The sequence below is a fragment of the Triturus cristatus genome, chromosome 7 (genome assembly GCF_964204655.1).
Source record: "Triturus cristatus chromosome 7, aTriCri1.1, whole genome shotgun sequence".
Classification (NCBI taxonomy): Eukaryota; Metazoa; Chordata; class Amphibia; order Caudata; family Salamandridae; genus Triturus; species Triturus cristatus.
The window spans coordinates 1,194,824,506-1,194,946,401 of NC_140590.1; the positions used below are offsets into that span (position 1 = coordinate 1,194,824,506).

General features: G+C 44.7%; 1 protein-coding gene across 2 annotated transcripts; it reads right to left on the reverse strand.

The window, feature by feature from the left end:
- Positions 1-26,022: 26,022 nt before the first annotated feature.
- On the reverse strand, positions 26,023-118,508 carry LOC146811578 (butyrophilin subfamily 1 member A1-like). 2 transcript variants are annotated; one of them, XM_085618555.1, is made up of 10 exons: positions 118,386-118,508; positions 74,277-74,357; positions 73,690-74,049; positions 72,079-72,111; positions 71,370-71,390; positions 70,939-70,959; positions 69,576-69,596; positions 59,484-59,504; positions 52,368-52,394; positions 26,023-30,006 (listed from the first exon to the last, which is right to left on the reverse strand). In XM_085618555.1, the coding sequence occupies exons 2-10, from the start codon at positions 74,347-74,349 to the stop codon at positions 29,516-29,518; spliced, it is 1,068 nt and encodes a 355-aa protein (XP_085474681.1). In that variant the 5' UTR covers positions 74,350-74,357; positions 118,386-118,508; the 3' UTR covers positions 26,023-29,515. The 2 variants fall into 2 exon arrangements, with proteins under 2 accessions (XP_085474681.1, XP_085474682.1); XM_085618556.1 differs by having other exon boundaries at positions 118,213-118,408.
- Positions 118,509-121,896: the final 3,388 nt, after the last annotated feature.

A 121,896-nucleotide genomic window follows, 5' to 3' on the forward strand; every position in this document is an offset into this window, starting at 1 on the left:
AGTCAGTTCGGAGTTGTGGGAAGGGGACAATCTCGGACCGGTGGAACAGTTGGCCTAGGGCTCGGCAACCCGATTCCCTCCACCGCGGGAATGCCCGGAGGCCCACACCGGGACTGAAGTCTGGATGGTCAAGGAAGGAGGTGAGGGGAACATGGTGAGGGCGTGTCGCGTGTTAACTTGGTCCCAGACTTTGAGAACGGAGCGTGTCACACGAAAGGCGTACAGGTTGGGTGGGCGATAACGTTTCGGGAGGAAGGGGATCTTCATGAAGGACGTACCGGCAACGGCCCGGTCTTGGAAGAGTCAGTGTTTCTCTGATTCCGCTCAACTCCACTCGACCAAGTACCGAAGTTGCGTGGCGGCGTAGTAGAGTGTCAGGTCCGGGACCCCCAGGCCGCTCTCATGGGGTGGGAGGAAGCTTACCTGTCGCTTCAGTCTCGGCTTACGTCCCTGCCATATGAAGGAGGACAGTTCTGACTGGATCTGTTGTAGCCATCCGACTGGGGGAGAGAGAGGGAGGGTCTGAAAAAGATATAGGATCTTGGACAGGATGGTCATTTGACCGCTGCTATGCGCCCTAGCCATGATATCGGATATTGTTTCCATTGTGAGAGAGCAGCCCGGATGTGTGTCTGCAGGAGAGAGAAATTGATGCGGCGCATGTCTGTAGGGTGGAGGCCAACCGTATACCCAGGTAAGGGACTGACTCGACGGACCAGTGAAGCGGGTAACGGGCTTGTAGATCGGCCGACGGCAGGGACAGGCTGAGTGCTACTGATCTCGTCAAGTTAATCTTAAAACCCAAAGTCCTCCCAAAGGACTCTATCTCCTCCAGAAAACAGCCTAGGGCTGTTGTGGGGTGTGTTAGGGTAGCTAAAATGTCATCTGCATAAAGGCTGAGGGTGTGAATGTCGCTGCCAAAGCGAATGCCGGAGATCTGGGGGTGGTCACGGACCCTCTGAGCGAAAGGCTCCATATATAGTGCGAATAGCAGGGGTGATAGAGGGCACCCCTGCCGGGTGCCCCTACTGATGGGAAACAATGCAGAGGTGTAGCCGTTCACTCTGACCATTGCCGTGGGGGCGCGATAGCAATTCAAGATATGCGTTATCATCTTTTCTTGGAGGCCCGCGCGCATTACCGTCTGTTCTAGGTATGGCCAGTGGCCGCAGTCGAAAGCCTTCTCCGCATCCACGGCCAAAAGCATGTATTCGCCCGGGATACTGGAGGCCTTTTCGATTAGATGTGCTACACGTTTCGTGTTGTCGCTCGTTTGGCACTGTGGTATAAATCCAGCTTGGTTGGGATCTACCAAGCCCCGCATATAGGGAGACAGGCGAGCGGCCAGGATCACGGTGTATAGCTTCAGATCAACGTTTAATAGTGAAATGATCCGATAGGAACTGCACGGCGTCTTGTTCTTCCCCGGTTTCGGGATGACAATGATCGCCGCCTCGAGCATGGACGCGGGGATGGCGCCAGGTTCGGCAAAGGAGGTAAAAAGCCGGGTGAGCAGGAGAGCCAGTATGGAGCAAAATTGCCTATAGAAGGCCGCGGTGTAACCGTCTGGGCCCGGGGATTTGCCCAATTTCAGGCAGGCGATGGCGACGATGACCTCCTCTACCCGAATGTCTCTCTCTATATGGGAAGCCTGATCAGGTGTTAAGCTAGGAAGACTGGCCCGAGCCAAATAGGAATCCATGTCCGAAACCACCAGTGGTAATTCGGTGTATAGTTGCGTGTAGAAGTCACAGAAAGACCTGGCAATGGCCGTGTCCTCCGTGAGCGTCGCCCCTGAGGGGTCTCTAATCTCTCGGACCCCATCTTTCTGTCGGGTTTCTCTGAGTTTGTGCGCAAGTAGTTGCCCGCATTTACCCCCCCACGTAGAAGGAGTGTCGCAGGCGCATCGCCGCGTACTTTGCCCTATCCCTATCTAGTGCAGTCAGTTGCGTTCTAGCCGATGTTAGCTGTCGCCATGCTCGCGGGGCCCCGTGCGGTGGTGCATCTGTTCTAACTCCTGTACTTTCAGTGTCAGTTCCTCCCTTTTCTGTTGGCGCTCTTTGTTGTCAGCCGCGGTAATCGTTCCAGTACCTGCTGTAACCTCGTGACGTGTCCTGGCGGTGGAGGAGGGAGTCCCGAAAGCGCCAATGTCGGGTCAGGGGAGGCATCTGGGGAAAGGCTAGCGAGAGTAGCACGGGGGAGTGGTCGGAGAGGGTCGCCGGCAGTATGTCTACTGAGAACGCACTACCTAGAACCGGCCTCGTGCCCAAAAAATAGTCCAGCCTGGCGTATGTTTTATGGGCATTGGAATAGAAGGTGAAGTCTCTTATGTCAGGGTGGAAGTGTCGCCAGAGGTCTGTGAGGCCCAGATCGTGCAAGTTTGCGTGGCCGGCTGGGGAGAGGGAGCCCACCTGAGTAGTGCGTTGCGTGGAGTGATCTGTGACATTATCAAAAACTAGGTTGAGGTCCCCCCCAAGAAGTATGTGACAGTCCTGGGTGGCCATCGCTTCCATCAGTGCTTCAGACAAAAAGTGTTCCTGTCCCTCATTGGGTGCGTAGATAGAGCCCACTGTGAATGTGCGTCCCCCAGATGTGAAGTGGTATGTGAGAAGCCTGCCCTGTATTTCAGCCCCTTTAAGTGCTACCTTACCCCGGAAGTTCTGTGATACTAGTATGGCCACTCCGGCTCTCTTAGCCGGGCCAGAGGAGTGGAATTGGCCTTCGCTTGTTTAAATACTCCTGCACCATTAATAGGGGGTGAGATCTGTCTAGAGCTACATCCATTACAGTATTGCAATCACCACCTATAATCCATGGATGCGTCTCCCATCCCGCCAACGCCAGATTCAGTGTGCCCAGGAATTTCTCTTGCTCATAATTTGGTGTATAAATCATACCCAGAACTACATGCTGCCCATCTAGGGTACCTCGTACGAAAATATATCGCCCCTGTTTGTCCACTCTTTGCTCTAAGGATTTAAAAGGCACCCCGTGTCTAACCCAGATTGTGACTCCCCTTGCAAACGCTGAACATGTGGTGGAGAAAATCTGACCCCTCCATTTCTTGCAGAGCTTCACTTCTTCCTTTTCCTCTATGTGGGTTTCCTGCAAATCTACTATCTGTGCTTTGCGTCGCAGCAGCTGTGCGTGGATCCTGTGTCGCTTCTGCACAGAGCCCATGCCTCAAACATTCCATTTACTATAGTATATGTACTAGGTGCATGCATTGCGATGTGAAGCCTGACCGCATGGCGGCCGATATAGCATGCATAGTGTAGAGCCTATCCAATGTAGCACCTGTAGCAGAACTGTTCCCCTCCCTTAAACTTCCCAATACTCGGTCCGGCCGTAGAACTATACCGGACCATATAACTGAACATAACATATAAACAACTGCGTTACATCCGTTAAGTGCTTTTGCAATTTGGGGGGCATTGCCAGCACCGTCCACTCGGTGCAGTCTCATGTCCCTATTCACAGTGGAACTCCAACGGCTCCCTGGGCTATAAAATTGTGCCATTGTGCACCACTACAGCATACATAAGCCAAAGTAGATTCTTCGTCCGCCTTACTGTTTCGCATACAACAACATATAATAACCAGTCAATCAAACAAACCATCCACCGTCTGCGGAGTCACGGTGGGGAACAGGGCCACACTCCCTTCAGAGTCCGATCGGTGCGTGTCCACTTCGGATGAGGTCACGTCGCCAGTTCGTGTGGCATCCTGGAAAGTGGAAGCTGTGGGGAGCGCCTGCCCCCTGCTCCGTTGCATTTGTCGTTGCGTGGGATTGGACTGCGTGGTTTTCCTGCACGTGCGCCAGATGGTTCGAGGACCGGTTGTTCCAGCATTTCTGAGGCTGCTGACTGTAATTTAAGAGGCCGCAGACATGACTTTTCCTGGTTCCGTCACCTCCAGCCAAGTGCGTTTTCTGTTCATAAATAATTTTTAACCTGGCCGGAAATAATAAAGCGTATTTCAAATTCAGACCTCGCAATTTCTTTTTAACTGCCATGGAGGAAGAATGTTGCCGTTGTACCATGAGCGTGTAGTCGGGATATAGCGATATTCTGGCCTTCTCAAAGTTAATCTGGGGCAGCTCTCTTTATTTTTGCAATAGAGTGTCCCGGTCCCTATAATTCAACAGTTTGACTATGAGTGGTCGAGGAGGGGCCCCCGGCCTCAGGCGTCCAGTAGGAATCCTATGCGCTCGTTCGATACAGTACTGATCGGACAGGCCATCAGAGGTGACATGTTCCTTAAACCATTGCTCCATATAGCGAGTTGCGTCGTTCCCCTCGCTTCTCTCTGGCATACCAATGACACGGATGTTGTTCCTCTGTGCCCTCCCTTCTGCATCCTCCACCCGGTCCATAAGGGTAGCAACCTGGTCCTGCAGTAGTTTGATGTGGGCGGTGTTTTGGGTCTGTTGTGGGCACAGTTCTTCCAGTGCTATAGTGTAATCTTTCACCTTGTCAGTAAGCTTGGCATGGTCCACCTTAAGCAGGGAGAGTCCGGCCATGATGGCCCCAACCTGTAGTTTAATGGCCTTTCTAGAGTCCCGCACTTCTTTTAATATTAAGTCTAGTTTACCCGTAGGGTCATCCACGTTGGTAGGTGGTATACAGCTGGGCGTTTGTGAGGCATCAAGGAGTTCAGAATTATCTGGAATCAGGTCAGCTCCGTTCCCTGCGTCCTGCTGCTTCCCTTTGGTGCGCCCCATCTCGGTATCGTAGGAAGTGTCGCCTGTTACAATAGTGACGGTGTCATGCATGGAATGAATATAAGCGTCGAGGGTGTGGACACACTGTATTCCGATCAGTTGTTTTGCGCCTTACACCTGTATGGCCCCCAGGTCCACGTAATCCTGACCCTAGACCCATAGCTCGAGCTCAGTCACTAACCTTCACACTGCTTGGCTCTCTCTCCTGTCATCACTGCACTGCCAGGTGCCAACACCGCCGTCCATGCCCCTGGTCCACATCCGTTTATGACCGCCTTTCAATGGCCTGCCAGGCCCTCACGCTCCGTCCATCCGCAAACAGGGGTACGGGCACACTGGTCGGCCCTTAGACTACTCGCCGCCAAGGGTGATCTTCCCCCGTCGTGGCGCTGTCTGCCCTGGGAATAACAAGCCCCTGGTAGAGTGCCCACTCCCGTCACAACCTCTGTGGGTGCCTGTATGTCTTCCAACCTCTTCAGACTGTCCTCTTCCTCTTTCACTGTCTCCAGTGTGCTAATAGCTGTCCTTTGGGGAGATCTCCATACAACTCGCCCAGGCCGATGCGTTAGTTGTGAGGCCGTGCTATGGCGCAATGTCTACATGGGCTCCGGAGTCAGCCTCTTGTAGTGGAGACAGGGTTTTATGTGCACACATTGCTATGGTAGCATAAGCGCTTTAGAAGTTAAACGCCATCTTGCCACTTTGCTGCTTTTGCACACGACACTACAGGTAGCTGTTATTACAAGTAAAACTGCTTGCTTTTTCTTCACATGAGAACGGTCTGTTGTTCACATCCCTAGACGTGCCCCGCAACCTTAGTCTGAACACTGTGTGCAGAAGCCGTCAAGGTCAAATTACAATGTATGCTGTTGAATTCAGGTTGATCGGCCCACGCTCTAGACACAACAAGCACACAGCTGCAAATATCTGAAACTTGAGTGCCTTTAATATTGCATTTGCATGCATGATTCAGGCACTTGGAGAGAACCTTTCCTGACAGAGAGCAGAGCTGATCCTGTGATGTGATTCACCTAAGCTGATCTTTGAGGTATGAGGTTCCCCATTCAAACCTAGAAACCTTCTATTAGCATATAAAACTAGCTTACTAGCGAAGGGGGGGTGAGTCACAAGGTATTATAGGACCTGTTTTCCACTATCATTTTTAATATGATTTCTCCCTTCATTTTCTATGGATTTATAACAATGCTGATGGTTTTCTAATCATTTGTCTGCTTATGTTAGCCAAAGTACTGCACCTTAGAGCACGTAGTTAAAAATAAACATTTTAAACTTTTCCGTGTCTCTGATTACTCTTGTTGTGGACTGATATGAGAATAATAACGAAAAGGTGTTTCTGATTCCCACCATTCCTGAGAGTACTCTAAGTCGCTTGTTCTGGGTTGTCTAATCATTGGTAGCTTCGAGATGATACGGAGAACGAATGAGACACTGATGCTAGTCGGATAGGGGTTCTGGGTACTGAGGTGAGTTTTTTGGTACACCACAATTCACTGAGGTCCTGGTTTCCTGTGCATAGTTCTGTGCATGAGCAGAATCCCTGCAACATTGCGCACCTAACGTTTTGGTCTTATGATTGAGACGCCTTAGTAGTGCTTATATTTGTCCACAACACCCTCACTCTTGTTTCCGGTTGACGGGAGTGACGGTTTAAACCTGCCTATATAGTTGATTTATAAGTTCATTCAAGCTTGACAATTAAAAAGGTTTTCTTTTTCAATTACTACCCTTTTTGTGCTACGGGTTAATATAGATTGTTTTTTTCTTCTCTGCGTCCTTATGGCTGAAGCCGCTATTGCAGCGCATAGTCGCGCACCTCTCTGGCGTCATTTGACGCAGTTCGGGATGCTAGACGATGAAATGTCTATTTTCTTTGTAGTAAGTGCTGATGCATCGTTCTCCTATGAGCTGTTTTACTCTTGGGTTACTTTTCCGGAGGTGAAGGCCAGCTTCTGGAGGGCGACTGTCCCATGAAGAATGAGGGTCGCTGCGGTGTTAGTGTCCGGATTGGATCCACTAAGCCTTGGCAACCGCAACCCACGCAAGAAACACAAAGCAGCTACTGGTGCAGACCCACGAGGTCTGAGCGAGGTCTCCAGCAAGGAGAGTGAAGAGCAGGCCTGGAGCAACCAGGGGAACTCTTGGAATCAAAGATTGACCTCCGCTAGGGCTCACAAGTCGAGAGACAAGGGACCGCGGGAGGCAGCAATTTGGTGTGCGTAAAGGTGCGCCCACGGGTCGCCGGAGCGGGCTAGGGCGTCGATGTTTGGCACAGATGATGCTGAGAGGTTGGCTCAATAATGGGCCAAAGCACAACTTCCCCACTCGTCGGGGTCGGGTGCTGTGCAAGAGGTGGCCGGTGTCCTGGGGTATTGGGGATCTCGGCACCCACGGGGTCCACGGTGCAGAGCTTTGCTGTGCACACTCACTGGCCTCTGGGATGCTTGGAAACCCACCTCAAGGTAGGAAAGAGTCGTCGATGTCCGAAGGAGCAGCGAGGTTCCAACCGGGTCACTTGCAGTGTTTCAGGTGCCTGCCAAGCAGGGGGTAACTCCTTTACCCCAAGGGAGATTTCTTCAGGTAGCTGTGCGGCAGCAAGTCGAAGGTCAAGACTGTGAAGTTCAAGAATAATCTGAGGCTCTGGGGACCCAGTATTCACCTTTATCCAAAGATTAGGGGAGTGTCCAGATCAGAGCCCACCAATGAGAGGTCAGGCGGGAAAGGGTGGCTACACCCTCTCCCCTTTGTGTGTTTCCCGCCAGGGCAGGGGACAGGATGCCCCTGAACCGGTTCTAGGCGGTGTATGCAGAATGTAGGCACTGGAGAAGCATACGTGCAACTCTGAAAGGTATCCTATGGTGCACCCACCCAGTTCCAATCCACATAGTCTGTCTGGGGAGGTGGGAACATCTCCCTGCAACAGGATCCCTATTGTCCAGCTGCCGTGGCTGGAGTTCTGCCCAGCAACAGGCAGCCAGAGTCGTGTGGGTGGCGGGTAGCATCCATTTTGTACTTCGCGTGCACTTTTAAATTGGTGTCTAAATTCTGCCGCTTTTCCCATATCGCCCCTCTAGCAGGGGGGAATCATGCCCTCAGTCCCATGGCTGGATTGGGGGTAGGATTCCTACATGTTTGACACCAAACACGATATGGTTCTGTGTAGCCATTCTCAAGTTATCACGCTATCGCTATATACTTATAATGCGGTTAAGAGTATATGGTATGGCTACACTACAAACAACCCAGTAATGATTTTACGAAGGTTGCAGAGGGACCCTAATCAGGTAGGGGTCCCCCCTGACACATATCTCAGCACCCTGCCTTGTAGGATTAGCAAGGCCTGCTCTAGGGGTGACCTATGAGGATATATGTGTTGTATTAAGTGGGATACAGGATACCTATATCCCTGTAAGGAGTGCAAGCACCACCTTACCCAGACTACAGTAGTGGTCTGGTGGTGTCAGTTTGTATGGCTGTCCCAGGGGTGGCACAATAAGTGCTGCAGCCCCTGGTAGGCCTCTGAGGGACCCATGCCCTGGGTACCTAGGGTACCATCTACAAGGGGCTGATAGGGTGTCCTCAGTATCCAATTGATATGTACCTAGGGTACTCACATTAGTTTAGAGAGGAAGCAGATAGGCTGGGGTCCTGGTTAGCAGGCCCACAGCCTGTCTAGAGTCAGAAAACATCAGCAAAAAGTTGGGGGCAACTATGCAGTCGATGCCACTCTCCTACAGCGTCCATATCTGAAGGCGACAGCAACTGACACATTTATTGCTGTAGAAACTGCTGACACTAGAGTGGCTCCCCCTGACAGACTATATGATATAGTCCTTTTAATTGAAGGTGACATACAAAGTACCATAAAAGGGATATTTTGGGAAAATCGGACCTCTACATATGAAATTTTGCTAGTAGAGGCGGACTGGCCCCCAGCTTTCGTTTTGGCTGCTCCTAGAGGGGAGGAGATAATCCTCCCATCTTTCGCGCACACTGTGCCGAAGGAGCAAGCTCAGAACTTTGCAGAAGATTGGGCACAGGTGCTTGCACCAGCATTGTACCGTACTCAGTTTGGGTGGGATAAATTATCACCAAGCCACGAGATTCCGTTACGGTCTATGCCACAGCCACAACCCCAATATACCATGCGCCGCGAAGCTAGATCGCACGTCGCCGAAATCCTTGATCAATTGGAATATCAAGGTGTAATTGAGACGTGTGTCACCCATGAATAATCCTCTTTTCACTGTAACCAAACCTGATGGGTCGTACCGCCTAGTTTGGGATTATCGGCATTTGAACTCTCATTGTCAAACTTGCGCGGTACAGAGTACCCACAGTTCTGCCCTCGTTAATTGTCTCGTGAGAAAAAGGTTTAAGACCACACTTGACATCTCCAATAGCTTTTATAGCCATAACTTGTCCTCTATCAGTAGTCAATGGACAGCCTTTACTTCAGGCGGCAAACAGAGACTGTTTAAAAGTTTAGCCATGGGCTACAAAAACAGTCTAGGTGTCTTTTCCGCACGTGTAGTCTCTCTGTTGGAGAGCATTGACCCTGATGCGTATTCGTATGTTGATGATATCTATCTCACAGACGACGAATTATGGCCGCATCTGTGTTGCGTTGACCGCATCATTGTTATGTTTGCGGACTTCGGTTACAAATTTAACTTTGCAAAATCACACATTGCGGAGTTTACAGAGTTGTTTTTGGGCTATGAACTCAACAACGAAGGTCGAGGTTTAGCACCTCACTTCCTGGAGAAGTGCGCATGTTTGCGCGCTCCAACAACTCTGAAAAAAACTACAATCTTTGCTGTTTTTTTTAAATTTCGGGCATACATACATTCCCGATTATGCCCAGCGTATCAAGCAGCTATATGCCTTGGAACAACCAACTTTTTCCAAATCGAGCTGGCTGCCAGAACATTCAGCTATCCTGTAATCTTTGCAGGCTGATCTTCTTGCTTCTAAATACTTATTGACGCGTGATAACCACACAAACCTCGTAATAAGAATTGTGCCAGGCGCAGTGGGTTTCACGTACTTAACGTTCAATGAGGGAGACACAGTCCCTATTGCTTACAAGTCACACTTGTACACTTCGGCTGAAATTCGCTTTTCCACTGTCGAAAAAGTTTTGGCTGCAGTCTAGATGGCGATTCTGAAAGAGAGAGCGCTGTCGCAAGGGAAACGCATATTGGTTGTCACACCGTATCCTGCCCTAGAGGCAGTGACAAAAGCCAGTGTACCAAATTCTAAAGCTTTGCATCCGCGTTGGATACAATGGGCCACTTCCTTGACGTCTCTCTGGATGTCACTTTCATCTTTGATGCCTCATTGCAGACTCAGGAGTATTTGCAGTGTGAATTTGTTAATCCAGCTCCTCTGTCCTTGCGCCCGCTTGAGGATTACCATTGTATCATTTACTCTGACGGTTCGGCGCAACCGGCACCAGAATCTAAAGCATGCTTATTCAGCGGCCTGCGCAATAGTGGCTGGTACTTTCGTAAATGATGAATTCAAGTCTGATGTCGTGCACACGCAGACATTGGGTGATTGTACCGCACAGTTGGCAGAGCTTCGTGCTCTGGTGCTTGCACTGGAGTTTGCTGATCCTTGAGTGACTACTCTTATAGTGAGTGACTTTTTACTGTGTTCAGTCTTTCAACGACAATTTATTCTTTTGGTCTCAGAATGAGTATCGTGATTCCAAAGGTAGCACAGTCAAACATAAAATGCTTTGGGTTCGAGTCGCAGAACTTAAACAACGTCTGCCCCTCGTGAATGTAATTCATACTCTTGGTCACCAGCGTGTGGGTGTCCACACTGTTGGCAACAGTTTAGCTGACAAGGCACCAAAAACAGCAGTGGCAACATATCTAGTAGCAGCAGTTACAAGATCCAAAAGTAAGATTGATGATGACATCTTGGCAGCAATTGCTGCTACAGAGAAGCGTGATAATTACCCTCGTGGTTTTCCTTCTAAATACTCTTATCATTTAAGTCCTGATAAAGTTCCCTAATTAACGGCGTTGGTGACAGATTGATTCCCAACGCGGACTGCAGACTTTCCTTGATAACAGCAGCTCATGAAGGTATGGCTTCTGCGCATGCCGGCATTTCAGCTACTGTTACTATCTTACAACAACGTTACTAGTGGCGCGAATTGTATTAACAGACTCGTGCTTATGTCCTTAATTGTGACATTTACCAGCAGATTAAACCTTCGACTGCTGCGCGTCCACCTCAAACACAGTTGTACATATCTAATAAACCACTTGGGTGTGTTTATTTAGATCACTGCGGTCCTTTCTCCTCTGATACTGCTTATAAGTACATCTTAGTTGCAGTGGAATCGTGCACACGTTTTCTATGGGTCTGGCCACAATGGAGTGCTGATGCTCAAACTGTCATCAGGGATTTTCGTGTCTTTGTGGGAATTTTTGCATGTGGTACCCTCCATTCAGACCAGGGTCCAGCGTTGGCCTCTAAGGCGTACAAGGATGCCATGAGATCTTTGGGGGTCCAAGTCAAATCTTCGTCTCCATATCGGCCTGAGGGCAATAGTGTTGTGGAGCGAATGAACCGTGACTTAAAGCAATCCCTGACAGCTAGGGTTTTAGGTACTGGCAGGAATTGGTTGGCCCATTTGTATAGCGTTCAGCGTGCACTTAATAATCTCCCTAGAAGGTCTCTGGGTGGGCGGACCCCATACGAAATGCTCTTTGGAATAAAGATGTTTGTCCCGGACCTTGATGGTCTAGACATGGCAGCATCGGCCGCACCCTTTGATGTAGATGATCATTCTGATGTATTACAGAATCTACAAGAGAAACGAGACAGTCTTGTAAAGGAACACTTGCCCTCCACAACTGATTCTGCACTTCAGATTCCGGTAGTTGGCTGGCTACCTCGAGTTGGTGACCTGGTCCGTGAGAAGGTGGAGAACAAGAAGGAGTTCGGCCCCTCTTATCGTGCACCGGTTCCAGTGCTTGGCGTGCAGGGTACACGAACAGTCATTTTACCTCCACTTCCTGGTCGCAAGGATAACAGGTACATCTCCATTGACAATGTCAAACTACAACGAGTGGCCGATTCTTCTTAGTATTACTCCAGCGGTCTCTTGTCTAGCGATGCTGAGAAATTCTGTTCTGGCTCTGGCAAATACCAACAGGCCTGACGTTGCCATCGAGATGCATACAGTTACTAATCCTTTATTGACTTCACCGGCTGGTGGTCCAGTTGAAGGTACTGACTATACTTATCCCACAGATGTGTTGTTGCCTGGTTTACAATCAAGTGCAGTTGACCAGTCACGTTTTTCATTTGACACTAACTCTATAACTTCATCGAAAATTTCTATTTTTGTTGTCTGATTTAAAAGACATTTTTTAATTCCCCATTGGACTTACATTTGGCTGGTGCTCATATCTATTTTTTTGTTTATGTCGATTGGATTTGTGTTTGTATTTTTGCGTCTAGTAAATGGAAACTATTTAACCGAAAGATCTGCAATTAGATTAATTGATGGAACTTTGGCACCCCACTCCTCATAACACATCATGAAGAGAGACCAGACTTTTGTTAATATTACTGCCTGGCCTGTGTTAGATGGGATTGTATGGGATGCTGTAAAATTTCAAATTCATGGTCCCTCAGAGGTGATTAATGTCCCCAATGTACTTCGTGTTTCTATGGGGGATGTTGTGAAACAAAACATATGCTCTGATGATTGGGATGTCCAAGCCGTCGAGGCTCTTTTTTCTGATTTGAAATATTATGCTGCTTTTGATGCTGAAGATTTGCATTTAGACACAGCAAATTATGGAGAATTTTTTTGTTACCAACACTATGGCAATCATTTCCTGCATAAAGCGAATACATTTAGGAATGTCATTAATTATATGCAATGGGAACATTGTCCAGCACACATTGAAGGCAGCTCCAAGACTCTAGTGAAAAAATGTACCTATTTTACTGATTTCAGTGTATCTAAACCTGAAGCCTTTTATTTTAAAATGGCTGCTGAGTCAGCTTCTAAAGTTAGATTGACCCACACTAAATTACTGTATTCAATGTCCTTTATGGATGAATTAGCTGTAGGGGGCTATGAGCTGTGGAAAGATACCATTGATCTTAAATCTGTTTGGGGTTCTAAAGCATGGCAGGTACAAGGCACAGAAGCACTGCATCGTGCATGCCTTATACCTAACCACCTGTTGTTTTTGAATTCTACTATTTTTCAGACCACCTGTTTTGGATTGGCTACTTCTAAAAAGATGAATTCCCCTTCTATTCCTAATCTGGGCGCTTATCCAACATGGGATAATCATACAGATCTGTCCCTTGATAAATTGTAGTCATTCATCACTAATACATCCTTCAATATTGCCAACTTGAATCCCAAAGGATGGTTGTTATGGCAGAAAAATTCAGATTCCTGTCAACATCATTTTCTGGGTTACAATAGACCCCTGATTTGAATCCTCCCATTCGGTCACGACCTATTCCGTAGGTAAATTATGTCAAAACTGTCTGCAACACTCCTCCTTGCCATCTGTTAAACTTCATTTATCCAAATTAAATGACAAAGTAGATTTGAATGATTTTGTTAAAGGCCCTGTGGGTGGCAGGTCTAAAAGATGGGTGTATGCTGTTTACAACGAAATTTGGAAATTATCTCAAATTGAAGCTGCTTTTAGATTAAGAGCTATTGATCAAGCAAATTTGGAAAAAGTGCTTGCTGTCATTGATAATAGCATTAACACCCTTTCTTCCAGAATTTACACATTAGATAATATTGTTTCATCTGTTGTGGATATTGTACAGATTGATATGTCTGTTTTATACCAAGGTCAAAATCAATTGCGTTCTATAATGCAGTTTGCATGGACTTTACAAACATTGAAGGCTGGGAAAGTTCCCTGGGACTATATGAACACATCATCTTTATTCTTGCTGTTTAATCTGACTAATAAACAACAGTTCATGTCCATGAAGGATGCAACATACTCATTATTGCATATTGAAAAGTTGGAACCTTTACCATTCTCTGTGGCCGAATCGAACTCAGCTGTGTGGCTTATCCATGGGTTAATCACACTACCATTTCCATTGTTCAAGTTCAGTTCCTGTATGAAACACTATGCCTTAGGCAGATATGAACCATTGGGTACCGCATTCCTTCATGAAATTTGGTGACTCCCATTTACATACAGGTGCCCGAGAGAGGGTATAGAGGTTTATTTAAAAGGAGAAGAATGCACTTCCACACCTGATCACTCAGTAGTCTGTAGGAACATCCAATTGCATGGCGTTTGTAATGTTCACGCCCCGAATTTAGCTTGCATTTTGAAGGGAAATCCTGTGCCAGCGATTACGCCAACTTTTACGTTATTAGCTAACGGTAGCTATTTGCTTTTAAATAATGAAGAATGCTGCGGGATGCTAGTAGGGGTTCCGTACATTGTAACTGTCTCACAACGAGTAGTCTGTTGTAAGAATGTCCTTTTCCCCCCCCGCATGGGAGACTGGATGTATCCATCTGGCCTTCCATACCAACCTTGAAAGCAGAATTCAACAAGATGAGCAGAATAAGGGCTCTATTGTCTCAAAAAGAATTCGCCCTGACTTCCTCCTGTGAAACATTTGTCCTTCACGTAGCAAACACCCTCACCGAGGTGCATGCGCTTTTAAATACTGATCTACCACTTCATTTCGGTGCCCTGATTCACACTATATTCAATGCCTCGTCAACAACTGGCTTGATGTATTTTTTCAAAGTTGTGGGCTCCGGCCTTGTGACGTCGTTCCAAACAATATTTGGTGTGATACCAGCATTTTTCCTTTCTATTTTTTCCAGCGTCTTTGGCGGGCTTCCGTTAATTCTCGCCTTGACTGCTGGTGTGCTGCTGTTAATTTGTTTCCTCCGGAATTGCTGCTTTATCTGTTCCTCATGACAGCCTGCCCCGGCTGCTTCAACTGCGCAACCGGATGCTTGAATACTATGGAACACTACCACTGGCCACTTTGAGCATAGCCTATGGATTGTCCTTCCGGTTCTCATACTTTACTTGCGTGCAACCTGTTTTCCATTGCCTAGATTGTCCATTCGAATGGGCTCTGGATTTGTGTCTGTCGAACACGGCGTCTCCTGCCCCGGATTATGATCGACTAATGAGTCCCTTAGTGGCTCATGAGTTGGACTGTTCTGGTATCGGGATTATGGCCTGTGGAGCGGCGTACAGAATCCTAGGGAATTGGGATATATATGCTGCAGCCCATGACTTCCTGACGCAAAGTTATCTTGAAGAACACGCAAGTTGTCCTCTGATGGTGCTAGAGACTCCGGTTGTCGAAGAACATGTATGTTCATTTACTTTACTTGACTGGATGGCTGACTCATTTACTGACCATTACAATGACTTCCTCTTGGAGGCAGTTGCAACATATTGTGCCAACACGTTGATGGTTTAAATTGGCAGCTGTCCATCTTCCGCACGTCCTAAGCTAAATTTTTTAATTTTTCTTAGTTTACTCCACAATGGGCTGTATTACGACCCTGAGAGATGTTTTAATTTTTACTTTTTCCCCAACAAATGTTTTGAACTTTCACTACCAATTATATGGATTGGCAATATATGGACTTGGTTCTGTCTCACTCGAACTTGAACTCTGCGTTCCTACATTGCTTCCCTATTCTGTTCGTGGTCTGATCAAGGAAGGGTGTAGTGGAGACAGGGCTTTAAGTGCACACATTGCTATGCTAGCATAAGCGCTTCAGAAGTTAAACGCCATCTTGCCACTTTGCTGCTTTTGCACACGACACTACAGGTAGCTGTTATTACAATTAAAACTGCTTGGTTGCTTTTTCTTCACATGAGAACGGTCTGTTGTTCACATCCCTAGACGTGCTCTGCGACCTTAGTCTGAACACTGTGTGCAGGAGCCGTCAAGGTCAAATAACAATGTATGCTGTTGAATTCAGGTTGATCGGCCCACGCTCTAGACACAACAAGCACACAGCTGCAAATATCTGAAACTCGAGTGCCTTTAATATTGCATTTGATGTATGGGGTTCCCCATTCAAGCCTAGAGACCTTATATTAGCATATAAAAGTAGCTTACTAGCGAAGGGGGGGTGGTTCACAAGGTATTATAGGACCTGTTTTCACCTGTTTTCCACTATCATTTTTAATATGATTTCTCCCTTCATTTTCTATGGAATTGTAACAATGCTGATGGTTTTATTTCTAATCATTTATCTGCTTATGTTAGCCAAAGTACTGCACCTTAGAGAACGTAGTTAAAAAATAAACATTTTAAACATTTCCATGTCTCTGATTACTCTTGTTGTGGACGGATATGAGAATAATAATGAAAAGGTGTTTCTGATTCCCACCATTCCTGAGAGTACTCTAAGTCGCTTGTTCTGGGTTGTCTAATCATTGGTAGCTTCGAGATGATACGGAGAATGAATGAGACAGTGATGCTAGTCGGATAGGGGTTCTGGGTACTGAGATGAGTTTTTTGGTACACCACAATTCACTGAGGTCCTGGTTTCCTGTGCATAGTTCTGTGCATGAGCAGAATCCCCGCAATTGCGCGAGAAATGGGAGGTGGACCTTGCCCGCCTTATGGTGAATAAAGAATGGGAGAGGGCGCTACAGGGGCCGAGGAGGGTGCCCAGAAATATGAGATTCCGCCAAATACAGTTTTTCGTCCTGCATAGGGCCTACCTTACGCCGGCTGCCATTAATAGATATTTCCATCGCGTAGATGCATGCTGCCCCCGTTGCACGGAGGTTGATGCTGACCTGGTTCACATGCTGTGGGGTTGCCCGGAGCTGAACACATACTGGCAGACAATACACGGGGTGCTCCGCAGGTGCACGGGGCGGGAGCTTCCCTCTGAGTGGACTACTTACTTGTTGCACCTCTTTCATAGGCCACCCCCGGCTAAGGTTGCCTCTCGTTTTATAGATCTGGGGATCATAGTGGCGAAGCGACTTATCACTAAGCGCTGGAAGGCAGACGCTGCGCCGCATGTGCGGGCATGGCGCGGCTCTTTTCTGGTCTGGGCAAAGGCGGAGGAGGTGGCACTTCGGCGGGAGGAAACACTGGGCCTTAGGGTGACGCCAATTGCATCCCAATGGGGGGAGATGCTGCAGGTCCTGCTACAATCGGAGGGGGTGACCCTGGCAGGGGACAGTGGTGAGCTGCAGGAGCTACGGTAGACGCTAGGGGGCTGTCTGACCTGACGGGGTGTCACGACGCTGGGTATAACTACTTTGACACCGATGACAGTGCATGCCGCGGCTCGGATAATAGTAAACCAGGTACTCCTGGAGGCGGGGGCCGGGGGAAGGAACCCGACGGGAGAGGGGTGTGGAGGGAGGGGCATCTGGAATAAAAACTGAGAGCTGCTGTTAGATGTTGTTTTAGTTGCTACTCTGTGGAGGGGACAGCTACCCAGTTGCAGAATGGGGAGTTTAGCACTGTTTGAATATCTGTTTGGGGGTGCACTGGGAAACGTACGCATTTGGCGACAGAGACGGCGGTATGATGATCTCCACAAGTGCTTAGATCGCAAAACCACGCGTGGTGATAGATTTACTCATAGCCTCACAGGTTGCAACTTTGGACAATGCTACATGCCACTCATTTGGTATAACATGTTCAGACTGTATGCGATGTGTCCTGAGCCTTTACCATGAAATGGATGTAACTATGCTCTATGCCAATATGAGATGTACTGTATGATGCTAATTGCAAACTTAATAAACAGATTCACTAAATAAAAATAAATGAGCAGAATCCCCGCAACACTCTCACCCGCTTCCCCTGCCGAGTGGGGTCTCGGTAGATGTGTGCTTGGTTGTGAACACCTCTGCCCCCTCCGGCCGTTCGCTGAGGATTTTGGCCTCTGTAGGCCGTACAGTGTTTCCGGGCCTCACGGTGGGGCCTCCGGGTCCCCGCTGGCGTCCGCGCACACTCACCTCCCCAGCCCGGTTCGGGCCACGAGAAGCTCCCCCGCCTCTTCAGCAGGTCACTTGCTGGGTGATGACAGCCCGTCGCCGCTCCTCACCGCCCCAGGGCTGAGGACGGCTCTCAAGCGCTCCGCAGCGGGGGTCCGCTTCTCAATGTGTCCGTGGCCTGCCAGCCAGCTCCGCCTCTCCTCTCGCAGTCAGATTACGGGTCGCGTCGCCTCCCGCCCGTTAACTCCGGGATTCTGGAGTTCTGCTCTGATTGTCGGCACCGCTACGGGCCATCGATCCTGCAGCGATGGGGCCCAAACCTTTTTCTCAGGAAGTTGATGCCCAGAGCCTGAGCTCACCTAAAGGACGACCGCCATGTTCGGCAGTTGGCCATGCACCCGTGTGTGCTGTTCATATGGCGGAAGTTGCTTGTGTGCGGAGATAGTTACTCTCCTGATACCGGTTTTATCGAGTGAGCGTGGGATGGTGTACCTAGGCTTTTTCTCTCTAGAATTATCTTAACGAGGTAGAGATGGGCGTGTGTGTGTCACTCACTTGTAACCAGTGCTTTAATTGGAAATATATAAGTGCAGGTACTCTGTTTAAAGGGCCTGTTTGCTCCTGAGAAGTGTTGGTACTCTCACATTATAATGTGCTGCAGCAAGGGGTCGAAGTGCATACAAAAAGTATGGGAACTGTGATGCAGCATACAATGGGGGATGGGGTCAAAGGAATGCCAAAAACTTTTATATTCTGTACGTTGTTTTGGTCTTTCACTTTCAGGGAGCGACATATAACATAACTTGCAGCTTAAAGTAAAATTGAATAAAATAAGTTAAGGCAGTCAGTGGGATTTGCACCATAGTACATTATGAAACTAACAGCTAGGGCGGTCAACCTCAAATCTGGGAAAACAGGTTTGAGTCCCTGCAACGATGCTCAACATCTTGTGATTCTGGGTAAATCACTAAAATCTCCCCATGCCTAACAAAAATGAATGAGTCCATCTGTAATGGAACTGGTTCTCATGTAAAGCGCTCTGATACCCGATACCTTCGGGTCAAGTTTGCACTATATAAAACTCTGAAAAAGAAAAAAAAACTGCAGAGGTCTGTGTGTAATTAGACAACCACAGAATTAAATCTGGGTTGATGCACTGGAGAATAGTGACTTGTGTATTTGTTTTGCTACAAGGTCCCAGCCTGTGATAGAAAAACACTGTGAATATGTAAGTCATTATTTTAAAGTTGTGTTATACACAGTATAAGATAGACTGCTACAAAATGTGGAAAAAGGTTTAAGATAAAATGTTTCCAAGATTTTAGTAATGCCCAGCCTGTACGTAAATCTATTTTTCTATATAACTGTCCCTTAAAAGCAGGCACTTCACAGCTTAGCTGGTAACTCCCTTGACTACGACTCCAAAAGAATACATCTTTGTCATCACAAAACTCCGAGTGATTTAATGGATTAAAACCAGTACTGGCTCCCAAGCACCCCTTACATTTGCAGATTAACCAGTTGCGCACATTTGCATTTCTTTCAGGCAAGCAAACAGTCTGGCAGGAAGGCAAGTTTCTCTCTGTGCCCGTCTTTGATATCACTGCAGAGGAGAATCCCTGAATAACACTTCAGCTGAAAAATTTAAAATATCGGAATGAACTGTCCTGTGACAGTTGCCTTTTCACAAAAAGTAGGGGAACGGCTTCTCATAATTTAACAAGGTATGGGCACGTTGTGAACTTCTGATCCCGCCCACTTTGACCTCTGGCTGCAGCAGTACTGAAAAGTGCAGGTACTCAGCCCTACCAGAGAGTACGTGCCCATTTTAAGCACTGCTCGTGACCAGTGCAATGGAAAGGAGCGATAGAGGTGTACTTCTGTGGGTGTTTCTCCTCCTGCAATCGCAGGTTGTAACTGAGACATTCTACTTTATAGATAACGCTGAAAAGCATGGCAGACACATCTGAGCAGGGTTCAAATACGGTAAGTAACCCACTCTGTAAAGTTGCGCATCGAACAGCTTGCATTATCGAAATCTACCACGCACAAAAGGTTTTAGATTGGTAGAAAGTCTCTGCATGGCAGACACATCTGAGCAGGGTTCAAATACGGTAAGTAACTCACTCTGTAGAGTTGCGCACCGAACTCCTCGTATTATCGAAGTCTACCACGCACAAAAAGGTTTTAGATTGGTAGGAAGTCTCTGCTACTAACAGGCCAAATCTGCAACGCATATTTTTTTCCGAAAATCTTAGATTTCATTGTACCTTGGAGATTTTGAATATTTGAAATGGATTTTTAGAATTTCCTATTGAATTATGCCTTAATTTTCTGTCGGACTTGATGAAGCAGATAAACTGTTGAATCCCTACTTGACCCTTAAAAATCAATTTTTGACACTTTTTAACAGAAAACTACAAATGTGCACAATTAGTGCCGATTTTACGTTGAAGAGTCTTGAGAAATAGATCACTAAGAACTTAGTTACTGCATCGTAAAAGCATGTAGAAAAGAGTAGACATGATGGAAATTGCTCGTTTTTGAATAACATAGATTTGTGCTTACTAAAATTCCATTATATTCTTTTAACCCTTTCGCTGCTAGGCCTTTTTTTGGCTATTTCGGCTAGTTCGCGCTTAGGCCCTTGTAGCTTTTTGTCCACACAAGGTATCCATGCCAAATTTGTATCCTTTTCTTCCAACATCATGGGGATTTTAAGGTTACCCAGGGTTTTTGGATTCCCCTGGTGGGGACCCGGAAATTAGCCAAAATACAGCAACATTTTGGATTATTGGGGAAAAATGGGGAAAAAGTGCTGCAGAAGAAAGCGTCTGTTTTTACCTGCAAATGGTATCAACAAAGGTTTTGTGGTGCTGAAATTACCATCTTCCCAGCTTTCAGGGACAGGTAGACTTTTGGCAGAAAACCAAACATTTCTACACAGTTTTGGTATTTTACTGGGACATAGCTTATTCTTCCTATTTTTGTCCTTTCAACCTCCTTCCAGTTAGCTGTAGAAATGGGGGTGAAAGCAATAATGAATCCTGGAAAGCTATACATTTCTGAAAAGTAGACACAATTCTGAATTCAGCAATGGGTCCTTTGTGTAGATCCTTCAAGGTTATCATTTATAGAAACTAACAGTTGAAAATAAGAATAATTGAAAAATAGCCATTTGTGCCAACGTTTTCACCTGTAACTTCTAAGTATGACAGATGTTTGAAAGCAATATACCGTTACATCCGATGGACCCTTCTGGATATATAGGACTTGTAGGTTCACCAAGAACCCGGGGAACCCAGAGCGTATAACTGAGCTGCGTCTTGCAATAGGTTTTCATTGTGTACCGGGTATATAGCAATTCATTTGGTAAACTATAAAGAGTGAAAAATGGGTATCGAGGACACCTATGTATTTCCGAAATGGGAGCAAAATATGGAGTTTAGAAGTAGTAGCTATTTGCACATCTCAGAACTTATGGGTACCCATACTAGCATGTGAATTATAGAACATTTTTCAAAGTGACTTTTTTTTACACATTGTCTTACATTTGGAAGGCAGAAATGCATAGAAAATCAATAGGCAATAACAGTTGCTCTACAATTATGTGTTCCCCAAAGTCTTCCAATAAAAATGGTACCTCACTTGTGTGGGTAGGCCTAGTGCCCGCAACAGGAAACGGACCAAAATGCAACGTGGACACACCACATTTGTACAGTGACTACAGACCCTTTCTTTGCAAAGAGCCTAGCTGTGGATTTTAACCGTAGCTCAGCCAGCACCTAGGGACACCTAGCAAACCTATAAATTTTTGAAAACTAGACACCCAGGGGAATCCAAGATGGGGTGACTTGTGTGGCTTTCGCCAGGTTCTGTTATCCAGATTCCCTTGCAAACCTCAAACTTTGTTAAAAAATAAAAACATTTTCCTCACATTTCTGTGATGGAAAGTACTGGAATCTATGTGGGTTCACTTAATTCCACCCACCCTGCATTCCCCGAAGTCTTCTGATAAAAATGGTACCTCACTTGTGTCGGTAGGCCTAGTGCCCGCAACAGGAAACGGGCCAAAACGAAACATGGAAACACCACATTTTTACAGTGAAAACTGACCCTTTTTTTTCAAAGTGCCTAGTTGTGGATTTTGAACCCTAACTCTGCCGGCCCCTAGGGACACCTAGTAAACCTATACATTTTTGAAAACTAGACACCCAAGGGAATCCAGGAGGGGGAGACTTATGTGGCTCTCACTAGATTCTGTTAACCAGAATCCCTTGCAAACCTCAAACTTTGTAAAAGAAAAACGTATTTTCCTCACATTTCTGTGATGGAATGTTCTGGAATCTGTGTGGATCCACAAACTTCCACCCACCCCGCATTCCCCAAAGTCTTCCGATAAAAATGATACCTCACTTGTGTGGGTAGGCCTAGTGCCCACGACAGGAAACGGGCCAAAACGCAACATGGACACACCACATTCTTACTGTAAAAACTGACCCTTTTTTTGCAAACTGCCTAGCTGTGGATTTAGAACCCTAGCTCTGCCAGCATCTAGGGAAACCTAGCAAACCTATACATTTTTGAAAACTAGACAACCAGCCAGGGCAATACGGGAGAGAGTGACTTGTGTGGCACTCACCAGGTTCTGTTTCCCAGAATCCCTTGCAAACCTCAAACTTTGTAAAAATAAAATACACATTTTCCTCACATTTCTGTGATGGAAAGTTCTGGAATCTGTGTTGATCCACAAACTTTCATCCACCCCGCATTCCCCAAAGTCTACTGATAAAAATGGTACTTCACTCGTGTGGTCAGGCCTAGTGCTGGTGACAGGAAAGGGCCAAAACGCAACGTGGACACACCCTATTTTTACAGTGAAAACTGACCCTTTATTGCCAAGTATCTAGATGTGGATTTGTAACCCTAGCTCTGGCAGCACCTAGGGAAATCTAGCAGACCTATACATTTTTGAAAAGTAGACACCCGGGGAAATCCAGGATGGGGTGACTTGTGTGGCTCTCACCAGGTGCTGTTACCCAGAATCCCTTGCAAATCTCAAACTTTGTCAAAAAACACAAACATTTTCCTCACATTTCTGTGATGGAAAGTTCTGGAATTTACGTGTAGCCACAAACTTCTACCCACCACTTATTCTCCAAAGTCTCCTGATAAAAATGGTACCTCACTTGTGTGGGTGGGCCAAGTATCCGCGACAGGCAAGGACCACAGACGTATTGTGGAGACATCAACATTACCTATCACAAAAAGACCTGGTTTTGTAAGGGGGATACCTGGATTTTGACCCCGGGCTTGGCGGCCATCTAGGGAAACGTACCAAACCCACACATTTCTGAAAACTAGACACCCAGGAGAGTCCAGGGATGTGTGGCTTGCATGGACCCCCTAATGTTTTCCTAGCCAGAATCCCCTGCAAATGTCAAATTTAGATGACCCCCCCCATTTTTTTCTCAAATTTCTGTGTGAGAAAGTTGTGGATCATAAGGCCGGAACAAATTTTCAACCACCTAGCGTTCCCCCCAGGTCTCCGGATAAAAACGGTACCTCACTCGTGTGGGCAGGCATAGTGCCCATGACAGGCAAGGCCCAAAACGTATTGTGAAGACATCAAAATTACCTATCACAAAACAACCTGGTTTTGCAAGGGGGGCCATCTGGATTTTTGGCCCCATGCTCTGCAGCCCTCTAGGCAAACCTACCAAACCCACACATTTCTGAAAACTAGACACCCGGGGGAGTCCAGAGAGGTATGGCTTGTTACTCTCAGGCAGCCCCCACTCCTAAATTCCATATAAAAAAGAATCCCTGGCATCTAGTGGGCTTTTTGCCCCCCCCCCCCGGGGGGCGGGGGGCAGATCAGGGGCTATTGCTGGTGCTGCAAGTAAATACTAATTCCATTTTCACTGAAGCTTTCAGAGAATGATCTTCATACGTGTACTATTGAGAATCACTAGAAATGATTTAGTGGTCTTATATTTTGAAATGCTTCTATATGTTGGTACCTTTGAAATGTAGTAATGTGCCATAGTTACATGTGCAAATTACAATGGAAATAAAATGCTTTATAAATTACATAGACCTCAAAAAGAATATAGAGATTCAGAAACTTTAGAATGAAACATGTATTCCTATTCATTTATATTGTTTATTTCATTAACTAAAATTCACTTAAGGCTTGCGTTTACTTTCTTGTGCTCAATTCTGTTCACATGAGGAGGCCTCATACATTTGCAGTGTAGGATGAAACTACTGTGTTTCCGAAGGCAAGTTCCCATGCACATACCAGGGCTATTTGCGACTAAATTGATACAATGGGAACATCTGCCGTGAGAAATTGTCTTTTTCAACTTACTCGTGGGTCTTTACTGAAAGCTGATTGTTCGTAATTATACATTTTGAATACTTCAACAGCTTACATAATGATCTCCACCTTTTTGTCATAAAAATGTGTCATGTTTATGCTATATGGCATCCATCCCATATGAACTGAATAATGGACTGAGTGGTCTGATCTGATGCAGTGACCCAAGAGGTGTCACCCCCAGAACTGGAAAATTATATTATCTGTTGGATTGATCAGACATTTATTCATTCACATTCTTTTTGCCACCTTTCCAATGAGATTGCTTTCTATCGGACTGAGAGACAGCTTTTGGACTTGCAGACCCTCCTGGATGGTGCATACTGTGTGTGCACTATTTCCGGACTTCTTTTCCTGATGGGAGAGAATCTTTGAGCTAACATGATCCATGTCCTTTTCCCAACTCTCCTTCTAGAACTTTGGTAATTGATGGCCGAAAGAGATACATTTGATTAGTCTGTGCTCTTGACTTTTAAACCATACAGTGCTATAGATTAAAAAAGTGTAAGAAGTGTTTTAGCCCAAGGTATCCTTTATACAGGGAGTGTTACAAGTGGATGGTGAACAACCACCTGAAATTGAACTCTCCGAAACGGAGGAAGAATGGATCAACTACCAGCACACACCCATCTGGTTCAAGGAACTAGATCTCTTTCCATCTGTTTCAAATTAAGTAAGAAATCTCAGTTATCATGGACTCTTATTTTCCTGGCCTCTCATGAAGATCAAGTTACAAGAAGCATCTTCTGCACAATGGAAACATTCTGATGGCTCTTTCCTGACCCAGGCTTTTCGTAGAAGCATCACCCTCGTTCTGCCTTAAGTAGAGTTTGCAAATGGTCTTTATCTTGGGTCCTCTTCCTACTCTGAAAATTACAAAGGATACAAAATGGAGAAGCAAGAAAGCTCCTACATGTGTGTCAACGGGAATGCATCACACCAATGCTGGAAGTTATTCATTCGCTCCATATAGCCAGTTGCTATTCCTTTATGACTGTCTACATCATCCATATGATTATCCAGCGAAAAGACCAATTGTTTATCCAAGCAATGTTACAGCTATACAGAACACTTCATTGTAGGCTAGCGCCTCACCTGATCACTTCTCCCTAGAGGACAAGATGTGTTAGTAAATTCTCCTTCTTTGGTACACAATTATGGGTCTCACTCCCAGCAAAGACAACAAGCTTTTTAAGATCACCTAAAATTCAGGAAGGTAGTAAACACCAGGGTCTTTCTCAACTAAGAATGCTGAATCACATTGACTAAAGACAAAATGGCCGCTTTAGAGTTTGGCAGAAGGAGTTTACTGACAAGATGGCATAGGACATTACCTCCAGCATGCCAGGGGACTGCCTTTTGCCAGATTTAGAGATGTCTGCCAGCCTCACAAACATGTGTCTACATTGACAGACAGTGTAGGAAACGTTTGACCGATTGCAATATAGTACGCAAAACTCTAAATCGGACCCAAAATAGCAATCTACCACAAGGAAAATACAACAATCAGATGACTTGGGACAAATCTCACCAAAGGCACAGAAAGTTTCTTGAGGAAGGACGACAGGATGATATGCATTCTCTCATTCTACTTCATTCCACCCCAGGTATAAGCACAGCTACATGACTGCAGCAGCATAACAAGTGCATTCACAAAACCCAAAATACTTCCTATATGGGACACACTTCAATTCAACCCTCTTCCAGTCAAGCACTCCCCCCACAGTTTAGTATACAACCCGTCTGCTTATGCGCTTCAACACCTCATCAGCGATATGAAGCGCCATATTAATGGGATAGTAATAGCAGTACAATAAAGCAGCAGAAAAACAAAAACCTATAACTTTAAGAAAACATATTTCTGTTGTTAAAATAAATGTGTATCATTTGGCAAAATAAAGTTTACACACTCCGTATCCTTACAGATGTTCTTTTATTGATATGTTGATTTTTGCAATACATTTATTTACTTTTGCTATTGTCCTCGCTGCATTTGTATAGTTGAGGTGGTTGAAACGGCATTACACATTGAGCTATCCATATTTCTAATAAAACAAATCTTCTACCACTTTTCTCTCTCTTCTATGACAAGCCAATTACAGTTTCAGAGATGTATTGTGTCCTATACAATTGCTAATAGTGGCAGGCATATCCATCCGCACCTTGGTAATGTATTGCTGTACTGAATATTTGTATTCAAACTACTTTTCAGCAATATTAGCATAAGCATTAACAATATTCAGTGGTCACTGTTTACTTTAAAATATGCTACCAAAGAAAATAATGTCCCTATCGTTTTAATATCAAAAGGGGAATTATCTCACCATGGACCAAGTGTCTGATTTTCTATTTAATCTAAAAAGTGTCACAACCTTATTTTGAGTAAGGGCAAAGTAAGCAATAACAAATGATATGTAAAAGTATCACAATACAATTTATTAATAATAAGCATATATTAAAAATATACAATCTAAGCTACTTCTAGCTTTGATGAACACCATAGCATTCCTCCTATTTCAGGTTACAGTCTAAATATAATTTCACAAAATTAAAAACATTTGTATTGTGATACTTTTACATATAATTTGTTATTGCTTACTTTTCCCTTACTCAAAATAAGGTTATGACACTTTTTAGATTAAATAGAAAATCAGACACTTGGTCCACGATGAGATAATTCCCCTTTTGATATTAAAACGATAGGGACATTATTTTCTTTGGTAGTGTTGTCTTTACCCCGTCCCTTTGCCTTGCATTGGGGTAACTCCCTTTTCTTTGAAAATACTTTAAAATATGGTCATCAGAGCACCAAACCATGTTCATACACTTTTTGTAATGTAACCAAAGTAGCCAGCGATTCCCTCTGTAAGGACCAAAATTAAGCAAAGCTCTTTCCATACATTGCTTGCCAAGTGAACATGGGACATTTAAAAAAAAAGGAAATGATTTGGCATATCGTCGATTGCAAATAGGTTAACATGCCTGTATTTAATCAGCTCGAAAGGTGTGAATAAGGAAGAAAAGGCAGTAATGAAATGCCGCAGGTACATTTCACCGTGAACGGCTGGCTCTGTTTACTTGTGAGCAGGCGAGGATATGTAAAAAGTTGGAAAGTATCTTGTTTGTTGAGTGTGTGGCTGGTGCTGTAGTTGCCCCTGTGAGGGCCACCGGAATCCTAGGGGTGGACCTAGAAGTTGTTTTCTAATTCTGTACACAATTTCACACTCAAGGATTACTACCCGGGTACCTATCGCAACTTGGAAATGAAGTAAGGTGATAGTAGGGACTCACTGTGTAATTGTGTGCTCTATTTCCTATTATGCACTGGGCACTTGGCATTTGATAAATTGTCTGGACAGGATTCGTTTCAGCTCTTGCTGACCAGCAGGTCAGTGCACGTGGCTGATTAGAATGACTAAAGGGTCCTTGGGTCTTTCTTTCTCTTCGTGCATGTCTGGGTTTTGGTGGTCCCAGTGGTAGCAGTGCTGAGGGAGCACTTTTGTTTGTTGATGGCACATATGGGAGGTCCTCACCCTAACCAACTCAATCACCACACCTGCACTACACCACTGATGTAGGCCAGTTGGTTAGGTGGTGGTCACGGTGGTTCCCTTAGACTAACTCTACACTGAAAACATCAACAAATGAAGGATTTTGCTGGGTATCTCATTGTAGGACGCGTTTGAAGATGTGCACACCAGCATGCATTCCCTGTACTTAAGCTGAGGGTTTCCCTGAAAGCTCTGCAACACTGGGGAGGAAGCAACAGTCTATACAGGCCTTATCGTATCTCTGAGGAACTGGGAGGCCCACCGAAAAAGGGCGGACTTGCCTGTCCTGGGACACGGATCTTAGGGCCTTGCAAGAACAGTGGAGGCGGCACTGTTGAGTCCTTGGGGGCGCTGCAGTACCCTCAACTTCACAACACATGATCTTTGTGATTGCGGGTTTATACTGTCTAAAATCATGATCTCAGGGCCTCTTCTCTAATAGTAGCCTCGCACCACTGTGAAAGAGCAGGCAGGCCTAAGAATCCCATGGAAATCTGCTTGTTCGCTGGGGTGTGGTTCCCCTTCCAGACTCTTCCCAGCCAAGAAGTACTGCTCTGGCCCCTGGTCCTACAGCTTCAACATAGAATCTTGCCCTTGCTTATTTGTGGCTTTTGACCCTAGTAGACGTGTGTTTTGTACCCTTGACTATGGTTGGGTGAAAGCATTGCATGAAAGAGGCAAAATCAATTCCCACCTTTAAAAAAATGCATGTGTTTTCAGTTTGCATCCTCCTGTTCTTAGGAAGTAACAGTCAGCAGTCAGCACAAGCACGGCGGCGGAGTGATGTCCGCCCTACCCTGTAACCTGTAAACTTGCCCAGTCTCAACCGAAAGGGGAAGCGCATAGAAGCTTCTCAGGTTTGTGGTATGGAATACTGTTACTAAGTTACTGCTCCACAAGAGAGAGGACCTGGCAGGAGCAACATGGCCCCTTTATGGAGATGGATGCTAGATTCTTCTTTTTTAACAATTACTTTTTATTTATTTGAAATACGCAAAGAAAGTAACAAACAGAGCAGAAGTAAGAGATTCCATATAACATGTTTTTGTAAGATTTGATTATTAAACAACCAGCACAGTTAAAGCAAGTCCAGCTAGTCAACTCTCATTCGTAATATACAGGCCCCAGGTTAAAGGATGCTTTGCTTTAAATAGTGCACTATGTTTGCCCACACCTCACTGATTTCATTTCTTGCTACTAAGGTTTCCAGTCTGTAGACACCGGTTTATTATGATTCGAAACCTCCGCTGCCAAGTTAAACAAATAAAAGCTTCCTAAGCAAATTGATTATGTTTAATCTTTTAAGACTGTCATTTGACTATGTTTGCGCACAAGTAAATAAAGAAATATGAAAACTGTGCAGTGTAGGAAGGATCACGTTTGTGAACACTGAGAGAAACATGCCTTCCGACACACAAGTGTGTATACAGAATCAGAGGTGTGTGTGTTTGTGTGTGTGCACTACCAGAAGGAGGTGCTTGATTTTAAAATGTATCCATTTTATTAACACTGTCACTGGTTTGATGCAAGAGCCTGCAATACATATGGACATTGGGATCTAGGCACAATTTCAGGGTTTAAAGGCACAGCCCCTGGATATAGTAAAAGAGAACGGAGCGTGATAAGCGAACGAAATCTAAGAGCATTGACCTGCTGAGGCAAGTGTGATATCACATGCAGCAACCATGGCTGCTGTCCACCCAGGGAAAATCTATGGCACTTTTAAAAATAGAGCAACATTAACCAAATATGCATAGACAAATCTCAAATTTCAACACAAACTAACAGCAGAAAAAGCAAAGGGGTTAGGGAAAATGCAAAAGCATGTGTTCAATCTTTAGAATGCTGCATAACCCCCTCAATCAATTGTAGGGGTCCACAGTTTTATTTCTGCGGCAGAAAAAACACAAAATAAAGGGAATATTTTCTCATCAGTGACAAAGAAAGACCAGATACGGTCCATTGTCTCAGCATTGTAAATGTGTAGCTGTTTTGACAGGATATCGAGAAACAGGCCGATCCGTCTGGGCCGGGGGGTCATGGAGGGATTAGGGTTTTCCACCATGTAGATGGCCCAGAATTTCCTTTGTGGGTCCATCATGCGGTCCCACTTTGGATCCACAGACGCTGGAACGGCTCCCACCGACCACTCGCCTACATCCCCCATATCAACCTCCCAAGCAAAATTGCGCCCCTCAAATCCTTCTGATCCCAGAACGCATGGGTGGTTGGAGAACCTCCTGGGATTGTCGGTCACGTTCTGCGGAGTTTCTGAAAATCTCACACTTTTCTGATCTTCGGAGACAATGAGCTGAGGATGGGCTGTGTCAGGGTCCAGCGTCACGCTTGCTGCAGAGTGGACAGAGGGAAGCACGAGCAAGAGAAGATATATTCATATTAATAAAGCTGTTTACAAATCAATAAAAATCATAGACATGACCCTCTTTTAGGACATACATTACTTAAGGAATATCCAGCAAAAGGCACAGTGTGGTGTTTAAAAAATGTGTTTAGGACACAGTAGAAATAAACATTCCACATCTTGAGCCACCAAACTCACTTCAGATCTGCACACAGAATAAATGGAGATCACCAAAGAGAGTCACAAAACAGGTATAGGTTTGCACAAAAGATCTTTTTAGAGATGTCCCTCCTCCTTAGATAACACAAAGCTGCACTGCTGAAGGAAGCTAACTCCTTTCACCTGTAGTGCCGCCATTACACTATTTTGGGTGAAAGGTAGAGCAGTGGGTGTTTTCAAACCTTCCCCAGAAGCATTCTTCATAGAAATGCACTCCCTCCCCCGCAGCCCAATCCCCTACTTCAATCACACATCCCAGCGAGGTAGGAAAGGCTGAATGCATACTTATATATTTGTGTATTTCTTGAGCATGACATTTGTCCTGAAACATCTTAGCACTTTAAATTATTCAATAATGTGGTGGACGCTAGAGCATGTAACCATAGGGTTTGTCGTATCAGGGGTCATTATGAAAAAAGATGTGTTTTTTCAAGTCAGATTTTAAACTGATGTGTTTAAGGGCCCATCTTATAGAAGTCACTGCAAAGGCTAGTCTTCAATTGTCAGCTTTAGAGTTCAATAACCTGTGAGAATGCCAGGAGCACTACTTAATTTGCGCCGGTGGCTGTAGGTGGTAGAACCTAGTACTCACATTTTGGGAGCAGGGGCTTATTCGACTGGAGCAAAAGATTGAAAGTCAGGAAAGGGAGTAAAAAGTGAGAGCAAGATTCAGGGGAGAGGATGTAACCTTACGGCTAGAGCGGTCGACCTCAAAGCCGGGGAACCGGGTTCGAGTGTCGGATGCTGAACATCCTGTGATTCTGGGCAAACCACTTAATCTCCCCACGCCTAACAAAAATAAATGTGTCCATCTGTAACGAAACTGGTGATCATGTAAAGTGCTCTGATACCCGATATCTTAGGTTCGAGTTTGCGCTATATAAAACTCTAATAAAAAAAAAAAATTGACAGACAGTGGGCCCGATTCACAAAAGTAATCTGAGACAAAATCCTAACTTTACGACTTTCGGTATTCACAAAGGACATTTAGGAGTAGTAATGTTAGGAATCCCAACTTTACTACTCCTAAATGCCTTTTGTGAATACCGAAAGTTGTAAAGTTAGGATTTTGTCTCAGATTACTTTTGTGAATCGGGCCCAGTGTCATGGGGAGAAAGCAGGGATGAAAATAACCTATAAGAGTGAGATAAAGAAAGCAGAAAGGAAGGGTAGTGAAAGGAAAATTCACAAAGTGCAATCAAGAACAGGCTGCCTTGATTCTTGGCAGTCTTGGCATTCAGCAGCATCAGCGATGGGCTCCCTATAAAATCTGTAAACAAGGGACTAAAGGACTGACCTACAGAGTGGCAGAACATGTGAATCACCATAAATTCGTGGTCCACTCACCCAGCCAAACTCACAGTTCCCCTGTCTTATTTAGAGGTCTCCACTGGCCAAGTCTCAACTGGCTGCCCCAGTGGAAACCCTTGACCTGGCGACCCTGGCCCACAGGGCCATCAGGTCATAGTAACAGTTGCTCCACCCTATTTTATAGGCATCCAGTTGAACTAATCCTAGACACCTCCATTCCCTGTCCCGAATAGTGAATAAAACACACCTGACGCAGGAACTCACCAGGAGCTCAAGCTATCAACAAACTGTGACTCATGAACACTTGGGTGACATACTGTCATTTCAAAATAGAGGGGATCCACTTCCTGTGCAACCTGGTTTCTCAAGGTGATTGGTAAACTTGTTTGGACCTGAACATGGACTTCTTAGTTCTGTTGCATCTGGAGTACCAAAGGATCCTATTGGGAAGTGATACCTGGGAGTTCTGCGGCCTCCCTTTCAGCCTTTTCTTCCATTTTATTATATTTTTAGAGTTCTTAAGACTAAAGCCCAATGCTTCCTTAAGATGCAAAAGCTGGCTATAGGGTTTCTGCGCCATGCATTATACATATAATTGTCTGTTTGTACTGTATTTGTTATGGCAGAGGATCAGGACTTTATGTTACCTCACATTCAAGAGAGTTTAAACGTTGTTATGAATCAGTAGACGTTGGTAGCAATCCATGGTTAGAGTTTCTACACAATAGCTATGCCTGTTCCTGAAAACTCCCTTGAGCGAAGACCATTTCAACCAGGAAGGAGGATGATGGCACTCTCATTGCTTCCAAATTGCTCCTCTGTTCTCTTGCTATGGTCAGTAACCTTTTATCTGCCACTCACTAAACCATGCTTCCTTTCCCACTCCACTACCGGGCCCTTAAGCACCTCAAGGCACTTGAGCTTCTGTCGGATATTGGTTACTTCAGTGAGAATGGCATTTCCTGGATGTCAAGATAGAGAGGCGCTGATGGATCAACATCCTTTATGATAGTAACGGAAAGCAGATATTGGGTCCAGCTCCAGACTTTGTGATAGAGTAGGATATGAGAGCACCCTATTGGGCTGCCCGCCACAGCAATTTTTTTTGCATAAACTGAGTAGTTCAAGTGCAACCCATATGCCTGTAGGACCCCATAATCATTATAAAATATACCGTCTGCATAGAAAATGGAGCGCTAAGACACATCATTTTAGCTGGGCAGTCCCTGGACAAAATATCATAATCTTCACATTTGCTCCCGAAGGAGTCAAGAGTGAGAAGAGGGCAGAGAAGATACAAAAGAATAACACCATATATTTATTTGGACGTTTTATAAAGAACCGCTTTCTATTACTTCAGAAGGCTTGCAAAGTGCTGAAAAATATGCAGCAGCAGAGAGGGCAGAGTGAGACATGGGAACAGTAATGTCCAAAATTCTTCAATCAGAAACCATCTCCTAAGGGGGACCAGATCAGACCTGCCCTCAAAAAGCCCTCCACTGGCTCCCATTCATTCCAGGATTAATTTCCAGGTCCTGTGCTCCATCCATAAAATATACAGGGACATAAGCCGTGTCAAGCTGCAGAAACTGGCACCACCTCCTAAATTGAGTTTACTGATCAGTTTGGTTTTGATGGAGTTTCTGAATTACACATAGTGGGGTTCAGAGCTTTTGATCAGCCCGAGGGCTCTGCAGAGTCTAGGACGTTGTACACCCAGTAAATTGCCACCATGATGATCTGATATTGAGAGAAGGTCTCTGGGGTTTATTAAGGTGCCAGTTTCTGCAGCTTGGCAGGGCTTATGTCCCTGTATATTTTATGATTGTTAAAACACAATCAGACTCCCTGGTTGTAACGTATTTTGAGCCTGGTAATGGTTTTTTGAGGAGGCCAGATTAGATAGTATTATACTATTTAAGGCATGCCAAAAGGATTGCTCTCTTCCTCTCTACTCGGTGGTCAGATTGGAGCAGAGAGATGATTTTTCAAATGAGGAAGAGCTGCATATTCATGCCACTAGCCGCTGCACCGACCTGTAGAGGAAAGGAGAGGTCAGCATCAAGCCCCAGGTTCCTTCATTTTAGAGAGGGAGCAGGGCAAGTTCCAAGATCTAAGGGCTAGCCAAAGGGTGGGGAAGCATGGGAACTCTCATTCATCCGGAGCAACAAGCAGACTTGAAATGAGGTGATGTTAGTTGGCTTCTCTGGACCCCTTAGCTGATGGGAGTGGATTTGTGTCATCGTATATTCTGAAGATCGCCTGATACCGGTGAGGGACTTAGGCATGAGGCATATATAGATATTGCACAGAAGGTATGAGAGGGGTGATCTGTGATAATTTTGCTGTGATTGATGAGGAATGAGAAATGATCAGTCCCATTGTAGCACAGGTTTGGAGCGTCCTGCCTAAAGTTTAAGCCTTTCCAGCAGGATTGTGTGGTCAGCAGTATCATAGGCAGCATTGAGATCAAGGAGTATAAGGGTGGTTTCAATGTCCTTGACTTGGGAGAGAAGCTGTTTCTTCATGGTTTCCATGGTATTTTTGTTGCCCATTACAGGGTGGGATCCAGACTGTTGATCATGGAGGAGGTTGTTCCGATGTAATCTTGAAGTTGTCCTGTCACCTCCCTCGTCATAAATTTACTGAGGATAGAGATTTTGGAGATATGCTGGGAAAGGACATACAGAAGAAGCGAACCATTTCCCCAGCACATATTACTGTATATAGCTGCTTTTCACATGGAATTATTATGATAATGGTCGACTTGTGCAAACTGTGGAAACCTTGTATTTAATATTCACATTGTCACTTAGGTTTAGGTTCCCTTTGTCATTTGGGACACTATGCACAAATGTTGTTTTGATGTATAATGTTTACTCCTAACTTTATTGTTTAAAAAATATAAAATATATATACACTGTAATCAATGTGTTAGTGGTTCCTTCGCGCTCTGCCATTATCTAACCCTCTATATCGCGATTGTGCTTATGTATCATAACCTCATAGTATATTATTCCACAGGAACCATTGTTTTTCCTATATAACTATTACCCTGGTTCCTTAGTGAGTAGGGTTCCCCTGTTTTTTCTTGAACGTATTATGTTATGGCAGAGAATGTCGAGCAGTGCTTTTGGGTCAGATGATTCACAGGTGGTAATTTTGGTAGCACCGTATGTTGACTGAAATAGCTCTGTGCTTATCTCCCAGAAGTGTCTAATGTGGAAAGTGAGTGGTTTTGTTTAAAGGAGGTGATTTTGTAGACTAGATGTGACAAGTTGGTGGAGACAAAGAAGTGATCTGATGAAAACTAGGTCAGAGGTTTCAAGGTCATATGTGGCCATATGGTCAGGCCTATAGCAACATGTGTGTGTTGGACCATTCATTGCTTGACTGAATCCGAGTGCCTGCTTGTCATTGAGGGGGTAGATAGCAGGTTTGGCATTTGGCCTGTCTACCCACAAATTTAAGTCTCCCATAATCAAAATTTTGTCTACTTGGGTAGCTGCCAAAGTACCTAGCAAACGTCCTGCTCTCCACCTTGAGGCAGCATCCCCTGAGACTGTATCATTGATAGCACAGTTCTTCTACTAACTATGTAAGGATTTCCTGGGCCAGACTCAGAATAAACCTTCACACATAATCATCCTGTATCTTGTCCCAAACTCTCCAAGAAGGCCTAAACTGGGTCAACCTGTCCAAACGCAACATTTCCCTTTATACTTAAACCAAAATGTTTCAGGGAAACCCACCACTTCATGTGTAATTCTTCTCAAAGCCCTCTTCCTGTCAAAAGTAAATCTACTCATGGATAGAAAAACAGCAAATGAATCACCATCTTCACACTTTGTCTGTGGAGCTGTTTGACAGGTTTAATTCCTCCACTCTGCAGAGTGGCCCACCAGCAGAACCACCCCAACAATTCTGCTCCATAGCCAGCTTTTTGGGAAAATCTAGAGACGTTTCCTATCAGGCCCAATTCTGCATCCAGCTGAAAACGAATGGCAACTGAGCCAGCTCATCTCAGGTTCTAACTGACAGAGAGTCTGACTCAGTCCCTGCTCAAATTCCCAGCACCCTGATATGGGCGCCTCTCTTCAAGCTGTGAAGAGTCATACAGCTGTCTTCCAGTTAAACAATCTGGACCCTTCCTCGCCCAGAGCATGAGCCATAAGAGCCTAACCTCTGAGAGAGGCCACTTCTGCTTGATTGCCCTCTAGGAGGAATGCATCATGTGATATTGTAAACCGACAAGAACGTCACCACTGCTGCATCTGCATCCCACTAGCTCTACTAGCATGGAGATAGTGCATATTTGATGGTTCCATTGCTACCAAGGGCAAAACTCTTGGTCTGTTAATTTGTTCTGTTTGACTACTACAGCTGGTCATTAACTTCTCAATAGCTAGCTTGGGGTAAAACCCTTGTGTTTGTAGGCTTATAGGACACATTCACCTCCTGAGATCTATCAATCTACATACTCTTTTCCCTGGTATTTGAACCATGTTTCAGACCTTTTTCACTCCTGCCCCACTAATCCAGATTTATCATTTGAGATGCTTGCAGGCAAACTCTTTTATCATTTCTGTAGCGCAGACCAACCCCATATGGTTTTAGAGCACTTTGAAACGAGAGAAAAATAGGTACAAATAAAACCCAAAAATGTTTAAGAAAAGAGAATAAAAATAGAATAGAACATGCCCCTTGCACAACCGGTGCGTTACTTTTTATCACATAAAAAGCGATGCACCTGCGGCGCAAGGGGCTTGTAAATAAGCCCCTTGGATTGACAATCAGGGAGGATAATTGAAGGTTAGGGATTGAATGCAGTGTGCAGGGATTGGCATGGGAGTCTCGGGAGCGGAGGGCACACCAGAGAATATGGATTCTATCTTTCATCTGTTTCGTAGGGACAACATAACATTGTGATTAACCAAGGATGAGATGTCCTTCAAACACTAGGTTTTTCAATTTCAGTTTAGTAGCAAGTAATTATCCTTTCTCTGGTGGGCTTGAGTTCCAAATCATGGGGACATTTCCTGATAGGACTTGTTTCATCGATTTGGATTTATTAAATTTTGTAATTACAATGACGAGTGGCAGAGCATCATAGGCGTTTCTTACCACCTGAGATTTTGAGCTTACCTAGAAGATATCTTGGAATGCCATCATGGACTGCCCTGTGTGTGCTGAAAGCAAGTTTGAAGATGCTTCTCCCCTCAGACGAAAGCCAATTAGTGAAATCCGGATTGCAGAAATAAGGTCTATTATCCTGGATCCTGAGCCAAACATCTGCTGCATGAAGCTTTGCTTTGATTGGGGCAAGATGTATTTTGTGAATGCTGGTGGTAGTCCATTTTAGAAAGTACTAATGCCTGGACCACTCCATAGAAGCTTTCCTCCAGAATTAATTGTGTTATTCCTCTCAGAAGTCTGAGTTGTAAATGAGGTCCTTTTGCAATGTTATTGATATGTGACTGTAGATTGAGGTGTTTATCCAGGATAGAGGTAAGAGATTTGTTAAGAATAGGGTTTCCCTTCAGACACACTCTTCTTGGGATGGTGCTATTGGAGGGTGTCATTAGAAAACATTCAGTTTTATTGGGATGAGTTTTAGATGGAGAGCTGTGGTCCATGAATATATTTGGTTAAAGATTTTGAAGATATTCTCCAAATACTTGGAAGACAATATTTTTAAACAGTTACATGTAATTTGCTTAGAAATAGTGGTTGACTGAGGGTATGAGCTAAGATATTGAATAAGGTGGTTGATAAGATTGAGCCTTTGTGGGCATCTTTATGCAGGTCTTTTGGAGAAGAGAAAAAGTCATGCAGCTTATTTAGTTGCCTTCAGTTTTCCAGGAATAATGTGAACCATTTGAGGATCATACCACCTAAGCCCCATCTTTTCTTCTAAGATCTTCAACAGGAGGTTGTGATTCACTGTGCCGAAGGCTGCTGACAGCTCTAAGACAACGAGCAGACAGGAATCACCTTCGACCAGGAATTGCAGGATATCACAGATATTTTGTAGGATGACCATTTCTGTGATGTGGTGTGCTCTGAAACTGGAATGGAGGTTGTCTAAAAGATTACTTTATTTACTGAAGAGCTTGAAGTGCGATTTGACACAACTTTCCAGTATTTTTGCTAGGAAGCGGAGATTAGCTACTGGGCAGAAATTGTTTGGATCCGTTCTTTGTTTCTGCAGGACTGGGGTAACCTGACCCACTTTTAGGGAATCTGGAGTGATTTCTTGTGCCAGTGACACATTTATGATACTCATCTGTATGGGAGCCAGATATCCTTTCATTTCTCTTAGAACTGAAGTCGGAATTGGCTCCTAGTGGAGAAAAGATGATTTGTTTTTAAAATGAAGTCCATCAGGCTGGATAAATTGATTACAGTAAAGGTGTTCCAGTCATTCAATGATTTTCTGGGAAGCTTCTTTTGGTTAAGATTGTTTGATGACAGTCCCAAGGAGAGTTCTATCTTTCTGATCTGATCTGCAAAGAAGGTGGAGAACTGTCCGCACTTAACTTTGGAGGCGAGTGGGACCTGGGTGGCAGTTGGTCTTAAAGTATTCTATATCATGTCAAATATTTTTTGGGAGACTTTTAGCAAGCTGTAGTTCTTTCCTGATAAATTGTATTTTGCTTTGAAGATGTATTGTTTGTAGTTTTTTCCTGGGTAATCTAAGTAAGGATAGGGTTCTTGTTGATGGGTTTTGCTACCCGTGTGGTTCAATGTTTCTGAGGGTTCGCTTTTCTTTATTCAGTTCCTTTATGAACCAAGTCCCTGAATTTTTTATTTTTTGTCTCTTCAGTGTTTTAGAATCTAGGGTCTTAGCATTTCTAGTCAGCAATTCTGTGTATTGATTGATGAGATAATTGATCTCAGAGGAGCTGTGGTAGCTGGGAAATTCTAGTTTCATCTTGTCCATGAGATGGGAATTGTCTTAGTATTGCATGTCTCTAAACCAGACTTTAGGTCTTTTCGTTTGCCCGTTTATTGCTGATTTAATCAATATCATTGAGAATAGGATCAATGAGCAATTGGACAAATCAATTCGGATGATGGGGAAGTCTTAGCTTTTTCTTATTTTGGTATTATGAGATCAAGGGTGGCTCCCTTTGAGTAAGTTGGTTCGTAGTAGAATTGTTTGAGAATATTGTTGTCTAGGTAAGAGGAAAGGAGGGATGGAAAAGTGTCATTCCGATTGCCCCAGTGGAGATTGAAGTCTTCTAGAAATATTTAATTAATGAATTGATCTCGTTTTTGGTGTAGAATTCAAGCTACTGATCAACAAAGATTTAATTATTTCGTTTGGTGTCTTATATGAAGTGCAGTTTTACACAATTATGCTTTTCTGTCTTTTCTTCTGTGTTTCATCTCTGTTTATAAACAATCCCATGTTGTGTGTGTTGCAATGAGTTCAGATTTATGAAGTTAAAATTTAACCCTTTCGCTGCCAGGCCTTTTCCCCCTCCTGTGCCTGGCGCTTCCCCCGTGGGTGGGTGTCATGACGAGATAGTCTCGTCATGGGCACAGCGCGACTGTGCTCCATGACGAGACCATCTCCTCATGGGCACAGAAGAGGTTAGGTTAAAAAAGAAAATATGGGCACATTAGGGCACTATGTTCAGCACATTAGTGCTCTCTTATGTGTTAGTTGCCTCCCCATCACCTAGCTATTTTTACAATGATATGCAAGTATATCTAAGAGGTAGCCACAATCATACAATTGCTACTATTCACCATTGCTGTCATTATTAGTCGGAAGAAGTTAGGAATAGAATAACAAATGGAATAGATTTACAATAGCGTGAAGGACAGATGTTAACCTTGATCATACCAACAGGTCAGCATTGAAAAAGAAACATTTGTTGGCTGTGTTTACATCTAATATCTATCTTGCATGTGTACTAAATAGACTGATTTAATGTATTTAATGCCAAACTATTGAAGTTGTTCAGATAATCCTTGAAGTGTTTTAACATTTGATATCTAAGTTACAAATATATCAATATAGATTGCTTCAATATTTTCAATACAATTATGTGTATGTGAATTTTGTTACAATAAATTAAGATTGATTTGAAAGAAACTGCATTTTGAATAATAATTTTTTGGTGTCTCTTACACATTTTTACAGATCATTGTCTCAAGGGCAACTATCGTCTCAACACAGCAGGAACCATTCATTACAATCAAGATCCCCCTTGTTTGCCTCCTATCCACAAAATCTTTATGGTTAATGTACCTAAACTTGGCACTAGGCAGGGGTACGAGGGGGAAGATTCTTTGATCAACAAAGCTATCCACTGGATCCGCCACGTTGGGGGCAGTCGTTCAGTGATTCAAGATGACATAATTAGGGCGCACAGATTCACATTACTAGTCTAACCATTCAACTGCATCGAGCTGACATTAAAAGGGCCAGATTTGGCTGAAAACCTTTTCGCCCTAGAATACCGAACCTGTTCCCCGACTTTTCTTCTATCCAGTTCAAGCGTTCTATACCCCTCATGCCAACTCCTTCTCTACCTTCGGATGGAAGACTCAGTGGTTGCACTTTAGAACTTAATGACTGACTCCTGATGGAAGCTCACCAGCCCCCTAGATTATGCTCCACTCATTTTTCCCATGAAGATACCTGCCCGAGTGACAAGGCCTCACAGAAGGCGCCCCATTCAAAGGAGGATGGTCCCCATACCAGAAGCAGGTGCAAGTAGCGCCTCTAATAACCCTAGCGGGTCGGAGGGTGCGCTCTGCTGCACGCATTATAATATCCAAATACATAAAGTACTGGCAAAAGGACCAACACCCATAGTTATAGTCTTATGGAATGTCGCAGGTCTAAGACAAAAACTTGAGGATCCGGATTGGCACAGCTACATAGATAAATTTGATCTCTGCTTCTTCCAGGAGACATGGCTATTGACCCCCCAATTTAAGTTGGGATATAAAACATACTGCAAGAATGCTATCCCATCACAGAGAGGAAGACCCTCAGGGGGGCTTGTAATATAGATCAAAATAACCATGGGAATGCGAACCAATGCCTATACTATAGACTCACCTGATCTATTGGCAGTATACCTAGACACCAACACTTATAACAATGAAAAATTGTACCTTTTTAATGTCTACAACAGACCAACCAGGCAAAATCTCAACTCTGAGATTATTGATTTACTAGGCAGTTCCCTGGACCACGTAGACCCCAGTAATACTGTGATTGTATGTGGGGACTTTAACTGTGCCTACGAACCACTAAACAGTCTAGAAAGTCTAACAGAGAAAGAGGACATGGCCAGGGGGTTGCCCCAGCTAGAGGCTGGACCGCAAAAACCATGCACCAACGCCGCAATACATATAATGCAGCTTACCATTGAAGGGCATGTAACAGAAGGGTGACCAATAACGGGAATGACAAACCCTCCCTAAACACATTTAAACATGGTAGCTCACAGTTAAGAATAGATTACATTATGCACAGTGCTTAATTTGAGCCGGTGGTTTCCAGAGCTTGGCACCGGCACAGAGATGTCAGCACCGGTGCTTGTAACAGCCTGCCACAAGGTGGCGCTGTCTCAGATGACCACAACAACTTTGGAAAAGTAAGTTTGACAGCCAGCCATCATGCTTGACAGAGCATTTCCTTCAAACACTTTCCATATTGTCAGGAACTACCAAGATGGCGGTTTCTGCCAAATTAGAGAGATGTCCACAGGCCAATAGGTCATCTCTAAATTTGGTGGGGGTAAAGTCCTCCGTCACTCTGTCTGCCTTTACTCTATCTGCCAAATCCTAAATCAGACCTGCTTTCTAGAGGGGAAAAGTGGGTCAAAAACGATGGATTAGAATGCTGCCCTGAACAATTGTCATTGTTAGACTATTTGCAAACATTTATCCCATCACCTTTGGGTGTTTAGTTGCCAGTGGTATACCTTGAAACCTGAGACTAGCATAGATTCCCCCACCCTACTACAGTTGTACGACAGTACAACACATGTAAATACATTGTGTGCCTTTGCCACAACTTTTTTTTGCACGCATGTTTTTACCACGAATATGCATTTACAACGCATGCCAATACCACGCATTGTTTTTAGATTTAAAAACAATGTATTTGTGGGGGGAGACCCTCCACCCCCCCAACTTACCTTAAATTGGTGGTATTGGCATGCATTGTAAATGCATATTCGCGGTAAAAATATGCGTGCTAAAAAATGTGTGGTAAAGGCACAACGAGGTAAAAACCTCGTTGTAAAGGCTGTTTCCCGCCTACTACAGCCATTTTATGAATTCTGAAAGCTAAGTACATTTGTATCCATTCAAAGAGTACATCTGTGCGTAAACATTTGCTACTTTTTTGGTAAACCAATCACTATATGTAGTTAAGTCCTTAATCCAAAAATTAACAAGTTAAAACTTGTTAGTGAAATCAGGACGACCAGAAAACCCAACACAGAAATAGCTGACCCGTCTGAGGGCCCCCAACCTAACTACAGAGCAAAGAATGCATTTACTTGGGGTATGTCACACCCTAGAACATCCCTCCCGGAAGCCGCACCCCTGCCAGTAACAGAGTCCTCTGCACACATCCTTTGCAAACTATCCTCCTCCTGCCAGCACTTTGCTCCCCGGTCCACTTCCTTTGTCCAGGAGCAGCAATCTTTCATGTTTTACTAGAAACAAGAGGCAGATATATAGATAACCGACAGTAGAATAGCAAAGAAAGGTACAATGGATTGAAGGGTCGAATGAGTATGACAGGCTGCTAAAGTTGGGGTACAATAATTTATCTGAGGCATACTTGATTCCTAAAGACCTGTAGCAGGTCTGTTAAAAGTTTTTGTGGAGCCCAGTTTACACTGGGGTCCCTTCTACTTTTCAAACAACTCTTTCAGAACAGAAACAGTATCCAGGGAAAGGTGCCACCCAGTGCTTAATTTGAGCCGGTGGTTTCTGGAGCTCGGCACCGGCAGATAGAGGTCAGCACCGGTGCTTGTAACAGTCTGCCACAAGGTGGCGCTGTCTCAGATGACCCCAACAACAGTTAATTATTAATGAAATACACCGTAAAAATGACTACTACATGATACCCATGCCATTCTTATAGGTTTGGGGCCTGGAATAGTTCGAATCATCCCACATGTAAGAGTGTGATGGTTAGTAGTTGTGTTGTTACTGTCATTGGCAACATGGCAGGGGCAATGTATGGAGCAAGCTGCAGTGGCCTCCTGACGAGAGCCCTAGCACTTTTTTATTTACAACTTAAGCACTGAATATGCACAGTTGGAGCAGGATTGCAAGCTTTAGAATAGATGTGAGAGAGATTAGTGACCATTGGCAACTTTGTTTAGAAGTAACAGGTTACATAGAAAGGGACGACCCACCCCGCACTTGCCTGCAAATTATACAGCCTCTAATAGGGAATAACCGTAGAGCTATTAAATGGCCTAGGACCACATGAAACGTAGAGCTAATGACAAGTATTTATAACACATTTGTAGAGGTAGTGGGTGCCTATGTAGAGACAAGTGGATCTTCAGTAATAACGCATAATTTCTTAGTCGCAAAGCTAGAGTCCCTTCTCACCAGAGATACTAGGAAGAAACTGAAGCACAACTGTAAGATGGGCACAAAAACAAACCCCTGGTACACATTGGACTGCCGGAAAGCTAAGAAAGGCCTACTCGAGAATCTAAAACAGGGAAGTGCAGAGTCAATAAGGAGGGCTAGGGATATCCACAGGAAAACATTGGCTACAGCAAGGAAGAATTGGGAGGAGAACAGTTGGTTGGACCTGCTCCAGGCCGTAAAAAACAATATGGCAGAGTTCTGGAAAATAATTGCATTGGGGGGTGGGGCAAGAACCAAGTAGCAAGAACAGATCATCACCTGGATTCGGTAGCTTGGACCGAGCACGTCACCAATTTATACTTGAGCTTCCAGCTCATTCCTATAGAATACCGTGAGCCTGCTAGCAATGAGGGAGACAGAGAAGAGATCATTTTTACGCTAAAAGAAACTGAACACGCAATAGACACCCTCAAGCAGGGAAAAGCCCCGGGACTAGATAGACTCCCCGTAATTCTGATTAAGCAGGACAAAAAGGTTTGGGTCCCGTATGTCAACTTAATTAGCAACACTATAGCAGCAGGTGCACAAGTACCGGCAACGTGGAAAGGGGCTGAAATTGTCCCTATCCACAAAAAAGGCAGCAAACAAAAACCTGAGAACTATAAGCCAATTAGCCAGCTAGATGTGCTCCAAAAGATGTATGCCAGACAACTATTGAATAGGCTTAATGAATGGATAGAGTCTAACAATATAATGTCCCCGTACCAGGCAGGATTTAGACCTTGCACAAGTACGGTGGATCAAGTCATCAGACTTTTATGCATCATTTGGAAATATGTCAAGGTAAAGGGGGAGTCACATCTACGTAGCATTTGTAGACCTGAGGTCTGCCTTTGACCTCGTAGCCAGATGTTTATTGTAGGACTCACTAAAAAAAACCAGGAAGTTCCCACAAGCCTGTTAGCTCAGATAAAAAGGCTACACTGTGATAACTACGCTAGAGTTTGCTGGGGCACGAATGTGGAGCTCACGGAACGGATCCCAATAGATAGAGGAGTGAGATAGGGATGCGTACTTGCCCCCACCCTGTTCTTGCTCTACATTAATAACGTGGTTGACCACTTACAAAAAGCTGAAAATGACCACCCGAAGCTGAATGGGAATTTGGTACCAGCGTTACTATTCGCAGATGATGCCATCCTGATTTCGCAGACACCCAGGGGCTAACAGGGGAAATCAAAGCGGGGATACGCTCCAGAACCCCGAAGGAAAGTTTGGACCGACAAAATCCCAGTGAACGGTACGAAAGGGTGTCGGGAGCCGAGGTGATCCGAGGCCTGCGAGAAGGCGGAACACATATAGAAACCGAAAGCTGGGGCTGGAACCGGATTGATCCGTCGGACCAGAGGTGGCTTGATCTAGTGGCCTGCCCGGCGACCGATACCTGCAGCGGCTTTTAAAGTTTTTGGAGCTGCCGCCTGGGAGATTGCGACCAACGGAGACGCCGGAGGCCTCGAAGCGGAGTAAAGTGTGGGCCCGATCGGGGCCTGTGAGAGTTAACACTGCACAGAGAGATCGAGAGCGCGGACAGGCCCCGAGGGTGGAGGGGGCCGTTGGGCGGAGTACTCCGAAGCTGTGTTGCGCGGGAGACCTGGGGCCTCTCCCAACAACAAGAAGGTAACGTGCCTGTAGTTCACGGCGGTAGAGAGGAGGCGGCAAGCGGAGCCAGTACGGGTGTGAGAGGGCTGGCTGGGCAGTCCCGGTCGGCAAATCCTGATCTACTGTGGTGTGGGGGCTCCCTGGTGCTCGCTACAGACAGGGACTCCTAAAAGGTGCAGGGTGAGGGCCCAGCTGAGACCTGAGAAACAAGGCAGCCTCATAGAGGGAGCGGATGCATGAATAGTCCCCAGAGATTGACGGAGGCTTATAAGAGAAGTAACTGAGGATCGCAGTGCCAGTAGGGACAATAAAAGCAGAACTTGGACTGGCACATCGTGGGAGATCTCTCCCAGCATTTGAAGATACTGTGTGGTCCCCTTGTGCATAAGGGGTGAGTGGACTAGGACCCAACGGTTTGCATTATGTAAGGCTGAGCATAAAAGTAAAAGACTGGCTGGGACAAGACGACTAGCAGAGACCTGCCCAGTCCCAGAAGAGACCGGTGGGTGTGGCCCCACCAAGCTGAGATACAGTTCCGAGTGAAGCTGGCACGAGGGGCGTCGAGGCAGTGAAGAGAATAGGTACTGCAGTCGCAAAAGGTGAGATACATGGAACCAGTACCGGTAGTGAGACGGTGTTGGGGCCTGGGTACAGACATACCACTTTACCCATAAAGAGGAGCTTGGTGCTGGTAACTAGGGAATATCCAGGTGATTTCCAAAGGGATATACACCAGTAGAGAGTGGCCCTCCGGAGGTCAGATACGGACCTACAACTCCCGTGAAAAGGGACTGGAGAGAGGAATCAAGATAGTGCTGGATAGACACCAACTGCAGCAGATAAGAGACCGCAAAGGCAATGGTAAAACCAAAGGGTCCGACGACGACACAATCTAACAAGATGGATAAATATGCAGTGCCGAATTCAGTGTCAGGAGAAGTTGGAGCCCAGGGAGAGGAAATGGGGGGATCGGAGCCCTCATTAGCAGCCATCATGCGGCAATAACGGATCTCAAGGGAGTGCTGGAACCAAAAATAGAAACTGTAACAGTGGAAGTTAACCTCCTGAGGGCAGATTTCAGGACAATTTCAGAAAAAGTAAAGGCGGCGGAAGGAAACATCACACAGTTGGAAGCCACCACGCAGGGACTTGAAAAACAAGTGGAGACCCTCAAGCAACAACAGGACGTCCTAGCAGCTAAGCTCGAGGATCAGGAAGGCCGAGCGAGACAAAATAATCTGTGGGCGGTAGGGGTGCCGAAAGGAATGGAGGGACCCAGTGTGGAGCTCTTTTTGGAAGATCTGATAACTCAACAGTTATGCCCCAATGTCGAACCTTTTCAATATTGAACAAGCACACAGAACCCCAGGCTCAAGGCCTCGACCGGGGGCACCTCCCAGAACAATTATTGCCAAAATCCTCAATTTTAGAGATAGAGACATACTCTTAGAAACAGCCAGAGCTTATGGAGACTTACACTATGAAAATGCAACGATCCGATTGTTCCCGGACTTTACTCTTCTAGTACAGAAGCTACGCCGTAGTTTTGAGACAGTTAAAAAAAGAGCTACGTGCTAAAGACATGAAGTAAATGACGTTCTACCCGGCGAGGCTGCGAGTAGTGGCAGAGGGGAAATCTTGGTTCTTCACCACACCGGAAGAAGCCTGGGAATGGCTTGAAGGATGGCGAGAGGATAAGCAAAAGGCAGCAAGGAACAGAGATGAAAGGAATTTCAAGAGCTCTGGGGATAGTGATCGACCGGCGAGAATGGGCAGCAAGGAAGTTGATATACGGTAATAACTGGGAGAAGCATCACCTGAAGTGAAAATAATGTGTTGTTTGATCTGGGACGGGGGACTGGAAGGTGGGGATGCCTGATAGAAAAGAAACAATGGGTCGAGGGCTCGCTATTGGGACACTGCACAAGGTAACTAACTTTAAGTATCGTAGAAGGGCTGGAGGCGTGGATGAGAACACAGCACAGAGAGTACTCCGGCCCACCCTAACGTGAAGTAGTTCTATGGGGCGACAGGCTCTCTGCAATTTGGGGAGGTGGGTAGTTTTAAGCCTGCCAAGCAGGGAAGCAGGGTGGGGGGTGAAGTTGCAGGGGTTGTGTCCCCACCAAATGGGGGTGTTTATTAGTTTAGTTAGTTGCACAGTGCTCAGGAACGCAAAGTGCTCTTTAACTCAAAAATGTAGCCTGGAGGGGGGCCAGAATGAAGATGCCCGAGGGCGACTATACCCAGAAAGCCACAATAGGAGCCATAGGCAGGACCACTACCCAAGATGACGATCACAATTATGACATGGAACGTTAACGGGCTCGGTAGCAAAATTAAACAGACGCTCGTGCTACAATACCTCCAAAGACATGGCCTGGATGTGGTCCTGCTTCAGGAAACCCTCCTACAGGGTAATCATTGTAAGGCGCTAGATAGATATGGCTACAAGTTACAGGCACATGCAGGGTACACAACGGGTTTGAGGGGAGTGGGTATCTTAATAAAGATTTTAACACCATTGATAATGCACAGGTGCTGGTCTGACAGACTGGGGAGATACGTTGCACTATCGGCTGGGTGGGAGGGGAAGACCCTGATCTTTTGCTCAGTATATGTCCCTCCTCGATTACATACTGATAACTTTGCACAGCTCGGAAACACTATCCTGGAGATGTCAATGGGCATGTTGGTCCCGGGGGGTGAAATGAATGCTGTGATGGACCCGCACATTGATAGACTGACAAATGTAACGGGGCAGTGGGAAAGGAACCACTGAAGGGGCTCATAGAGGCAATGGGAATGTCAGATCTCTGGAGGGCGCACAACCCCACAGGTCGTCAGTACACGCACACATCGGCAGCACACAAACTCGTTCTCGACTAGACTATATCTTCACCTTGACCTCACAGGTGGAGCAATTCCGAAACACAGCACACAAAGCATGGGGTATCTCAGACCATTCACCTGTTATGGTCCAACTGCAAGGACCATACAGAAATACCACCCTGCTCGACGGTGAGATCCATGGCATTTTAGAAATAAACACTTCGCCCAGAAGATACAGACACATACCGCACAGTATTTTGAACTCAATGAGGGCACTGTGGAGTCGGCTTCTACACTTTGTGAGGCATGCAAGACAGTGATTAGAGTGTTTATCCAGGCGAAGATAGGAATGTATAAGAAAGAGCAAATTACAGAGGAGGTAAACCTGGAGCGCGAGATAACCCAGCGGTTAGTGATACTTGGAGAGGAGGAAAGTACTGATAGTGGGGTGGCTAGATGCCTGGTCCACAAGCGACAGGAATTGAAAGAGCTTGCTGGCAATAAGGCAAGACTTCATTAACTAGCAGTTCTGAGGCGAATATATGATATTGGGGATAAAGCTAACAAGATGATAGCATAGCTGGAGCGTAGAAATAGGGATAAAAGCTGGGTTCCTGAAATACAAACTCCAGACGGAGAAAGTAAACGTACAGGGAAAAAAATAGCAGAGGAATTCGCTAATTATTATGAGGAGATATATACCTCCACTACGGAGCGTACAAGGGAGGATTGTGACGAACTGCTGAGTGAAATCAAACTCCCAGTGGACCTGCGCCCAGCCACAATTGTGATTCTTAAAAAGGAAAAACCACCCGTTGAGTGTGGGTCATATAGACCAATATTGCTCCTAAATGTGGAGGCAAAGGTGCTGGCCAAAGTGCTGGCCAACAGGTTATGGCCAGTGATCTCCAAACTGGTTCATCCAGACCAGTCCGGGTTCATGTCTCATAGGAGTACGCGACTAAACCTGAGACAACTATATGGGGTACTCCACGAGACTAAATTATTGCCAGAAAGAGCAGCAGTTCTCCTATCGCTGTACGCCCAAATGGCGTTTGATAGTATCGAATGGCAATTTATATTTGCCACCCTGGACAGGTTAGGTTTTGGACCAGAGTACTGCTCCTGGGTAAAACTCCTTTATCAAAACCCGTAGGCTAGAGTGAAAGTTAATGGAGAGGTGTCCCGCTCATTTTCCCTCGGTAAGGGTACGTGGCAGGGATGCCCACTGTCACCAATGATCTTAGCCTTGGCGTTGGAGCCTCTGGCGACATGGGTCCGTAATGGCCTCGTGATGCAGGGGATACCGGGAGAAGGGGAATGGGAAGACAGGATATCACTTTACGCCGATGATATTCTCCTATACTTGACTAACCCATATAGGTCGGTCCACAGGGTCCTCCATATTTTCCAGCTGTTTGGCACCTACTCGGGATACACAATCAACTGGACCAAATTCCTCATGTTTCCACTGGCGGGGGAAATCCCACAGAGATTGGAGGTTGCTACTCCCCTGCAGGTCAAAACTAAATTTACGTACCTGGGCATGCAGATCTCCACAAAGGATTATGATTTTCTGGCAGAGAACTTGTATACCCGGATACAGAGACTGGGTAGGGACGTGGAACACTAGAGGAAACTGCCGGTGTCACGGATGGGGAGAGCAGTCCTTTTCAAAATGATGTTCTTGCCCAGATTACTATATTTGATGCAAATCACCCCCTTCCTGATACCCAAAAAGTCTTCCAGGATATAAATAGCGAAGTACGTAAACTTCTTTGGGATGGAGGGAGTGCTAGAATAGCCCTAGGTAAGCTTCAGAGGGGAATTTATGAAGGGGGGTTGGCCGCCCCAGATATCACTAAATACTATTGAGTCTCGCAACTGATAGTTGTCAACGATTGGAGTTTTGCCGACTGCAGAGATCCGGCATTTAGGGCGGATCACTGGGCGATGAGGGAAAGGGGATACGTAGCTGCACTATTTGGTGGACAAATAGATAAACACCTTCCCCCACATACACTGTCTGTAATACGGATTTGGAAATAAGCGACAAACCACACGGGGTGGAAGGGCAAGTTAACAGGTAGAACGCCACTCTGGGATAGTGACCAGTTGAGAGAACTGGGGGCCTTGAGGCAGTTTTTAAAGAAATGGGAAGTGATCGGGATAGAGAAACCAGAAGACATATGGAGAGGACAGAAACCGCTCGCTTTCCAGGAGCTTCAAAGCGAATATGACTTAGCAGAAATGGAAAGGTACAAATACTTGCAGCTACGACATGTGCTTCACCAATACATGAGGGAGGGGGACACACTCCCAGAATATTATCCTCTGGAAGATAGGCTGCTGCTGGATCCGATGGAAACAAACACAACTTCCCTGACATATAAAAAGTTGCTCTACAACTCTCCCAATCCAATAGAGCACTCCGGGCAGCATGGGAAAATGATTTAGGGTTACTAGAGGACGACGACTGGAATGAAGCGGTACAAAGCCCCCGGGAAGTAGCCATTAGAGCCAGGTTCCGGCTGGTACAGCTGCGCATATTACACAGATCCTTTGCCTCCAGGCTGCTACTTCACAAACTGGAGCATGGGTTGTCCAGTTTTTGCATGAGGAAATGTCGGGAAACAGGCACCTTTTTCCATATTCTATGGGACTGCAAATATGTTAATAATTACTGGAAGGAAGTGGCGGGAGTTATGTCAGAAGTAACGGGGATAAATATTCCAGTTGAACCACGATGACTACTTGTGTGTGTAACGGGGGAATTAAAATGGCAGAAATAATGCCACTATTTGGTTGAGAGTTGCGGGGATGGTGGCAAAACGAAATATTGCCCAAAAGTGGGGTGGACGGTATCCACGATTGAGAGAATGGGAGAGTGACATGGACTGGTGCTCCAATGCAGAGAAAGTGATATATAAAGCCAGAGGCTGCCCACACAAATGGGAGAACATTTGGGGGGACTGTCAGAAATATCAGGGGTATTTAGACCGAACAGGGGGAGGGGGGCCGAGCTGTAGATTAGATTAGAGAGCTTCTATTGTTACTTAGGGTGAGAAGATTTGACTTGTAATTGTGGCTATGTTATTGACTGAGAAGATCTAAGGTGAATGTGGAATTGTGACTTTGTGATCCTGTGATTAGCACTAAGCTTCTTTAATTTTTTTAAAAAGATGTGTCAAGAAATGGCTTAAAGAATTAGGCCTCAGTTCATACTGGACCGAGCCGCATAGCCTAACATCAAGTTGCAAAAATGTATAGAAGAGAACTTATTGGTCATACATCCTGAATACACTACACCGTGACCCAAGATTGGGAAGGCTAACAACCCAATTTCTTACTGTAAAACCGAACACAAGCTTCAAAGAATTCCTTGATAATGTACAACCACATCTAGCTAAAACTCTGTATTTTAAATTAAGGTATGACACTTTGCAGCTCAAGAGTTATACAGCAAATTGGGGAACAAAGAAAGACTGAACCTGCACTTTATGCACTACATGCACTTTAAGGTCTACCGAAAACACAGCACATATCTTATTCTTCTGCCAAGCAAATGCCTGGGCAAGGGGGAAATGGATACGTCCGTTGTGCAACACACTGGGATTCAGGAAGCACCAAGATGCATTGAGGGTGCAGACAGAACTGTACCGCATATAATATTTGGATTATTTGTTTATGGTAGGGATATAAGAAGTAAAATGGGGCTAAAGCTGTGATGCGGCAATGAATAACGCACCTTTTTCATTGGAAAAGAATTCTGAATTGCACAAAACTATCTGTTATTTTAATTGTATCATAAAAAGTTTTAGCTGATTTTAAATATGTATACATCAGGGGGATGTACTGGAATACATAGTGGCCAGTTGATACTGTTTTATCCTGAGATTGATTACCATTTTACATTCTATATATTGCTCGATGAACTTTAGAACATATCATGCTGCGGGTGTTTAACACATGTATACAGTACAGTCGAGTATAGGCAATTGAACATTTTGTGAATATTTTGTATTGCTATGAAACGTTTTATGGGCTTTGGCCGATATAAAGTATTCCCACTACAGATTATTGTTAAAATGTAAGGTGTCAGGCCACGTAAAGTCAAAAAGGTGCCTATTTCTATCAGAAGACTCTTTTGGGTTGTCTCTAATCTGGTCCTAGATTTCTGGGCAAGTGGGCACACTTTAGCATCTTTGGAGCTCATTCAGCAAGAGAAGCAATGGCATTTACAGCTTTCTGCTCTGGCTCAGGGTCTAAAGCATCCATCTTTAATTTCAAGTTGGTAATCCATGCTGCCAAAAGCTTTTAAAACATGCTAGCAAATTACATGAGCCTCCAGTCTGGACATGAAATGCGTCCATTACTTACCGGTAATGGCATTACTCCTAGTCCTACTCCCTCGCCTTCTTTCTTAATCATTGCTGAAGAAGGAAGGTGAGAGACGACGGGAGGTAATATTACTTTTTCTACAAGATTTGACTAATAATTATGACTTTAAGATAGCCAATGAGGCTTCCAAGCCTTTTTCCCTTCCGAGCCATGTTATCTGTATTCATTTTGTGACTTAAAATGCCGTAATGCAGTCGCCGTTTATTGTGTTTTTGGATCAGGAAAGTACTAACCCTAGAACAAATGAGAGCAATAGGGGGGAGTTAAACCAAGAAAGAAGCAGGGGCAATGCAATGAAACACAGCAAGAGTTTGAGATGAACATTTTGTACTTTTACCGTTAGTGTAGCGTCCTTTTCTCCATTCTGAAATAAAAAAGACGAACATGAGAATTCCCAAGAAAAAAGAATTACTGTTGCATAGCTGTACAGTAGGAAGGGTACACAAGGAAACATGCATTTGCAAGTAACATCCCTCAGCAGGCAGATATAGGGCCATGCTGATGGGCCATGTACTGCAACAGCACCGCAGGAATGCTAGTGATCTACATCTAACAATGACCCTGAACTAGGAAGAAAATTGAGCGTAAGTGTCAATGATTTTTTTTTTTTAGTTCCAAAAAGAATATTATTGAGAGAATTAAGGTGTCAACATACAATGCATAAAATTAAGCATAGGTCATCACAATACAAAGAAGCGCTTAAAAGAAATACATGAATTGGAGTAATATACAATATAAATAATATTCAAGAACGTGAGAAAGAAGTACAGTTAATACCAAAATAAAACGAAGGAATGATCAGGGGAATCAAGGCGGTTTAAGGACTTCTTGTTGACATGGCTTTAGCAAAAGAGAACGTTAGGCATTTACATCAATATACAACGTAACAGGTGACCATAAATTCAGACGTTTTGTCGCATGATTTTTTGTTTTACTGAAACAAATTTTCTCAGGGAGTTTTTTTTAGTAAAACAAGGCATGAGGACTGCCGAGTGCTCGAGCAAAACATGTTGCATATCCAGCATCCTTCTGTGCCTTGTGCCTGCAACAGCGGGTGTACAGGAGGTATAGAAAATCCACGCCAGGCAGCCGAGGCTCTTTAAACATGTTGTTTTGTCCTCGACCATGGGAGCGAAGGCCAGGAGCTCCACTGGCCTGGCAGGTGTGTGGAACGCAAACCAAACTTAAAATGAGGCATAATGTCTTCTAGGTAGTCAAGTTTATCCGCAGATAAGACAGCTCAGTGTTTTAAGGCATACTCTGTAGAGATCTGTGTGTATCCATCTGGCCTCTGAATCCAAAGGCCACATGGATCATGCATTTTACTGGTTGTAAATGGCCCGATTCGCAGAATCAGGCCATTTGCGACCAGTAAAAGGCATTTTGGTATGTTTAAATTCCAATTTGCGATTCGGTAACATGTTGGAATTGCGAATACATACTGATTTGGTATTAGGAAAGCTCGTGCTTAGGGCATCCCTTCCTAATGCCAAAATGCAGCGGTATGTAAAAATGTTTTGCGACCCAAATGTAGTCGCAACACATTCACATTTTACCACCTACTTCAAGTTCTGAAATGTGTGTATTTGTTGCAACCTGAGCACAGTCAAAGTCAGGTAAGTATTTTAAAAACTTGCAGCTCTGCCTGAAGGAAGCCAACCTTCAGTAACTTAAGGTTTATCGGAGAGCCCTGTCTGAGTGAAATCTCATCAATGTCTATTTTGCACCATTGAGGAGAAGATATATTATTAGAAAATAAATAATAGTGCTACAAAAGGACACCTTGAAAATTAGAACATTTTTCACCATCGTACACCTACATTTAGGTGGGGACCTTATTACAAAATTAATTGAAGATAGTCCGAATGAAGATGTTGCTTAATATGGAAAGGTATTTTGGGTACATTAGGCATAATTTTTATTCGATAAACCATGTTTTAGAGGACAAATATTAAATAAGCTGCTTCAAGAATTGCAAGTAGGTGCTTTGATGGGCCCTTGTTCAACAATGTACAGTAAAATGCATGTTTATACAGAAAACAAAGAGGCCATGTTGAATATATTATATTCAATGTTGATACTACTTGAAATGTGTTAACTTTCAGGATCTTCCCTAGACAGTAGCAAGCTGCTAGCTGTAACCTTATGGTGGAAAGGATGCTTGTATGGCAAACAATCTAAGCCAGACAAATTGTTCAAAATAAAAGGAAACAGAAATACGAAGGATGATGTTAATTAAGATCTAGTTTGATCAGATTAATAAAAAGCTGTAACTCGATAACAGGGAATTTGTTGTAAGTCATATTTTGAAGGCCACAACTGTGAGCTCTCAGTCGAAATTGCGATAAAATAGCACAGCATGGTATGACAAAGACTAATCTCTGGGTAGGTGTGCCTTCTGAAGTCTCTTTGAAATTGTGTATACACCAGATCACTCCAAGAACTTAAATACAGTGATTAGAAACAAAGGGATATAAAGTCACTCAGGATATCACTCCAAGAACTGAAATACAGTGATTTGAAACAAAGGTATATAAAGTCACTCCGGATAAAGAAGAGATGAGTGAGAGACAAAGGTTGGAGTGAACTAAATTTTGGTTACTTGATTCCCAGATATGTTGGCTGTTTGTAGCAAACCGAACATCCAGTATGCAAATGTCTGTACATTTGTTTATCTAAGTATTTTATCCAATCCTGTAAACAATTAATCGACCAAACAATTTGTGTTTATTTCAGAGGAATAATGACCCAAAAAAACACAGCCTAGAACAAATAAATACTATTAAAAATATACAAATTTACACATGCTAAAAAGCAAGACATAGTGCTCCTGCGATAGTACATCGAGTGCTCAAGCTACACACATAAATTAAGTGACATGATAAAAATATTGTAACATCAAATTTTCATTAGAGATATTTATAGATGTGCAGATGTGTATTATTCTAACATTATGCACACACGTAATGGGACAATGTATGCATTGTAAATGCTGATCTTGGATAATAATTTCAAAAAACACATCATAAAAAAATTATCTATTGTACTAATAGCCAAACTGTCTTGGCAATCCTACACCATAAATTTGAAGCAGCAGATATTTTGAGACAGTAAAAATGAAAGGCTAAAAAGTATTTGTTTTGCATATACTTAAGGCTACTTCTTCTAAGGACCATTCCGAACTTAAAAACCAGACGCTTTGCCCTTTGAGACTCTATATAGCCCAGCTAGCATTTAAACCCTGTAAATGATTTCAACACGAGCTACTAGTCTGTTAACTTTCCAAGACTGGTGTGACTCACAATTATTTGTTTCTTCCTTTCATGTAAGCTGTTTTAGAGATCTGAAGCATGCCCATGTAAAAAGACTCAGGAGTTAAGTAAATGTTCTCCTAACCAATCAGCTGCAGTTGGTTATGCACACTTTTGAACATACTTAATGTTATCACTACCCTCTACTAGTAGAAGATCCATAAGGGCTTCTCTAAAAAAGCAAAGACCTTTGGTGCTCCACAGATGCACACTTTATAGTCGAGGTTTGAGACATGTTACTGACTAAATAGTTGTATGACCTCATTTATAATACAGTAGAACATAAAACGTTATTAGTAATAAGCCCAAGAGGTGTTTTAAATAAAACTATTTTCTGTTGTTGATAAAAAAAATAGAGATTAAAATGTCCCCATATCTTTCCGCCGTACACAGATGTGGCCAAGGCTTGAAGTTTATGTATTATCAGAGAAGGTCACATAGCTGTATCTCACAATGTTTTGGCGAGATATATTACTGTCCAGGCTTTTTGGGCTAAAGTAATATTGATCTTAAGAACTTGTTTTTTTCATTTTCTGTCACAACTTAAACTGATACTGAAATAATCAGTGTAATTCCCTGCTCTTTAAAATAAATCCCCCAATTCTAAATTATTCTGAAAGCTGTTTAAGGATTAAAGGCAATGAATGTTATTGTAGTGTGGCTGACAATTAGCCCTCCCAGTTTTCAAGAATCTTGCAAGCTAGTTAACATGTCCGGAATCCAGAGTAGGGTGCTTGAACCTAATGATGCATCATCAGCAGATTAAAAGGTTGAGTTTTTTTAAACCCCTTTCCCCTAAATTTTTGCAACATTAATACAACTTCTTAGCCAACTCATCACATGGTTTACATATAGGGTGAACAAAGTTGGAGCTTGTACGCATTCCTGATTTAGGGCTTAGTTGTTTCTTAAATGAGTCATCACCATAGTTTGGCATAGTTGCTTTCATGTAAGCAATTGATGACATTTAGTAATTCAGGTGGTATCCTCATTGACCCCAGAACCTTCCGTAGACATTCTTGTGGGCTTCAAGTCTACACACACCAGGTTCAAGATTTTTCCCATAACTGCAGAAACACTTCTATAAGCAAATGGAATCTAAATACTTAATCTATAGTGCTGATCCCTTTGTGGAAACTTGCCGGGAAATTAAAGAGCACGTTATTTGACGTTGTCTGTTCTTCTATATGATTCACTAGCATTCTCCTAAATGTTGTTCTGACTATTGTCTATCAGACTGAAGGGGGTGTAATTGGTAGGACCATTACGACAGCTTTTTTTTAAATGAGAATGATCTCAGGATCAAGTCATGTTGGAGGAGCAGAACCTCCTTCTATAATAGCATTAGCTAAAACTGAGAAACAGCACCTTCAGATTAGAGGTTCTAGCTTAAATAAATCCATGAGGATTTTGTCTAACCTAGGGAGTTGACTGCCCTTTTGACTCTGGACAGCCTGAATCACCTTTTTTGTTGTGAATGATGTTAAGGGAGTGTCAATTTATTATAGGTGTCAGAATTGGACCAAGACCACTCAATTCCATATTAGTGATGTATATCAGCTGAGTGAGGACAAGAAGGGCAGTTAGCCCCTTTGTATATTATTGACCCTGAGACAGTAGTGCCCCTGACTTTGGGAAACATAACAGTAATGATATGTTCCTTGAAACAGAGCCACATTAGGGATCTCATGGCATTACGAATGGTCTTATCATTAAATGGGTCAAAAGTTGAGCCAGCGTTTCTCTTTTAGTATTTACTATAGTCAGGTAATTTCCCTGACTGCTAGAAAGAGTTCATATTTAGATTGGTACTCATCAGCAGCAGGAGGACTGGGCCAAGCATGCTGACCTAAAACCCAAGGAGCAGGCCGGTTTCCACGTGGCATGAGCCTGGAATGAGCATTAAATACTCCCTGTAAAATATTGAATGAATGTCAGTAAGACATAATATTAGTCAACTCTTTTTTAGCTTTGAGACATTCTGTTGCACCTGAACTAGTGATGATTATTGTTCCTTATGGGAGAAACTTTTATTGCTTTGTGGGTCTATGTGCCGCATTCATTATTAGTGATTTTGGAACCAGAGGAAAGACATTTTTCTGGCTATGTGGACTTCGGTGTGGCCTTCAACACTAGTTATGTGGAACCTTAAGGAAGAAGCTTTTGTTGGTGTGTTTTCTTGAAGGTCTTCTGTTTCTAGTAAGAATGTTTTTTCCCTAATATGTTCTCAAGGTTAACTTGACACTGATTACGCATCCATAAATACGATACCACTATAAATCCGCCTGAAGCAAGGGTGTGTTCTGCTGTCTGTTTTAGTTAGCTTAGCTACTATAGATATTTATATAACTGATCTACGTGACTTTCTGAATCAAGATGCTTTCCCAAAGCTCCTGTGTTATTTGTCGTTGCATTGCTTCAAGTTGACTGCTTGATCTTTCTTGATTGGCCTACAACAACAGTTAGATGCAATATTGACCTCCTGTCTTGGAAATATGTTTACCATTAATGACACCAAGATCAAGATTTTGGTTATTGGAAGCATGCCTTTTAACTCTGTATATGGTGATTGACTAATATCTGTGTATCTGTGGATGACTTTTGAAACTGATACTTAGTCCTGGATAGACCATAATGGCATGGTTTGTAATCATGCAATCTTCGGTGTTGTGCCTGTGTGCACCTTTGTAAATTATGTTAATGCAAAGTTGCCCTGACAGCACTTTATGGATACACCGTTTTTCTTTAGAGCCCTCCTTTGACTTTACATCAGGAGTAGTGAAATGTTGGAAGCATGTCCTTTTGTTATGAAAATGCTCAGTCATAGAGGCCATCTCCTTGGATTTGGGACCGAAGCCCCTGAGTTTGCAGGGGCTTCAGTCCCAAGAGAGTCCTGAGAGATCACTGCTCTGAATTTTTACGCTAAGCTCTGCAAGAACCGGTGTTTGGCAATAGCTGGAGATTTCCTCAGGACCCTCATAGAAAGGGTTTGCTGTCATGCAGGATTCCCCACTGTTCTTTGACTTCATTAAACATGAAATTAAACATGATATCTTGACATATCACTTTTTAAGGCTGCTTATGAAAATGTGTTGTATAGGAAGAGAAAACACTCCTTAATATTACGGATTTAAAAATGACTTAGGACGCGTCTAAAATATTGTAGCCGATTCTCATCTTCAACCCCTGCTACTGGAAATGAGGTTGTGGCTTCCATTAGAGGAAAGGCCTGCAAAAGTGATGAGCAGATATAGGGCTGATGGGAAATGCGAGTGTGTTACGAAATTATGTGAGGCTGTTGTGCACTTCCTGCTTGTCTATCCACGTTCTCGCAAATGTAGTAAAACGTGTTTAAAATAAGTTTTAAATAATGTATTAGTTTGAACAATTGTAGCGACTAGAAACTTACTATTTAAGATCATTATAGAGGTGGTACTCCCTGGTGGGGATTTTTTGAAGTCCTCAATGAAATTAGAAAAGTTTAAAGTTGACCATATGTGATTATTGTTCTTAGCACGTTCATTTTATTTATTTTGTCTTTTACGAAAAAGTAACTTTCACTATGTTATGTTATGTTATGTTATAGGAGCTTATAAAGCGCACTTCTACCCAAGGGTGTCCTGGCACTACACTCTGACTCACAGGAAACAAACGGGGACCTATACCAAGAATAATCATGAAAGAAATAATCTATAAGAAAGGAGCTCTGAGGCATTCCTAAGATGCACTGGCAGGCTGTTCCAGGCTTACGCCGCACAATAGGAAAAGCTGTTGCCTCCCCAACTGGCTTTTTTTATTCGGGGCATATGAGGTATATTCATATGACATAGGTAGTTTAATAATCGAAAATAAATTGATTACTTAAAAGTAAAATTGGTATTTTTTCCCAATGTGCCCAACTGGATTTCAAAGTTTATCACTCATTTCGTACAGCTGTCAAACGTCGGGGTTGTTACTGAGATATAGTCGAGAAACAAATATTTCATGATCATAACAGAGCTGCCCAGGTAACCTGTGCTGATCTAAGCAGCAAATAAAACCCTGATGGCGGACACTGGACTTCCACAGATTTTTTTCTTTGCATCAGGAAGCAAAAATATTACCAGGAGCAAAGTTAAAACACTTCCCATTAGGTTTCTTACCTAGTTCTTTCAAGTTTCTTTCTGTAAAGGATAAAAAACAGTATACGTTTAGTTTCCATTTTTATTATATGCAGTATTATTAAGAACAAGGAGTACTGTATGATTCAAGCATCCTACAAATATCTATCTATCTATCTATCTATCTATCTATCTATCTATCTATCTATCTATCTATCTATCTATCTATCTATCTATCTATCTATCTGTCAAATGGTATTCATCAAATTTGATAGTTAGACCATTGTTACTGTTGACCGTCAGTGTGCTACATTTTGTGAAATTAAGGGCAAAACTAGTAATCGTCTCGATTTTAATTCTGCAGGACTTCTTTATACAAACTCCCAGAAAAACAGTAAACACATCTTTTGTCAATTCTCCAGTCACATACCCTCAGTTTACGGCAGCTTCTTTTGTTTGTCCCCATGCATGCGTAGAGGGATTTTTTAAATAAAAAAGGTTTTGATCATTTGTACTAGCAATATATCCATCTGTTTTTGGGAAGGCGTCTGGAACATTTCTCTATAGCTAGGACAGTAAGAATTTCTCTACAAAAGCATGAAGAATTTTTTTAAATCCCATATAGATCAAATATGGATGTCCAACTGCCAATCCACGCAATTAAAAAAAATTGGTTGCCATCTTTTAATTGTCATTCCACCGGGATTTTAAATCTCACTTTTGGTCAACTATGTAATGTAATGTAATGTAATGTAAAATAGCATTTGTACCGCGCTGAAGTCACTCCAGGGAGCATCAAGGCGCCAGATACTGATTTAGTGATGAAGGAAACAGGTAGGGAGTGGATGGAACTCACCCAACTGTTACACTAGTGCTCTAACGCGGGAGTCCTGTAGCTTGAAAATCCAGGTTTTCAGTCCCTTTCTGAAATCTTTTTCCTTGTCTAGGGCACGAAGGTCGGGGGGAAGAGTGTTCCATGCTTTTGCCCCAAGTACTGGAAGGGATTTGCCACCTCTTGTGCTGAGCTTGAACCTAGGTACTGACAGGAGATTAGAGCTAGATGAACGGAGATTGCGAGAGGGGTGGTATCTGGCGAATCTCTGCTGTAGGTATTTTGGTCCCAGAGCATGGGTGGCTCTAAAGGTGATAATCAGTACTTTGAAGAGGACTCTCTTGTTAATTGGGAGTCAATGTAGAGTATTTAGTGCAGATGATGCAGAAGATTTCTTCGGCCATTTAATGACTAACCTAGCTGCGGCATTCTGCACCATTTGAAGTTTATGTGTGGTGGTTTTTGTAGTACCTGCATATAGACTATTACAATAGTCTATCCGCGACGTCACCAAAGCAACTGTTACCGTCTTCCTAGCCTCAAGAGGAAGGAGGTCGAAAAACTTCCTGAGTCCTTTAATAATGGCAAAGCAGTTACCTGCCACTTTCAAGGCTTGCTGCTTGAACGAGAGGTTGCTGTCAAATGTAATCCCTAGGTTGCTTGCTCTTGGATTTTCTGCAGCAGCTAGAACAATCTTCAAAGACGGAAGTCCATTGCTATGCACAGTAAAATCAACTAAGAGTCTAAGTGTCAGTGGTTGGAGGGATGGCGGGGGGCTATGGAACACAATTCCCTCTGAAGGAATGGATGGCCACGGCCCTGGCCTTCAGCATGATCCTGCTCCGAGGTGCTGCGGGACCTCTCGACTCACCGAACATTTCCCACATCAATAAAGGACTCAGGTACCTCGCAATTAAGACAACCACTGCCCTGTTGGGTCGACCTACCTTAGTCATGGGTGTAGATCCTGGGACTCGGCCCCTCTCGAGGTGCTGCAAAATGTTGGTTGAATAGGGAGGGACGGAGTGCCGCATCCCCCCGCGTTTCGACTTTTAGTGCATCAGCTGGGCGACAGGCACTCTGCATTGTTGTATTAATGGGCGGTTAAGGGCCCAGAGTGCAGGGAAGCAGGGTGGGGGTTGTTGGGATAGGGATTTAGAGTTTATGTATGTTTTTGTTGAATCGACACAAAAAGGTTGCACATTGTCAGGGGAATCGATAACTTACCCGTGTTCAAATGAGTACACAGTGGGACAAAAACATTAAGATACTGAGTTAGAACGTCAATGGGCTTGGGGACGAGGTCAAATGCTGCGTGGTTCTACAATATATTAGAAGGCAAGCCCCGAACGTAATCCTCCTACAAGAAACACACTTAGTGGGTAACTCCTGCAGGGCGCAAAATAGGTGGGGATACAAGCAGGTGGCCCACGCAGACTTCACTTCTGGTTCGAGGGGAGTGGGTATAATGACAAGAAACTCTTTTCCCCTGGCTGTACACTCCACATGGTCGGATGATTCAGGGAGGTATGTGGGAATCATGGGGCGGTGGGAGGGGCACACGCTAACATGCATGTCTGTTTACGTACCTCCAGGTCTTCAGACCCACACGTTTAAAGATTTGGGTGCGGTTTCGCTCTCGCTCCCGGAGGGTCTGTTGGTGGTGGGAGGGGACCTAAACTCAGTAGTTTCAGTCACACTAGACCGATACCCCGTGAACTTGGGGCCTCAGCTCGATGGTTACCTGATTTTCCGGAAGCCCTGGGTCTAGCAGATGCATGGAGAACGTACAACCGGGATAGTATCCAACACATGTTCCACTCGGGGGCACACAATGGCCTCTCCCGTATCGACTACCTCATAGTCCCAGCATCCCAAATTACAAATGTCCAAGAAATCAGACATATGGCACGAGGCATCTTCGACCACTCCCCGATATGGGCTCAACTGGTCCTGGGGAGGGTGGGTAGAATCACTCCCATGAATCCATGGTATCTGCGTGATCCGGTGGTGCGCAAGGCCCTACTCCAGGCCTTTGACCACTACTTCCAAGATAACAAGCGGTTGGTTGACTCCCCCCGGGTCCTGTGGGAGGCATTTAAGTCAGTAATAAGGGGGCAGGCACTCTCCCTGATCGCTGGGACTCGCAAAGAAAGAATGAAGGAGTTAGTCGAGACAGAACTCGAAATCCTCCGACTGGAGGAAGACCTGGAGGAAGAGGTGACCCCGGAGAAACTGCATACTTTAACACTCAAAAGAGATGACTATAAAGCAATAGCCACCGACAGGGCCAAAACACTGGGGAGAGAAAAAGAGGGCAGAATTTATGACCTTGGTGACAAGGCCAGGAAACTGATAGCGTGGTTGGACAAACAGGAGTGGGCGTCCAGGTTGGTGCCGGAGCTGCTAGATAGAGATGGTCAGTCCATCACTGATCCTCAATCCATCGCCAACACGTTTGCCGCTCACTACAGCGGTTTTTACCGCACAGGTACATCCTGTTCCGAAGATGACTCCCAGTCACTGCTCCGGGACATAACACTTCCCACCCTATCGGCAGAGGACTTGCGGCTATTGGAAAGTGACTTTACCAACGACGAAGTTGCACTAGCGATTAGGAGTCTCCAATCGGGTAAGGCCTTGGGTCCCAATGGCTTGCCTATTGAGCTCTATAAACTAGGGACAGACAAGTTAGCCACGCACATGCGGAACGTGTTCTAGGACAGCAAGAAGCAAGGGACGCTTCCACTGGATCAGAGGGTGGCCACACTGATTACCATCCATAAGGAGGGCAAACCTAGGACGGACTGGGCCTCTTACAAGTCTATCTCCCTACTCAATGCGGAGCCCAAAATCCTAGCCAAACTCCTGGCAAACCGACTGGTCAAAGTAATAAGCGGATTGGTACACCCGGACCAATCGGGTTTCATGCCCCAGCGCAAAATGCGCTGAATCTGTGAAAAGTACATGGTGTGGTGGGAAGGATAGCTTCGATCCAAGAACAGGCGATTATAGTTTCACTGGATGCCTCTATGGCATTTGACACCCTAGAATGGCCGTATCTTTTTGCAGTCCTCACTAAGATGGGTTTCGGGCCTAGTTTTATTCAATGGGTCAGGCTCCTCTACTCGGATGTCCACTGTCTCCTCTCCTTTTTGCCCTTGCCCTGGAACCCCTCACGGCATGGATCTGCAGGGATCCAGTGATACGTGGCCTGCGGTGGGCATCAACATGGGAGGACCGCATCTCACTATTTGCGGACGATATTCTTTTGTACTTAGCCTCTCCAAGAGGGTCATTGCGAAAAGTACTCGACATTTTTGCGAGCTTTGGTAGATTCTCTGGGTATTCCATCAACTGGAGTAAATCTCTCCTATATGTCCTCAGCGGGGACCCACCCACCCCACCCCGGGACTGCCCTATACAAATCACTACGGAAGGCTTTAAATATCTGGGAATTTTCGTCACGTCTGATCTGAAACTCCGATATGACTGCAACCTGCTTCCTTCGTTACAAAGGTTAAAGCGGGATATAATACGCTGGAAGGCGCTCCCCCTCACTGCTGGGCAGGGCAGCTCTTTTTAAAATGATGTCCCTGCCTCGCTTTCTATATGCATTACAAAACTACCCTGACCCCATACCCGCACGCTATTTCAGGGAAATAGAGAGCCTACAGAGGGACTTGCTGTGGAACGGGAAACCTCGCATAGCACTAGCCAAACTTACCCTCAACTGGTATGATGGAGGGATCAGTCTTCCTGATCTCAAGAAATACTATTGGGCAGCCCATCTCGTGGCCATTAACCACTGCACCTACCGCCGCGCAGATGACCCGGGATACGCCATGGACAGGTGGCTTCTACCAGGAGGGAACTACAATAGGGCCCTGTATTCCCATACTAGGCGGTACCCCCTGACTGGGCCCACTGGACATTCGGTCCAGGTCTGGCACGCCGCAAACAGGAGTATAGGGTGGGATCGGAAACTGACACTTGCAACACCTCTTTGGGATTCTGAGAAACTAGGGAACCTGTGGACATCGAAGGGGTTAGATAAATGGGATCTCATGGGATCTCGAAAGTGGGGGACCTGTGGGTGAAAGGCGACGTTGTGATGTTTGCCTCCTTGCAGCAGGAACACCAACTCGCCAACCCAGAATACTTTAGATACCTCCAGATTCACCATGCACTACGAACACACCTGCCAAAGGGTTCCTCACCGCCAGAGTCTTCACCCCTCGAAGATAGGCTGCTTGATGGGTACTTACCAGTAAAGGCCAAATCCCTGACCTATAAAAAATTGATTAATAATATGATGGACCCTCTCCAGCACACCAGAGCAAAGTGGGAGCGGATGGTCTGGAGTTGTATGATGAAGAGTGGCAGGAGGCAGTGGCCTCTCCAAGGGAAGTGGCAATCTCGGCCAGGCTGAGGCTCATCCAGCTCAAAATACTGCACAGAGTGTATATCACTGGACCCTGCATGGTACGCATGGGGAGGGCGGAGGGGGGGACTGTAGACGTCAGTGTGGCCGAGAGGGCACATTTATACACATACTGTGGGAATGCGATCTCATTCAGGTGTACTGGCGTAAAATCCATGAAGTACTTGACGAAGTGTTGGAGTTGGTCATCCGCCCTGAGGCGAAGAGATGTCTTTTAAATGTGTGGGAACCCACAGATCTGAACAGTAAGGGCAAGATCTGGGTCTCCCTAGGCCTCATGATAGCAAAGAGGAACATCGCGCAATGGTGGGGAGCCTACGTGTCCACCCACTGTAGAGGACTGGATGAGAAACATGAACTGGTGTATGTTCCGAGAAAAGACAGTATATCTAGCGCGGGCTGCCCCAAAAAGTGGTCCTTGATCTGGGTGCATGGAATGCCTACTGGGGAGATATCTGTAGCCCTCCACAAAACTCCCTTCCTGATGACCTGTCTTCACTGTAAATGATGTAACCCGGGCTGCTCCATCGCCCTGTTCCTGTTACTAATGTGATTACCACTGTACTATTGAATGAACTTCCCCTATCTGTAACCCGTTATGTCGATTCATGATGTTTAATAAAAAGAATCATTATAAAAAAAAAAAAAGAGTCTAAGTGTCAAATTGTTTCATCTGCAGTGACATTCATGAGCATGCCCAGAAAAAAGAATTCTCACTTTGTTTCTGAAGCAAACCAGTTACTGGAGGGGCTCAGTTCACATATTCACAAAACTTTTCAACGTATAAAATACGACCTCAAGTAAAGTCAGTTCTACATTGAAAATGCTCATTCCAAAAATTTGAACCTGGAGGCTTTTGAGTGTGGAGGTATCTATAGGTTCAACCCTGTGTGTGAAATGTTCCTCAGCAGTGAGTGCCACTTAGGGAAAGGGAAGTGGATGTTCTCAAGGGAGTGGTCTTTGATTATGTGGTCAACAAACCAAAAGTCATTCCTTTTTGGGTATTTACCCAAATATATGTAATGCTTTCCCCACATTTAATAGCACTTCTAATTTTACACCAAGGGGAAGAAGGCATACGTGACATGCAAATGGGGAAACTGCATACAACACCCCAATTAAAAGTGGGCTTGGTCTAACTTTCACATATACTCTCAACTAGGCATGAGTATTTTTAAAGGCTGATAGGTCTCTAAGGCTAGCAGGCGATCTGTGCAAGAAACCTATTCTAAAGAGGAATACATGAATAGTACACACATACTGATCAAAAGAGCCCTGCTGAACAGAACAAAGGGCCCGATTCACAGAACTAACTTAAGACAAAATCCTAAACTTACTACCATTTTGGTATTCACAGAAGGCACTTACTCTTCAATGAGTAAGTGCCTTCTGAGGCACTTACTCATTTTGGTAATCACAGAAGGCACTTACTCATTTTGGTATTGACAGAAGGCACTTACTCATCAATAAGTAAGTGCCATCTGTGAATACCAAAAATAGTAAGTGCCTTCTGTGAATACCAAAATGGTAGTAAGTTTAGGATTTTGTCTTAAGTTAGTTCTCTAAATCGGGCCCTATATAATTAGAAAGTTTGGTTAGGATGGTCTAGGCATGTATGATAACACTGCACTGGGGCTTTATGGTGGATGTATGAAATATTATGTTAATAATAGAACTAAGTGAAAGTTTGAATACATTTGCAAACTTCGAAAACAAATTGTTGAATCTCCAAGTAAAGAAATAAGCAAACAGAACGGGCCAGTTGTAAATAACATGAAAAGTTAAAGATTAACAGCAACCGTGGTGAATAAAGATTGCTGTTCAAACACAAAATGCTCAGCTTGGGCTGGCCCTCCTTAACTAGAGTATCAAAACCAATCACATTTAACTTGCAGATTATCGATTGGAAGAAAATAAAACAAACTAAAATAGAAAATAAATTCATAAGTGGTATTGTAACTGCAGAGATTACAGAGCCGAATCCCAAAAGCTTTTTCTCCTCCATTAGCCTGCAATAGGCACCTAAAGGTTTTCAAACTTTTCAAGCAAGGCTGTGATGTGACCTTGTTCGCAGAGCTAGATTTGTGATAGTGTTGCAGTTGCATCTATCGAGATTTCAATATCGCCCTGCTGAAAATGAAAAATAGTGGCCAAAAATCGACTCCCACTATATCAGTAGTACCCAGGCCGGGGAGGCGAAGCCGGACCCAATAGAGGCCCGGGCAAAACGCGGTCCTCCCCCGCCCCCATTAGCATGCTGGCTAGGCCGGCGGGGGCCAGGATTGGCCCCCCTCAGGCAAGGCAAACCCCCCCCCCCCCCCAATCAGGGGACGAGCTAGGGGGCGAGGGGGGGTATAAAAGGGGGCATATGGCCCAGTTAATCACACACATCCCCTCCTCGGATAGGAAGGAGAACCATGACCGATTGAAATTTATAGATTGATGTTTGGTGAATAAACTGCGACCTTTTCAGGCACCCAAGAAAGTGGTCAGTGGTGTTTTAAGGTAAAAGCGTGCATTTGGCGTTGAAGGGCAAGGGGAGGCAGGGAGACTTGCCGCCTGGAAGGGGTTAAGTCAGTATATGTATAGGTAAGTATAGATTTACTATATTTAACTCCAAAAATATGTACCTTGATATACACATGTATGAGCTACTTATCTATGGCAAGATTTAGACCACTCAGTCATAGTGGATGTGGCCCTACTTAGCTACATCCGGCAGCCCCAGCGCGTGGAAGTGGAAAAGGGTTAGCTCCTGCACCTTCACCTGACTTGCAGCAGCCCCTTGCTACTCTACTGCCACTACGTCTCGCTCCAGGGTTGAATCTGCCAAGGCACCCTGCACACGCCAATCCCCACTCATCCATTGCTGAAGGTCAAACCATACAGGCGGCTTCTACATCTGCTCTGGCTAGCAGGTTCTTAGCACACCCACTTCAAGAAGTATGGCACATAGGACTAAACATGTCAATGACTGATGTTTTGTGCTTTTATTCCTGAATTAAGTGATGTCAGACCCCCTCCAAAATCCTGCTCCGTCCCAGGTCTCAGAATAAGCACATCAGAGACCAAAATGCCTCCATGCAAGCTGGCAAACTTTGTAACTCTCCCGCTTCTCTGCTTCGTTTTGAAGAAGACTACACCTGTCTATGTCTACATCTAGCATCTATGTTTTTTCTACCTTGCATTCTGTACTTAAGTACTTTTTTACACTATGAATCTTACCTTTTTTATGCCACGATCCTTCCGACACATCGGTCATGTCTACATGTATAACTGGAGATACGACTACTCTATGTAATGGTACTCACTGTACCAACCTCAGAAGGATGGAAGAGGGAATTCACCTTGCTGGGTATTACATTCCTGGCCTGCGATGGAAGCAGAAGCCAGGAGTGAGCATATCCCAGCCCCCCCACTCCTTCTTCCCCAGCACTCTGAAGGATGTCATACCTGCATCGGTAAGATACAAGAAACCAATGAGCAAATTAACGAATAAATTAATGGAGTGTGTCTCTGCTTTCTAGCAGTCACTGACTAGCCATGGGAGTTGTACGCTGCTGTCTGTCGCAAGTGTCTAATCTGAGGACTTCTAAGGCCCCAGTTTTGATTACACAGTTAAATTCTGATCCCTATGCAAGTGGGGGTGTGCACTCAGTTCCGAGTTTTGTTGTAAAGACTGCATTATCACAATTTTCCTCTGACAGAATTTGCAGGTTCAGACCTGGTAAAATGTATCAGGTTACATTGTGTGGGGAAAAATCTGAAACCTGTGGAAAGTAGTACAGTAGACATTGAGTCCACCTTTAATTCCACATTATTCCAACACAAAACCCAAATAGGAGGTATTTACCGCACTCTTCAAACACCTCAACTCACTGACAGAATTTACTGGATGTGGTAAATACCTCACGCTTTACCGATGCATTTGCAAACAAGGCATAAAGAGTGTCCTGCAGACGCGGAGTCTCCTAGCTCACCCTCCATACGCTCTTAACCGAGCCCTTTCCTATTCTACCTCAAGGTATCAATGAGAAAGGTGGGCGCAGCTGTGATGGCGCCTTTTTAGGTCGAGCCTAGCCGCGCATGCGCTGCTCTGCGAGCCATGCTGTTTTGGAGTATGTTCTTGAATCCCCGCCCACTCTCCGCACATATTTGTCATTGGCTTATGCCATTGTCCTTCATAAATGCTGCTTCTGATTCGTTAATAGGCTTGTTGGTCCCTCCTCAGTACCGCCTTGTCTTCATTTGTAACCTCCCATGAGGACTGGCCCTTTTACTTCGGTTGTAACACAGTACGTCTTCTTTAGTCTGTAAGTACTATTTTCTTTAATGAGTTTCTCTTATGGCAGGAGGGGAGGAGAGTTGTGACCACCAGCTTGTTTATTTAACTCGTATCAAACGGGGAGCCCTTCAGGGGCCATGGGAGACAGAAGGGGACAACTCAGTGATGCCTTCAAGCATTTGGAATACATTAGGTCTCGCATTTGCGAGAGTTTAAGCTATTGGCATTGTAAATGACAATGCCTCATATTTATGTTTTAAAACCCAAAACATAAATACAAGGCATCGTCATTTACAATGCCAATAGCTCATACTCGTGTAAATGCGAGACCTATTGCATTGCAGATGCTTGTTTAAATGCACCACCTGTTAGCTTTGGTAAAATGAGTGGAAGCCTTCCTAGGCTGCCATGGAACCTACCGCCGGGATGAGACTTGTCAAAGGCGCAACAAGGGCTAATCGGTTGAATAGGATCCTTGGCCATATGGATTACTTCCTATGGATTGCTTCTCATCCAAACAGTGATTTTTTTTTATCAGGCATCGTTTTCAACATCAAAAATAATAAACCTTACCTAGTTGTTTTTCCATCGTTTCTGTGGGGAAACAAATAAAGATAATTTTTAAAAGTAATTTCTCTTGTACACAAAGTGTGATTTGCAGGCACCAAATGTGACACAATATCCAGTAGAAAAATACGTTAAGAACAAGTCCAGTGAACCAATCACTACAGGCATATTTTAATCCATTTTTTTTTTCAGATTGCCTCTGCCATTAAATACATAGACCACCTTCAGGGCCGGCTTAAGCACTGGTGGCGCCCAGTGTGACAATCTTTTTTTGCTGCCCCACCCCCATAACCTCTTCCTCGGATTCCCTCATGACCACCCGACAAAGTGCCCCTCATATCTTCATAGTCCCGATGCATTTCATTTGTTTTAAAGCGCTGGTAAAGGCTGACTTTACTAATAAGAATGTATATCTACCAAAACAAACCCTTTTCAGCAACATTAGGAATAGTTAATAAATGAATGGGGGAAAAAACATAACGTCCTAACGTTTTTATGCAGTTTGCATGCAGCTCTTTGATGACAGTTCTTAATAGTCACTGTGCTATATTAGGGTTGTATATTAGGAACTGCTATGACAAAAGCAGCAATCCACTCACCAATCCACATGAAATACAGATCTGTGATCTGCACCCTACGAGTTCTTTGCAGCAGGCATATTAACTCTCTGCGCTACTTAATGGCGAGTCAAACTGCCCCTAGAAAAAACTCTGATCTCTCTCTCTAGCAGGAACGTTGATCACAAGAGTTATCTTGACATTTTTAATAATTACCTGAAAACTGGACACGCAAGGAACTCTGCAGCAGGTGTTTTTAAATCGTAAGTTATTGCTAAACACAGCGCCCCCCCCCCCCCTCTCCAGGTCTCTAAAGCCTGCCCTGACCAATTTTGTGCAAGACTTGCTGCTGCTCCAGAAGGAACAGACAGGTTTCCATATAGCTTTTTAACAGCGAGTGTAAAACACCCAAAACAGTTATTTCATACAGAGACTGCGCTTAATTTGATTTTGTGGGTGACGGAGGGAGGGGGCCACCCCACTTTTTTTTAGGGACGGGCGCTCATTTTTTCCAATCAGACTTTTCCTGAGCGTAAAAGAGGGAAAGCACACCAACAGGAAAGAATGAGGAAGAGTAAGGGAAAAACCAGTCGCCAAGGCAGAAAGCAGGAGCCTGCAAGAGTGAGTTAAAGGGGGCAGAGAGTGTCTGGTGGTGGATTAAAGAGGCCTAAGGTGGGGTTAGGGCTACGCATCCTTGGTATTCGGTGCGCTGACATTTAATAGCGCCCGCTGCCGGCTTTTGAGCAGCGCTTTGGGCGCCTGCGCTCATTATTTTACAAATTACGCAATTTATAGAGAACAGGTAGACTCACCCACTCTGGTGGAAAGGTCACCTGAAACAATAAAGACAATAAAAATGAATGTCACTGGGGGAGCTGAGCAGAGTATTAACATTTCATATACATTCCTTATTTAATTCATATACAGTGCGGTGCAAGTGACTGGCTCAGCAGAAGCAGGGACTTCCGGTCCTCCTGCCGACGTTTCTATCCACACTTCGGTCAAAAATATTAGATATTTATTTTTACTGCAAACATAACAGTAAATTGCATCTAGAGGCAACAAAGTGAATTACCCTTCCCATGGAAGGAATACATAGATCAAATGTGTTATCATAAATTACATTTAAAAAAAGAATCAAAGGGAAAAAAACATCCTAACTAAAATGTGACTGTAAAAAGGACGTTTGACCCAAGCAATTGCACATTCTTAATTTCACGTTTTATGTAATGCACAAACTTACGGTTAACTGCCTTCAATTTCTCTGTGGAAAAAAAGGAGAAATAAATTAATTATGATCTTAATTCACCCCAAACATTCTCGATAAAGTACTTGTAAGGAGGGCATATTTGTATGTATGGATGTGGATTAAACGTGTCTCTGACCACCTGGGCTCTGTGCAGTAAGGGGTGGTACTTAACTAAGAGTAGCCTAATTGGGAGTTAGCTGTGGATCACCAGTTGTTTGAACATCAAGGTCCTGAGAGCTTTTCTACAGTGAAGAATGGGAATGTGTAGGGTAGAGCACATACCATGGGTGATGGACTAATGTACAGTGTCCACATTAGCAATATTGGACGAGTTTGTGCCCAGTGGAAATTAGAGATACCCACCCAGAGTGGTTTTTAGGAGCTCAACTTTTGGCAGGCATGTCAATTGGTCATTAGCAAGATCATGCCACCCTTTGAAAGTCTCTTGTTGGGCATCCCCCCAAGTGTGCCTCTTCCATTTTTTTCAAGAATGGGAATAAATGTGGAGGGCTAGAAATAGCCACTTACATTAAAAATTGTATGCAAATGTATAAAATGTTGCCGTATTCACTGGTTAGGGCCCTACGCACGGGAAAATGTAAGTTTGCAGGAGCGGACATAGTGATGTTTACATCTCTGGTTTTAGTTTTGCGTCACGCACATGAGAAAACAGCACAACATCTTTGAACCACAAACTTTTTACCTAATTCTCTTTGCAGCTCACAGGGCGACTTTTCTGAGAAAAAAAGGGAAAGCAGTATTTAGACATTATTTGTGGAATCTGATCAAAGAAGCGGATGACTTACACTTGTTTATAGCATTATCCCAATGTATACATACAGCCAAAGAGGGGCAAGTACATTTTGTAAGACTAAGTGCCAACGAAATTACACTTTGTAGGTCATTTAAAGCTTGGCATTTGCCCCACTAGTCTGCCTGGCTAGTGGATGCTGCCTGTCAGATTGAGAAATCCCCACTTGGGGAGGAGAGGATCTCTGTGCCTAGAGTGGAAGTAGGCTGAGGGGCTGTGACCTCTGGCTTACCTTATACAAATGTATATGTTTAGACTTCCTTGTGCCTGAACGGAAGTACATTCTAAAGTATGAGCTTTCTGTTCTGACTGAAAGTAAATTTCTGAGTCTGGGGCCCTCTGACCTGAAGAGAAGAGGACTGCGGACCTTGAGGTCTTCTGGCCTAAAGTGGTGGTGACACCAGAATCAGACCCTATTACCTTACTTAAAGCAGGTTTCTGCGTCAGGGTTCTTTGACCTGAAGAGAAGAGGACTGCGGACCTTGAGGTCTTCTGGCCTAAAGTGGTGGTGACACCAGAATCAGACCCTATTACCTTACTAAAAGCAGGTTTCTGCGTCAGGGCTCTTTGACCTGAAGAGAAGAGGACTGCGGACCTTGAGGTCTTCTGGCCTAAAGTGATGGTGACACCAGAATCAGACCCTATTACCTTACTTAAAGCAGGTTTCTGAGTCAGGGCTCTTTGGCCTGCATGGAAGCAGATAGCACCCTTGGGCAGTGGAATATATGTGCCCGCAACTTTCTATATCCTTCGTACTGCACACCGGCAGATATATCTCAATAGGCCAGTGCTGCTAGAATGCTGCTACAGTCATTCACATGTGAACTCTACTGCCGGTCACCCTTCCTGTAGTTCTTGATGTTGCTGCCCAATTGACTCTCTGGGGTGCATCATGTCTGATTGGTGGGTGTTTTACTGGGTCATTTCTGTGCTTAGGCTGGACAGGAGCAGCTGCCGAGGACACAAGGGTGTTAGATACTCATGTTTGAAAGATGCAGAGTCAAGAACACTTCTTTGCGGTGCTTCCTACTGTCCTTCGGGTCCAAGAGAAGTCGACGACCCAAGATGCTTGAGAGAAATTATCCATTTTGTTCTTCTAGACCAAAATGCATAATGTTGCCACTAACTTGTTGAAATTCATAATTTACACATGCAAAATGTATGCTTGCCTTTTTGAGGGAATTTTGAGCAGTCTCTAAATAATTTAATAAAGTTTTCACAAAGTTCAGGAGAATTCTGTACATCGCCATTAACTAAACTCTCAAAAAATATTAAAATCCATTAATCTGTCTTTGGAAACTGTAGGCATCTTAGTGAGATTGTGAAAAAACACTGGATTTTGCATTTTGTCAACATTCTAAGGTAAAGCACACTAGTTCTGCTTTCTGGAGTGGCATAGATATCAACCGGCACAAATTCTATAAACCTCTGTAGTGGTCAGAAGGTTTGTTAAGACAGATCAGTCCAGCCCCACCAACATTGGAATTACGTTGTACAACTGACCTTTCACTTCCAATTCAAGATCTCTTCCAATGGTGACATTGTCAAAGTGGAACTGGCAGCGGTAACGTCCTCCATCAGATGCGGTGATGTTACGGATCATTAAGGCCTCTACCCTGCCAGACATGTTGTCCTTTATCAGCTCTGTCCGCTCTCGGTATTCTGGACTCTGATCTTTATCGTCATCCGTCCCATTGCGACACAGGTGCACCAGCGTGCCGGAAGGCAGCTTGGTCCATTTGACCTCCATGTCTTTCATGGTGACATCAGGTGACAGTTGGCATGGCAGCAGCACATCTTCACAGACAGTGGCCACGATGGGGTTGGTGGGTCCAATAACTGAGAAGTTTGCTGTTGATTGATCTATAAAAGAGTGTGAAAGAAACATAAAAACTGGATCTTACTGCAATTTAAGGGCTGTAATTATTGCCTAAACATTTATAAATCACTGAATAGATTGGACTGTGATGATCCTTGTTGCAGGTGTTTATGATTGAAGGTCATGAAACTATATTGTCAGTGCATTTACTAATTCTTTCAAAAAGCAATATCTTGATCAAAGGAAACAAAAAGCAGGATCTTGATCTTACCTGAAACTGAGCTTTGAACCCATGCAACCAGAAGGTGAACGATAACGATGGTCCGGAACACAGTCGCTGACATCTTGCAAACTAAGGAAAAACAATGATTGAAGCTTTATTCTGGTGCACAGTTGTCAATATACAAAGAGTCAATAAACCATTTTATTTAAAGAGGATCGTTCTTTCTCCACGAGCCACATTGGCCATACATATTTGATCATGTTGTTTCTTCTCTACACATACGTGCCCACGACCGTATATTTGTGGTGTTAGTCACTCCTTGTTTACCCTATCCTAGGAAATGTCTGTGAATTGATTGTGCTGTAACTCTTGCTTTTAAGTATACATCTGACTCTTCCTGAATAGGAATCCCCACACTGGCACACCATGCACTACATATGCAAAAGAAACAATTGATGGACGGAATGCTGTACAATGCAAACATTCACCCCCAGTCACAAGGATCTGGGTTTAATTCATCATTCTTTTGCTCACCACACCACCAGTTTGGACCCAGGCATATGCAAATCAGTCTTGACCCTGTTCCTTATGGGAACAGTCCAGGCCGAACTGCCAAGCCAGGTACTCCCTGGACTGGAAAAAAGCATCCTGGGACTGGTTTCAGGGCATCATCCGTCATCAGCCAGGCTAGCTTGAATCCAGTGGTTTAGTGAGCACGGAACCCAAGTCTGGGCATACCCTTCCCACTGTAAGTGACATATGCAAAAGAAACAATTGATGGACGGAATGCTGGACATTGAAAACATTCACCCCAGTCACAAGGATCTGGGTTTAATCCATCATTCTTTTGCACAAACTGGAATGGCATCGTGAGCAAAAAAACAATGGATTTAGGCCCAGATCTCTGCCATTTGTCACCCCGAGGGGGACGGGTATGCCCAGAAATGGGCCCCATGCTCTCCATGCCACTGGAGTCAAGCAATCCTGGCTGATGAGGGCTGAAAGCCCGAAACCGGTCCTAGGATGCTTGTTTCCAGTCCAGGGAGGACCTGGCCTGGCAGTTCGGACTGGACTGTTCCCATTGGGCGCAGGGTCTAGACTGATTTGCATATGGCTGGGTCCAAACTTGAATGGCATGGTGAGCAAAAAAACGATGGATTCAGGCCCAGATCTCTGTACTGGGGTGAATGTATGACATTGTTCTGCATTCTGTCCATCAATTGTTCTTTTTGCATTTGTCACCCCGAGTGGGACGGGTATACCCAGACGTGGGTCCCGTGCTCTCCATGCCACTAAAGTCAAGTTATCCTGGCTGATGAGGGCTGAAAGCCCGAAACCAGTGCTAGGATGCTTGTTTCCAGTCCAGGGAGGACCTGGCCTAACAGTTCGGGCTGGACTGTTCCCATATGGCTGGGTCCAAACTGGAATGGCATGATGAGCAAACAAACAATGGATTTAGGCCCAGATCTCTGTACTGGGGTGAATGTATGAACTTTTTCTGCATTTTGTCCATCAATTGTTCTTTTTACACCATGCACTACAGCCTGGAAGGTTCCCTAGTCCTCGTGGTTGCCTGGCCGCTGCTTTGCTCAAAACTACTCGTTCTCTTTACTCCCTGTGGTCGAGGGCAGAAGCATGCACTCCGGTCAAGGCTTACATCGGTGAGTTTCGGGCTCCATCACAAAGTGCTCACAGATAAGAAGTCTCTTGAGACGGATCGGCTCTTGCGACCGTCATTCCTTATATTGACCTGCTCTTTCCTAGACCTGCCTACATCTTGGCTCGCAATGCCTCCTGTCAGAGTTGGTCTAGAAACACGTTAGTTTTTTACTAAACATTGCTCTATTTTAGCATTTGAAAAAATCTTAACAAATTATTTTCTTCCTGGTTCCTATGGTGGAAATGTTGCTCTTATTTTTACTCCAATGCCTTAGCTATAAAAGTGATCTTCCATACTCCTTATGAGAGGATTCTGCCAATTGGTCTATACCAACCCACATCTGCACGGTCCCTGCTGATTGGTGACTCACTAAAGGTAGCACTTGTTAGGTCTCCCCTGACCCAGCGCATGCGCTGGTCTGGCGAGACTTATTGAGAGGGCTCCAAAAAGTGCTACCAGTCCAGCCTAGAGCTACAGTGCATGTGCGCGGGCACGCGCGCCGCGCTTGACCGCGATTACTTTCACAGGCGCTTTGATGTTTGATCGCGATCACTTTCACTTTCGCGGCCGTACGGCCACGATGCATAGCCAATAGGTCTCGCTTTTGGGACCTTATAAGTGTTAGTTATGCAACTGTTGCATGGCTAAACACTGATAAGGCCCCAAAGGCGAGACCTATTGGCTATGCCAATGCTTGTTAATATTTTTGGTAGCCCCCTACTCCACGTGGTCATCAGAGGGCAAGCATCTGGTTGGCCTAACCGCTAACCAGATCAAGTATCTATAAAGAGCATGTAAGAACCAATTTGGGCATTTGTACTTGTGGGCTCACACAACAAACCTCCTGTTAGATGAGTAGTCAGACGTTAGTCTTGACCCCGTCTCTCTGTAGACTCTTCGCCCATGAGTGTTGGGCTGCAGATCCAGAGTTTTTGGCCCCACAAGGTCAAAGACATCCACATTTGAAGGTGCCAGCTAAATAGGTTGACCAGACGTTCCGGATTTCCCCTGACTGTCCTGGTTTTCTGAGGACTGTCAGTGTCCCGATGTTTTTCCTAGTTTTAAATACATGTCCCGGGTTTTGGGGCAAAGGTCAGGTCATCCTGCAAAGCAGAATTAAAAGGTATGCTCTTCTTTCATGGCACATCTGAAGTCCGAAACAATGTAAGTAATTTCTTAGTTTCTGTCAGGCAGCACAGAAGCAGGTCCGCTGCACCGTCCCAGCAGAAAGAGAGTGTGGGGAGGAGGACAGAGGGGGTGCAGGGTGGAGGTACTGCCACAGCTAATAATATATTAATGTAGTTTTTATAAATGTGTGCCAAAAAACAATAAAAATAATATATATATATATATATATATATATATATATATATATATATATATATTCACTTAAAAAACCATAGGTTTCACACATGTTATAGTTAGGCGGATATTTCACTCGTAAAAAACCAATGAAATTCCCCCGTTATAGTTAGTTCAGATAACTATAACTCGCGCGCCCGCAATCCACTGCACATGACGTCACATATTACATCACTCATGACATGGTCAGTGGCATCACTCATGACATCACTGATGACATCATCCTTGTGATAGAGTGGCGGTCGCGCGAGTTATAGTTATCTGAACTAACTATAACGGGGGAATTTCATTGGTTTTTTACGAGTGAAATATCCACCTAACTATAACATGTGTGAAACCTATGGTTTTTTAAGTGAATTTGCAAGGTTTTTTAAATGCTAATTCCTAACTATAACGTGTGTGAAACCTATGGTTTTTTCAGTGAATTTGTACGGTTTTTTAAATGCTAATTTATTTATGTATTATTTTTTTTTATATATATTTATTTTACAATAAACTACGTATTAAAAATTATTCTTTTTTTTTTTTTGGTTTTCACCCTGCGATTTAAAAAATAAAAAAATAAAAAATGTTTTTTGGGGGGTTTTTCAGGGTGCGCGCACTGTGCGCGCACCCCCGTGATTTTTAAAAAATCGCCAGTAGATAGTTATAGTTAGGACCATGTTTCCATAGGAAATCCGCAACATTCTATTTGGAATAACTTTGGCGCCGATTGACGAATCCTCACGAAATGTTCAAAATAGTTGGGGCGCTCCGCTCCACTCCTTCCCTGAAAGTCTCGGGGGGGATTCGTCAAGCGGGGGCTGAGAAAAAGGGGGGGTCCCAAAACGCGTTTTCCCCATGCATTTTTCCATAGGACCTTTAGACCAAGCTACAGCCCGAACGGCTGAACAGAATTACTTGAAATTTGGCAGAGAGGTAGTCCTCAGGTCAGGGATGTGCCTTTTGCAGGTCTGGTGTAAATCTGTTCAGTATTTCCTGAGAAAATAGCATTTGAATCAATATATATATCTGTAAGCGCGCTCCGTGCGCGTACGGTAAAACTTACCGTACGCGCACGCCGCCGTGCGCGAGCTCGATTCTGATTGGTTGTTAGATCTTAGTAAACATTCGAATCGGTCGAAACCAGGAAGTGTCGGCCGCCATTTTGTCTCTCGCAGTCTGAGGGGGTGAAAAACAAAGGTGGAGAACGTGAAAAGGGGGCAGGGTGGACAGTTCCTGACCCCCTAGCCTTAGTCAGGGGGTCCCAGAAGGACCCCCAAGGGCCAAAGTTTCTTTTATTTTTTTTGCAAAAAATCGCGGAGTACGCGTAGCATGCGCGTACGGTAGAAACGGAAAAATTCCGCGAACTGCGTAACGTGGGCGCGCGGTGCGCGAAGTGCACCGTGCGCGTACGGTAAGCGCACTGTGAAAAAACGTTAAAAAAAAATATAAAATAAATACATAACTTAGCATTTAAAAAAACGTACAAATTCACTGAAAAAACCATAGGTTTCACACACGTTATAGTTAGGAATTAGCATTTAAAAAACCTTGCAAATTCACTTAAAAAACTATAGGTTTCACACATGTTATAGTTAGCTGGACATTTCACTCGTGAAAAACCATTGAAATTCCCCCGTTATAGTTAGTGCAGGCAACTATAACTCACGCGACCGCAATCCTCTGCTGATGACGTCAGATATTACATCACTGATGACATATGTGTCTTTCTGAAAAAAAAATATTTGTAATATATGTATAGCTAAAAATTAATGGAAGAAGACATGGGTAAATAAGTGTCTAAATACAGTGATGTAATATCTGACGTCATCAGCAGAGGATTGCGGTCGCGTGAGTTATAGTTGCCTGCACTAACTATAACGGGGGAATTTCAATGGTTTTTCACGAGTGAAATGTCCAGCTAACTATAACATGTGTGAAACCTATGGTTTTTTAAGTGAATATATATATAGGCACACATTTACAGAACTAGGTTTACACAACTAAAGGCATGTATTTACAGGACGCCCGGCCTATATATATGGCCACATATGTACAACGCCACTCAAAAACCAGGACATGCTAGATATAGTCGTGAGACTAAAGGCATTTGTCCCACTTTTATGTCTGTCCCTTACGGTTTTTGCTTCTCAAAATATGGTCACTCTCTACAGCTAAACCTGGCCAGGAAATAAGCATTTCATCCTCGGCTCATAACTCTGAATGCCAACTCCTGAGATCATTTATTTTGCTATTACCTTCCATTGTGCTAGTTTATTGCTTACTTCACTTAGTGTATTTTTTTGGTTTGATATTTATCTATCTTTGTAGATATAGATAATAATATATATTGAGTTATTATTAAAGGGGTGCTCTTTTTTATATAAAATATTAAATCTGGCCGGATCTTGCCATCTTTATTTGATAATCGCGTTGTATTGTAACTTGACTCAATTTTCACACCACCTCCTTTGATATAGGCTGTTACTGCTTGAGAATGGCTGCCTGGCAAGTCAAGGAGCCTTGGAAGGCCAACCCCGCAGACCTTGCATCCAGCGAAAGGTTTGCAGGGATCACCCGCAATCCCACCTTTGATATTGTGAGATTGTTCCTGTAGTTTCAAGATTTGAAGAACCAAAAATGGCCACTATGAAGCACTTGCCTACAAATATAAGTACTAATGGTATGTTATATTATGTTATTGGTGATTTCTAACGCGCACGTCTACTCAGAAGACTGTCCTGGCGTGACCCAGCAAAAGAGAACAGTGAAAAAGAAGGAAAACAGGCTTAATTGAATAGGAAAGTTTTAAGTTTTTTCCTGAACTGAGATGTGGTTAGAATGATAAAGTAACCCAGTCCTACATCAGTGCAGTGGGCTTTGTTAAACTTAGCAATATTCCAATAACCAAATTGTTACCATAATTTGATTCTGCCTGAACATATTAGAAGCCTCAACTCTGCTGAAAAGCTGACAGCTGGCCACCAAAATGGGTGAAAGGGAGTTGGAGTAATTTCGATTTTATAGCTGTGAATTTTAAACACTTGGCCTCAGAGACAGCAGCACTGCCCCATTATGCTGGATGCGGAGTCTTCGTGCCTCCTTACCTCGCTCGCTGCCTCCCAACCAGGCCTGTTTTAGTATGCCTGCAGGTATATTTGTGAAAGGGAGGTTTTGGAACCGCAGACAGCTGTGAGCCCATAAACAAAGTTCAAAATAAATTATGGAGCATATTATCAAGGACGGCGTTAAAATTATCGCCGCTTTAGTGGCAGGAAACTGCCGCTAAAGCGGCGATAATTGGCTTGATAATATGCCGCAGAGAATTCCAATAGAAACCCATGTTCTGGTGTCAACATGGGCTTCTATTGGAATTCTCAAGGGCATATTATCAAGCCCATTATCGCCGTTTTAGCGGCTGTTTCCTGCCGCTAAAGCGGCGATAATTTTAACGCCGTCCTTGATAATATGCCCCTTTATGTCTTTTACGGTTGGTGCTGCCGATAGCCCTGTGGTAGTCAGTGGCGTAACGATAATTGAGGCCCCCCCCTGTAAGGTACGTGGAGGGCCCCCCTCCGGACTCTATTAGGAGTTCCCTGGCCGAAGTGCAGTGCTGAGGGGGCCCCCTGGAGCTTGCCCCCCCCGCACTGCGGGGGATGCGGGGACCTGTGTTACGCCCCTGGTGGCAGTGTAAGTGCTTAAGACAGAACCAAAGAACCGTCTTAGGACACCGCCTGAGCGAAGACTTGGAAGGGCTGCCGGGGTCGATTCCACACCCATCACAGCCAGCTCCAGTGCCCAGTGGTGCTCTGCCAGAACCTAAACTAATAAATCACATGATCACTGCACAATAATGACACATGCAAACCTACTCCATGGTCAAAACATTGGGAAACATGAACAGAAGGGGTTAAATCCGTGCAGTGAGGTAAAAAAACACACGTCCCTGGGCACAGCGCTACTATGTGAATTTGGGAAACATCATGTGTGTTCCTAAACAAAGGAAGCAGTAAAACATAACATACTACTTATTATAACATACAGGGGGATTCTCTATCCCTGAGGGAACCTATAGGGCTGGTCTATCTGCCATGGGTGGCCTTTCGAGGAATCCTATCTCTCAATGGTACCCTCTAGGACTAGCCTGTATTATCTGAAGAAACTTTACAGCAATCCTGTATCTCAAGGGGAACCTAGTGACCAATCCTGTAAGTCCTGGGCTATCACTAGAGAAACCTGCTATGTTTTGTCTCAGAGAGACCTATAGAGCAATCCTAAGCCCTACGGGGGGGGCATATATATGGTAATACGTTCTTCTATATTTCCTTGGGGACATCTTGGGCAATCCTGTATCATGTACCCAATGGAGAACCTCTTTACCAATCCTGTACTCCACGGGGAACCTATGGAGCAATCTTGTACCCCACGGGGAGCAAATACATCTCACTGGAAATTATACGGCAATCCTGCACCCCATTGGAGTGGGCCACGTGTAAAGAAGCAGTGTGATGCAAAGTACGTCAAAGGACCAATAAAGACCATTGACTCAATGGAGTTCCAAGTGAAAACTGCTGGGATGAGTAGATACGCTGTGCTTAGCACAAAATACACCCCCTATTTGCCCTTGTGGTATCACCTCCTAGATTCAAGCCACTCTTACAGAAGCCTGTTACAACACTGAGGGAAGCTCTGGCACCACCGCTGCCACCGAGGGGGTTTCTCAACACCTACATTGCGCAAATCAGAATCTTTTGAAATGTCCTGTACTTCTTGTGATCACAGATGCGGTTTACTTCCTGCACAAGAATGAAAACAAACACCTTTATTCGACCTCTGTACTGTAATTATGTTTATAAATGCTGGTAAATAATTCCAATTGATTAGACCTCCGTTCCCCACCTGTTAGGGCATCTATTTTTCCAAGTTGATGGGTTTGTCAGCAGTTCCAGTGGTCGTGAGGTAATCTTCCATGTGTCAGAAGCAGAGGAGTGAGACCCCTGCTCTGGTTGCACACCACCCTCAAGCAGCAAGAGGTGACTGCACCCATAGGGCAGCAGCACTTGTCTGCTGTTTAGCTGACTGAGATGACCATTAGGGTGAGGAGAGGATGTGGCCTAACTGCTAGAGGGTCCAGCTCAGAGCTGGAGAACCAGGTTCGAGTCTCGGCAGGGACGCTCTGCATCCTGTGATTCTGGGCAAACTACTTAATCTCCCAGTGCCTAACAAAAATGAACGTGTCCCTCTGTAACGCAACTGGTTCTCGTGTATTGTATTGTTATGTAATTGCATTTATATACCGCTTACTACCCCTGACGAGGCTTCAAAGCGCTTTTTCGGCGAGTAGCACGCTACTCTGGAGCTCAAAGGGTTAGTGGTGAATTATAATAGTGAAATATGAAAGTAATTTGAGTGGTGGATATGTTAGTCAGTTATTTGGATTGAGAAGGGTCTAGTAAAAATTTGGGGGTAGTTTATAGGGGTTTGGGGTGAAGAAAGGGGAAGGGAGTTAATTTAGGGAAATATGAAATTAATTTGAGTGATGGACATTTTTTTCTGTGTTTTTTTTAATTGAAAGGGAATAGTGGAGGGATAGAAGAGGGCAAGGTCTAGAATTTTTTTGATTTTTGGGAGTTCTTAACAGTAGGAGGGGGTTTGGGATGAGTAAAAGGGAGGTGGAGGGGGGAGAGGAAAGGGGTTAGAAAGGCTTGTTTGGGAGTTCTGAATAGTAAAAGAGGTATGAGATGGCGCAAGGAGGAGTAGAGGAGTGAAGAGTCTAGAGAGGGTTAGTTTGGGGATCATAGAAGTGGTATGGGTTTGGGATGAATGAGAGGGTGGAGGTTGAGGATATATTAATAGAGGTATTCGGTGAGAAATTTGGTAGTGCATTGGATATAATAATAAGAAAAGTAATAAATATAATGATGCATAAGTACATGGAAGATATATATATGCATAAGAATGGTAGTATATGTAGATGAAAGATGTCTTTAATAAACTTTGTATTTCAAGTGCTGTACTTGAAATTAATGTATTTATTTTTATTTTTTGTGATTCAATAGTGAAGCAATTGTAGATAAATAGTTGTGAAAAAAGATTAACTTATTTATGCAGTCACATATACATGTTAAAAACATAGAATAATGTAACTATCAGTAATATGTACATTTGTTAAGCAGAACTTACCAATATCTATATATTTACAAAACACATATACACATTTATACAAAGCAATACACATATATAGGTACATATCTATAGTCCAAATAAATGCTTATTTACAGAGGGATATGCTGTATATTTCTGCTTGCGTATGTAGTTATGTGGGGAACAGCCAATTCTTGAGTAGTTTTCTGAAGATAAGGTGGTTGTCTGTGGATCTTATGTTGGGGGGTAAAGAGTTCCATAGTTTGGCTGCTTGAACAGAGAAGGATGTGCACCCATGGAGTTTTTCTTGTACGTTGGGATTTTGAGCTGAAATTCCTTTGTTGAATGTGTTTGGTGATTTTATTCCTGATGAAGAGCGGTCCTGTTCCATGTATCGCTGGGTAGGTGATACAAAGCAGCTTGAATGTGAATCTTCTGGGAACCAGTAACCAATGCAGGGCTTTCAAGGCAGGGGAGCTGTGGTCATGTGACTTTATATGTAGGAGTAGTTTTGCAGCCGAGTTCTGAATCCGTTGTAGTCTTTTCATAGTTGTTAAAGGTGATCCGTGGTAGAGGCTATTGGTGTAATTGAGTTTGGGCAGAACAAGAGAGATAGTAGCCTGGACCTTGTGTGGAAATCCCAGATGGTGGAAGATTCATCTCAGACTTTTTATAGAAACAAAGCTTGATCTTGCTAGTTTGTCCACTTAGGCATTCATAGACAGCTTGGAGTCCATGGTCATTCCAAGGTTTCTTACTTCCTTCGATACTTTAGGCGGTGTTCCCAGATCATCTGGGGGCGAGGGGGGTCATAATTTTTCCAATTGCAACACGTCAGTATTTCTGTTTTGGAAGCATTCAATTTGAGATGGCTCTACGTCACTGATTGATCCACGGCTCTGAGACAACTGAAAATTGGCGTCTTTTCAATGACTTTGGGGCATTCCAGTTGAGGGAGTGTTTGCATGCCTTTGCATAGTTAAAGTAAGTGAGTTGAAACTGATTGATCAATGCCGGTAATGACTTCATGTAGGTGTTGTAAAGCACTCCGATACCTTTGGGTTTAGTTCGCGCTATATAAAACTCACCCCCCAAAAAATAAGGATGTCTACCATTTTATGTTATTTATGTGAATATAGTACAATTATTTGCATTGTTATGGTAATATATCATGTTCTCTATCTGGGGGCCCGTTCATTCAGATTTGGGAATACTATCATTTAGATTGTGGAACGATCACTTAATAGTGTCTGTTGTTTTATTGATCTTTGTCTGTGTCATGGAAAGTGTGTTTCTGCAATATTGGCATGTCTACTAGCATCCAGAGCTAGACTGGTCATCACAGCTGCTGTATGCAGTGTTGACATTTCATCTAAAGCATAAGAACATTGACATCAAACATCACTAGGCCATCACTACCTGCCCTGGTGACAATAAAAGGAAGTCATACTACTTGACCTCTGGTCCTAAAGTCAGTCCCATATAAACTTAATTGAAAATTAAGAGTTAACTGGTGGATACACACAACCAGCTGTCAAAAGAGCAACAATTAAAGGCATGCATACATTTGAACTATCAGTGGTTTTAATTTACTGATCAGCTGAGAGGCTGGAAGCATAATGTAAATGCTGGACGCGTACATAGGGAAATATAGACAGTTTTAGGCCACGCTCAAAGGATATAGAAGCCTCATGATCATAGCCATGTGATGTATGGGGCAAATAATGTAAACTTCAAAAAAGAGGTTCTGCAAATGCTGGAGCGTATGTCTTCTGATTTTCAGCCATAGAGTTTGGGTCAAACTATTAACCACACAAGCAAAGTGGGATCCATTTGGATGCTCCTGGTTTGCATGGCACAAGAGGGAATTAGGATATTTCCCCAGACAGTGGAAGTGTATCACCTGCATTCCTGTGTCTGGAAGGTAGACACACAACACTGAAGTGAAGAGGATGGAGACAGGGCTACTTTTAGTGCGTCCATGAAGGTATATCCCATGCAAGGTAAACAGAGTTACAGTTTCAATAGAAATTTGATTGCTGGGAGAGGTGTGGCTCACTGGTTAGAGGTGGCAGATCCGTAAGCAGAGAATCGGCCAGAGACCAGGGTTCAATTGCCGACGCGGCAGGGTCGTGGACCAGGGTCAAAACGGACTCGATAATTCTCGCCTCGGTACCTACTCTAACCAGGAACACACTCGGCAACTCTGGGCATTAAGCTTGCCTCATCTCTACATCGGCCCCCCACAGACGCCGGGGAGGCCTGGTTTCACCTTGGAGATACCCAGTAAGGGACCATCTCACAGGGATAGCCAGGACGGGTTCCCCAGCGGTCTACAGCGCCGGGACGCCCCGTTGCTGGGGCAGCTGTGCGCTTTACAAGTCTACAACATTTACATTTACATTCATCTTCAGCCCTGTACCAAGCCAAACTGGCTGTGGTAGAAGCTCTGTGACAAGCTGGCAATGCAGGACGGTGTTCACATGAGAAACGTCTCATTCAGTCCACTAACTTCCCCCCAGCACAGCCCCGGAGGTAGGGTTTGAGATGCCTTACCTTGGAGCTGCCGTCCGCCTCCTTCCCATGTCTCCCAGCTGTGGCTCCATATTGTCCTCAATGCTGTCGAGCAAATTTAAACCCTTAACTGTTCCTGTTCCTCCAAGCTTGACTATCTTCAAACAAAAGTCTAGCTCTGGTTACCAGCAGTCCTTTATGGATCCACTCTCTCTCTACATGTGCACCAAGTGTTTTTAATATTGACTTGTAAACAAGGCCTGATGAGTGACAGTCAGAGAGTATGGAAGATGTACAGAAAGAGCATCCCGCCAACTGTAAAAACCCTGTATATATTCTGGGCTTACAATATAGAGGGCAGAAAGGCAGTAGTTTACTGCAAACAACCCATTCCCTTATTGGCTTTATTCACACTGTTGATCATTAACTTTCAAATGAGTTTTTATCAGTACATTATATGTATGTATAAATTATTAACATCTAGCTAATAAAAAACCCTTCCATTCTTCCAATCGCTACCCCGTCTGTCTCACCCCAAACCTTTCTAACTACTATGAACTGTCAGATATCCCTCCTAAACTTTCACCTATCCTTTAGCCGTCCCACCCGCTATCCCGCCCAACTAACAAGAACACACAACAACTACTTCTAAAAATACTACTCCCCCCTTTTCAAACCCATTCCTATCATTCTATACCTGCTCCAAAATCTACTAAACCCGCATGAAATCAAGAGCACAAACCTAACAGAACCAATGCACCAGAAAACCCCATAAAACCATTTTACTATCCTGCTAACTACTGATCTTGGGTTCTGGAGTAGCGTGCTACCCCCGAAAAGTGCTTGAAGTTCCTCGTCCGGTGTCAAAAGCGCTATATGCATGCATTTCCAATTACATTACATGCTGTGTAGAGTACAGCATTCCCTCGGAGTTGTTCATGATTCCCTATCACAGTTTTTAAGTATGCATTTCTAAGTCGCATCTTGAAGAGGAAAACAGTTTTGAACAACAATATTATAGGTCTGGCTTGACAGCCTAGCTGTCGCCAGACATTATGTGATAAAAAAAAAAGATTTCTGAGAATGTACCATCTGTAATGCAATGGGGTAACGATATGGATATGGTAATGGTAGCGGAGAAGGCCTCATTTATTTATAGGACATGCCCCCAAAAATGGGGAAGAGTGTGGGGAAAGTGGAACACATATAGGGGAGACATCTGTACCCCCCCCCCCAGAAGATGAGAGTGATTCAGACGATGACATGTAATAGTGGTGGGGACATATTAGAATTAGTGAGTTTGCAAATGTATTGACTAAATGTAAAGAAGTGATATTAAGAAGGTGAATTGTACATGTGGATCTCTGTTGTTTTCAATACAAAAATTTATAATATAAAAAAAAAAGAGAGATTTCTGGAGTAGTTCAGAGCGGGACAGTGACTCCACCCGTACGTTGGGTCATCTGAGCACACCTTTTGATTTGTCGAAAGCTGCGCGCTTCCACAGAACGTGTTTTGACCTCCAAAAAGCTGTTATCTTTGTTTATCCAGCTGCTTTAGCTAGGCTCTTTATCAAGCAAAGCCATTGGCGTTGACCTTCGGTCACACATATGCCACTGTGATGAATGGAGCTTACCCTTTATTGTCCCATAAATGCCACTGCAGTTCTATTAACAACTGCTTGTAGATAATTAGATAATGATGCTGTTTGTCCTTCTTTGGTTGCCAGGCGTGAAGGTTTATGCTCAATACAGCTAAGAGGTATTTTGTAACATGGAATCTCAGGGTTTACCATAGCAGGAAAGAGTTTTAGTGTTGGTTGCACCCTTTAACACACCATTGGGATAGAAGGATTGCAGTGTGTTAGTATTTGTTATGCACTCTTAAGAGACCTAGGGGCATATTATCAACAAACGGCGTTAAAATTATCGACGCTTTAGCGGCAGAAAAAGTGGCGATAATCGGCTTGATAATGCGCCCTGGAGAATTCCCATAGAAGCCCATGTTCACACCGGAACATGGACTTCTATGGGAATTCTCAAGGGCATATTATCAAGGCCATTATCACCGCTTTAGCGGCAGTTTTCTGCCGCTAAACTGGCGATAATTTTTAACTCTGTCCTTGTTAATATGCCCCCTAGTATTTTGGTTTGCCAACTTTAATTTTATTTACATTTCTAATTTTGTGACAGTATGCCTCATGGTTGTCTTGTTAAGGAAGCTTATGCTCAATACATGGTTATGGTGACACGGCAATGATAAAGGCTCAATGCAGATTGATTCCCTGGTAAACATTATATCCAAACTCAGGTCTGATCGCATTATTATAAAGTGTTATGACAAAGGCATTGGGGAGAGGAGTTGTCCTAACGGCTAGTGCGGTTGACCTCAAATCTGGGGAACTGAGTTCGAGGCTCGGCAATGACGCTGAACATTCTGTGATCCTGGGCAAATCACTTAATCTCCCTATGCCTAACCAAAATGAATGTGTGTCCTCCTGTAACGTAACTGGTGCTATATAAAGCGCTCTCATACCCGATTCGGGTCAAGTTCGCACTATATAAAACTCTGCAAAAAAAAAGAGAAGGCAGAAGGCTTGGCTTATTATTGTGAAAAGTATTTGTTTAAGCCAATATGCCTTCAATGGTTGATTTTTATCACACTGTCTTACTGTCTGTAGACATGTATTTTGCTACAAGAATTCTCACATATTACAAGAGTATACAAGGGTTTTGGTGTTCGTCATCCCCTGTGACAAACCCTGGGGGTAGTAGATTTTCATTTTGATAATCCTTGTTAGGCCATTTTGAGAGAGGTTGTATATTGCTTTGCCAACTGTAATTTTGTCCACGTGTAATTTAATATCTGTATGCATATTAGTAGGCCTTTGTTGGTTATGGTCTCAAGCCAATGGTAGAACAAAAGACCAAGGTTAACGCGTATCGGTCTTTACCGTGATCAGGGTTGCAATCAAGGCATGCACTGAAATGTGTTAACCTTGTTGTTTTGCTGCCATTTACAATACATGTATATTGTTCTATTAGCATTCGAAGGTGCCACCTCTTTGGTGGAATTCTTACTGGAGTTGTGTTTACTTCCCAAAAGGGGTGATGCGGCTTGCACTTCTTGACGTCACAAGGTACTCACTCTGCTTCCTTAGTTTTAGAGCATACTAGAGCTCCCCAGGCAGTGGCAACAGGCTGCTTGCTTTCCATTAATTGTAACTGCAGTGCACTCCATCCCACAAGGCCACAGCCTCTAGACCAGGCCACCACCATGGAATGCTATTGTTCATAGTTTCACTGTTTTACCATTCCAAGATGGCCAACAAATCAGTTCTAAATGTAGCTGACGTGCTGAAACTTCAAAACAAGGAAACTCCATTACAATAAGATGGCTACTGGTTACTAATTTCATTTTATTTGTGGTTGCCAGCTGTAACACATTTTCCAGGTCCATGCATGACAAGCTGAGCCAGTTCAGGATTTTCCTTTGAATTCTTGGAATTGTAGTCTTGTTTACTTCATTAGAAAACCATGACTACATGTACCAGATTTCAAAGAAAAAAAAACCTTGACTGGAGCATCTCATCACAGGGGGACTTGAGAATGTTGACAGCTTTGTATTGCTAGCATATGCCTGTCATGTTGAAGCCGCAGCAGGTTTTCTTTTTCTACTGTTATTCTTTTAATTTATTTTTTATATGTTGTTGAGTTTGTGTGTGAGTTTATTATGGGTGTGTAAGTGGATGAATGTAAAAATGTGGTTGGGTGGACGAATGGACACATGAGTGCTAAGTTGAGTGACAGAGTGCACGTATGATGACCTAGTGAATGCCTAAACCCATCACTGGCCGAGGAGGCACTTTCATTTAAAAGTCATGCCGGTATAGGCAATCCATTGGAAAACCAGTAACAGAAAGAGTTAAATATGTGAATTTGAGGATTAGCATGTGTGTTCCTAAGCAAAGCGTGCTCTAAAGCTTATCACTTATTGTAACTGACAGGACAGTCCTTCATCCCACTGGAAACCTATAGGAAATTCTGTATCTCGGGGAGAATCTACTTACCAAACCTATGGCCTGTGGGGAATCAAAAGAGCAACCAAGCATCCTGTATTCCATGGGGCATTTAGGAGCAGTCCTATAGCCAATGAGAAACCTATGCAGAACTCCTCTATCCCATGAGAAGGCTGTATGGCAATTCTATATCCTACATACACTACGTGAAACCCTTATAGCAATCCTGTATCCTAAATCTTGCATTCCATGGGGAACCTTTTGGGCAAGCCTATATCCCATGTGGAAACTGTGGGGAAATTGTGTGTCTCAATCAGAGCCTGTGGGGCAATTATTATACCCTGTATCTCATGGGGATCCTATAGGATCTTCTATAGAAATTCTGAATCCAGTGGGAACCTGAGTTATTAGGCCAGTGCACGAGGCCTCAATGGTAAATTATTTGATATAATCCAAAGTATATGATTTGCTCAAAAGAATGCGATATGTGCAAAAGCATCTTATACCCATAACGCATAACAGAGCACAGGCTGTAGAGAATCCCCCATAAGTTGTGTCTGCGACTCGCAAGAAATATAGGGCCTTTTAAAGTCTGGCAGACGTGCAACTCCGTCACAAACATGCTGAATGCCCATTCCGCATATTATAAGTGCATTATAGCCTGTGGCACGTGTAATACAGCAAATGAGATGTCGTATCATTTTGTCGTATCATCCCGTCCACCAAACTCTAAATAAGGCCCATACATTGATTTGTTACAGTGCAATTGCTTAAGAATTGCAGCTTTTGCTGTCAAAACACAGAGAGAAGCATTGCAACCTAAATGTATTGAAAGAACTTTTAAAAGACTGCTGCATGTAGTGAGAACTGAGGGCCAAGCACTTAGGTTGTGCAAATCACAAAATATAACATCTAATCGTCCTTGCGGGATACCTGCCAAGATTCAAGTCCCTTTTACACAAGCCTATTGCGCTAATGAAAGGAAGCTCTTATGCCATCTCTACCCCTAAGGTGGTGTCTCGACACCCAAATTGTGCAAATCAGAATGTTTTCGAAATATACCGATGGTTTTTGTTATCATAACTGCTGTTTACTTCCAGCACATCCTATGCACACAAAGGGGCATATTATCAAGGGCAGCGTTAAAAGTTATCGCCGGTTTAGCGGCAAATAACTGCCGCTAAAGCGGCGATTATGGGCTTGATAATATGCCCTTGAGAATTCCCATAGAAGCCCATGTTCTGCTGTGAACCTGGGCTTCTATTGGAATTCTCCAGGGCATATTATCAAGCCCATTATCGCCGCTTTAGTGGCAGTTTTCTGCCACTAAACCGGTGATAATTTTAACGCCGTCCTTGATAATATGCTCCAAAGTGCGGCCAAGACTTTGAGGTAATTCTGACCTTTGAAGTGCAGTAGTACAGTCAGAGACCGGATCTGGTCTCTTCTTTACATCCCAAACACCAGACTTTCTGCAAAATTTTGCACAATTCGTTAATTTCATCCATAACGTTTTGCTGAGCATCAGATTAAAAACCCTTTCCTAATCTAGCTTAAGGTTGATCTTCGTTCAATACTGTTCGAATATAAAGAGCATCGGGCATGATGTAAGGCAGGATGCTTGCAATGCAATTATTCAAGTGGCTCTGTGGACAGACTCACTCAGCCATTTGCAAAAATCTTTTGTTTCAGCCAAAGGGTCGTGTTAGTGAGGTGCACACAGCGTGCCTCATTAATGGGGCAGGAATCGGCGATGCTTCTCATCTGAGTGCTTACACCTTGCCTGTCCTTAGTAGTCAGGGCCGGACTGGGAACCAAAGCCAGCTCTGGCAAACAGCTCGGGGGGTGGCTGAGGGGGTGCGGACGAGCTGTTTGCAAGGGCCGGTTTCGGACGATTTTGTTGCAGGGGGGCAATGTTGCCGGCCCGGTAACCAAAATGTCCCCCGAGGGGCCCAAAACCGGCACCACCCTGGCGGCCCACCGGGGAAACACCCGGTGCCCATTATGGCCAATCCAGCCCTGTTAGTAGTCAGTAATCAATCCATGCGTTGCAGCCCCTGGCACGATCTTAAAGCATCTGACAGAGAGTTGCAAAGAGGGGGTAACGTTCCTTTGAGTCCCTTGATTTTGTGGTAGCAAGGGCTCACTCACATTGTATACAGGGGAGTAGCTTGGTCAGTGAGACTCTGGGGGTGTGAATCTCAAATTTCCCATCTAAAGAAGCAGTGTGGTGGAGGGTGAGATGACCAAGGTTCGGGATGGACTGTTTCCATGAGGAACAGGATCAGTTCTGATTTGCTTTAGACCTCTGGCTAGAGTGGCACAGCAGGCGAAAAACATCGTTGGAATGAACAATGCCAATGGTTAGATGTTTTGCAAGCATTCATCCTGTTACCTTTTGGGTGTTTGATTGCAGTAGCATGCATGGAAACCTGAGACTGGTAAAGTTTTCCAAGCCCACTGCTGTCAATGTTTATGAATTTGAAAAAGTAGTACATTTGCAACCACTCAAAGAGTACCTCTATGGGTAAAGATATACAACTTTTTGTATAAACCGATCCAAAAAATGATCAAGTTAAAACCTTTTAGTGAAATGAGAATGTCAAGAAAAAGGGGCTTATTTACAAAAAAATGTAAGGGCGTGGAGATGCGCCAAATTTGGCAGCGCCGCGCTCCGACAAATTTTCAAAATGCAGGGATGCACCGTATTCTAGCGCTGGCGCAAACAAAGCTCCCTAGTGCCAAGGCAGGCACCCTCCTGCCATGTTGCAAGGATGCCTGCACTGCAGGGATGATTGTTTATGTACAGGAAGGGACACATTTCTGAACATAAACAATCAATAATGGCGATTTACACCTTCTGTGGAAAGGGCAAAAAGCGAGGAGAAATTAAAAATTTCTCTTTATCGCCATTCTAACGCCTGGCATTCCATGACGTTCGTTTTTGGCGCTGCCTCAGCCTTGTAAATCTGGGGCAGCGTCAAAAAGTAATGGGTGTTGCAGTGAAACGACCACAGCACCACCAATTGCACGCCCCTTCGCCACAGAGTACTGCGGCTGAAAGGGGCATATTTATAAGGTAGCGTTAAGCCACGCAAAGAGGCTTAGCCCCACCTTGTAAATATGAAAAATGCCGCTGTGCCACCAAAGCGCCACAAAAAGTGATGCTCCGGTGGCGGTGAGGGCTCATTCATATGCTTGTACATATGCCCACAGGAATGCATTTAAGAGGTGTCACACTCCCAACACGCCCCTGCCTGTTCTACGTGGGACTTATATTTCTCCCTGAGAACTCATGACTGCGGTCATGTTCAACACAATTGCCTGGAGTCCATGTCCTGTAAAAGCCTATTTTTTTTATTTTTTTATTTTTATTTTATATTAACTCTGTTTATTGAACTTGAAGAGACTGTGGTCATAGTATACATTTGTGCATTACATATATTCCAGTAGCATCCAGTTTAACACGTATCCGTACATATTGCTAATCTTGGCGGGTAAAGTCATAATACATGCATTGTGATTTTAGATCGCACAGTGGTCTTCTGGGGCAGAGACAAGCGGCGGCTCACACAATCCCCCCCGGTACACGTTCCATTTAGACCAAATAGCCAACCATTTTTTGGGACATCCCGTGCAACATATACAGTTTTCTCACGAATCATACACCAGTCCATATCTTCCTTCCATTTCTTTAGCGTAGGCGAGGCAGCCGCCCCCCAGAGCTGTGCTATGTTGCGCTTGGCAACCATCTGCCCAAGTGTGACCCATAGCCTCCCTGTCACATTTAAGTCTGTGGGTTCCCAGATGTTCAGAATGCATCTCTTGGCCTCCGGCAGCAAAGGCACTCCCCACACCGTACTCATGATTTTCAGGATATTTCGTCAATAGACTTGAACCAGTGGGCACTCCCAGAGTACGTGTAGGAATTTGCCCTGCATTCCACATTTTCTCCTGCATAGCCCGTCCACACTGCTTCCCATGTGAATCAGTTGGGTCCCTGTGAGATATACTCTATGTAAAATTTTTAGCTGTACTAGTCTTAATTTCGCTGATATAGCCACTTCTTTGGGTGAGGACAGTGCCTCTTGCCATTCCTCATCGTCTATTTCTAGACCATCACGGATCCATTTTTCCCTGAATGTCGTGAGGGGATCAGGGGTGTGGTGAATGAGTTTTGTATACATGAGGGAGATACATCTATCTGGGAGATGTCCATCAAGTAGTCTGTCCTCAAGCGGGGACGCCTCAGGTAGCTTTGTGCCCCGTTGGATGTTGGCCTGTAGAGCGTGGCGACTCTGTGTGTAACGGAAGTGTTCTGACATGGCCAATTTGTATGTCTGCTGCAGAGCAGCGAACGTCACCACTCCATCCCGCCCCCACAGGTCCCTAATGTGCGAAATACCGATGAGGTCCCATTGTAAAAGCCTATTTTAAATGCATTTTCTCTGCATGCACTCTTCTTTGTCTCTGCTACCAGAAGCCTTGATGGTAGAGTTGTCAAATCGGTGCATGTGGGCAGGACTCCATGTTTCTAGTCCTCTTCTTTTATAAATCATTTTATCAAGTGACTTGCGGCCCATGTACTAAGCCTGAGTCGCAAATAGAGGAGGGTGTGCAGGCAAATTAATAGGGCGAGCCAAAGCCGAGCCATGAGTCTAGCATTGCCCAAAGTCTCCGTGCACAGGCTGCACCATAAAAATGATTGCCATGTAGATCGTGCAACAAACATAAGGTAAAAATATGATCCAATCTCTTCAAAATGAAAAAAAAGTGTATTTCTTTAACATGCGGAAGTGCTTCACCTTAGTACATCAGATTATATCACTGCGACAGACATTGTTAAAAGTGATAATTTCTAAAAACATTCATGGCTCGCCCCCAACAACATTGCTATTAGTGAACTGAGAGGTAAGCCAATAGTCATGTAAACCCTAAACATGGTCTACATTCCCCAGTGTAGTTTATTATATATGGAGCCACATTAGATTCTATTAATTTAAATATAAAAGGTGCTTGTACAGTGCACATGCTGAACTCAATTATTTAAAAGTACCCTTATATGTGATAATAAAAAAGGAGGCTCTGTGAAATAAATATTTTGCCTGGGATCACGCAATATGGACAAAGAGGGAAGCCGGTACTAACTCCAGGTTATCTGGTTTCACATTTTGAAATTCAGCCACCAGATGAGTATCGGGGCCGGACTGAGAACATAATCAGCCCTGGTAAATTTATCTGACCAGCCCCCGGGAGGGGGGAGGGGCAAGTGTGAAGCACTGCTGCTTTTGTTACTGGGGTTCTGCAAATCCGGCCCCCACCGCTCCAAAACCAGCCCCCACCCTTCCAGAACCCCCCCCCCCCCCCCCCCCCCCCGGGGAAATGCCCTATGCCTGCTATGGCCAATCAGGCCCTGATGGGTATTGATGTCTCTCTTTCTGATCTACATCAGCCTTCACTGTTTTGTGTTTCAGTCTTGGCTCACAATGAGAAAAACTGACAGAGATAACAGACCCAACTCAGGGCTCCCAGTCCAATCTATCAAGCCAAGAATGCATTTATTTGGGAGGTATCACACCCCGAACACACCCCTGAAGCTATGGCCATGATTGTGTACACTGCGATTTGCATTGGTAATCATGCGTTTCAAGGCATATTTGTGCATTATGAATTTGTACTTTGCGTTTGGGATGTCTGCTGTGCAAGTGCTTAATTTGAGCCAGTGATTTCCGGTGCTCGGCACAAGCCCTAAATTGTCATCACTGGCACATATGACAGTCTGCCACTTGGTGGGCTGTTTGTCTGATTTAGAGTGCATACAACAACAGTTTCTTACTAATTTAATATACGTTAATAATGACTATTACCTGCTGCCCATGCTCACCTTTTAGCTTAAGGGGCCTGGAATAGTCTGAATTGTTACACTTGTAGGAGTGCGATGGTTAGTGGCTGGTTTGGTACTGTCATTGGCAGCACTTACAGGGGTAATGGGTGGTGTAGGCTGCAGTGGCCGCCTGATGAGGGCCCTGGCACTTCATTTTTTACAAATTAAGCACAGCGTTGCTCTATCTTTGAGGATGCATAGAATTTTTGTCAATCTGGCTCCTGGTGTTGCACAGAAGCTGCGCTTGGGAGTAGCACGTTCTTATTACTGCAATTATTAGGCCTAAATAATGTAGGATTCAGATAAGAAATGCCACCATGCCTTTGATTCTCTTGAGCACTGTAATAACTTCTCCAGCTTCTGGCACAGGATGGAAGATTGAGATATTTATTCCCTAGTGGCTGAGTTGAAAATCATAGCTTCTGATCAGGGTCAGACTAACAGAAAATAGGCCCGGGCACCAAAATAAAAGTGGTCCCTATTTGTGAACCAGATAGCTAAAAAAGTGCCCCACATTTGCAAATCTGGACAGCTTTGAACATGTAAAGACATGCTGTATAGGTGTTTTGCAAGGTATGGTAGTCTGCATGCATTTGTGCTTGCTGCAGGCAAAGTTTGTGTGGTATGAAAATCAACAGTAACAACCTGAATACTAGACCGTAAAACAGGCCCACAAACAGCCAAAGAAACGGCTCACACACCGACGTGCCAGACCAGCCCTATAGGCACTGTGAGACTGCCCCATACGCAGACTAACCACGCGTCTGATGTAACTGCGATGACTTGCTCACCACCAAGGAATCAATCATAGGAAATCAATTTTTCAAAGTTGATGCATTGGTCAGCTGTCTCAGTGGTCGTGAGATACAGGCTGGTGCCATGAGAATAGGACTGACAAGCGCAGTCCTTACATTCATTGCTCTGACTAGGACCCAACTACCTTCTTTGGTTCTGTCCTAAGGATGTAAACGACCTCAGGCTGTTGCTGGGAGAAAAAGTACATAGCTTAGGTGAGAAATTAGGACAGAATGGTCCTTGGTGCCAACAGCTGCCGAGGGACCGAATGGAAGCTGTCCTTGTTCCTGTATACAATCATTTAATGGTAGTACATAGATGAACTTGCTACCCCTATGCCACTGCATTATTTTTATTTATTTATTTAACATTCTTACATAGTGCCCCTGAACTGCAAAGTATTAGGGTAGTTTGCATTACAATTCACAGATGCAAAATTCATCTGAACCAGAATGATGAAAACTGTTGGTTAAATTACAAGGAACTAAATAAAACAGAAACTTTAGCAGAAACCTACATTACGCAGGCAGGCAGTAGTTCATTGACGTGCAGAAAAGCTGATTGTTTTTGTATTTTCTGAAGGTAAGGGCCAGAGCTGCCGACTTTGGAGCTGGGGAACGGGTTCGAGTCTCGGTGCAGGCCCAATAGCCTGTGATTCTGGGTGAATCACTTAATCTCCCTTTGCCTATCAAAAAATAATGTGACCTTAACTGGTGCTCAAGCGCTGGTGTTGATGATTAAGTGTAGGTGCTGAGCATCGGAAACCACCGGCTGAAATTAAGCACTGGTTGTAGGGATCCTTACTTCAAGCAATGCATTATCTAAAGCTTATCACTTCTTATCATAACTCACAGGACAATATTGTATCCCACAGAGGACACGTTAAGAAATCCTGAAGGCCATTCAGATCATTTTGGACAATCCTATATCTCATCAGGAAGTGATATGGCAATCTTTTATCCTGTGGGGAGCATAAATGGCATTCTTATATTCCATGAGGAGCTTACAGAGCATTCTTGTATCTTATGGGGAGTCTACAGAGAACCCTTGTATTGTATGATGAACATACAAAGCATTCTTGTAGTGCATGGGAGACCTGTATAACATTCTTGTGTCGCATGAGGAACCTACAGAGCATTCGTCTCTTGTATGGGGGACTGTAGAGCATTCTCACAATACGCCTACAGAGCATTCTTCTATTGTATGGGAGACCTACAGAGCATTTTTCTATTGTATGGAGGAACTACAGAGCATTCGTCTCTTGTATGGGGGACTGTAGAGCATTCTCACAAGACACCTACAGAGCATTCTTCTATTGTATGGGGGACCTACAGGGCATTTTTCTATTGTATGGAGGAACTACAGAGCATTCTTCTATTGTATGGGGGACCTACAGAGCATTCTCACAAGACACCTACAGACAATTCTTGTATTGCATGGCGAACCTATAGAGCATTCTTCTATTGTATGGGGGACCTAAAGAGCCTTCTCACAAGACACCTACAGACCATTCTTGCATTGCATGGCAAACCTACAGAGCATTCGTCTATTGTATGGGGGACCTACAGAGCATTCTCACAAGACACCTACAGAGCATTCTTCTATTGTATGGGGGACCTACAGAGCATTCTTCTATTGTATGGAGAAACTACAGAACATTCTTCTAATGTATGGGGGACCTACAGAGCATTATCACAAGACACCTAGCGAGCATTCTTCTATTATATGGGGGACCTACAGCGCATTCTTCAATTGTATGGGGAAACTACAGAGCATTCTTCTATTGTATGGCGGACCTACAGAGCATTCTTCGATTGTATGGGGGAACTACAAAGCATTCTTCTACTGTATGGGGGACCTACAGAGCATTCTCACAAGACACCTACAGAGCATTCTTCTATTGTATGGAGGACCTACAGAGAATTCTCACAAGACACCTACAGACAATTCTTGTATTGCATGGCGAACCTATAGAGCATTCTTCTATTGTATGGGGGACCTAAAGAGCATTCTCACAAGACACCTACAGAGCATTCTTGTATTCCATGGCGAACCTACAGAGCATTCTTCTATTGTATGGGGGACCTACAGAGCATTCTCACAAGACACCTACAGAGCATTCTTCTATTGTATGGGGGACCTACAGAGCATTCTACTTTTGTATGGGGGACCTACACAGCATTCTTCGATTGTATGGGGGAACTACAGAGCATTCTTCTATTGTATGGGGGACCTACAGAGCATTCTCACATGACACCTACAGAGCATTCTTCTAGTGTATGGGGGACCTACAGAGCATTATTCTATTGTATGGGGGACCTACAGAGCATTCTCACAAGACACCTACACAGCATTCTTGTATTGCATGGCGAACCTACAGAGCATTCTTCTATTGTATGGGGGACCTACAGAGCATTCTCACAAGACACCTACAGAGCATTCTTGTATTGCATGGCGAACCTTCAGAGTGTTCCTCTGTCACATGAGAAACCTACAGAGCATTCTTGTATTGCACGGGGGGCCTACAGAGCATTCTTCAGTTGTATGGGGGACCTACAGAGCATTATTCTATTGTATGGGGAACCTACAGAGCATTCTCACAAGACACCTACAGAGCATTCTTGCATGAAAGATCTACAGAGCATTCTTGTATTGCATTGGGAATCTGTAGAGCATTCTTGTGTCACGCAAGGAACCTACAGATCATATTTGTGTTGCATGGGGGACCAACATACCATTCTTGTATTGCACTTGTAACCTACAGAGTGTTTTTGTATTGCATGGGGGACCTACAGAGCATTCTTGTGTCGCATGTGTAACCTACAGAGCATTCTTCTATTGTACGGGGAACCTACTGAGCATTCTTGTACTGCATAGGGAATCTATAGCGAATTCTGTATCTTTTGAGGGACCCGACAAATTAAATCATTGCAAGATGGGGGACACTGGCAAATTATTTGGTTTTATGCGAATCTTCTTAATCCTAAATGGGAAGCAGAGCAGAATCTTCAAATAAATACCAATAGTTCATATTGATTATACACAAGAACTATATTGAGTTATCAAAGTACAGAAGGCTTGCTTACACATTATAATTGTTGCTGACAAAAAATGGAGGGATACATTGCAACCTAATGTGAGTGAAACAAATGAACACAAGTGGCTCAGTATAGTTAGGGAGGTTAAAAGTGCTAGGGCAAATACTGAAGTTACATACAGCAAGCACAAGATACAGCTCCTTATTATCCTATACGGACAGGAGTTCAGTTAGGGTCACGCTAGACCTTCGCAGCACCGACAGGAAGCGCTGTCTAAATCTCTGTCATCGAGGTGGCTTCACAGCACTTAGATTATGCAACTCAGATTGTTTCAAAATGTCCCAGAGCTTGTTGCGTTCACGGCTGCTTTCTACTTCCAGCACTTCCTACGACAACAAGGTGTGCCTCAGTGCAGCATGATTCAATGTAATGGTGCAATCAAGAACAGACAGCTGTGCCTGGCACTGTGCCACCCTCTAATCCGATCTGCTGTTGGCAAAATGTTATACTTTGCCAATCAGAGGAACACGGCCCGGGCCTAGTTCACCTAGATACTGCCAGCGGGGAAACAGCCTTAACAACGTTGACTGAGCCACGCTTGCTGTTTCCCCGCAAGCTAGAAAACACAGATGTATATGAGTGGTTAAGGCAGAGCGCTGTCTAGATACTGGAATGGGGGGGGGGGGGGCAGGAAGAGGAAGGATCAGGTGAGGACGCAGTCAGTTAAGTGGGGCTGGGGCCAGTTTTGGGGGATGGCGAGGTAGATTTTCGGGGGTGGGGGGGTAGTTTTTAGGGGTCAGGGTTGTTTATAGGGCAGAGGGATGAGTTTTAGGGCTCAGGGCAGGGGTCAGGGTAGTTTTCAGGGGCAGGGGAAAGTTTTTGGGGGCTCAGGGCAGGAAAGTCGGGGTAGCTTTCAGAGGTAGTTGCCAGTTTTTAGGGCTCGGGGGGCTGGGGTCAGGGTCGTTTTTATGGCGCGAGGTCAATTTTTAGGGCTCGGGCAGGTGGAGGGATAGTTTTCAGGGCTGGGTCAGTTTTACCTCAGGGCGAGGGGGGCTGTGTCGGGGTAGTTTACAGGTGTAGAGGTCAATTCTTTGGGCTCAGGGCGGGGGAGGTTGGGGTCTGGGTAGTTTTTAGGGTGTGGGGACAGTTGTTAGGGCTCACGACGGGGCAGGGGGAAAAGGGACAGTTTTCAGGGCTGGGGCAGAGGTTTGATCTTTACCACACATGTCCCTTTACCAATCATGTCTTTACCACGAAATTGCGTGGTAAAGGCATGCATGGTAAATTCATGTGCAGTAAAGACGCAGTTGTGGTTGAGACCTTGTGCTTCAAGTATGCGTTGTTGTGGCATGCCTTGTACCATCATACAACCCTGCCAGAGGCCTGGGACGAGCCTATAGACTTGAACAGATAAACTCCCAAGATGTCTGGAAATTACACCCACGTCAACAGACTCCCACCCTCTGCCTGGCAGTGAACACTCACTCACCGACATGCCTGGCACTGGAACCGTAAACAAAATATCAAATATAGATACAAATGTTATGGTGTTCCACATGGAAACCAAGGAACCCGAGCTGATTCCCACCATGTGGCTCAACTGAGTGTGGTAGATAGCCCAGGGCTCTTACAAAGAGTGGGGATACTTCGCTCCAGACCGCTTTCTTTGCAGGGCCCGCACTGGAAACGTATTTATCACAAAAGGAGGCCTAGCTTACTTTTGTGACATATTCATCATGGATGGGGCAAGGAATAGGGATGACCAGCTCACTTATTACGGACAATCGTTCCAGTCCTAGGCTTTTGTGTGTCAGCCTAATGCACTCTGGGTATTGTAGTCTTGGTTTGCCGCCATTGAACTAATTAGATCATCACACCTGTTAATAATTTGTAGGTGAAAAGTTCAGGACTAGAGAGACTCTGAAGCCTATACACAATGATACATTCACACACTTAAATTTAGTCATGTGTAAATCTACTTCTGCACCTATGTGTAAATCAACGCTTTTCTACTATTCACCATTTCCTATTTACACCTAAATGTAAGTTTGCATGTCTTCACCCCCTCGGTTGAGGGGGTGAATGCATCTAAGACTTAATTTAGAAGTGGAAAGTTACTACTAGTACCTTTTCACACAGAAGATGAGATGTCAACCATGGTGTAGCTCTCCCTATTGTAAAGTATGGAGCTAGTTATTAGTTTATTGTACTTAAAAAAGACTATTAAAATATGTTACCACAAACATTTAAATGTCATGTAAATTATTTATTATTAACATGGAACTAATAAACTTCAATTTTACAGCATATGTATGTATTACACTAAGTGTATAAATAATATTCTTAAAAAATAATTTTGTAAATTCCCACCCACAGTAGCATTTCATTTTCACTTAATATGTGTTAATATTTGTTTAAAGCTGTGTGCTGAATTAATTTAAATTATTTAAAATTTTTAATATTAAACTACTTTTCATTTGATAACAAAAATCAGAAAAGTTGATTACATTTTAAAATGTTAAATTAAGTGTTTAAGTCTATATAGTTCTTTAATATATATATATATATATATATATATATATATATATATATATATATATATATATATATATATATATATATATATGTATATGTATATATATATAATAAATAAAAAAATGATCACATTAATTTTATTTATTTAACCTTATTTCCTGTGTGGTGTTATTTTAAGACTCTCCATCCATTATTCCCATGGAAATGTGTTGCAGAACCTGTTATTAACCATGTGAGGAGCCTGTCTTTCTCCAAGGCTGGGCTTGGACAGTACATATTGGCTGGGTTAGCACATTTACAACTGCTTTGCCACCATTAGGGCTGTAGTAACTTTAGAAGAAGAGTGGTTTGTGCATAGCAATGTGCTTACTTTTTGGTGGGTGGGTGTTGGTAATAGCCTGTTCCTCTTAAAGCCCTTTCCCTCAAACCCTTCCCATTTTGAAATAGATATTGCCCATTTGCCCACCACTCTTCGGTGCCTCTCACATTTACTACTAAGCAGTAAACTTACATGTGGAGATCTCCCCATCAAAAAGATACCAGAGGTGGAGATTTCCACTCATAGGTTTGTGAACTGAATTTTATAGTAAGTAAGTAGTTGTACTACTTTACGTGCTACAAAATGCAGTTGGTGAATCGGGCCAACCACATGACACCTATATGCTCAAGGAGACTCCAAATGTTTCCCTAGACTTTGGGGCACATTTAATCAGAAAGTAATGAAACGCAATGGAGCAAGACAACTTGCTGCACTGCGATGTGTGTGCAGGGAGGGAGCAGAAATGCGTCATATCTACTAACATAAGAGGCATTCCTGCTCTCTACCTACGCTGGCACACAGATTGCTGCCTAGACCAAATGTGGGTACCTTCACATCATGACGCACGGGTGCCAGTCTTACAGGCAGGATTGTGTTTGTGCAGAAAGGGTCATCTTCCCGCACAAAAACAATCCTTTGAGGCATTTCCTCTTTGTACGGAAATCTGTGTGAGTCATGGATATTGCAGTGTACTCATGATACACAACACCTAATTCAGTGAACAATCTGAACAGTGAACAATCTGCTCACATGTGTAAGGCATAAATGTACTCAACCACATTTGTCCTACTTTTTAGGTCTCGCCTGAGATAGCGCATGCTGGCTCTTCGAGACATTTAGTAAGTGGCTTTTAAAAGTGCCACCAGAGGCTTTTGGTGGCCTAAAGCTTGAGTGCATGTGAGCGTGCACGCCCGCAGCTGCCATCTGTCTTTCTGTCATGGCTCATTAAGCCTCCTCCACCCCCTTGCTGTCTGCTCTCACTACCCCCCTACCTTCTCCCCCTCCCTCCTCATTAGCTTGTCTCTCTTTGAGGTCGTGTTTAAAATACTACAGAGCAATCTCAAGAGCGTGCCAGTCTTTTTTTTTTCTTTTAATAATTCATCTTCACAACTTTGTGCGCGTGCACTCTCCCCACCCATCCGCTTTCCCAGTCTTCTTTCCGAGTGTCTTGTGTCTGAAGACATCAAATTGCTCGTGCGTGCACTCCCCCCACCCATCCGCTTTCCCAGTCTTCTTTCCGAGTGTCTTGTGTCTGAGGACATCAAATTGCTCGGCTGCTTGATTATACAGTGCCCTGTTTGCACGAATACAGATCTTAACGTCTTCAAAGGGATGAAAGGCTACCTCAGTGCTGCCAGACTTTGAACATATGACCCTCACGTTTACACAGATATCGCAGATATCGCAGGCCTATGATGGCATGGGCAACACTAATATTTAACATGCCCTCGCTTTGTGTATGCACATCGATGAACAGCTAATACAAAAATTCCATTACCATTGAGCGGCACAGTTACATTCGGGCCCCCTTTACTCTCTCTAAGGTCGTGTTTAAAATACTACAGAGCAATCTCAAGAGCGTGCCAGTCTTTTTTTTTTTTTTTAAATTCATCTTCACAACTTGAAAGAGCACCGCACAATCAAGCCTTCAAAAAGACGTAATGGAATTGTTATTACATCAAAGCACGATTGCTGTGCACGGAATCATTTCTGGAACATTCTCTGCTTTGCACCCTGCAATCAGGATATGCATTTTGGCAATAAGGGAGCGAGCAGTAGCCATTTACTGTTCTTCTTTAGCTGTGGAATCGCAGCAAAGGCCCCTAATTAAGGAAAAGCAGGGTTAACCGCTCAGTGTACCACAGGGCCTCTCAAAGCCTTTCATTTTAAGGACATCTGGTGTTGCCTTACTCAGAAGAACCACTTTTCATATGTTCTGCCGTCGTTGCGCATTCAAAAACAATTATGTTGCAGCTAAGCACGATCTGCCGATAAACTACTCTCTCTCTACACACCTCTCTCTCTACACCTCTCACTCTCTACACACCTCTCTCTCTCTACACACCTCTCTCTCTCTACACACCTCTCTCTCTCTACACACCTCTCTCTCTCTACACACCTCTCTCTCTCTACACACCTCTCTCTCTACACACCTCTCTCTCTCTCTACACACCTCTCTCTCTCTCTACACACCTCTCTCTCCACACCTCTCTCTCTCTCTCTCTCTCTCTCCACCTCTCTCTCTCTCTCTCTCTCTCTCCACACCTCTCTCTCTCTCTCTCTACACACCTCTCTCTACACACCTCTCTCTCTACACACCTCTCTCTCTACACACCTCTCTCTCTCTACACACCTCTCTCTCTCTACACACCTCTCTCTCTCTACACACCTCTCTCTCTACACACCTCTCTCTCTACACACCTCTCTCTCTCTGAACACCTCTCTCTCTACACACCTCGCTCTCTCTACACACCTCGCTCTCTCTACACACCTCGCTCTCTCTCTACACACCTCTCTCTCTCTCTCTCTACACACCTCTCTCTCTCTCTCTCCACACCTCTCTCTCTCTCTCTCTCTCTCCACACCTCTCTCCCTCTCTACACACCTCTCTCTCTCTCTCTCTCTCTCTACACACCTCTCTCTCTCTCTACACACCTCTCTCTCTCTCTCTCTCTCTCTCTCTTTCTCTACACACCTCTCTATCTCTCTCTCTCTCTCTCTCTCTCTCTCTCTCCACACCTCTCTCTCTCTCTCTCTCTACACACACCCCTCTCTCTCTCTCTACACACCCCTCTCTCTCTCTCTCTACACACCCCTCTCTCTCTCTCTCTCTACACACCCCCCCTCTCTCTCTCTCTCTCTAAGTGGCAGCCGGAGCCTGATAGCACTGCATGTTCTTTAAAAAAAAAAAAGCATTGGCATAGCCAATAGGTCTCGCCTTTGAGGCCTTATAAGTGTTTAACCATGCAACAGTTAATGTTGTTGCACCAAGGATATTGTGCTGCATGACTAAATACTTATAAGGTCCCAAAAGCGAGACCTATTGGCTATGCCAATGCTTGTTTCACTATGTAAAAGATTTTACTCATAGAATAGACCTTTGTTTACAGCTTCCAGGAAATATGGGCCATTTCCACTCCTCTCCCACCTTGAAAAGGGACTCACTCTTGCTCCTTACAAGAATAACTTTCCCTGGAGGGGAAGACAGAGCGGCTCTTCTGCTATGGGGGAGGAGCGTTGCCCACCGCTTTCAAGCAGCGCGAGAAGCAAAACATAATATGATAATAGCTTTCAGCTATTATCATTTTATGTTTGTGCTGCTTTGCGGGCGAGCGGTTGGGCGGGGGCTGCTCTGCTCTCATAGCAGGGCAGTGGAGGAGTGGTTTTCCCACTTCTAAGTGTGCAATGACTGTAAGGTGAGACCCTCTCGGGCCGCCCAAACCAGTCATGCACACTTTCCCCATGCAGACTGCATTACCGCCTGCATGGAGAACATGCCCGCCCCTCCAGCCCCTGGCTGGGCGCCGTATCACGGCAGCCAGACCAACCACAATGCTGCATTGCAGCGTTGTGATTGGCTTAGGGAGGGGAGCCTGGCTGCCTGCTTGCTGTTCCTGAAGATGGAGGCAGGAGAGCCAGAGAAGAGATGCGGGACCCAGTGGCAAGGTAAGTTTTTTTTTTTTGCTCACTCCCTCCCGCAATTGCGACCCCCCTGCAGCCCTCCCATGACCCCCCACACTTGCCCCCTCACCCGTGAGCCATGCTGGCCGCCGCTGGGGGAGAACCTGCAAAATGTTTGTGAATACCCATAAATTGGAGTGGCTTTTGGCTGGAACCTCCTCCTTTCAGTTTCTGGTCAGAGATCTCCAGCAACAATGAACAACACCCGGGTCGTTGGCAGTAGTGAATCCGACCTTGGCTGAAAATGTCTGCTGGTCCTGGATCTGCAACTTAGGATCATGTATTTCCCAGTTACAGAGCACTTTTTATGCACATAAGAGTATCTTGTGTCCTCAGATTAGCAATGTCAAGTTATTTGTACCCAAGCAAGTGTGTTTTTGTAATAACTTACTGGGGAGGGGTGGGTGGATGGGTAAATGGCTGGGTGGATGGATAGATGAATGGTTTAGTGTGTAAATGTAACAACCGGGTCAAAGCTGTATTAATAGTTATTTTACTTAGAAAAACATATAGTGAGAAACATTTAGTTAACTGACTACATTTTTGGCTTCGATTTGAAAAGTCTTTGAAAACAAGATGTTAAAATTGCATTTATTTTATAATCTTTACCTGGACCATAAAAGTAAAAACTGCTGAAATCTCTGGGTGACAGTCCGGGGAAATGACAGACTACTGCGGGAATCAGACCTGGAATTACCGATTCCCCATGTCATTTCTCTTTTCTCAGTAGACCCTCAGGTACTCATAATCGGGCATATTTGCCACAAGCCCCGAAATTACTAGTATACAAGGTGTCGGTATTTCTGAGGGTGGGGAAAATCTACACCATTTCCTGGGCCTCTAGAATGAGGGCATTAGACTAAGAAATCATTCAGCAAATGATACAGACTGAAATCACACTAGCCGTCTGTTCAAACAAATCGAAATCAATCACTTGCTCACAGTTGCAGGAGTTTTTGAAGGAGGCAAGGGTTCTGGGTTGATTTCTGTTAAGATTTACAAAGGGTCACATAGGCATGCACAATGCAACGCTTGTAGGCCTTTAAAGTGATAAGTAAACTCAGTGGCGGCCTCCGCTAACGTGGAGGAGCGTCGCCTCACTGCTTTATTATTATTATCATTTTATTTTCTGCCGGTACGGAGTCTTTGTGGGGCGGGGCTGCTCACAGAGCGGGGGAGGAGTGGTTTGCACTCCCAATGAGCATGAGTGATTGGCAAACAGTCATGCTAACATATTATGTTCTCCATGCAGGCTGCATTACAGCCTGCGAGGAGAGCATACCCACCCTTCCAGCCCCTGGCTGAGCGCCGCATTGCAGCGCTGGGATTGGCTACAGAGAGCGTGGGAGCCCTGGTGCTTCCTGTTTCCCCCAATAAGCCAGGAAGAGGATGTAGGAAGTTGGGTTTCTGTTGCAGTAACCCCCCACTTTTTGCCAGATTTCTGATGCACTTTGGCTTGATGTGCCCTGGGTCCCTGCCAATCAGGTTCCCAGGGCCTGTGCTTTTTCCCAAAACTGTACCTTTGTACCCCCAATTGGCACATCTCTGGCCACATGCAAGTCCCTTGTAAAAGGTACCATGGGTACTAAGGGCACTGTGACCAGGAAGGCATCTAAGGGCTGCAGCACATATTGTGCCACCCTTAGAGGTCCTGTACCTTAACATACTGCCATTGCAGGCTGCATGTTTTGGTGTAGAGAAAAGTGAAGAGTCGACATGGCACACATTCCTGTGTGCCATGCCTGCCACCCACTGCCTATAGTATAGGTAAGACACCCCTCTAGCTGGGTGCACTATACCACTGATGAGGGTACAGTTGCATGAGCACTGTACCCGTACAGTTGCATGAGCACTGTACCCCTACGGTGTCTATGTCCATTCTTAGACATTGTAAGTGCAGTAAAGCCATAAAGAGTATATGGTCTGGGAGTTTGTCATTACAAACTCCACGGCACTATAATGGCCTTACTGAATTCTGGGAAGTTTGGTAGCAAACTTCTCAGCATTATAAACCCACTCTGATGCCAGTGTGGGATTTACTATAATATGCACTCAGAGGACATCTTAGAGATGCCCTCTGAAAAACGACCGGCCTCTGGTGGGTTCCCTGACTGGTAAACACCAGCCTGCCACCACAAGATATGTTTCTGGACCCCTGGGGTGGGAGCCTTCGCTCCCAGAAACAAAGATTTTCCTGGGCAGAGGTATTCACACCTCCCACAGGTCAGGAAGAGCCTTCTGCGGCAGGGGAGCTTCAAAGACCTTGCCGCCTTTGTAACGCAACCCCCAGCCTCTCCTGCTATCAGGTGCAGGCCTCCTTCTTGTCTCCCATCCTTTTCGGCGGGAAAACATGCAGGAAACATTAGAGCAGCCCAGAAGGTGTGTCCTCTTCTGCCAATCCCACCCCTCAGGTGGGGGAGGCAAGGTGAAGCCCATTCTTCAGTGCCCGACATCTTGCAGATGGCAGGCACTCTCCAATCAGTGTTAGGGATTGTGCCCACTCCCCCACTTGGGGTGAGCACACCAAGGGTGTAGTCACCCTATGGTCAGTAGCCCATTGACCTTGAGATCCCTAAAATGCCCCCTAAATACAGTATTCAGGTGGCTGTCCTGAACCAAGAAGGCAGATTCCTGATATCTGCGAAGAAGAAGGACGAACGAAGACACCCAGCAGAGGAGACTGCAGAGAGCAACTGACTTGGCCCCAGCCCTAACAGCCCGTCTGCATTTTTACAGAGATCTTGTGCCAAAAATCGCCTTGTCCTGCAGCCAGCGTCCACCAGAACCCCTGAGAGGACTGACTGCCTTCCACAAAGACCGGATCTCCTGTGAACAGCAGCTCAGCGAGGCCCCCCAGTGCTCCAGAGTCTGATTCCACCATGGGTTGACCCCTCCAGGACTCCCCGACGTCGTCTGCAGCCTCTGCACGGAGACCCCCCCAATCGCGAATGGCCCGCAAAGATGAAATCAGACCTCAAAAGACACCCCTGCATCCAGCCACCTTGCGCTCTGGAGGAGAGAACCTGTGGTGCACCTATGTCCCCAAGCCCTCAATCTTACCGGCTGTTGGTTCCTCCCGGAAGTCTTCCTGGACCGAGCCTGCAGCCAAAAAACAAAAACGGCAATCCCCATTGAAAACACAGGGCACCTGACGCCAAAACAGCACCCGGCTGCCTTTGTGCCGCTATGAGGGCACCTTGTGTGCTAACTCAGATCCCCCTTTGCCCTGAGCTTAAGTCCAGGAGCTTTGCTCCCACAACCTTGTGGCCTGCTGTGAACAACCACCAAACAGAGGCCCCCTATCCTCAATTGGATAACATTGGGTCTCAGCACTCTGCACCCGGCCGCCCTAGTGCTGCTGAGGGTGCTTTGAGAGTGCATCCTCAACCCTGGGAGAACCCTGATTCTATCCCCAGAAAGCCAGCTCCCACAACCTGTAAACCGGTATTTCCTCCCATAAGATTGCATTGGCTGTTTTTCTTTAAAAATTGTTATTAAGTGTGGTTGGTTTGTATGGAACTGTAGGAAATTGCAAATATACAAAAACTGATGTACTTACCTTTTCTCTAGGAAGTGTCCCAGTGTGATATCTAGGCACATCACACTGAGTAGAAAAGTAAACTTAAAAAGTAATCTGTAAAGTAATCAAAAGTAATCTAACAGTAATTTCATCTGTATTCAAAGTATTTACAAACCTGCTCGCTTGTATTGTTCAACCTGCCTTGAAAAGTACCATTTACACTTACCTGTGCCAGGCTTGCTTGGTTCTAGGAAATAAATATAATTAAATCATATTTTTATACAAACAAATTGGTCTGAGTTCAGTCTTTGAATGTGTGATGTCGTTTCTTGTCGTGAGTATGTACAATAAATGCTTAGCACCACCCTCTGATAAAGTCTTACTGCCCGCCCACACTACCACTAATAGAGAGTAAGGTATTATTTACTTTCACCTCTGCCTATCTTTGGGGTTCCACTGGACTCTGTGCACACTATACCTCACTTTGGTATAGTACATACAGAGCCAGCTTCCTACAGAGGACGCAGGAGAGGCAGCGGTGGCCGGCCAGCCGTCCGGCCGGGAGGTAAGTGATACATTTTTTTAAACCAAACCCCCCCACCCCTTCCCACCCACCCTGCCCCACTGCTGCTTCCAGGTAGCAGCCGCCACTGAGTAAACTGACATAAATCTTTGCATGGCGCCAGCTCCTGCACAAACTTTAGTAAATGTGGACTTCTGTCAGTATGTGCCTCAACTGTTATACAGTTATAGTGGCTATTACTATTAGGAACAGGCCACATGTGGATTAGGAAGGCATTGGTGGGTTTGTGAGATCTTTCCCCTTCATTGGACACCCTGAACCTGGCTAGTTTGGTGTCAGTTGCTGGGGTGTCTGAACAATCCCGGACATGGTTCACGCCCATGCTTTACTGCAAGTTGGACTTTTTGTGTTTCAATGGCTCAGTGGACATTCAACAGGTTTTTACTCTCTGAAACTCTTGGTGTTGGCATTGAAGCCTTCCCTTGCCATTGTTTCTATGCCATCCTGAGATCCATAAGGGTAGATTTTCCTATCATGTGCGGATGATACACAGCTGCACCTGAGGCTCCAAGGGACATAGGAGAGCATAGAAAATAATGAATTATTATTCAGTCAAATTGTGGAGTGGATTCGCCGAATGAGCCCGGTCTTGAAGGAGCAGACAGAGAATATGTTTCTTAGGATCTCCCTGGGCACCATTCATTCTGAGAGAAAGCGCATGGATGTCATTTAAGGGGTCTCCAGGGGTCGCAGTAGCGACTCCTAGCTTGCACTGCCTTTGCTGCCCCTGGCCTCAGAAGTGGCAAGACCAGTGCCAAGAACACACAGGGGTCTTGCATTATCGGAGTCAGGCTCTAACCTTGTTTTCTGCTCACATTTATTACTTTGTGACCAGTGGCGGCTCGCAGAGGGAGTGCTGCGGGGTGGTGAGGCAGGGGAGGGGCAGGGTGGGGGGAAGTGGAGTCGGACATACGACGGCAAAGGACAGCAAGGAGAAAAGTAAGTAAATAAATAAATAAAACTATTTACCTTGCCCTCGCTGCATCACCATCTCAGCGATGCAGCAAGCGCAAGGTAAATAGTTTTATTTATTGATTTACTTACTTTACTCCTTACCGTCGTATGGTCGACTCCACTACCCCCCACCCTGCCCCTCCTCTCACCCGCCCCACCGCCCCGCAGCACTCCCTCTGCGAGCCACCACTGATAGTGACTAATAGTTTATTATTCACTATTGGTGACATAAAAAGTGGAGCAACAAGATCTGGACCTTCACTGGTCTCTGAGGTAAGAAAAAAGAATAAAGTTTGAACTGAACTGAATTATTGGCAAAAAATCATTTTTTGTCTGCTGAGGTTGGAAATCAACATATTTACCATCAGCTACTCAACTTTTAAAAACATTCTTATTTCACACATGAAGAATTAGTACTAGTGGGTCATTCAAATTCTTGGGTGGTCAATTTGTTTTACTAGTATCCGATTGCCTAGGCGTCACCACCCTCAGTAAGTCAGTTTTGCTTTTCGACCTTACTGCCAAACTGAAAGACAAAGTCCAAAAGGTAGGTTCTTGGCATTTCAGTGAGCTTACAGTAGCACCCAGTCCCGGGTGTTCTAAAACAACAGGGAATACTTGGTACAAGGATTCCCCCGGTTTCCAGAGTACCATTGGCCTAATGGAGAAGCACCTGCAGGTGATTACATTTGTTGGATTACAGTTAACCCTGGGCGGAGTTCGCGGAGTGGGAAAAAAACTCCGCCGCGCTCCGCGGAGCTCTGCAATCAGTGGAGTGCGATAGAAAAATGCTGTTCGTGGTGATTGCACAGTGCTGGATACTTGTCCGCGCTGTGCAATCATTGCAAACGGCACCATGCACAGCGCAAGCTTTCCTTTTCTGCCACTCGAGTAGATTTTTACTCGAGCGGCAGCTTTCTCAATGCGAATGGGCACTTTCTCAATGCGAGCGGTCACGAGCATACGCGACCACTCACAATGAGAAACCTGACCCCTCCACATGGAGGGATCTCACCTGGAGGTTTATTTTCCACTCTCGCCAACTTGATGTTGACGATCGTGAACGAGGAAAATCTCGACGGGAGGTGGATTTTCCTCACTTGCCAACTTGACGTTGGTGAACGCGAGCAAGGAAAAATACTGCGTGAAGCAGAGTTTTTCGGAACTCCGCGAGCTCCACGTAACGCAGAGTGCAGAAAACACAGCAAACTCCGCGAGCAGAGCGGAGTTCACCACCCAGGGTTAATTACAGTACACAAGCATCATCATTCACTCACACTACTAGTGGGCCAGCAGGAAACCACGATGGGCTTACTCCGCCAGTCAGTACGCCTATAATGTGTGCATGTCGTTGGACAGAGTTCATATTCCAGGCCCATTTCCTGCTTGATCGCTATGCTACAAATGCACCAAGGGTGCTGGACTGTGGCATTTGTGAGAGTGGATTTGTTGTATTAATAATGCACTCATAATGAGGCCTTGTGTGCCTGAAAGACCATTGGGCTTCGAGGGCAAGACCGGAAGCTCTCGCAAGGATATATTCAGTCCAACTACAATGACCCTTGTGAGGGCTCGGGTTTAGTATGCTCTTAAGCGCTTTCAAATCGCGTACCATTGCTGCGCAATTTAATCCTGTGCCAGCCATGCAAGAGGCATGCTGATTTGGTGGTTTCGCTAGTGTATGGCTTCACACCATGCAGCTCAATTTCTTTGCCTTGAAAGGTCCATGGGATATCCCTTGCCCACACCCGTAAACCATGAATAGTACCTCCTAGGAAGGCCCCACCCGCACTTCCCAGCATGGTTGATAATATAACATGCAATAATTTTACATTTGTCATGAGGGAATGAAACAATGCAGATACTTCTCACCAGGGGTGCTTTTCTTGTAGTGGGGCAATGCTGGAGCTTCAAAGCACGGAGGCTGTTTTTTCATTGGGGAAGGGCTGTATCCTCAAAAGAGGTGTGTTTCTGTCACTAGGACAGTTCTGACACTTCTTGGCAGGCTTGTTCTGCAATTACTGTCACAAGTAGGAAGAACGTGAAAACTCACAGAACACATCACAATACATTAACCACACTCAACCCAGCTCCACCTCCTCATACTCTTTGACTTTATGCTTCTATTTGACCATGTACAGCACTCAGGCACCTTTATGCAGGGCCTTTTCAAGGCACTCATTAACATCCCCACTCTGCGGAACAGGGCCATGGTGGAATACCGCAAACACAAGGAGATGATGGAGAGAGAGCTGAAACTTTTCAGACACTCACCCCCAGTCACAGATCTAGGTTGAATCCATCATCGTTCTTTAACTCACTTCGCCACCCCAGTTCGACCCAGCCATATGCAAATCAGTCTTGACCCTGTGCCTCATGGGAACAGTCCAGCCCGAACTGCCAAGACAGGTCTCACCTGGACCGGAAACAAGCATCCTGGGACCTGTTTCGGGGTAACACCCCTCATCAGCCAGGATAGCTTGAATCCAGTGGAAAAGTGTGCAAGGGACCCACTTCTTGGCATACCCTAGCCGACTTAGGGCAAAGAAAGCAAACACAAGGGAATACCACTATCACACAAGTTCACAACTCTCCCAACCCTATTTACCTCACATTAAATTGATACAAAGACCGAAAGACCACAAAGCAACAGGATATATTTCCTAGATATCAGATTTTAGTTTAGTTTGGTGGGGGAAGTAAACATATAAAAATGTCCTCTTCATGTTGAATGTACACATTTGTCAGCTGATCACTGGTAAACACAGAAGGATTATGGCGAAGACCTACAAGAACACTGGGGAATGTCCCTGCAGTCAAGTCGGGGCTGGCAATAAAGCACATTGGCCCTCAACACAGGGCAGAGAATGAAGGGCCAAGCACCCATTGATCCAGTCACACAAACAGTGCTCTCTAGTACTTAATTTGTAAAAGAATAAGTGCTGGGGCTAAAGTTTTGCTCAGAACAATGTGGCCAGCACGTTCGATGGTCAGGGCGCCAAATACCAAAGCTGCTTGGTCTTGATTGCACCTCTTGGCACTTAAAACCACCACCAAACTCTCCCTACCCCTTAATCTCACTCACACAGGTTCCTTTAATTCTTACTTTCTACCTTTGCGACTGGTTTTCTGTCTTTCTTCTCCTCTTTCTTTCCTCCTTTGGTGGTTTTCTCTCCCTTGCTCTGGATCAAAATTTGTTGAGGAAAAATAAGCGCCAGTCCCCAAAAAAGAGTGCCAGTCTGCCCTACCTGCAACCACCAGCCCAAAGTGAAGATTGGTGCTCTCACTCTTCAGGTGAAAAACTGGGCAACATCGGGCGCAGACGAGCTTGTGCTACCTAGTAACAAAGCTCCTCGGTCCCTCTTGCCAGTTGCATCAAATTACCTTGCACCTGCTACTCCAGGCGCTTACATAAGTACTAGGATATGTGGAAGGCTTTTTTCAGCATGGTGCATGTAACCCAAAGGCCATATTTGTGGCTAAGGACACTTGAAATAGGCACCCATTGGGAGCAGAGGTGGTTCAGAAAGGCAGTCCCCCCCCCACCCTGGGTTTTGCCAGGGAGTGGTGCTTGACCACATGCCAGGGGTTAGTGATGTTATGAGGGGGGGGGGGGCATGGCTTAGCTAGGATTTAGATTTATGTCATGGCAAATGTTGGCCTTTTCCAACCAGATTCTTTTGTCATGTGGGGTTTGGGGCAGCCTTACCTGTTATCCCCCCTCTCCACCCTGTAGATGCAGTTGTTGGCTTGGGGGAGCACTGGGGTTGATTAGGATTGCAGTTGTATTTTGGAAGAGGTTTCTGTTTTGTGGTTGGTCATTTAACACTGTGCAGGTTGTCTTTGATGGTTCAGGTTTGTGGGCTCTCATTGTGTTTGCTGCTGTAGGACAGGTTGAGAACAAGAGGGGAGCTCATGACTCGATATTGGATGGGTTATATCTTTACTGAGCAGGCGTATCGAGCTTAGGGGGAGGGGAAGTGGAAATGTGTTATTATGGTATCTGCACGCATCGAATGAAACAAAGGTGGGAAGCGGGGCAAAAGGAAGCAGTTGGGAAGGGCTGAGAGTTTGTTTGGTGATTTACACAGGTTGCTGATGTGAGTTGGTTGTTTGGGCAATTGAGAGGCGTAAGAGTAGGGGTGTTAGGAATTTGTTATATACAGGGGGTGGCTAGTACCCTTTGAAGGTGGTGGGGCGAGTGAAGTGACACACCACTTCTAAAAAAATAAATTAAAAAAACACCCCTCCCTCCAAAAGCCCAAACTAACATACCCCCTCCCTCCAAAAGCCTAAATAAAAACATAACACAAACTACAAAATAAAACACAACCACTACACTTACAAGCATTACGCATATCAAATTTTAAAAAAAAAAAACTGCCCTTACCCCTGCGCGTCCTTCTCAGTGTTCTTGTCCTTCTCCAATGTATGAAGAGCTCCCCTAACCAATCCAGACACTGCTCTCATGCTGTTAACGAGCATGAGAGAAGCGCCTGGACTGGATGGAGCGGGCTTGCTGGACGCTTCTTCAGGCCCTATAGGTCTGTGCATAGTCTCGCTTGAAGGTGTGCATGCCACTTTGGCCGGCGCAATACAGCCAGCCAAAGTGACATGCACACTTTGAAGCGTCCAGTCAGCCCCGCTTCAGACCTCCTCTGCTGCCACATAGGACACGACCAGCATGTGTCTGGATTCGAGGCTGGCACTGCTGCAGCGCGCACTGCGCCTGTAAAAATAAAATGGCATTGAAATCTTTTCATAGCCATTTTATTTTTTCCTGGATGGCTTGCAGCAGGCAGGGGAGGGAGCGACACTCCCCCGCCCTCGAGAAGAAACCGCCCCCTGTTATATTTCAGTGGGATAGAACTTTATCTTGTTTGCCTAATAGTCATCTGGTGGCCTATGGACGTGTCCTATTAACGCAGCCTTTTGCACCATAATTCTCCTGGGCTAGGCTGTAGTTATTGTCATGTTTCACCCTATGTGTGTGGCAGGTGGCAGTATGGCCTGTAGTTTATCTGATGATATGTCCCCTAACCCATACACACCATTTCTCCAATCGTACAAAATACCCCAGACTGGATGCCCAATTACGTGGTGCAGATCTGCGTCTGTTGCCCAGAAGGTAGAAGTGATAGAGCAGCCCTGCTGTTGTCAGTTTCCATTACACATTCTTCTGTAAGAGGGTGACTGAGAAGTGATGTCAGCTGGCTGTAGGCATATAAGGGTCTCCAACCAGTAGCTCGTGAGCTCTCTAGCTACCTCGGAGTAGCTCACCTGTGTGCAGACCAGCTTATTAAATTAGAAAGCTTTTGCCTGGTTGAATTTTATACATATAAAAAAATTGAAATTATACAACATTAATAATATTAGTAGCTCTCAATGCCTCTCATTGAACATAAGTAGCTTTCAGTACAGAAAAGGGTGGAGACCCATACAAACCCTACTACCTTCCCCCTTTCTGTTGCTCGAATTCCCCAGCGGTGTGTCAGTGCCACACTTCCCCTGCACACCTCCTTCACCCAACACCTCCTTCCCGGAGAGCCAGAAAGCGAATGGGCAAACACAGGAGCACTGATAGTCCAATGCGGTCTTTAATTTATTCCCAAAGAAGCTGCTATGAGAATGACACAGGATTATCCAGTTCAAGCCCTGACACCTGCCGTGTAATATAGGAACATGAAAGTTCCTTCTTCGCCTCGGGCACACCTACTAAAAACTGGGGCTTTAAACTTTACACTACTGTTTGGACCTCAACCCTTCCCCGGCACAAAAACCTTTTTTAAGGCACACAAATGCCAAATTTGCATTTTTGTTTTGACCAGTACGGATAAAATGTAGTGCCTGCCCCACAGGCTGAAAACAGAGGGGCATATTTACAAACATTTCACGCAATGCAGCGGAGCAAGTGAAGTCGGTTTGCTGCGTTGAGAGGGAGAGAGCAGACCTGTGACATATTTTCAGAGAAATGGCGCATTTCTGCTCTCTTCCTGAGTTAGCTCACTTTGGGCTGGCTAGCACCAACGCAGGCACCCTTGTGCCATTGTGAAAGGTTGCCTGCCTTATGGTCAAGTTAGATGCAGAATGGGGTACCTTTGTGCACAAAAACTATCCTTGGAAGCCATTTCCTCTTTGTACGTGCGCTGGAGAATAATTCACACGCGCAAAGCGGAAATAACGACGAGAAATAAATATTTTTCCTCGTTACACCAGCCTCAGGGAGGCAAACCATTTTGGCACAAACCCATGTCAACATATCTTTGAAAATATGGGTTTGCATCAAAATTCATAGTGGATTCACAGAAACGTCCATACACCACCCATCAAAAGCCCCTCTAATGCAAGGCAACGCAAGGCAGCGCTGTGCGGTGCATTACTTTTTTTTTCTTCCAACGCCTAGTAAATCGACATGTGATGTCGCTTAGTAAATCCCAAAAAGGAACTTGCATTGGGCCACAAAAGGTGATGCAACCCTGACGCAAAATCTTTGTACATCTGGGCCCACATCTTTAAGTTCACAGAGGCGTGGGAATCAGTGGCGCAGCAGATGCAGTCGCTATGGGGCCCAAGGTTTTGAGGGTCCCCTTACCTCCCAATTATTGATATTATTAACCACTCAACACTGGACAAAGGGGCCCATTTCCATGCTTGCGTCGAGCCAGAGGCGCAACTAGAGCCAAATTTTGGGGGGGGGGGGGGGGGGGGGAGAGAATAAGAAAAACTTTCGGGGGGGGCTGAATCTTTAAGCAATAGGCAGGGTGGAGCTGCAGGGGCTCTTAGTAGGGGTGAAACAACAGCAAGGCCTCATTAACATGCAAATGGTCTTTTAAAGACCTGTGAAGTGCTCGGGTCGGCTGTGTGTGTGCCCGGGAAGTTGTCTCATCCCTGGCTGCCACACACGAGGGGGGGGGGGGGTTTAAGCCCTTTGAGTCCAATGAGTGTTGCGCGCCTGCGTTGTTGAGCCTATGGAACCCGACACCACTGGCACTTACCTGTCGAGTGCTGAGATGAGAGACGGAGCTGCGGTGATATAGCGCACTGACTCCTCTCAGGCCTCTGAAGGGCACTCACTCCTTCCTCTGAGACCTCTACTGGAGTGACGCCTCTGAAGTGCACTCACTCCTCTCAGGCCTCTGCTGGAGTGACGTCTTTAAAGTGCACTCACCTCTGTCAGGCCACTGCTGGAGTGACGCCCCGCTACTCTCCTCAGCGGTGATTCGTTCCTCCGCCTCCCACTTCTGCTCGGAATCAGGTTCTGAATAGGCTTTGTTCCTTGTTAGGCAAAGATGTGTGCAACGCAGTATCATCGTTGCTCTATTTATGTGTTATTTTATTTCACAATATTTCTCGATGTAGCAAGTGCAGTAACTAGAACATTGCCACAGGTGTTGAGTCGGGAGGGGCGGGGCCATTAAAGCCCTCCCTTCCTCAGGGGCAGAGAAACCAGCTTCTCTGATCGAAAATAATTCCATATACAGCACAATTGGCGCTACATAAGATACAATACACCTGTGGATAATCATGAGCACTACGCCTATATATATATATATAGAGAGAGAAATTATGTATTTCATAATTTAGTGGGGGGGGGGGGGGGGTAGGTTGTACAGTGCCATTTCAGACCGACCCCTAGCCGCACATCAAACCTGGGACATGATAATTAAGGAGTCAGAGATGGTGAAAGTTATAAATAGGAATGAATTCGCCTGAATGTCTTTGAGCCTAGATGTGTGCAGAGAGCAAATATGCAGAGGATCCAAGTGCTGGAAGCAAGCTGTCACGCACCTGGTGTGGTGTGCCTCTGATGTGGCCAGGATACATCTCAAGAAATGTTTGATGCTATCCACCCACCTCTAGCCGCTCCATATCCGAGGAAACCTTGTGTAGACTTCTTACTGCAGAGAATGGACCTACTGAAGTGTACCAAAAGTGATGGATGGGATGCTTTAATTAGTCGCAGCCACCGGTAATTAGTCGGAGCTACATTCCAGTCTATCATTATTTTGCACACCATCTAACCTCAGTTTGGACCCAGCCATATGTTAATCAGCCTTGGCCCTGCTCCTCATGGGAACAGTCCAGCCTGAACTGCCAGGCCAGGTCCTAACTGAACTGGAATACAAGCATCCCAGGGCCGGTTGTGCTCTAGTTATGGGCTCATCAGCCGGATGTAGCTTGATTCCAGTGACACGGTGTGCACCGAACCCACATCTGGGCATACCCGTCCCACTTACAGTGACACACTAAAGTATACAAAAATTGGTGGATGGAATGCCTGACTGACAATCTCAGCCACTGGCAATTACTCGGGGATGATGCCACAAGTAATTACCAGTAGCTGAGATTAATTCAAGCATTCCTTTCATTACTTTTTTGTATACTTTAGAGAATGAACTATCATCAGTGATGCCTGAGCACTGACATTTACAGAGACATTATTTCAGATGTTCCATTGTAGAGGATCCGGCAGAGGCTGCAGCGGGTGTCGATCGCCTGCCGGTGCCCCTGTTGGAAGGCTGGTAGCCTTACATGTAGAGGATCTTCAAATATATTTTGAGGAGTCTGAATAATTTGGGTGCTGTTGAATCTGTCGCTATTGTCCCTGTCTGTCTGCAACCAGCGATGCCGCTGTGGAAAGTGGCAATGGGTAGGTAGCCAGTGCACGAGGTGGAGGGTGAGTGAGGTCAAGTGGGCTTGGAAAATTCCTGTCAACAAGTCCTTACAACTGCTGAGCCCACTTTTTGGTTCGGCAAAGATGAAGGTGGGAATATGGGATAGGGTTTGGTAGGCACTCTTTATTTCTGGCTTTAATTTGATCAGAGTGTTATATGGGGGCAGTCGGGATGAGACTTCTGGCTGGGACACTGATGCAATGAAGGGCATGTCTGTGATATATCAGTTCATCAGGTGTTTTTGTGGGCAACCCTTCCTTCCTGCTGAGCTGTTCTTTACTCCTATGTGAACATCCTTCCACTAGAACCTGTTTTAGGGCTTGACTAACAGACAGCGCATGCTGGCTTGCTGTGGAAGAACTATTGTGGGCTTTCCAAGAACCTACACAGGCTCCTAGCCCACTCTGTGGCTGCTATTTGTTAGCTTGATTATTAACCCCCCCCTCCCTTTATTCAGTGGCTTTCCTTGTACCAGTCACATTTTGTGTTTGCCCTTCCCTTGAGCGTAACACCTGTACCATCTCTTTGTTTGACTGACTTGTATCCTTCCACTGCTCACTTTTAGGGAACTCTTTTTTCTTTTTTAGTTTGGCACTCCTTGTGTTTCCAGCTCTCTGTCTCTCTCTGTCTCTCAGGTGCTCCCCTAAATGCCTGCTGGCACTCCGTATTGTTCTCTCATGTGTGCTGCTTCTCTTGTGTACCTCTCTACTGCTCAGTGCTGCTGTCTACCTCGTGTGCTTTTCCCCTCACATTGCTCTCTCCATCATGTACTTCTCCCTCACCCTCTCTTTTGCTCTCACGTACTTCTCCCCAGTCCTGCATACTTGCATCCCTCGTGTGCTGCCCTCCTGCTTCCAATGTTGCTGTCTCCCTCAAGTGCTGTTTTTACCTTCCTCCCTCCCACCTACTCTTCTACTGCCCCCAAACCTGTGGTCCTTTTATTACACGCTTTTGCACACAAAAAAATCTTACATTTTTTACTGCTCCACTCCAAGTCGTATCCGCCATCTTGGATCAGTAAATAAAAAAACAAACAAAAGGAAATGGTGCTCACGCCATTCCACCGGTGCACATGCTTTGGGGTGCATGTATGCATACGTAATCACATGCATGCCACTGAAATGATGCAACCACTGGTAGCACCTTTTTTCCTTTTGACAATGCTATACAACATTAGGAAAAGCATTGTGCTTTTCCCTCAGCCGTTGTACAGCATCGCCAAAAGCTTTGTTAAAGCCAATAGGTCCCACAGGCAAGACCTACTGAATGTGCCATTGCTTGATTCTTATTGCTGGTATTACAGAAAGTGATGGGGGTGAGTGGCAGTAGTATGCACATCCCCATAGCTATTGACTGCAGAGAAAAGACACAGAGTGATTAAGGCCCCAATATTAACCAGATCAAATGAGGAGTGGTTTTGTGAAACACCCTCATGGGTAGGAAGCAATGTTTGGAGAGAGTAGAGTGCATTAAAGCCCATGAGCAGATTGAGGACATCAAATATTGGAGCTGCCGCCATTTGCAAATGTTGTCACTGTGGAGAATATGTCAGTAGATGCGACTATCTAAAATAGAAATTTGGCAATACCTTGCCGGCAGAGGCCAAGTCACTGGACTCTCCTTAGAATTGGTAACTCTCCAGTCGAACCTTTCACCAGGATGTCAGAAAACACCCATATGGAATTCAAGATCTATGCCTCTTTAATTACAGCAGATTACTGCGGATGTATAGGGTGCCCTGATGAAGGCCTTTAAGAATGGTGCTGGGGATGCTGATGCTAAACCTTGTGAACATTAATATGTAGAAGAAGAGGCAGTGTTTGGCCTTCCATATAATTGTTATAGTCTTTTTCTGCCGGTGTGCAGAAGTGGACATGTACGAGTCAAACATACGCATATCTGCTATGATTGTATCATTTTTGTATGTATGGAATGTATTTTCTGATACACCTTTCCGAATTTTGCCTGTAAAACTCATACATGAGGCTGGTGCGATGATAATCT

Coding starts and splice junctions, on each gene's coding strand:
- LOC146811578 (XM_085618555.1), bottom strand. CDS start 74,349: ATGTCAGCGACTGTGTTCCGGACCATCGTTATCGTTCACCTTCTGGTT. Junction 72,112..73,689: donor TCTTGAATTGGAAGTGAAAG/GTCAGTTGTACA, acceptor TTTTTTTCTCAG/AAAAGTCGCCCTGTGAGCTG. Junction 69,597..70,938: donor TGACCTTTCCACCAGAGTGG/GTGAGTCTACCT, acceptor GTTTCCCCACAG/AAACGATGGAAAAACAACTA.